The following is a 144,179-nucleotide window of genomic DNA, read 5'->3' on the forward strand; positions in this document are numbered from 1 at the left end:
AAACAGGTAAATATATTAATAAAGAAGGAAATATACATTTATTGATTGATGATTCGTTTGTTTATTTATTTGTTCACTTATTATTTCGCTCATTCTACAAAATCCGGTGCCAATAGCCTATTTTCCATTCTTTGGTCCACAAAAACTTTGTCGAGCATTTAGGGCATCAAATATGTTGTTTTTCTGGTAGAACTCAACGAGATCTACACGGACATATATAGTTTTCCATACTTTGAATGCTTTCTTCAGCCTGATTAACCCTCGCAAAGGCTCAAAAATCGCTAAAAATGCGTTTCCACTGCTCAAGTGTCACATCTAACCATGAATATTTTCTTTGAATAAATGCGATTTCTTTACATATCTGTTGTTTTTTAATTAGATAACCCACCATCATATTGTTTATCAACATTACTTTTTAGTGATTAAAACGTCATTGTGTAATTCTAAAATAAATTGCACTTTCCACCAAAACGCTGTGAGCTACGTTACCCCTTTTTAACACACGTTATTGGAAAGAAGTAAAACAGAGGTATCAATGTAATTTGCGGTTTTGAAAGGAAACACTCATAGGTTTTAAAATCACAGTAAAAATCGTGATGATGTAGCATTTTTGGCATAGAAATGTTGTAAACATTGAAATTTCGACCGACCATGTTAAGATTGGTGAGCTACGTTACCAGGATTCTATAGTATGCACTTGTATTACATGTACTTCCTAATAATATGTGAAAGCTACCAGTGGTCAAACACCATTTATATTAGAATTAACCGACATAACCTTCTAACGTTCGCAAATCACATTAAAAACATTAAAAACCAGTGAACTACGTTACTGTGAGCTACGTTACACACTCCTTTACGCATCTTCAAAACTTCTATGAAATGGTGTAATCTATTTTACATTTCACTCAAGTGATCTTTAGTTTGCTTTCTATGACCTTGGATTGAGTAAAACCAGCCCTTTTTGTAGTCGGTAACGTAGCTCACATTACATTGAGTTATAGTGTTAAAAAACATCATGACTTCCTGAAAGAAAAATATGCAAGAGGTGTTGGCAATTTTTTATATCTGAAAGTAGTGATACATTTACTCTTAAAAAACACAAAAAGCAGGTCTTTTTGAACAACTTTATTTTTTTCTATTTTTTTAGTGGATTGGCACCGGATTTTGTAGAATGAGCGATTTATGTGTTTATCGTTTTATGTATTTATGTATTTATTCATTTAAAGGAGTGTTTCGTGATCCTAGCATCCTCTTTTTATGACATTTCCTACATATCCACGAAAAAAGCATATTCCCAAAATTTCAGTTGATTCCGATATTGCGTTTGCGAGTTATGCATGATTATGTGTATTACACTGCTCCATAGACAATACGTTGTAATTTCGTTCTGGTGCACCAGAACGAAATTCAAATTTCACGATATCTTTGCTAAACGAATTAATCTGCAAGAAATATTTTGTACATAAACATTATGTAGCCAGAGGTTTCCAGTGATATAAAAATCTCAACTTTTTTGAGAAAAGTGGGGGATGAGGCTGTGGATCACGAAATGCCCTTTTAATTAACTAATTAATTAATTAATTAATTATTTTTTATTTACTTTCCTTTTTATTTATTTGTCTTTTTTATTTACTTATCCTTTTATTAATTAATCAATTAATTAATTAATTAATTAACTTATTTATTTATTTATTTATTTATTTATTTATTTATTTATTTATTTATTTGTTTGTTTGTTTGTTTGTTTGTTTGTTTATTTATTTATTTATTTATTTATTTATCCTTTTTATTTACGTTACTCTATTTTATTTTATTTTATTTCATTTTCTTTCCTTTTTGTTTACTTATCCTTTTTATTTATTTATACTTTTTATTTATTATTTTATATTCTTTTTATTGATATGATATTTGACAGCCTGTCAGTCACGCATCTTGCACCATGCAGCACCGGTGTTTACGCGTGACATCTGAGTTCTACGCGGTCGCGCATGAGCACGGCATTTACAGCAGGAAATGGCGGGAAATTTCAACCATTTTCGCGATACCGTACAAGACGCACCTGGTCACAGTTCCTTCCAAAGCTTCAATTTCTTGTGTCCAATTACTTGAACCCGATATTATTTTTGTTTAAAAACGTTATTCCTAGAAGTTAGAAATGGTTTTTCCTTGCTTAGGCTCATCAAAATATTAAATTCACTTCATTCAAAAGGGTTCAAAATATGCAACATTTTATCATGTCAACACTGATTATAAGATAAAAATCACCTTTTTTGATCACAATTTTACATTTCTTCTGAGGTTATCCCACTGATTGGAATATTTTATTATGAAACAACGGCCTTTGATAAATACACTGAACCTTTAGTTTCTTTCTCAATAGGTCGATTTCGTATTTTAAAGGAAAATTGAATTTACCGGTTATTTCTACCATGATTTTCTCTAACTTCTCGGAATTCAATATTAATAAGTCCATGTTGATATATTTCAACCTCATCCACTCCATTAAATTTGAAATGAAATCATTTCATTGAAATGTATGAACTTTAATACTATTATACAGTGGCGGATTTAGAGGGGGGCGCACGCGGCGCGCGCCCCCTCTATTTTTGCAGAACGGCGTCTGACTCTGTGTATTTTTGCAGAGTGGCGCCTGACTTTGTGTGGGCGCCGAGCCGCGGCGGCGGTGGCGGTGGCTCGGCGCCCCCTCTATTGAAAATTCCTGGATCCGCCCCTGTTATATTATAAATCCGTCACAGGCAGGCCGGCCTATCTGTATTAACTAGCCCCAGGGCCGTGACACTCGTATTCAATCCCTGTATAAAAATTGAAGTCACTTCACGGCAGTTTGAGTGACGGTTGCTAGGGAGTTTGGTACCATCGGAATGTTGATTGACCATTTTGGGTAGTTTGGTACCATGATTGACAGTTTTTGGGTAGTTTGGTACCCAAGATGGCGCCCATCGACTGCCAATTATTCGGACCCGTTCCAGCAAAAATACAGCTTATCTAGCCAGTCTCGTCATAGGGTCATCGAAGAGAATATTTTCCTAGCATATTGAGCTAACTCCTCAGCTATTTGGTTTTTCACGATATGATAGTAATGGAAAGATTCGACCAAATGTTCGCCGTTTTTCGCCATTTAATTTTTTTGGAAACGATGACGTAAACATTGCATCATCTCTTCCACAGGTTATACACTCATACACGTACAGGGGTACTATGCCATCACATGCATTATATCGCGCATAGGCTAAATGACTGACTTCATTTGCGCAAACGATTGGCTTATCCTATAGTATATTAGTACTCGAGAATCCTTGCTAGCCCCTTCTGAGGTGGTTTGTTTACAAACAAGTCAGCATGACATGACATGTGACACGTACTGGCTAGCTATTAATCGAGGAAGAGCAGTATGGAACCAGAGTCGTGTATGGAACAGAAATGTGTACATTTTCAGATGCCAAAATAGAGATTGAGTATTATTAAAAAAAAATATCTGCATGACATACTGAACTCTAAATATTACAGAGCTAGATCTAGTTTATTATGGCATTTAAATACACGCCCGCGACACGGCGGAACAGCATTAAAAATGCAGGCTGTTGTTTAATCACGAAGAAACTACGGCCGGCCACGTTGCACGCTTAGCCCGCGCCCGGGACGCTAGCTGTGAATCTCATGGCAGCCCGGCATGGCAGGGACATGGGGAATACGTAAAACCTTCATAATTAAATTTTAATAAATAAATAAATAATAAAGTATATTAAAAATGATTTATTGATTAAGGAAAACACTGACCCCTGATGAAAACTGAAGCATTTCTCGGCAGCATGACTAGGCCTATCCCGCATGTAGGCCTACATGCGAGATAGGCCTCATGTAGGCCTTCATCAACATAATTTCATGAAAATGATTTTCATGAATGATGCATGCTGTAGGCCTACATGCAGGATAGGCCTAGTAGGCCCAGTCATGCTGCCGAGAGCCACTGCGGGGATAAAATGAACGCCGGGCCAATTTCTGTGCTTTTAGGGACCGTTCACAAGCAATTGTAAGGGGGGCCTGATGCAAAAAAAAATCATCGCGAAACATTTTTGGGGCCCCACCTTTTAATACAGACCTCAAAAATTTCAGGCCCCCCCCCTTTTTGGCATTAAAATTATGGGTCAACCCCATAGAAAAGCATTTTAACTCAATTTTTATAGGAAAATTTGTCATTTTTTTCAGGGACCCCCTTAGGAGGGTCAAAAATTTTCAGGGCCCCCTTTTTTCATCAGGCCCCCCTAACAAATGGTTGTGAGCGGTCCCGTATGGCCCCATTACCCTTGCCCATTAAGGTATGTTTTCTTTATTTTTACAGGCACCCCATAACCCCTTGTCGGCAGCACTGAGTAGGCTTATTGATAAAGCTTAGGGGTGGTGCCATAATCATGTCTACCCCAGGGTGGTCAATTGTCAAAAAGGTCTGCCAAAATCACTTCCCACTTCACCTAGGGAGGGCGAGTTAGCGCAGCGGTAGTTCCCTCGCTTTGCACCACTGAGGTCTCGGGTTCAAGCCCCAGCGCCCAAGGACTCATGTGCACTTGGTTTATCCCGATTCCATGCTCACTCTCGCAGGTTTTCTCCGGGATCTCCGGTTTCCTCCTGTATCACAAAAATCGGTGATTAGTTGTTTGGTTATCAAAAACTTCCTTCACCCAATGGAATTTGGGGAGCTGCACAGATAATTGGTGAATGTTACAATCTAAATGCGGATAGGTGTGCGCCAGGGTTCGAATTGGCTGTATCGCATAGCAGTTTGCTCCATATTTTGAAGTAACTGCTACCCAATTTTGCATTTGTATAGTTCTTTTTATCATGACTATGATGAATTAACCAAAAAACTGCTATGCAAATTTTTTAAACAATTCGAACCCTGTGTGCGCTGCTCGTCAGCAACCTAGTTGATGCCATCTGATTGTGATTATTCACCACTGCAGCGAAATTACAGCGCTTTGAGTCCTCTAAGTTCTGGAGAAAGGCGCTTTATAAATCCAAAATTAATTATCAATTAATATGTCTGGAGCAGTTAAGTTAGCTCAATCGATAAGGTGTTCGACTATGGTACGAGAGGCTGCGGATTCGAACCCTGGCGGTGCCTAGTATGCTCTTGTGGAAAAACGTACTAAACTCTGGGGCTGATCCTGGTTGCGAACTTTATTTGTGGAATGTCTCATGAAGTAGCAAAGTCCCTGAATTGTGAAATGGTTTATGGAATGATGTTGGACCGTAGAAAAGTGGGGCGATGAGCACGAAATGCCCCTTTAAAGTAAACATGTCTCTGAAACTATACATCTCACACTAACAATACTAACACATTTTTTTGATGACTTTGACCACAAATTTTTATTTTTTCAAATATCTTAAAAATACAAGAATCTAAGCTAATTGAACAGACAGTAGTACTACCCAAGTTTTTTTAGTGGCCCATATATAGCAGAGTTACTGCAGGGCTGCAAGCTGGTAACTTCCATGCCCTAACTTCAGAATTACTCCACAGCTACTCCATCACAAGCTACTGTATTACCGGTACTCTAAGTTATTGCACAGCTTCTCCAGCTTGGAATAGTCCTGCAGTATTGAACTCGGCTATCCATGTCTACCCAATAACTGGCCATATGAATATGGTTGTGTATGTTTATGATTGATCAGAGTGTGACAAAGTAAGGATTCACCAGAAGTTTGTTACACTTTCATAACATATTTAATTTTCTTCATGCATAGTGTATTCTACATCAATTTGAACTGCATATTTGGATGGTGAAAGCTTTTGTCATAAGAAAAGAAACAGGTCGTTGAACTTTCCACATAGGGTCAATTTTAAAATTACACAAATCCTGTTCAAAACCTACACTATCGTAATCCTCCTCTGGCAATAAAGATTCAGAAAAAGTATACTTTGACATACCTATGATGTACGGTTAGGCCTAAAAAATTGTTTGATTGGCGTAATCCGACCGACCTAGAAATAAGCCCGACCCTAGACTTTTTTCTTACTTTTTTTGCAAAGAAATTTTAATTAATTAAAAAAATTCCACAACCTTTATCATACGCAATTTACAGCTTAAAATGTGTGCAAAATAAAAATTACTGACCGACCTACCCTAATATTTTTTACGTTATGCCAATCAAACAATTTGTTTAGACCTTCATACAGTTACGAGCAAAAGAGTAACATTGTGACGTCATAGGTCTAATGAAAATGAAATTGTTCTGATTTTTATGAAAATGATCTCAAATTAGGGGCTGTGCAATAATTATGAGCCCTGGGGAGGGTAAAATTGGGGGCAAGCGATTTTTTGGTGGGCGGGGGGCAAGCGATTTTTGGCGAGCCGTTCGGATATTTTACCTCCCCCGGGGGAGCTGATAATTATTGCTCAGCCCCTTATTGGTCTTCTTGCAAGAAATCAGACAAAGAGAATAGTTCTTTTAATTATCTAGGGTGCTTTCTTATTTTTGATATCAATTTCAAATTATAGAACTCAATAAGACTCGATGTGTATTGTCCTTTTTTGAATTTTTGATGTGTTACCAAGGTAACAAAACATCCTATACTGCACAGGTTCACCATCGGTACTTGACTTTTGCAGTACAGCATTGTAATGTGTAGGTACTCTGTGTGTACCAGTCAGGTACCTTGGGGATGATGAACCTGTCCTGGCGGCCACAATAGGGATACATGTACATAGTGCAAACTATTATTTTTCTGATTTATCATAGGACATATAATTGGAGACCATTTCAACTTCGAGCATCCTCTGAACCCTTTTGACCTCGGGAACACCAGCTGGAACATTATTGTTTGTGTTTAAGAATGTCCAAGCAATAAAGCAAATTTAACATGATTTGCACATCATTGTATAACATCCTTGTCCAGACGTGATGACGATGTCACAATGTACACCAGCACCAACCCTCTTCATGAATGGAACTACATATCTTCGCCCAGTTTCTCTTGAACATCCATGTTCTTTTCTGTGAAAATAGAGCAATAAAAGAAAATAAAAAAAATTAGTAAATAAGCTTAAACTGAAAGTTGTTATTGTGTATATCAATTACAAATATGAACTAGAGTCAATAGATTCTGAGTACAAGCCGCCGCAGTTGACCTTTGACCCCTAAACTTTGACCTTTGGGGTCATAAATATTTTTAACATGTTTAGAATGTCGTAAGAATAATTCCTGTTGAATTTGAGCTCGATTGGACCAATTTCGAAATTTGACCTTTGACCCCTATAACTTGACCCTTGGGTCACGGATGGGGTCAACTGCTCTTGCATTGTGCTTAGGATGTCGTAAGAAAGATTCCTGGTGAATTTCAGCTTAATCGAACTTATACATGGATTTTGATTTTTTAAATTTTTGATTGACCTTTTGACCCCCTTAATGACCTTTGACTAAAAAAAAAAAAAAAACCTTATGTACATCGACAAAATGCATTGTTCCAATTTTAATTAAAAAATTCTAACATGTTTAATTCTTGAGATAAAAATTCTTAAAGTTATTTAGCTAAAAACAGAAAGTGACCCCTTAATGACCTTTGACCCCCAAAATAAAAATACCATGCATACATCAGGTAACACTGATTCATGTATGATGGTTATATTACTCTGGTCTGTTTACATTTTGAGATAAATTTTTTTGAATATTTCGGTTTTTGACCGGAAGTAACCCCTTAATGACCTTTGACCCCAAAACTGTAGGCATCCTAAAGACCCTGGCTAGTAGCGATGCATGTGTGCTAAAGGCGAATCTCTGCTATATAATTTGTAAAGACAGTGATTTTTTGAATATTTTTAGCTTTCAGACCAGAAATGACCCCCTTAATGACCTTTGACCTAAATTCTTTTTAGCAAGTTTTAAGCACTGCCACATGTTGATTCATATGCATGAGTCACATGATCATTGCATGTAATTTGTGGAAGGAGTAGAATTTTTTGTGAAATCACATGTTTAACCATTATAGCTAGGTCAAAGGTCACAGCAAGGTCAAAGTCAAATGGATGGTTTGGCCTAGCCCAGTTGTCTTTTGGGTGAAGTTTGGTTGAAATCTGTCAATCTCTTGCGGAGCTAGATGCAGTTGATTGGTTGCCAGAAGAAAAAAAGAACTAGATCTGGTTACAGATCTGGACCTAGCCGGAGCCGGAAATGCCAGTCTTAAAGTTTATGGACATCTCACACCATTAATGGTGTATCACAGTAGCATGTAGGGGCTTTATCCGTCTTCCATAGGCTGAGATACAGCTACTTTTCCGTAATTTTAAACATTTTTTGCAAATTTGACGTTTTGACCTCTTTAATGACCTTTGACCCCAATATAAAAAAAACCTCATACACACCACAAAAATGCATTGTTACAGTTTAAATAAAAAAAATCTACTATGCTTAGTTATGGAGATAAAAATTCTTGAATTTATTTAGCTTAAAACCGGAAATGACGTCTAAATGACCTTTGACCAAAAAATAAAAATACCGTGCATGCATCGGATAACACTAATGCATATATGAAGTTTATGTCACTTTGGTCTGGTTACGTTTTGAGATTTAAAAAATGAACATATTTGATGATTTTTGGTTTTTGACAGGAAGCGACCCTTAATGACCTTTGACCCCAAAACTGTAGATACCCCAAAGACCCTGGTTGGTAGCAATGCATGTGTGCTAATGACAACACTCTGCTATGTAATTTGTAAAAACAGTGATTTTTGAATATTTTTAGCTTTCAGACCGGAAATGACCCCTTAATGACCTTTGACCCAAAATCGGAGAATAACTTTTGTGTACCTGTAATAGCCGATGCATATGTGTAAGTGACATCATCGTACTATGTAATTTGTGGCAGAAGAAGCATTTTGAAGATATTTGGTTCTATACCGGAAATGACCCCTTAATGACCTTTGACCCTAAATTTGTGAACATCTTATAGACACTGGATATAGCCGATGCATATGTGCAAGTGACGTCATTGTAGGATGTAACATGTAAGAGAAGAAGCATTTTGAAATTTGTTGCCAGAAGAAGAAAGAAGAAGAAAGATCCGATAGCATCACAAGACCTAGCCGGTGTCCCGGCTAGGTAACTAGATCTGGGAACAGATCTGAACCTAGCCGGGCGTTCCGGGCCGGAAATGCTAATCTTTGACCTTTGATCAGTCATCTCACACCATTAATGGTGCATCACTGTAGCATGTAAGGGCTTTATCCGTCTTCCATAGGCTGAGATACAGCTACTTTTCCGTAATTTTAAACAATTTTTTGCAAATTTGACGTTTTGACCTCCTTAATGACCTTTGACCCCAATATAAAAAAACCTCATACATACCGCGAAAATGCATTGTTACAGTTTAAATTAAAAAATCTACTATGCTTAGTTATGGAGATAAAAATTCTTGAAGTTATTCAGCTTAAAACCGGAAATGACGTCTAAATGACCTTTGACCAAAAAAATAAAAATACCGTGCACACATCGGGTAACACTAATGCATATATGAAGTTTATGCAACTCTGGTCTGGTTACGTTTTGAGATAAAAAAAATGAACATATTTAATGATTTTTGGTTTTTTTCGGAAGCGACCCCTTAATGACCTTTGACCCCAAAACTGTAGACACCCCAAAGACCCTGGTTAGTAGCAATGCATGTGTGCTAATGACAGCACTCTGCTATGTAATTTGTAAAAACAGTGATTTTTTGAATATTTTTAGCTCTCAGACCGGAAATGACCCCCTTAATGACCTTTGACCCAAATTCTGTGAATAAATTATAGACACCGACCAAAGTCAAGTCACATGACCTAAGCATGTCACCATCACATGTTATTTGTGGAAGAAGAAGCATTTTAGAGTAAAAATCACATTTTTGCACTTGTGAGCAGGTCAAAGGTCAAATGGAGTTCAATGTCATGTCACATGTGGGGACATGGTCAGTGGTGTTTGTGACCAAGTATAGTCAAAATCGGTCAAAGCATAACAGAGCTAGGGCGAAGCGTGGCAAGTCACGCACGTGTTGCCAGAAAGAAAGAAAGAAGAAAGATCCGATAGCATCACAAGACCTAGCCGGTGTCCCGGCTAGGTAAGAAGAAAGAAGAACTAGATCTGGTTACAGATCTGGACCTAGCCGGAGCCGGAAATGCCGGTCTTAAAGTTTATGGACATCTCACACCGTTAATGGTGCATCACTGTAGCATGTAGGGGCTTTATCCGTCTTCCAAAGGCTGAGATACAGCTACTTTTCCGTAATTTTAAACATTTTTTTGCAAATTTGACGTTTTAACCTCCTTAATGACCTTTGACCCCAATATAAAAAACCCTCATATACACCACGAAAATGCATTGTTACAGTTTAAACTAAAAAATCTACTATGCTTAGTTATGGAGATAAAAATTCTTGAAGTTATTTAGCTTAAAACAGGAAATGACGTCTAAATGACCTTTGACCAAAAAAATAAAAAATACCATGCATACATCGGGTAACACTAATGCATATATGAAGTTTATGTTACTCTGGTCTGGTTACGCTTTTGAGATTTTAAAAATGAACATATTTGATGATTTTTGGTTTTTGACCGGAAGCGACCTCTTAATGACCTTTGACCCCAAAACTGTAGACACCCCAAAGACCCTGGTTGTTAGCAATGCATGTGTGCTAATGACAACACTCTGATATGTAAGTTGTAAAAACAGTGATTTTTTGAATATGTTTAGCTTTCAGACCGGAAATGACCCCCTTAATGACCTTTGACCCAAAATCGGAGAATAACTTTTGTGTACCTGTAATAGCCGATGCATATGTGTAAGTGACATCATCGTACTATGTAATTTGTGGCAGAAGAAGCATTTTGAAGATATTTGGTTTTATACCGGAAATGACCCTTAATGACCTTTGACCCCAAATTTGTGAATATCCTATAGACACTGGATATAGCCGATGCATATGTGCAAGTGACGTCATTGTAGGATGTAACATGTAAGAGAAGAAGCATTTTGAAATTTGTTGCCAGAAGAAAGAAGAAGAAGAAGAAGAAAGATCCGATAGCATCACAAGACCTAGCCGGTGTCCCGGCTAGGTAAAGAATTGAGAAGAGACAGAACAAGCCGACATCCGTCGTCGGCTTGTAAAGAAAGAAGAAGAAAGAATTGGAAGAAGACAGAACAAGCCGACATTCTGTCGTCGGCTTGTAATCACTGATTAACTTGATAACTTAAGCTGAAATTACAGCTAGGTTTAGGTGACAAAAACCCTGTTCTACAGGCCTGTCTGACCTAGATTTTTGTGTATCAGGTGTGCTTTTTTTTAAAAAAAAAAACTATGAATGGAACAAGTGAAAAAAATTGAAATTTTTTTACAGATCTTAAAATTTACAGGTATAAGGTCATTTGCACAAGAAAAATGCTCAACTGACAAACCTACATGGGTTTATTTCTGTCGCATTTGAGTGTACAAATTGAAGAATCGTGGAGGAAAAGTGAACAAAATGACAGACCATACAGGCAAAAGCAGCCTGCCTATTCCCAATTTCAACAACACAATCTTGATGTCCATCATTTCTATTAAAAAGCAATGAGCACCAACTCGCCGTTTTTTTAGTGAGTTTTGAGTACTTTCATCACCACCTATCCCGCGGAATGTGGGAAAATGATGGCACTTGTAATTTTTGGTTATTTTGAACAGTCTATAATTTAGTTGAAGTGCAATTTTAGCAACAGTTTTGATGCGATGACCCCATCATTATTTCGAACTACCCTTGCTATTATGGTGTCGTTCTTCATCAATTTCTAGCCTCAAAAGCTATTGGTGAGCAAATTCCCGGCAAATTGAAGCTAGACTACCAGGGTGCATTCTACCATTGCCAATCCGTGGGTTGTATAGGGTTGGAAATATTCCAACATGCTACACGTTCCACCCCTAGAGTGCACCAACAGGTTAATTCCTGTTAATTAAAAATGTATGTAAACCCAGCTTACAGCCCCACATTTTCTAGGATGGGGGAATCTGGGATGATGGGGGTGAAGTAGGCCTACTTGAAATGAATTGCATGATAATATCATGATTAGGCAAAACAAGAAATGTCTTTAAAAAAGACAATGCCTCAAGAGATTCCAGCGGGCACCATTTGTTATTAGCTTATAAGAGATACTTGAAATGCTAGCTTTAAGCCATCTTGCAATGGTAATAATTCTGTTATATTTAATGTAGGAATACCTGCATGCCGGGTGGTAGTCCGAATAATCAGTCCCAAAACAAAATAGGCCTAGGCCCTATTCATTTACTGACATGATCGATGGACCCTGCATTTTTCAATACATTGATGCTGTAGCCTTCGTACTGAGGCTACACACAAGGAAACTAGGCTATAATCACGTATCATGAGCCCCGGATGCTTATATATAATAGAGGGCCTCCTTCAACTCCCAACTTGTGACCACAGAAATAGCTTAATAACTGTGTAGGAAATACAAAAAATTGAAATTTGGACACCAGAAACTTAAGGTTGAAAGTCAAAAAGTGTCAATTGGTACACCTTTATACAGCAGAAGTTATCATACAGTGATAGTAAGATTTTTCAAATAAAATCTCTTTTCTGTAAAATTGATTGCTGTGCTGAAAAATGTTGCATAATGGGTACTTGCTTTTTTGTACAGGTATTCATTGTAAGGTACCATCAATGATGGTCACAGAATTGGGAAAAATACATTTGCCCAAGTTAAATAATCACCTTTCTAAACAAAACAATTTCAATGTGAAATATCCTACTTGCAGGGTTGTCACCAGGACCAAAAAAGTACTAAAAAGGCTACTTTGAAATTTGATGATCATACCTAGCATGGAGGACAGGCCTAGGCAAAAAACCCTTTTTTTCTAATAATTTCTCCATAAGCGTCATTTATGTCGACAAATTGTTCACATATCCACAGCAGGGTTGCAAATATACCGTACCATATGTCACTCAGAGTGCGACAATTTGTACAGATAAATTTATCACAACAGGTAATTTGGCCATTCGTCTGCATATTACTAAAAATAACGTCATTTATGTCGACAAATTGTTCATAAATCCACGGTTAGTTTTAAGGATATAATATATGGCATAAAATATGACAAATCATCAAAATAAATTTATAATGAATGCTTTTGTGGATATTTGCTAATACAATATATACATCTGACATGTGTAGATGATTTATGTCTTCAGTAGGAATTGCTGAGGGAATTCCAATTGAATGAACTTTCAATAGCATGACAATTTTTGCGTACACTGCGCGATATCACGCCAGCGTGTGCGATTGTGTGTGAGTATCATGAAGTGAATCCAACCATGCTAACGCACTCATAGACATCACCTAGACCTATGATAGGGATGTTCATAAAATTTTGAAGTTCAATATTTTTAGCTGAAAGTTCTTTCATTTGAAAGAGAATTAAATTACCTAAACAATAAGGGGTCAATCATGTTTCTAGTGCATATACTTTTGAAGTTACAGACAAAAATAGTGACATCAAATTGCCCAAAATTTTGTGTGTGAAATTGTGACAGCAGGCACATGTACAATGCACACTAATGTATGTGACCCCAGATGACCTCCTATTCTTTACTGTAAGAAAGCTGTGTTGGATGGTCTTGATTTACACACAAATTGCTTTTGAGCTAAATCTAGCGTCGACTTGGTGGAACATGGATTGCACTATGTGATAGTTTATGAATCCAGTATCATGCCAGTACCAACGTAAGTCAACTCAACATCACTTAATTAATTAGGTTTTGGTTGTCAAAATAAATTTTAGTGATTTTCTCCATTGAGCCCCACAGTAAAGACATTTTTTGACCGTACATGCACATTCCACTTCCCTATGGACGAACAGCGCCACCTTTAGTGTGTGATGTGTGCTAGCCTACCTATGAGTGCCCATCCCTAACCAGGGCAGTAGGTGAAGCCACGTATCCAAGGTGATTTTGGTCGGTTGGTCGGACAGCGGAGAAAAAAAGCGTTCATATCTGGAGAGAAAGCGCGCTTTGCGTGATTGCTGCGCCATCATCACTCGTGTCAAATGCAACATGTTCTGTACACGCGACTGGAGAGAACGGCGCGCGGGTTTGTGTGATTCCCGCGCCATTATCGATCGCATCAAATAAAACATGTTCCGTGAGAGCGAACATATCTGCTTGCTTGCGCCCAGGTATGCGTCCGTGTCAAAGTCGTTGCTAAGCAGTGTCCGCTTCACTACGCGAGTCAAAGTCACTGGTCTAGGTGCTCGTTTGTCTGGGAATGCACTCGTGATTGGTTAGCATTGTATCCAAGGTTGTGCGTTAAGCGTTGTAGTTTGAAATACGCGATATACGATCGCGGTTGGATCGAGTGCAGCTGTTGAAACCTGCGTTCATTCAAAAGTCTCAGCCTCCGGTTGTAGTAAGTAGGTATGCCAGGTGAATTCAAATTTGCCATCAAACTGCATCATTTTATATATCAAATTAAAGCCCTTGAGTAAAAAAAAGCCAAAACTGGAAACCTTTTTTCATAGCACTTTCCATTGTAAAGTTACACTTGTTCTCATTGCTTAGGCCTACCGGGGTACCTGTATTTTCCCGGTATTTTCACATCATATTTTGTGGTCAAAATGATTACAAATGTGTAAATTTGCAATCATTTCGTCGTGTGTACCGCGATCTCGAAGAGAGGAATGTACTCACCGGTAGAAGAAGAAGAAGAACGTTGTGAGTGCTACTACCGTAGTGAAACAGTTGACGCGAATTTCTCCAACATGTCGAATGCCAATTTATGCACCCTTATCAGCAAAAATACAGCTGATTTAGCCAAAGTGAACATGAAGTCATCGGATATAATATTTTCCTAGCATATTGAGCTAACACCACAGCTACTTGGTTTTTACAATATACTAGTATTAAAATAAAGAAAATCAGTAAAGCTTAACCCATCGGCGATGCTTTAAAACCGGAGACAGCCCGAGACGAATATACCTAGTATAGGGGAGACCGGGGCAAAGGGGAACACATTTTTTTTGTGGCCCAATCAGGATTACGAAGGAAGGCAAGGCAAAATTTAAGGTTTACAAGATACATATTTGGTGCATACGCACCAATATGAACTCTCAGCGCTAATCGGGCCGTCTTCACGTACCAGAGGTAAAGTTTGACATATCGCACGACTCTGGGATATTTGGTTAAAAGGATAGAGGGTTAAGTGCACAAAGTACAAAAAAGTAACTATATCTCATTAACAATGATCCTATAGATATGCGACCACTGACTTTTTTTTTGTTCCTTATGACCAGAGGAAAAGTTTGACATATCGCACAACTCTGTGGTATATTTGGTTAACAAGATAGAGGGTTAAATGCACAAAGTAGAAAAAAGTGACTATATCTCATTAACCAATAATCCTACAGATATGCGACCACTGACTTTTTTGTTCCTTATGACCAGAGGAAAAGTATGACATATCGCACGACTCTGTGGTATATTTGGTTAAAAAGATAGAGGGCTAAATGCACAAAGTAGAAAAAGTGACTATATCTCATAAACCAATGATCCTACAGAAATGCGACCACTGACTTTTTTGTTCCTTATGACCAGAGGAAAAGTTTGACATATCGCACGACTCTGTGGTATATTTGGTTAAAAAGATAGAGGGTTAAATGCACAAAGTAGAAAAAAGTGACTATATCTCATCAACCAATGATCCTACAGATATGCGACCACTGACTTTTTTGTTCCTTATGACCAGCGGAAAAGTATGACATATCGCTACGACTCTGTGGTATATTTGGTTAAAAAGATGAGGGCTAAATGCACAAAGTAGAAAAAAGTGACTATATCTCATAAACCAATGATCCTACAGAAATCGACCACTGACTTTTTTGTTCCTTATGACCAGAGGAAAAGTTTGACATATCGCATACGACTCTGTGGTATATTTGGTTAAAAAGATAGAGGGTTAAATGCACAAAGTAGAAAAAGTGACTATATCTCGTTAACCAATGATCCTACAGATATGCGACCACTGACTTTTTTGTTCCTTATGACCAGAGGAAAAGTATGACATATCGCATACGACTCTGTGGTATATTTGGTTAAAAAGATAGAGGGCTAAATGCACAAAGTAGAAAAAAGTGACTATATCTCATAAACCAATGATCCTACAGAAATGCGACCACTGACTTTTTTGTTCCTTATGGCCAGAGGAAAAGTTTGACATATCGCACGACTCTGTGGTATATTTGGTTAAAAAGATAGAGGGTTAAATGCACAAAGTAGAAAAAGTGACTATATCTCGTTAACCAATGATCCTACAGATATGCGACCACTGACTTTTTTGTTCCTTATGACCAGAGGAAAAGTATGACATATCGCACGACTCTGTGGTATATTTGGTTAAAAAGATAGAGGGCTAAATGCACAAAGTAGAAAAAAGTGACTATATCTCATAAACCAATGATCCTACAGAAATGCGACCACTGACTTTTTGTTCCTTATGACCAGAGGAAAAGTTTGACATATCGCATGCGACTCTGTGGTATATTTGGTTAAAAAGATAGAGGGTTAAATGCACAAAGTAGAAAAAAGTGACTATATCTCGTTAACCAATGATCCTACAGATATGCGACCACTGACTTTTTTGTTCCTTATGACCAGAGGAAAAGTATGACATATCGCACGACTCTGTGGTGCATATTTGGTTAACAAGATAGAGGGTTAAATGCACAAAGTAGAATAAAGTGACTATATCTCATCAACCAATGATCCTACAGAGATGTGACCACTGACTTTTTTGTTCTTTATGACCAGAGGAAAAGTTTGACATATCGCACGACTCTGTGGGATATTTGATTAAAAAGATAGAGGGTTAAGTACACAAAGTACAAAAAAGGATGCAGCCAAAGATAGGAGCTTGTAGTCACCTGCTCCGCAGCCGACTGATGATTCCGCTTTGCCCGTGTTCCACTTTGCCCCGATCTCCCTAAATATTCGTCTCAGGCTGAACTATTTAGCTACCGTTCACAAAAAAATTCGACATTTTTGTAAGGCGGGGTGCAGGCCCTTTAAATATCCCTAAAATCCTTCACAGATACCTTATTTCAGATTAACTTCTTTAAAACAATAAAAACTTTACACATTCAAAGCTTTATATTCTTTTCAAAGTCCAGAATCAAGTCAAACATTTTATAATCACTCTTCAAGGCAAACATTTTACTACAACCCATTATAAAGAATTTATGACCGTCCCTGTCATTTTTTTTTTTCTAATGCATAATTCATTAGCCGAAATGCAGACTCATTGAGCATTTTGTACTGCAAGAACTTCGTGGCAACATGGAAAACGTAGCCCAAATGTACTTGACAGAATGATTTGTCATGGCAATCCGCCATTATTTAGCCCAATAGTCGTGTTTCATGTTCCAATTCGAATACATACTGCTTTCGGCAGAAAAAATATTATTGTGTTGCCCTCAAGTGGGAAATTTAGGTCGGACGGTCGGATTTCTTTTTTTTATTCTCAAATATTAAATAATGCTTCTTCAATTAGGGGACATTTGTCAATTTTGACTTCTGGATACCTGTTAGACATCAATTAAAGACTAGTCTTTCAATAAAATATTACTTTTAAGTGAAAAACATTGAGTTTTTGAACAAATCTGTAAAATTCATCATTCAAAAAAAAAAAATTGCGACCCTGATTTTTCAGGATTTAGTGTCGGACGGTTGAGGGCAAAACAATAATTTTTTTTGGCCTAACGCATGTCACACACATAACACATTTGATCGAGAAGTCTAGCTTTAATACAGGCCACTGATATAGAAACCAATGATTGATTATTATGGATTGAGCTTTGGAGCTACATGTATCTCCAAATCATGTCAGCATCAGTCAAGTATAACACCACATTAGCAATGAAAATTCGGAAGTAAACAACAACGCAGATCACGATGGGTACAGCACCCCGAAAAAGCTGCTCAAATGACACATCATCAGCGAATTGTGAGCATGGGGCCATGGTTAATCTCGTAAAAATAAAAATGAGCAAACTTTGGCTGCTCTGAAGATACAGATATGTCATCAAAATAAATTTCGGTACCCCGGTAACATTAAACTTAATAAAGAATTTTTTAATGTGTTTGAAAATTGGCGACGATTAAGTGACTGAAGTAGTTAAATAGTTCCATGCTCTATCACTGTCCGTGTTCACACTCACTGTGTCATCGTGGATAGTAGATACGAGTTCTAGATCAAATGACGCACAGACAGTAAGCTTACTTCAACCCAACAGAAGCCAGCTGCTCGGTCATAATATTTAATATTGCGCATCTCTGTGCAATATAATCCTTCTAGGTACATCCACGGCCTTGCTAACGTACATGTTTACATACACATAGCCATCATTGCCCATTTACATGGCATAGCACTCAGAAATACATGCATGCCATATACATGCATGATATTGAAATCGTTTATTATTTTTAAAAAAGTACATTTTTTAACCTTGGGCCATTCATTAATTCAGCCTATTGAGAGCGTTTTTATTCACTTGCATACAAGATCAGATATAAAAGAAGGTGTACCAAGTGCCCAAAATCATGGGTAAAGTACAAAAGATTTGAAAATCCTACCGCTGCTACTGCCTTGTTGCAGCCCGGTGCAGAGCTCCGGAAACAAGTACAGAATTTGGGTGCAAAGTAATGTACAATTTCAGGAATATTTATCACTGATGATGAAACCGGATTCATTTTAAGAATATCTTAGATCAAATAATTACCTTCGATTCGAAAATGTAGTTACTCTTGCAATATTAACACCTTTTGCAGCATTTTATTCCACCACGGCTATTGTTTACGTGCAGACCGCCAGCATCCATCTTTAATTGTGTCAAGGGCATAGTCTCGTTACCAGTCGTTTTAAGCTCTTCGGTACAACTAAGTTGCGGATTTTACGCAAAATAAACAGCGGTGCGCAGAAGGACAGGAACGATGACCTTTTTTAGATGATACTCGTTAACTTTCGCTTTCATACTCTTTCAAATTACCGAAGTTCAAAACGGCTGGGAACATTCACGTATTCACGTTCTTGCCACATGGCCCATTTGATCGACAAAACAACACAGATCGTGGAAAACTCTGCGAAATGATGCCTCGGGATTTTTGCTGATTTTGCAGTGATGAAAAGATTGCATGGGATACTCTTTGTGTTATAGGTATAATATAATGTCATGGTATATGCATGCACATGTTTGTTGTCTTAAAACAGATTGTAATTGATTGATATTTAGGTAAGCTTATCATGGACATGAAGTTGATGAACCTAGTTCACCACAGTTCCAATAATTGAAACTCCCGGCTCCGAAGTCCTCAAACGTTCGAAATTTGTAGTTACTACAACTGAGTTCACCACCATGACCACCATGCCACTAGTCCGAATAAGACCCAGAACAAAATATTAATTTCTGACATGATCCTGTTCTGGGTCAGAACCAGTGCCGTACTATTACGCTGACTTTCGTATTCGGCGAGGAGGACGATTTCGACCTCCTGGTTTGTTTACAGATTTCATATGGAAACAGTTCAGAACACAAGAGGTAGAAAAATACCGTTCTGGCTTGTCCAAACACTCAAGTATCAGAAGGAATCGATGGTCCACAATGAAAGCGTGATGGCGTAACATGAAAGGGATTAAAAAGCTGTCACGTAGAACCATAATCCCTATTGTCAATTTGCCATCAAGATTTCATATGGAAACAGTTCTTCCCAGTACACAATCATGTCAGAAATTAATAGTTTTTGTTCTGGGTCTGTTTATAAACAAAACAGGAGGTCTGAACTGTTTCCTCATGAAATCTTGAAAGTCAAGACAAGGCTGAATAGTACGGCACTAGTTCACCACGTAAACTTCACTGAACTTGTACCATTGTATGGCTCAAAATTCAGACCGCTCGTCATGTCAGATCTAGTCTAGACTATAGTATCACAATGTATCAGGGCCAGAGCCAAAAATGGTCATCACTCAACCTAAAATTTAGAAATTGTCACACTCACAGGAGCGAAATTCTCCTCTGGTTTAATAGACTACTTGCCAAAGATTATGAATCGGCCAAAAAAAGAGTAAAATTTGCCTGTCAATTTCGGACTGCAAGCAATTAAATACACATGTAGCGCCCTCTTGGTGTGGCGGGACGGAATTGCTAAATTTGATGTTAATACATATTTAAAAAGGATAGGATTTTTTTGTTTATGGTAGGGTTTTCTGTATAGACAATTTCTACACTAAAAAAAATGTCAGTGGGCTTTGCAAAAATAAAGAAATAAATTAAAATATGTGTAAATTTCCGTCCCGCCACATTTTGAGGTGATTTTTTTACGTTCCGGAAGGGACGAAAAAAAAATTTTAGTCAAAACTTTCCAAAATATCAACTATTATGGTAATAAACATTCCTGAGTACACAAAATTGAATTCATCAACTTTGCTAGACTCGGAGCCATTTTAACTTCTTCTTTTTCAGGCCTTTTTTGGTAGGATGCCAGCAATTATCAGGGTCTGTGGTGTAAAACATGGCCCTGCCACATTTTGAGATGATTTTTTTAAGTTCAGGAAGGGATGAAAATTTTCTTTCTCAGTTTATATTTTGCAATAATTTTTCATTGGAAGTGAAAGAAAAGACAATTTTGTCAGTTTTAAAGTGAATCAATTGCTTTTTTTCTTGATTTTTACATGGTGGACAAAATTCCGTCCTGCCACATTCCGTCTCGCCACAATGACATGATTTTAAAAATTAATGGCGTACTATAAAGAGGGGTGTGAATTTTATAATTCCTTCCATAACAAAAGAAGGATAGTTGAAGTTAATACCAATGTTAGAAACAAATGTTTTATCCCAGTACTTTTGATAAAAATTCAACAAATGTACTGTTTTCACAAATACCGGTACATGAAGTTTATCATTCCGTCCCGCCACATCGATGAATTTGTGTTACCGTGGCAACACGTTGATTCTTTGGACTATTTTTCTTTCGTGTGAATGTAGTCTGTAACTTACTTGTTTATATTTTAAGAACATGAAGAATCCATAAAATAAACAGTCACAGAGCTACAATTTAAAAGGTCTATCAAAATTCCTTCCCGCCACAAACGGGAATTTTGGCTCTGGCCCACCAGTCTTTGAATGAGGACACAAGGCAACGTACATTGTATAAGTTCCTTGTACTACCATGAACCGGTCAACAAAACAAGTAAATCATGTTAAATTGAAGATCAAATTAAAACATATGTTATGTACCGTACCGATATGATGTATTGTAAAAAGACGATTTAATTTAAATTAAGGTCATGAAGGTAGGCAAACCGTAGTTGACACTATAGTAAGAATTCCAATTGAATGAACGCAGCTTTCAATAACTGTACTCGATACAACCGCGATCGTATATCGCGTATTTCAAACTACAACGCGAACGCACGACCTTGGATACAATGCTAACCAATCACAAGTGCGTTGGCATGGTTGGATTCACTACCACGTTACAGACGCACAGTCGCACACGCTGGCGTACATCGCGCGGTGTACGCAAAAAATCGTCACGCTATTAAAAGTTGCGTTCATTCAATTGGAATTCTCTAGGGATGGGTTATTCCATTTATTTTCTACGTTTAACGCACTGTTGATTAGCATATTGACATGATTGAAAAATAGAAAATTACAGGTTGAAAATGACTCGCTTGCGTGTTACTAGTTCTAGTACGGTAACTGTAGCCTGTATCATGTATGGTCCGTAGATGTCATTATGTTTATGATAAAGACTGAAGTCTTGCTGGCAAGACTAGCGTGTTAAACGTTTACCACAATTGCTAAACGTTTAACGGATCATGCGTGTGTTTAACGGTAGGGGAGATTGGGGTTAGTTGAAACATTTTTCACAAAATCGTCTTTTTAACGCAAACCGATTACATTCAAGAAACACTAACCATATCAGTATAAACATATACATACATGCTACAAATACAGCCTTGAATTTTATTGGACCTGCTTATGATTATTCATATAATCCAATTTGAAAATTTGAAAAAAAGTGTTTCAACTAACCCCACCCCTGGGGTAAGTTGAAACATAGGGTGGGGTTAGTTGAAACATGGCTTGTAAAAATTTCAAAATAATTATTATTGTGTTGTTAGGGTTATACTTCCCTTGAAGGTACCCTTTAACATACAATCAGTGTGAAAAATGAATAAATAAATATGTGGGAGCGCTGGTCAATACTTTGGACACAAGGTGACGAGTGTCACCATGGACAAAAATATGAGAAGCCTAAAATATTATAAAATGTACTTTCTGTGTGCACTTTTTGCTTGTATTATTGCTTTTTAACCATATTAAAGCAATATTGAAGAAATGGTAAACATGTTAAAAAGTCAAATTTTTAACCATATTTTTCTATGCGATTTTCACGTTTCAACTAACCCCACCTCAAAAGTTTCAACTAACCCCGATGCCTATTTTTACATTTCAAAGTTCATTACACAAAATAAGAAATACAATAAAACTTTTATTTAACATTATTCTGGGACTTACTTCTAGTGCTTATGATACTCAAAAAATTATCCCCTGAATCTTCAAACAACATGGAGATAACGCATCTTTTCTGAGGGGTATAAAAATTAGTCAGCAAGTCAAAAAACAGATATTCCTTTCCCAAGCCAACACTGGTGGGGCATCAGTGCTGTTGCTAATTTGGTGGATGACCTTTACTAATACCTATTACTAGGTGCCAGTATTTTACCAAATTAATTTTTTGTGTCAGAAAAAAATACAATGTTTCAACTTACCCAGTGTTCCAACTAACCCCAATCTCCCCTACATGCATTTAACGTTCCCATGCCTAGTTAACACATTTGCTAGTCGGCCAAATGGTCCAAAAATCAATACAAATTTTACATAGAAAATTAAAAGATTGTTCAAGGAAACCTGCATAAAATTATATGTTGTCTACACTTCACTTGACCCAAATATGTTTATTTTTGTGATGAGATAATCACACATGGAATTTTAAAGGGATTTTGATCGCAGTTCCACATAGAAAAGCTGCTCTATCATGAGACTACAATGTACATTTGTATGCCGTTTTGTTTTGCAATTGATTCATCAAATGTTAGCTTAATATTTTGGAAGAAAGTCAATCTTTGACAAGATGTAATTTTGTTACGGAAAGTGCTATTTTTTATAAACGGTTTTCAGTTTTGGCTATCTTTGATCAAGGGCTTTAATATAATTTAAAATAATGTGGTTTGATAACCAATTAATTTTGATTTCGCCTTTCATCTCATCGACTCATGATCTGTTGCAAGGTTCCTTTTATTGCGTTAGCTATTGTGTATTTGTGGAAAATAATATGCTGACAGTACCGCCTACCTGTATGCTTAATTTGTAATTTATAAAATTCTGAAAAAGTAATATTAGCGTACCATGAACTGGTCTGGTATCATGCATTCATGGTCATTATCATCATCATTCATGTATTAGTGGTATTCATGTACCATACATGTACATGGCTCAAAATAAGCTAAGGTGTCATAAAAGTGTAACACACAATTATTTTTCCAGCTCTTTTCTTTTGGTCTCCAACCAGGTTTAAATTATAGTATGCACATATATCGTTCATAATACACTAAAAAAAAAAAGAAAGATAAGTTATAGACCATTTACTTCACAAATTTAATTTTCTAGCCCTTTAAATGACGTTATATTTGACAGACACAATTTTGATGATTTTCTGCAATCAAATAAAAATTTATAAAGTATTACATAAGGTATTTTGTGGTTATTTAGGTGTAGGACCTACAGCAACTGATTGTGGAAAAAAATGTGTCCAAATATTACAATAAGGAGGATAAAATGTTATAAATAAAATATGTGTGTCTGTCAAGCCATAACATACGCAAGATGTCTGTCAAATGTAACGTACAGAATAATAATTTGGCAAAAACAGTAGTTCAAGATGGGAAATTGAATAAAGATCACATGCAGTTTATAAATCACATGTTTTAAAACACTTTTATAAACTCTAAACTATCATCATAATGTGAACATCAAGTGATTTTTAATTTTTTTAACGTATTGCGTATGTTACTTTTGACAGACACATACAAATCTTGCGTATGTTACTTGCGTACAAATGTTTGACAGACAACACTTAACAATGGATTGTGTCATCAAAAAGCTTCTCCTCACAAAGTGATAGTGCCACAAAGCTAGGTGGAGCTAAATGCTATGTCATGTAGCATAATTAGCTGTATCACCCTAGTTTAGCAGGAATTACAGCACCGTCTTGCATATGTTACTATTTGACAGACATTTCAAGAAAAATTTTAAAATTGTTATATGTTCAAAAAAGATGGCAGCCACTTACAAATTGATTATAATATGGAGAAATGAAGTTATTTACAATAGATTTACCCTTTAGTTTATGCTTCAAGTCTTTGTTTATAAAAAACTGAGGGACTTCAAAATCAATCAAAAGTTTGACAGACAATAGTAACATACATAAGGCAAACTTTTAAATCCTTTTGATCTGTTAACTTATAATTCATAATGCCTCTTTCTGTTTTTTTGATTGGTTTACTGCACCATTTTGGGAAACAGGTCACATGAATTTCTATAAGGATCCATAAAAAAAATTAAAAGCTGTTGAAAAAAGGCGTCTCTTGGCATGTTACAAATAAAAGTGTAAAAATAGGCATTTTACAGCTATTTTTATTTTTTTATTATTTAGAGTGAAAGGATTTTACTTAAATTGTGTATGCTATGTCTTTACTACCTAAACTTGCCACTAAACTAGCAAATATTCCATTTCTATAATTATTATTTTAAAAAAAAGATGTCAAAATATATGGCTATAATATGACACCTATATTTTAGTATATTTTGAGCCACATGTAAAATATTGTGTAAGCTTACATGTAAGGCCCTTCGCACTTGATTATTAGTTTCCTGTTGAAGATTTTGGAAGAGGGACGATGTGACTTTTAATGATTAATTATTAATTATCTTTTATTTTCTTTATTTAGTTTGAACTATTCCAAGCAACTATGTATGTATTGACTCATTTTGACTAGAGCGGGCATTTAATTATTTCACAACAATATTTGATTTTATAAATAAGTGAAGGTGGAGTTGTACTCTTTGTTCATTCATCATTATTGTTGATATTTTTAAAGTAAGAAAATGGCAAGTAGAAGTAGTTGAAAGTTATTTTAAAGGAGAAAATTAGATATAAAAATAAAATAATTAATTATTTTGAGATTTTCAATTTTGGACGCGGGCGGTAAACAGGAAACTAATAATCAAGTCCCAAGGGCCTAAGCATGACAAGCATAATTGAAGACCAAATTAAAAAGACTCTAGTAGTATAGTCAGCATACTGTGACGTCCTGTCAACCAGACCAAAAATATATATAAGCTGCGAACTTCAGCAACCAATCATGCAGCGCCTTTACATTGACGTCAGGTGCAAACTAGTATTTTTAGTTCGGTCTTTAATAAATACCATGATATACTCATGACTATACATACGTACGATGTACGTATGTGGGTGTTTCCACAGTAATGAGACCCCTTTTGGTTATTTTGCCCTAATCTTTTTTTCCTATTTACTTTCAGATTTTAATTATGGCCATTGTTAATCTTCATGAGTGAGGAGATAGCGAGCAAAAATTCAATATCCTACCTCAATTTTGAAAAATTTGTCCATGTAAACCCTATGGGGAAAATTAGTAACGGTTGTAACATATTTGTTGTATTGACAGTTCTTGGCCGCACAAGAGGACGAAAAATGAATAAAAGACTGAGCGTTGAAAAATTGACTATGTATGGTCTTTGGTTTAATTTTCTTAGGTTAACACCATTGATTGCTTCATAATAAACCAGGTGCAGGCACTGTTTGATCCATACCATGGCTAGGAGATGGGTTACAATGTTGTAACGGTTGTAACGTGCGTCAATGTTACAACCGTTACAATTTAAGACAAAATGTCATGAAACTAAAAAAATTAACAATATTTCTTTTTTTTTTTCATATTATCCAAGGTGTCAAAATAAAGTTGGTTATGAAAATTATGAAATACTCACTTCTATGTAAATATATAGTTCAGGAGATCTCTTGGCCACAAAAGTGGCATATTTCTCAAAGCGTCAATGGTTGACTTACATGTCAAAATGACATATAACTTACAAAATGAACCAAATAATCCAGTAAGGGTTTTGTCTTATGATTGTCATAGTTCCTCTTATTATAACAAACCTGGATAAAACGATGAAATATCATTCATTGTTAATGTTTCATATCATTTAATGTTGTAACGGTTGTAACATTTTTACGGTTGTAACATTGACGCACATTGCAACCTTATGACTTTGTACCCACATCCTAACCCTGATATGGATCACAAAGTACCTACACTTGGTTTGTATTGAAGGAATCAATAATGTTAACCTAGGAAAACCATAGCCCATACAGGGTCAACTTTTCAAAATACAACCTTTTATCTGTTATGCGTCAAAAGTCACATGTTACAACCGTTATTGTGTTACAACCGTTATTTTTCCCCATAGGGTTTATGTGGACAAAATTATCAAAATGTAGGTAGGGCATTGAATTTTTGCTCGCTATCTCCTTACTTATAAAGATTAACAATGGCCTAAATTAAACTATGAAAATAAATAAGGAACAAAACTTAGGGCAATAAAACCTAGGGGGGTCTCATTACTGTGGAAACACCCATATAATCATACATACCGGATTACTGGGGTACATGAACTTTGTCACTGACTGTTGTGTAAGCACAAGCAGTATCTTTATGATCTTTTTACCAGAAATTGAACCCCACCCTTTTGTGACCAAAGCTTACAACACTGTAGTTGTCAAATTTGGAAGCTTTGTCGCTAAGTACTGCAATTACTTTGTAGTCACTTCCGCGTTCTCACCCACCATTGTCCATTGTCCATTTCAGAGTCCAAATTGAGGTAGAATCTATCCTCATCTACTTCTTCTTCATCTGAAACATTTGCAACATTATATTGGCACAATTACTCGCCCCAAAAGGTCCCTGAACGAACTGTGTGTCACTTTTTTTTTGGAAGCAAGTTTCATGATCAATTTCGTTTCGTTCGGACGACAATGACACATGTGAACTTCTGCACATGGCTGACATCCTAAATCGATTCCGATACATCAGTCTCTACATAGACAATAGAGACCTTGCGAAATAAAGTTACTTTAACTTTAACTTTAACGTCTAGAGGATTATAGAGGATTATGTATTCAAAACGAAGGTGGTTTTGAATACATAATCCTCTATAATCCTCTAGACGTTAAAGTTAAAGTTTTAAGTAACTTCATTTCGCAAGGTCTCTGCTGTGGTTCCGCTCACTCCACTTCTAGTGTGGAGCAAGTGGGCCAAAGCAGCTGTTTAGTGACTGACTATTTTAACATGGCCGTTCATAAATTTCATGGCTCGTCACTTCTACTACATAGGTGACGTTTACAAGTTGAAAACATTAGCAAATTAATTTCCACAATTTTCATTCAAAATTTGCAAATAAAATATGAATGTTTTTGAAAGATCATCAAATTACTTTATTATAATTTTTTCCCCCCCACATATATGTGGGGCTTATGTTATCATCCAGATGGTTGTTTGTTTGTTTGTTCCCTTGTTTGTTTCTTTGTTTCTTTCTTTGTTTGTTTCTTTGTCCGGGCGGAAGCAAATTCATTAATCCACTCTCCAGCTTAAACGCTATCACCGATCAACTTCAAACTTGGTACGGAGGTAGGGTATGGTGGCCTCATGTGCTGTATAGTTTTGTGTTGCATTATTTGCATATTTATGAATATTAATGAGCTCATTAGCATATTTTGCCTACATTGTCCTTAATCCACTCTGCAGCACAAACGCAATCACAGATCAATTTCAAACTTGGTACGGTGATAGTATATGGTTGCCTCATGTGCTGTCAATGAGGTGGAAAGGATAGAGTTCCCTGCTCGCCGAATCTGTGAAGCCGGTTTGGGTCCCGGTTTGGGTGCTGTATAGATACACAAAGTTGAACAAATCATGTATTAAAACGCATTAAATTTCCCAGTATACCATTGTTTTTATCAAAAAATTGCTGAATTATAAAGGCAAACACGCCTGAATCTGGTATTTCATCAGTGTTGCCACGCTAAACAACTCTACCACTTTACGAAATTTCGCCTTCAGTGGTAGAGTTGTTTAGCGTCCGCATGGCAACAGGCGAATGAACTAGTAGGAGCATTGCCTTTATTATTCAGCAATTTTTTGATAAAAAATGGTACACAGTACAGTTGAATATGCTAAAACAAGTAATTTATTAATCCATACATGCTAGAGTAAATTCAGTTCCCATTTTAGTTGTATTTGATGCTGATTTTGTTAGGTCCCTTCATTTCATAATGGCTTATTCAGTGTGTGATTGTCAATGAAACGGCAACGTACCAGCTCGAGCTCAGCGATCTATGTTTTTCTACGTCATTGTGTGCTGTATACTTTTGTGTCGCATTATTTGCATATTTATGAATATTAATGAGCTCATTAGCATATTTTGCCTACATTGTCGTTAATCCACTCTGCAGCTTAAATGCAACCACCGATTAACTTCAAACTTGGTACGGTGATAGTATATGGTGACCTCATGTGGTGTATAGTTTTGTGGGGGCCACCTTAATTACGAACCGCGTAATTCTAGTTTAAACAAACAATGTAGTACCGTACCGGTGTACCGTACAGGTTTACATAGCAGTTACAATCTGGCATTTTCTTACTGTTTACTGGGACATACTTTTTAGAGAATAAAGGTATTGTTTTTAGCTGCTGGAGTGCATCTATCGTCTCATATAACACGGGCGACATCATTATTTTTATACTAAAATAATGATGTCGCCTGTATGAGAAGATAGATGCACGACAGCGGCTAAAAACATTAAAAATTTATTCTCATTCTTAAACACTTCAATTCAAATAAAAATATAAGTATTACAAATTGTAATCAAATTCAATTTGTTTGCAAGGAATTAGGCCTACTTAGGCTTAAAATCAATCAGTCTTATTGTTGCTATGCACCTCTGATTGGTTCAAATAGCGAGTATGCATATCGCGTTGATGCACACACACTGACCTGTGTGATATCCTGTCGTATCACACATGTAAGAACCAGTAAGATTGGAGGAAGTGTTTAAGAATAGCTCGTACGGACATGTATGTACCGGTACTGTAGCTGGCGGAGAGAGCCAGAGGCATCAATTTTGCCAGGTAATTTTAAAAGTATTTTTTAAGACTTTCAAGGAAGTTTGATTTTGGACATTTTTTACACATGAGACTCATCCATGTGCTCAGTTTCCCATGGAGTGTTAGACATATGAACTATGTGACTGTGCTAGCTGAAGTGAAAGCTACAGTATATCTGCATTAAAATTTGATTTTACTGCAAATTTTCTCTAAATTCCAAGTTATATTGGATGAGTCAAGTTTTGTATAATATAAATTATAATAATAAAACCAATTTCATGTGCAATATTAAGATATTAGTACCATGGTTCATTGCAGATTACATTGTGCATGTAGGCCTAAGGTACTGCATAATTCTGAATCCGATTAAAGAGGGTCTAAATTTCATCTTCCAATATGCACCCATAAATAGTAATGAATTTTTATGAAATTTCACATGGAATTAGATAAATATATAGTATAGAATACAAAAAGTTCAGGTACACTGTACTACCATCGAGATATTTTTATCTCGATGGTACTACTGATGCACTGTGTGTGCACTCAAGTCAAATCCATTGGTCAGTGTAGGGAGATAGCTCCATTGAGATTGTGTGTGTGTGTTCAGTCTTGCATGGTAAACATAAAAGGTGTCCAAAGGAGTGGGTTCCTGTGCTGGTCATCCCTAATTGTAGTTTGTCCAAAATGGGGAACATTTTGATCTGCTACACCAGGTAAATCGGAACGCTTTATTTGTTAACTAAAATCTTAATTTTCTCTGTACAGAATTTCAGGGTAAAGTGAGTACCGGGTACTGCAGTCAACAAACATAATCTCAATCAAGATGGCCGCTGTCTGCAGACTATCCCACCTAGTGAGAACTCAAAATGCAAGTCACAAAAATATCCAGAATTTACATTCATTTGGCAAATTATACTGTCCGAACTCTAACACTAGAGCCATGATGAAACTGCAGTCACATCACCCTGCGATCATAAGGAATTTTGCGTCGTCCAGTCAGGTCTTCAGCAGCTACAGAGAAATCTCGTCGGATTCAAATTTGAAAACGTTAGCAGGCAGGTCGGATTTGAAGAATTGTCGGCGGGTGGTGGTGAAGTTGGGTAGTGCTGTTATCACACGTGGGGATGAATGCGGTTTGGCTTTGGGAAGGTTGGCATCTATTATTGAACAGGTAAGTCAATATGTGACACGATCTGGTCCATTTATGGGGGCCAAAGGAGGCATTTTTGAAAATTGAGTTACTGTAAATATTACATTATACATACAATAGGCTATAGGTTCCAAAGTTATGAAGTTAAATATAGACCTATTTCGCACACATTTTTCAATTCGGCTTTCAACATGAAAATTTTTGAGTATTTCCTAGTATGTCACGGGTGGTGTATTTACCAATAAATGCCATTATTATGTTTTGATGGTTCCAAGTTGTGATAATATTGGATCCAACACATAATAATGATAAAATTGGATGCTTTACGCCCAATATTTATTGGTCTCTCTATGAGTTTTAAAATATTGGACTCGACTACGTCTCGTCCAATATTTTAAAACTCATAGCTCGACCAATAAATATGGGCTCAACCGATTCAATTTTATATCAATATTTCACACCCGGTTAGTTGTGCCAAACATTCAAATTTACTAGCATTCGTAGTACTTGCAATTCAAAGTTATGAAGTTGATCTGCATCCATGGCGTTGTCTTTTTAAAGACATTTCTTGTTTGATATACTATTAAAATTCTTATGTATTTTATTGTTTATTTACACCATATTTTTACCTTTATCTCAGTTTCAAATTTTCCGCCTTTGGCCCCCATGGACCAGATCGTGTCATGTGTGTAAATCAAATACAAACTACCATTCATTCCAATAAGCGCCCAGGCGCTTAACAAAGTCATTTTGGGTGGGTGCCTATTTTTACATGGTTTACCTAATTTTTTCCTAACAGGCGTTTATTAGAGACAAATTTACATACATGTACGTTATAAAAGGGTCCTGAGACGTTTTAGTAGCTTTTCTGATTGAAAGTCAGTTACTCAGGACTTCTAAATCCCCAGCTATTTCACTGTATTGTAGTCTATCTGTCACTTCAACATTAATGGTACCCTTTGGAAAATTGAAAATACCCGAGTGGGCTCTTATTGGGGCATGGGTGCTTATTGGAACGAATACGGTACATGTACATCAAAATGATCGGAGCTGAGGACTTTATATGTTATGTATCACCAGTTTGTTTCCCTCATTTTCCCTCAAATTATTTCCCCTCAAATTGGCTAAATATTAAAATTTGACTCTTATTACAGGCTCAGAAATCCGCCGCGAATCCGCGAATCGATTCGTGCAAAGATTCTCGTAAAACATCAACCGGGCAAATCCATACGGATTCGCGTAGTGCATTGGCATTGTACAGAAAGAAAAAAATATGTACCCATTTTGAGTCCCGGTTTGACTATTTATACTTCATTAATTAAGCAACTAAACCCCCAAAATGACGAATTATGGTATAATGTATAATAATCGTTAAAAATGTGTACAATAATACTGATTTGAGAGGGCATTTTAACAGCGAAAACAGCCATCGGTTGCGTGCCGATGATTTGTTTCGCCAGAGCCGCCATCTTGGATGACTGAATTGAACTATCATAACCGTATGAGGGCAGTATATTTTTCAATCATTGTGCAGCGGGAGCGGATGTAGATTTGCTTGTGAATTGGGGATTCTCATAAAATTCTCTTGCGAGAATCCAAATGGATTCGCCCACACTGCCACGGATTTCTAGGCCTGCTTATTGCCAGTAAGAACTAATTAACAATTTTATTCAGTATTTTTGCAAGGGCTGGCTTGAAGACCTTTGAAGTAGGAATTTAAACAAGTTGTTCGTTCTCATGCACCTTTCTCTGTCAAGGTATCAGAATTACAGCAAGCTGGGAAACAAGTAATGCTGGTGACCAGTGGAGCAGTTGCCTTTGGAAAACAACTGATGCGTCATGAAGTAATGATGTCACAGAGTATGAGAGAGACGCTGGTACCATTTGGAAGTGTAGAACGGGTAAGGATATGCCGCATTAAAATGTAATAAATGGTGTTGCATTTTTCCTAAAGGGAGGTGGCATTTGTTAGTGAATTTTCTGTGAAAAAACTACGTAATTCCCGATGGTGCTCCTGTAGAAAAGAGGGATTAATGACTACTAATACTACTAATACTATACTGATGGCAGCACCCACGGAAATGATTGGAACATGATATTTTTTGCAATGAATACAACAAAATTACACCCACAAGTGCATTATCATGCAAAAATTTCGAATCTGATGAAATAGTGAAATTTTCTACCATAGGCAATGAACTGGGTGGAAGTTTTGAGTCTGGCCATGCAATTTAACGCTTCGTCACCGACATGATTGTAAAAGTTTTAAGCTTATCACAATATGACATGGAAATGTTTGCATTTTCTTCAATTTTTCATTGAAAAATGGGAGGGGGGCAAAATTTATTACATGTAGTGGAGCCTGAGGGGGGGGGCGTTTAATACAAACAATATGGTAAACAGGCCTAAATTTATGAAAATATATACAATAATCAGGGTTGTTGAGTTTTTTGATTTAAATTGGATTTTTTTTAATTTAAATCTATTTTTTTATTTATTTTTTATTCCAAGAACTGCTATACCACATGATAAAGTCAAAAGAGTACCAGTGGAATGCTAGTCCTATGCACAATCCTACCAGGTATTTACAAAAAATCAAAACATGTTTTTATATGTGAAAATTTCAAAGAAAAAAATTGGTAAAATTATGGGGAACAAACCTGTTGAATTCTGCACCTTGAAGATGAATTTTTAGCAATAGATAAAGTGACATCATAGAGGTAATTTAATTGTATCCAAAAGTTGTAGAAGCAACAAGAATGAAGTAAAACAGTCAATTTAAGCAAGAAATTAACTTACATAATTATCAAAAATGGTAAAAAATCGGAAAAAGTTGATTTAAATCAGTGATTTAAAAAAAAAAATCAAGTGATTTAATTAAATCGGTGTGATTTAAATCGAACAACCCTGCTTGAATAAATTTTAAAAAATATATAAAGTAGATACTGTAACCATATAATGTGAAAGACCGGAAGTAATTTGGAAAACAACAATAATGCAATGTAACGTTTTGGGAGAAAATTATTAGATTTCTTTTCTTTTCCAATCTGAATTAAAACTCTCAAAATATACATGGGAAAACAAGTATGCTGTTCATTTATATTGAGAAGCGGATTTAATGAGTGTACAGCCTTTACCTGATGCATATGGGATCAATAATATAAGATGGCTTGGTGTAATAATGCAGCCTTGATCAATGTGTGCCATATGCAGTAAATGTTGCCACTAATGCCAAAATACTCTCATTGACAGTGCCATAGTTCCATAGCCTGCATTCAACAATAGTTGACCTTTAGAAGTGGAGTATGAGTTTCTGTACCTAATGTATTAGCAGGTTATTCCATTAGTGCACAAGTCTGTTGTGTTTTTAAAAGATATGTCTATGCAGATTTTTTTGATGATTGTGTGTGTCCTCAGATTACAGCCACAGGGAACATATGGTGAGGGGGACTGAGGCCTCGATATAAACAGTTGCAAATTTTTTTCACTGTTTTATATTTTCACGTTTTAAATTCATTCAACCAAAATGCAAAGAGTACAGACATGTTAAGCCAAAATAAACAACATTTTCACAAGATAGGCCGAATGTAATGGCATTGGTCGCAGGAAATTGTGAGGCATATTCTGTTTTACATTTTCAATTTTTATGTCATCATTTCAAAGGGGAAACTAAGTTTAAATGCAAATCAAGAAATTTTGTTTAAAAATAACATAGACCATATGACTGAAATTTCAGTTTGGGTTATTGTATTTCAGATAAATGTGTTCACTGTTTCAAGGGTAAAACAATTTAAAGCTAATCAATTAAAATTCTAATACGCCCTAATTATAGGATGAATTAATGAAATAGTTGTTGGGTAATTTAGAGCGCATTCTAAATAAATGTTGTATGTTATTTTTACTAAAAAAAAAAAAAAAGACATCTTGAATTTTACAAGGTAAATTGTACATATATGTGGCACTGATGAAACCAAAGAAATGTATGACTCAATGTTGCAACATGAGCGTCTACAATGTATATTATTGTAAGAAAAACAATATGTGATATTTGATAACCAAATGCATAAATTATTCTCAACACAATGAAGAGTGATTAATTTTGAAATAATTTTAGTAACCTTGCCTACATACCCATTGTATAAATTTTCACTTGAAAAGATATTAAGGAAGTGCAAGATGCAGGACTGTGATTTCATAGACCCTTTTTATATAAATTTAATTCTCGGACACGATAATCTATAACAAATTACCGAGATGCAAAACTTTTCGTGATAAAAACTCGAACGGTGGTGATGCAACTGCAAATTTCACTTTTGCAAACCTAATCATTCACCAAGTTACGCTGCATATTCACCTCATTTTTTTCAATCTTAGTGATTAAGTCTAAAAATGAGCAAAAATACAGTTAAAAAATATCCAGGGACCTCAAAATAGTGAGCATCAGTTACTACATGTATATCCGCCTAACAACTACATCGCGTAAAACAAAAAAAAATTTGCGTCTTCGCGTATCAACACACCGCGTCAAACATAAAAAAAAAAGCGTATCGTTTAGTTCGCGTCATCTCTCGACATCGCGTATCAACAAGCTGCATGCCTCTAAAGCAAGTGGAAATAATAAACACGGGAAAATCAAAATGAGTGAGGAGAGTGCATAGGTGCCATGGGTTGGTCGTGATATTATTTAACAATACGCGATGCATTGGTGACCATCAAACTTTGCGAACATGGCAAAAATACAAATCAATAGCCGTTATAAAATTTTTGAGCATAGGACCTACTTTAACTGACTTAAAAATTGTACATATTTATGTTTCACATTCACAAATATTTTAGCAGTTGACTAGGAAGAAGTACTACTAAAACCATGATACTACCTGTAGGGACAGATAAGAGGCAGAGCGGATAATAGGGAGAAGAGGGATGTGAGCTACATTGTTGTAAAGGGGCAACAGTGGAAAGAACGGGAGGGATAGGGGACAACACGGAGGGGGGGTGGCAACGAAGAAGTTGATTAAAATGAATTAAATGAAATGACTGATCAATAGGTAATAAATTAGGGAGTTGGTAAAATTGTTCGTAATAAAAACTTGGAGGGTGGTGATGCATTTGTAAAATTGCATTTATTTATGAACCGCGAAAGGCGGGTGACCACTAGTATGTACAATTTGGAAGCAAATTAGTGTGTTCACACATATTCCACAGTTCACACACAGGGTGACATTTGGCAGGTATTCATACTAATATGTAATTTGCATAATTATTTGCATGATGTTATTGTTTGTTTACACAGGATCGTCCAGTGCTAGACCCAAGGGCATGTGCAGCAGCTGGACAAAGTGGACTCATGTCTTTGTATGAGGCTATGTTTAAACAGTATTCATTGAAAACAGCTCAGGTAAGGCAAAGTAAAAAATAAAACATGTTTCTCGTCCAGGTTTTGGAAAAATAGGAGGAAGAGGGGCTTTTTATTTTTTATTTTTTATTGAAAAAATGCCCTAAATTGCCCTATTTAGATACTTTTTATCCTTTTAATAGCGTAAAGATTAGAAGCTGAAAACATGAAGAGGCTCTTTTTATTTTGTTGTTTTGAGATGTCAACCCCTCTGCCAGCTCTGGTCATCACAAAACACTTCACAAATGCTTCTAATACTATTGTAAAGGCTTGTAAGAAGAAGTTGCAACTTCTCTAGTATCTTTACAAAAAGTTATGACTGAAAGATTGCAAAATAAAAAGGAAAATGCAAAATCTTCAAAAAAGGAAGCGGGAGGGGACGAGAAACATGTTTTTTTATTTACTTGGCCTAAGCAATAGTTGAAATGTGGCCATGGGTCATCTGAATGTAACATGTGGTGTTATCTACATCCCATCACCCATATGTAACCCGTTCTGATAAAACCAGTCCGACAAGTCGCATTTTTGACATTTCATGATTTGAATAAAAATGTGAGCATGGGATAATAAGCTTCAAAATGATACCAAAATTATATAGCATCAATACTTTTCAAGATATATGGATAATTTTGTAAATGATACCTCGATATTTTTGCCGAACTGCTATTCTGAGTAATCGGCTAATTAGAGTCCTGCTTTACACAGGATTGAATTGGGAAATAGTTCAATTGTCAAGTATTGATTAAATAAACCTCTTTTCAATAAGTACTATCAAGGATTTGAAAGTCCACTCAGTCCCAAGGTCAAATACCATGAAATTAAGAATGCCAAAATTTGATTTATTTTATGGGAATGTCATCTTTAAAGGCCTATAACTCAAAAACATGCCTGGCGACTTGTTTCAGGTTTTGTTGGAGCTGGTGACAAATGGGATGCAGCATATCAAAAGGGGAACTCTGTGGTAAAATGCTTGGATAAAAATAAGGAAAATAATAAGAATTTTTACTTATTTACTTGTAAAACACGAATGCATTGATCAATTCCAGCAAATGAAGTGTCATTTTAAAACTTGCAAAATGCTTTCAAAGCAGAAACTTGATTGACCAAATTGACTTTTTGACTGTGTTTGTTATTGAACTTTTTAGCGGGATTGTGTCAAAACGGAGCGCTTGACCAAGACACTATACATTTGTAGGTAAAGAAATTTGATAGTCGTCACTACAAGCATTTACACAAGTACATGTGCAGTTTAGAACTCAAAGGATTTAGTCTATATAATTTATAAAAAATAAAAGCAAAGACCTGAATCATAATTCTCTGAGCTACAAAAAGCAGCAGAGAGCAAAAAAGGCAGGTCTAGGCCAGACCTGCCTTTTTTGCTCTCTGCCTTTTGAGTACACTCACACTATTTGCGGTACTTTCAGCTCCTATGGTACGGAACTTAGTTTGAAAAAAAAATGAACATTCATAATCTGTAAAAGGTACTTGTCCCTAAGCCAGTTTTCTATCACAAATAGACCGGTACAATCTCCGAGGGACACTTTCACGAACGCAATCCTACACATGGGCTGAGGTCTATACCTTCCATGATACGGCACTTGGTTTAAAAAAAAAACCTTTTGAGTTACTCATGTATGCTAGAATAGATCATCACAGCAAATTTTCATGTATTTACTACTTCATTATTCTGTACGAGGTACTCGTCACCAAGCCAGATTTCTATCACGAATACACACGGTACAATCTCCGTGGGGCTTGAATGAACTCTTACGAATGAATATCATACCAATCATCAACGCCAACGACGCTGTAGCAGCGCCCCCAGAGGTGGACACAGATCTGAGCGGAGTAAGTTGATCAATTGTATTCTTGCAAGGCTCCCCTGTAAATATGGTTTACATCAATATGAATATTATGAAGAGTCCAGTAGCACAATGTGATATTATTCAAAGGCTGCTGGTTGTATTCTTGTATAGCAACAGGGTTGCTTGATTTAAATCACATTGATTTAAATTGCGATTTAAATCATGTGAGTTTTTTTTTTAATCGCTGATTTAAATACTTTTTAATTTTTGGTTTAATAATATAAGTTTCTATTTCTATTGACTATAATGTTTCAACAAACCTTTGGATACAATTAATGGATGGGCACATACGTATGTATTGTACATTGAGCAATATGCAGCAGAAGAATGGAAAATTGTTGCAGCAATGATACTGAAGTGGCCACTGCTAGACCTGTACTTGATCATTCATCAGATTAACATGTTAATTTGGGAAGCACGGAAGACTAATTTCAATTAGTGCACCATAAATGTAAAAAAGCATCTCTAACATGTCAAATCAACAACTTGAAAAATTTGACACAATTTTATAATTGTATGAATTCGTATTATTTGGATTGGGAACCGGCTTAGCACATGCATGCGCAAGTTTGTAGCACCCTGTCTCAGTTTGTCCATGTTCCAGATTGTCCTCTATCCCTACTCTGAAACCATTTATTTCTTTGTGGGGGACAAGGGGTTCCTGTGATTTCAGTTCTACACAGGTAATGCAGGACTAATGTGTGACTAATGGGTTGGGTGTGTGTTACTTATGGGCTCGGGGTGTTGGGGCACAGGATGTTAGGGCCTTGTAAAAAACTGAAGGAAACATGCCTTAATGGACCTGTAAAATCTAATAAAGTAAAATCAAATAAGAGAGACATTATAGGCCCGTAAAAAGTTTCAAGAATTTTTTGCTCCTCCCCCACATTTTAGATTCTCGAGCACCTTTGCGAAAACAAATTTGAATTGGCAAACAGTATTATTTCTGTTTGGCTATGTTAAAATTTTGCCCCTCTTATGAAGCTCTGCACATCATTACTGATCAGAGTGTCATGTGTGTTCATTATACCCCGGGCCTGTATAGCTCTTGTGTGGCTCTGGTGTTAGTGCCTTTGAGTCCATGTGTCAGCATGCATGCTTTGCAATGTTTCCATGCTTATATGATTTCCATTTGTTTTAGTTGTGGTTAAGTGATGCTAGACTATGTGTGATATTTGTGTCTAGGTGAGAAAAAAACCAGTGGGTCTTGTAGATGGTCGGCGAAGCAGCGAGGTGAGTTCCTAATCAAGAATGAGATGACAGATTCTATTGTATTATCCATCACTGCTAATAAGCCAGTGATTTAAATTGAATCTTGTCAACCAGACATGCCTATTAACCTTAATGGGGTAAAATCTTACAAACAAAACAACTGCGCATGCATGCATTGCACGTGTCGGGCATGGCGCAATTAGCCTTATACCCGGGGAATTGCTGGCAGGGCCAGCCAAACCCCCGTAGCTACAAGTCGGTGATCTTGTGTGTGGCACTCAAGGGGTCTAAGGTTGAATCCCTGGGGTGCCAAGTAAAAAAAAATTGTTCATCATCTCTCCTTTTTTCATTCCCCTTTCCTTTCCGATAGCCAAAAACCATGTTTAGCGTTAGGGTTAATTTTGACAGACAAGCCAACAGTGCAACTGAAATCTGAACAGTCTTCAGGAGGGTTAATGATACTTCATTTCTGGCCACCTAGACCGTGTAAAATTAATTGGTTGGTTACGGTTTCCTGGCCGACTGTACCTCAGACACCCGGACCCAAAAAATGTTGAAGCCTCCAAGAGAAAAATAGAAAGTTGGTCAAAATTCTATTTATTAGTGTAAATGTACATGTTGATATTCCAAGATCTACACATTTTCACATCCACATGCATAAAAATTCAATTTCACAGCGACATTGACCAGCACATTGTTCATGGATCATATGTTGGTCACAATTCCCCCCCCCCTGGAAATATAAGGTCATTTTGTCAAATGGTGCAATTATGGTGTCCCATACAGTGATGGACAGGTGACACATCTTTTATGACACAAAATCAATCAATCAAATAAAAACAACATGATTTTGTGACTGACTGACCATACTTTTCAATCAGTGGGGAACTCTAACCAAACAGTTGTCAGAGGATGTCAATATGCGAGGAATGTCCTTTACAATTCTGTCCTAGCCGTGTTGGAGTTCGTAATCTTGACAGACATTCTTCCCCAATTGACATCTTCAGAAAATGACCAGAAATCAAGGTCCGCCCCTATATGCTTAATGTTTCATTCGTAACGTGGATCAATGTGGATCAAATAGGTATGTCTGGTTGACCAGATTTAAACATCCCAGGTGAATGAGAGTCTACACGGTTTCATCACTGCTAAGCATTTGTAGGTCCTTAATATGACTCGGTGCTATTGTAGTGCATGTAGATCAGTGCTGTCAGTGAAATCAAGTGGTTGAGACTGATTTCATACACCCATCCATGGGGTGTCTAAATCCATGTGAGTGTACACCATCGCTTCACTTGTGATTTGAAGTTGTGCCCAACAAATTTCACACTGAAATCACTGACAGCACATACATATAGCTAAGGGTACTATAGACAAAATAAATTTTATGAGGTAAAAGATTGAATGTTCCATTCAACAAAGCTGATGAAAGCCAAGTTCAATGGGACATTTCATCTTTTACTAAATGAAAAACATTCATTTGTTCACAGGTTTAGAACCGTGTCATTAAGCTTATTAAAGCGTTGTGGTGTTGGAATCTAAATCTGTTGACAAAGAAGTTAATATTTCTTTGGGAGACATTAGAGAGACCCTAAAATCCAGACATTATAATTAAAGACCGAGATAAAAACAATTTATCGCGTATGATGTCACTGTCAATTACGATCCTTGATTGGTTTACACAGGTTAATCAGCGCGTAAAAGGAAGACTGATCTATCTGGTGCTGATCGGAGAAAAGGAATAGCAGCAAATGGTGAAAAATTACGTACTTTTACAAGGCAAAAAGCAGCTTTTCTAGGCATTGTGGACATGGTGCCTTCACCAAAAAAAGTTTCCTACTATAACGACCTAACTTTTGAGATGGTTTGCATGTCGAAAGGTGCAAAATTAACAATAAGACTCCCGCTTATAAATCCGCGTTCAGCAAGTCATCATCACGACACTTGTAAACAAACCGTGCTCAAGTTTGATTGACAGATGACGTCAGACGCGATAAATTGTCTTTATCTTTGTCTTTCATTATAGCATATGTACCTGCATGTCCCTTTAATAAACAAGTATTTGTGCATGCAACATAAATAACTTTTGTACACTAATCAAGAATTAAGGTCATGACTTAAGGGGGTACTACACCCCTGTGGTAAATTTGTGACTATTTTTGAAAAAAAAAAAAAAAATAATAACACACTGGTAACAAAAGTTATGTATATTATTGGGACAAGGGATCCAATTACTACACTGAAATTTCAGTAACTCAAGACAAGCGGTTCAGCATATATGATAGGAAATGAGGTACATCCTAGCGGTACCTCATTTTCTATCACAAGTATCGAACCACTTGTCTTGGGTCACTGAAATTTGGATTTTAGTAATTGGATTCCTTGCCCCTATAATATACATCACTTTTGTTACCAGGGTGTTATTAGTTTTTGAGAAAAATGCAAAAATAGTCACAAATTTATTGAGGAGTGTAGTACCCCTTTAAGTGCACAGCACCCAGCAGAAACCCCTGAGCAACCCCTAAATAAGTAACATGTGCTTCAGGTGTAGAAACAGGAACTAAGATCAGTCACTGATCATACACAGTGAACCTGAACAGTGTGATCTTGGAAGTTTAACTATAAACCCACTAAAAATCTAGTTTTGGGTAGGAGGTTTTAAGCCTATAAGTTACCCTTGGAGTGTCAAACCTCTAAAGTGCATCTGCACGGGCGAAACCCTTGACTGAAGTATCCGTGCTTCAAGGCTTTTCACTGAGTGTTTGACTCCCATACTCATCCCATTGATGGTTAAAACAGATTCTGTACAATGTAAGTTCATGTCACAGAAAGGAAGTCGTAACACTTAGCAGGGGAGTGAGAGAGTTCATTTTTTAAGCTGATTTTAGCTTTTTTTATTACCAAAATTTGTGTGTTTTCTTTTATTTTCAGCCCATATTTGGCATTTTTACCCTGATTTATGCTGTTTTTCAGCTTTTTAAGTTCTTTTTTGTATGAAGCTTCTCACACCCCTGACTTATCTAGATCATCCCAGTTTGTAATTGCCAGCAGGAACTGCACAACTGACTATATATTTTTTTGAATTTTCCACAATGGTTATTTTTTTGCACATTCGTACCTGTTTCAGTTCCTCTACATTTTAACAAGTTTCTTTTCTTTACCCATTTAATTTCATCCATACATTGTTTTATGGATTTAGAAACTGAACAATATTGGGGAATTGACAGTTTAAAAAAAACACCTAAACATGTGACGTTTTCTCCTTCACATTGGCTCAAAGATTTTGTGAAATTTGGGATTGGGTGGGGAATGTGTTTCATCCCTTCCTAAAAAATATTTGTGTGTTCCCTTAATTCCCCCATTCCATAGATTAATCGGTCCTTCCAAAACACAAGCTACAAGAAAAACAAGCTCCCTGATCCTTCACATAAGACTGTGTAGAAGGCTAAGAATTTGGTTGGAAATAATTTTTTTGCTCAAAAATATTGTTTTTCTTGGATTTCTTAAATTAAAATATGAATGTTTGTGGCCTAGGAGAAACAAACTTGTTTGAGTTTTAGCTGAAATTTGCTGCTATTCTATGACTAACTTGAATAACCATGCATTACTCATTTTCACCCCAAGTGTACTCTCCAGTATAACAAAATTTAATGTTTGTTTGCTAAATACTGCGTCTGTTCATTCACCAAGAAATATCAAATTTGTCAAATACAACAAAAATCTTGGGAGGAGGGAGGGAATCCTTTACTAATCGTCATCTCATTCTTGATGTTCTCACACTCACCGTTGTCTGGACCTTTCTTTGTGCATTGCATTGTTGACTCATATACCATTGTTGTTCTTTCAAGATGCCGAGTCTCGAGCATGAAGCTGATCTGAGGAACTTGTGAATCTGAAATGGATTGATTTCTTCCCATATGTGGATACTAACATCTATTTTATTCTTTTATATCAAGAACTTGATTGACAAATTCAATTATTTAGGTGTATACTAAATTTAGAAATTTGTCCATCTCAAATGGTGGCTTCCGGTCCTCAGATTGATTTTGGTATCCACTTTTCATGAATTTGACCTTCCCAGGTTGCTTGGTTATTTTAAGCAGTGGAAATTATCATTCTTATTTTGGCATACTGAGGAAATATATACATAACCCTCTTCATGTGGGTGTAGACTGCAAGCAAAAAGTTTACATGTTTCTTTAAAAAATGCAGAATTGTACATTTTCATTACCATATTTGGAATTACATCATGAAAAATTCATTAAAATTAGTACAAACAAGCCCAGAATTGGTTCAGTGCTTCTGAAGATTACTTTTGATATTTAGAGAAAACACCTCAAAACCTGGACTTTTTATGTTAAAGCCTATGGCACGTCCAATCCTTAAAGCAGCTTAAATTGAAAGTTCCAGTGCATCAAAGAATGTGTTTCAAAATTATATTACTTACTTGAAAAGCTATGAATTACAACTCACCATCATATCTCAAAGAACTTCTTTCAATATGTACTTTAAATAACAGTCTTGGATCTGCAAAAAAATTTCTTTTAACTACACCTACATGTACCGCAGCCCTCGAATTAACCCACGGCACCGACGGCATATTGCCGTGGGTGCCCACCCCATTGCCGCAATGCCCTCAAAATATGTCCTTTACCGACGGCAGTCACTTGCGCGCCCTAAATGAAGTTGCCGTGGGTGCCCTAGCCGCCAGCCCTGCCCCTTCATTATAAAATCATTAACAAGTACTGGTTAAATCCCATAAAATTGTGGAAAATTAGATCGAAAATATTGAACACGATCGCTATTTTGAGCATCGTAACCCAGCTATCAATCACAGTATACACAATAGTTTGTTGTGAATTAATATTCATTACCCCTACGTGAGCGTACATATTCAGCCAATCACATCGGCTTTTATACATTATCTGGTTGCTAGAAATGACTTCATTTTCTCGATTGGTCAGAGAAACACCTTCAGCGTACTATCGACCAATCAGAAACGCTGTTAGTAACTAAACAGCTAAGCTTCCTCGACCTCGTGTCATGAACAAAATCTGAGCGCTGGAATTTGATACCCCTGATTATGCCATTTAGGGTCGAATTTTGAGATGATGTGACAATCATGGGTACCACTTTAGTATACAAGTGAACCCCCGGGATATCCCATACATACATGCGCATTTATTTATACACTCTTAGATAGCAAAAACCAATCAAAGCAAAGTTTAGAGAAATGCGGACCATGTATTGATTGTGTATAATGCACAGGCCCGCACTATAGTACGCGCAGTGCTTTCGGATGCATTTATTTTTCTTGCGGGTTGATGCATGTATATTTGCTTGTATTTCCCAACAGAAATCATGGAATCTTTTCTCGTGTATGAAATAGGTTAATAAATGATCACTTGTTGCTTGTGCATTAATCGCATAAAAGTCATGAAAATACATACCTATATATCACCTCTACATACTGCCGAGTAAGTAGTAACATTAGAGTATATGTGTTAGGTACAGTGCTCAATTGTGACATGATCAAGGGGAATGAGTCGCATGTCGATCCTGGTCGAAAATGAGTTTTACCTATGTTTCTAAAGAATTAGAGCTTTCAGAAACTGAAAACCCCATGTTGATACCACTTTTATGAATCGCTGAAAACAATATAAAACAAAAGAATTTTAACACTGTCTTTGCCAATATCTCAAAAAATCGATATTAGCGATATCCGACTCATTTCCCTTGATCGTGCCACAATTATACACCCTTGTATTTTTGGAGCTATAGTTTGATCAACTTGTAATCGGCGGGCCATATAACATCGCGGATTAATATCAATTGTTTGAAGAATTGTTTTGTGATATCTCACCAGAAGCATCACAATTTATCAATTCGGATTCTCTACTTTGTCTACTATCTTTAACATGTGAACATTATAGACTATACTTTTTGGCATAGTGGTAAAAGCCTAACAATCCGCCGATTACGAGCTGATCACTCTATAGACATGCCAACCGAGTATTCCAAGAAGCACTAATCTGTACTCATAAGAATATGTCAGTTTTCAAATGTCATAACCCTGTTCTCTTTTTATTAACCCAGGTGATCAGCATTAAGGATAACGACAGTCTAGCAGCTCGTCTGGCAGTGGAGATGAATGTCGACCTGCTTCTGTTGTTGTCTGACGTTGAGGGCATCTACAATGCACCGCCTGATGAAGAAGGTTCACATCTTTTAGATACGATATATCCAGGAGACACAGCTTCCATTGTGTTTGGGACAAAGTCTAGAGTTGGCGTAGGGGGTATGGATGCTAAGGTAAGCGTAAAATCGGTACAAAATGTACCAATGAAAGAGCGACCGAAGTACCTTATCAAATGTTCAAGTTTTCGTCAAGCTTTTGTTAGGAGTAGCTCTGACTTCTTCAGGACAAAGTACCTAAGAATTAGACATGTAGGCTGCTCCTTGCCTACTGATGGTTCTGAAAAGAGCCGTTCACTGAAGACTGCCATTGTCAAGAGAGAACAAGCAGACCTTGCCTGTAAGCTAAAAGTTTTGGTGGGTCTGAAAAGGCTCGTTCACTGATATTCCACTTAAAAGTTCACTAATTTTGAGAAAAGTTGGTTGGTCAGATTGTTTCTATCTTACCTTCATACCCTTTTAGATAGTGAGAACCAATTGGAGGAAACATAAAAATGCTAGGAGTGTATTAATTGTGTAAAATGCACAGGTGCGTTTTACGCACAGTGCTTTCAGACATGTTCATTTTTTGCGGGTAGATGCATTTCTAATTTTAGTGACGATTTTGTTCACAGCAAAAATCACAGGATTTATTTCTTGTATAATGCTCTTGTACTAAGATGTTGATGCTGGACTTGTTCATAAAATTAGATGCATCAATATCTCATCAGTATACATACTGCGCATGCATATAATCTATATAATTGAAGCCTTCCATTAAAATAATCTGTCCCAAAATGAATTTTATTGCTCAAACGATTTTGATATGAGAATCAAAAGCATGTATAACAATGCCCGGTAGGATATAGGCCTATAGACCTTTTTCTCCGACGTCACCAATCAATCAATATTGGGTCCAGCATTCGAGTCATCAGCACCCAAATGCAAAAAACGCGATCAACTTTGTGCGACGCTAGGCGTCCGGCGCGAGATTGCCAAGTCACCGTACATGTTGAGTTTGTCACGGTGTAAAAAGTAAACATTGTGAAACAAAACAAAGATTGAGTTTCAAATAGCATCACGGTTTTTCAGTATCTTTTGTAGCATCAAAACAAGCTGAAACAAAGGTAACCAGTATACAGTTTCCATTTAAATAATTATTTTGTGGAAGCTTAAAGTGAAAGATGACAGTACAGAGGAGAAAATATGCAGTATTTGGTGTTTTCAAATCGTGGGCACGTGGGACACACACATGAGTTGGTTTACATCTGAGACCCCAATATCGATTAGGTGACGTCATCAGAAAAAGGTCTATAGTTCATATTTGCTGTGGTGGTTGCCAATTTCCACTGTTCACACCATCTAAACGAAACATATCTTGGGCGTTAAATTTTACTGTGCTAATCACATCCTCAATGACATCAATTTATGTTCTCAACTTCTAATGGATATATGAAAATGGAGAAAATGCCATTGCCCATTACGGGCTCGAAATTTAAATTTCACAGCTTCAGCAGTTCACGGTGAATGATTTTGAATAATGGACAGCAGAGCTAATAGAATTATTTTCCTCTTTCAGGTGAAAGCAGCCAACTGGGCCTTGGAGCGAGGCGTTGCCGTGGTAATTGCCAATGGCACCAGTAGCAGACCAATGATAACAGACCTTGTGAAGGGAAAGAAAGTAGGCACATTTTTCACAGAATCTAAGCCTGAAGGTGTCGCTGCTGACCTGCAAGCAACCAGGGCAAGAGATGGTGGCCGCCTACTGCAATCCATCTCACCAGCACAGGTAAAAATAAGATTCCTATATATACATGTATTCAGAATTTGGGTGTATTTTGTGTGTCAGAAACTCCAGTATAACACGAGCTTGTAGTTATTTTAACATTGCTGTATTTGAAAACTCCCCCTGTGAAAGATTTTTACTATTTGGATTTGTTTTTACATTTTTATCACCAATAAATAGCCCCTAGTTTCTACACTGGAATTGTGGTTGTACATGGAGATTTGCAGCTGCATCGCAGGGCTAATTCTATATCGATGGTACCATCATTAGATCTAGTATTTTGCAAAATCTATATCGATGGTACCATCATTAGATCTAGTATTTTGCAAAAATGAACTGAAAGAAACATGCAAACATTTTAGTGTTGGCTACTCATGGTGTACACTGCTAATAAAATGTTTTCTAACTGTACATAGCAAATTTTTTTTTTTTTCAGAGAGCAGAAATAATCTACAAACTGGCGGACCTTTTGGTAGAGCGATCCGAAACCATCCTAGCATCAAATAGAATGGACTTGGAAGTAGCTCGCATGAGTAAGTTGTGTACACCACTGATGAACAGTAACACTGTAGCAATTATTTTGTAAAACTGAGTTCTAATAGGGTTGTAGGTGGCAGATATTGAGTAGCAGGCGAGGCGCAGGGCTGTGATTTGCCCGACTTTTTATACTCTGTTCAGCTTATACACAAATATCTGTCATTAATACACTCCTTGATAGTGAGAACCAATCAGAGCCTCCGTTAGTAAATTACTAGCCGTGCATAAATATTGTATAATTGCACGGGCGCGCACTCCGAGTAGTACGCACTGTGCTTTCGGACGCGTTCATTTTTCTTGCGGGTGGCTGCTTTAATTTATATTTGTTTGCCTTTTCCAACATTTTTAGTGACAATTTTGTTATAAAAATAACAAAAATCACAAGATTTTTTTCTCGTGTATGAAATAGGTTAATAAATGCATATCACTTGTTGCTCAAGAAAATGTACAAAATAATGCACTTGTACTGAGATGTTGATGCGTCTAATGCACTCCCCCCTTCGGGGCTTGTGCATTAGATGCATCAACATCTCAGTACGCATGCATTATTTTGTACATTTTCACTCCCAACAAGTGATACGCATTTATTAACCTATAATCGAGCAACATGAATATTCAAGGCATGAGTTTTCCAAAAATTTTAGAGCTCTTAGCATGTTTAACTTTATATTCTAGACTTTTCTCACCATATATGTGATTGGCGCAATACATGATAATGTAGCCAATCGAAACAGTTCTTGGAAGCCAATAATTTGTCACGTAGCTGCACATGTGGGTGAATATTACCAGGGGAGAAAGAATTATACAAATTATTTGAACTGTATTTTTTTGTATTCCAGATAAAATGGCAGGACCTATGCTGGCTCGTTTGGCCCTTACCAAAGGCAAAATTAGCAACCTTGCAGATGGCTTGAGACAGATTGCAGATACATCATTTCAAAATGTCGGTAGGGTGCTAAAGAAGACCAAGATAGCGGACGGGATGGTCCTCAGGCAGGTCACAGTACCTATCGGGGTACTCATGGTTATCTTTGAGTCACGTCCAGACTGTTTACCCCAGGTATGTGTACATACTTTTCATGTTTCAAATTGAAAAAAAAATGGGGTTACCAGAATGGATGATACCATTTGAAATCTACTCCCCCCTTTATGGGAGATTAAGGGGGTACTATACACCCCTGCCCAATTTTGTGCCTATTTTTGCCTTTTTCTCAAAATGATAGCGCATTGATAACAAGTAAGATATGTATATTATACGGGCAAGGACTACAACTACTGCACTGGAAGTTTTATTTCAGCACAGACAATAGTTGTGGAGTTACAGTCAAAAATGAGGGAAAACCAATATTTGATCAATAAATCAATAACTACTTGCCTTGAGTTCCTGAATTTTCAGTGCAGTGGTTGTAGTCCTTGTCCCTATAATATACATAATCTTACTTGTCACCAATGCTCTATTATAATTTTTGAGAAAAATTCAAAAATAGGCACAAAATTGGCTAGGGGTGTAGTACCCCCTTAAGGTCATGGATTTCAACTGGAATAGCCCAAACTGATCCCAATTTGCACCTATTTGGGCCATTTATTAAGCTAAGTTGGCCCATACATGTTTTGGATATTTAAAAAAAATCTGACTGACCAAACCCTAACCATTGGCCTAAATTTCTTTTGAAATTCACACCCCTTGTGTGGAACAGAAGCTCTTTATTAACCGGCGGGGCACACACATGCAACAAAGCATCACTTGGTGTAGATGCGCAATTTGTTAACAGTAAACACGCAAATGGCGCAACCTATGGAAGCACTTATCTTACAAGAACCTTGTGTCGAATGGCCCCGTTGTAGCTAATAAAATGTGGGTTTTTTTTCCCAAGTTCTTTCATCTGATTTTAATATCAAGTCATTAATGGATTTTGATCAAACTTAACTGCTTGTACCTGTACCAAACTCATATGTAGCTGACCCTGGCTGCGATGGTTTATTGTGGAATGTCTAGGATGTGTGCTTGTACCTGTACCAAACTCATGTAGCTGACGCTGGCTGCGATGGTTTATTGTGGAATGGCTAGGATTTGCTACAAGTCCGTGATACGGGAGACTGTCAACAATCTGTAGCGTGTACAGAGGCTTTGTATGTTTGCCATAATGCAATATAAATCACCCAAGTTATTAGAAAGCAAAATCAAACTTCTACACTACTCAAATTTGGTACATTGCTGGGTCAACCGGCGTCTTCAACGGATGATTACATTTCCTGCTATGTATGAATATGTGCCCATCCACCACAAACTGGTCGTAAAGTCGGCATTTTCCATTTTGAGATACAATCAAAAACAGTAATTGGATTTCTATGTTGAATATACTAGGAATTTGACTTTTGATGAACTATAACTTCACTTCCAGATGTCCGATGAAGCTGGTTGTCATTTTGAAGCTGAAAGTGAATTCTTTCAAAATCTGCAATAAACAGAAAATGATCTAGAGCCGACTTTACTACCACTTCATGGTGGATGGTCACATATACATCATTAAACTGAGTTGTTGTTGTTTGTATGTACAGGTAGCAGCTCTTGCCATCAGCAGTGCCAATGGTCTATGTTTAAAAGGTGGTAAAGAAGCATCACACAGTAATGAATGTATTCATGCCATCGTGGAAGAAGCACTGTCATTATACCAGGCTAAAGATGCTGTGCAATTGGTAAGAAATGATGATTTGAAAATGGTAGAGTAGTAGTAGTGGTAAGGGCTCATATTGAAATACCCTACCTCATTTTCACACAGAAAGAAGGCAGGATTCCCCTTGCTAAGTGTGCGCCTCAGGAAAGCTTGGTCATAAAACGGATGGATTATATGCATCAGTCATACACCCTGCCCAGGATTTTAACAAAAGAAGGCTAGCACAGGAAAGCTGCAGGATAGCGCACACCTTCCTGTGTAAGGGAATTTCAATATGAGTCCAAAGGACAATTTGTAAGAATTGATTTAAGGGGTACTACACCCCTGGCCAATTTTGTGCCTATTTTTGAAAAAAAAAAAAAAATTATAGCGCATTGGTGACAGGTAAGATATGTATATTATAGGGGCAAAGACTACAACTACTGCACTGAAAATTCAACAACTCAAGGCCAGTAGTTACTGATTTATTGATCAAATATTGATTTTCCCTCATTTTGGACTCAGACAACGGTGGACTACATTATTCAATGTGGCAACAGCCAAAAGCGTAAACAAAACAGACAATATGACGGCAACATTGCCTGCACGATGAACGCAATTATATTCTCTCGGAGCCAAGATCCGTTTTTAGCTCTATTGGGCTGGGTGGCCCCATTACAGAAAAAAAATGCACAAAATATATTTCCCAGTGCAATATATACATTTTCACATGAAAATAAATAATTTTAAATTCAAAGAAAAAAAAAGAAGAAAAATTTTCAATCATCGCCGGAGATGGGAATCGATCTCGGGACCCTTTGCGTGAGAGGCGAGATCCGTAACCACTACACCACGTAAACTCATTGATATACATTGTACATAAGTATATATCGTAACATATAGTGCGTTATTCATACAAAAAAATAAAAAAAACAGTACTTACAATGAGGTTCACTGGCCAACCTCAACGGATTTAGACTGATAAAATAGTGCTTAATAACATACGTACAGTTTTGGAATAATTTGAGACATTTTTGTGTTTACGTGTAAAACCAATGACGACGTCAAAATTGAGCCAATCTTGGCCGGCCCCCCCTGTTTTGGACTGTAACTCCACAACTGTTGTCTGTGCTGAAATAAAATTTCCAGTGCAGTAGTTGTAGTCCTTGCCCCTATAATATACATATCTTACTTGTCACCAATGCGCTATAATTTTTGAGAAAAATGTAAAAATAGGCACAAAATTGGGCAGGAGTGTAGTACCCCTTAATAATGGTAGAGGTGTAATAGTGGTAAGGCCATCTTAATTTAATAGTTTGTCTCAAAGCCCTTCCTAAGTTGAAAACTTAATGCGGAATGCGGTTTATTTAGGGTGGGTTTTTTTTTTACTTTAATTTCTTTTTTATCTGTGGGATGAGCTTTTTGACCATCTTTTCATCTGTCAAGGAAGTTTCACTGTGGACAAGATGAAGAATTTCATTGAGATTTACAATTTAGGCTATTTTGACATCTGATGATGTCATGCAAACATGATATTTTGGTGTAGTGCATTTGGAAAAAAAAAACAGCAGGAAAAAATGGGCGATTTGACTAATGCACACGCAGGCTTTGAGTCAAACTATTAAAACCTTAGCAATATCATGGGAGGAGAGATACCAATATGCCTGAAAAGGAAAGTGTTCAACCAATCTATAATCCCAAGAATTACATATGAGGCTGAGACATGGACACTTACTGCAAAAATGGAAAAGAAGCTACAAGCGGCACAGCACAACATGGAACGAAACATGTTAGGGATCACCTACAAAGACAGGAAGACAAACATATGGGTTAGAGATCAAACAAAGACTCAAGACATCTTGGAAACAGGAAATGGAATTGGGCAGGGCATATCATGTAGAACAGACAACAGATGGACTACAGCAATTAGTGTACATGTAGACCAATGGTGGGAAACAGAAACCGGGGAAGACAGTGCAAGAGATGGAGAGATGAGATAGACCAATACTGGGGAACAGTAAATTGGTTCAGCAAGGCGAGAGATAGAGCTACCTGGCGGAGACATGCTGAGGCTTTCAGTAGTGGACTGACAATGGCTGATGATGATTAAATTAAGATGGCCTAAGAAATAGTTATACGGTAAAAATGTTCCACTCTTTTCAATTTGTTATTTGTCACAAACAATACAATAAATCATCCCAGTTAACTGCATAAATTATATCAGTATGGTTTTATAGGTAGGTGATCTTGATGGAATGCATGTTTCAGTGACCCAAGATTGCAGGATTTGGAAGAAACTTGTGTTATGAAGTTGCTGATGATGATAATACTTGTTGGCATTAATGAAAATGACACAAGAAATGTTATAATTATAGGTTAATAAATGCGTAATTGTTCTGAGAAAAATTTGAATCAATAATGCATATGCACTGAATGTACACCAGGCACAAAAAGAAACTCGTCAGTTATATTCATCCTTGTTGTTCATTAACTTGATAATTTTGGATTATTCTGGAATATACATTTTGTTAATTGGACTTTGCTTTCTCATTTGACACCCTGTTCGTGAAAAACGAACCAGAATTGACCAAGATATACGCCTCCAAAGCCTCAAACCCCAAAAAGAAAAGTTGCATTTTCAACGGTTTTCAATTGCAACGCATCGTTGTATTGCACACAAGCACCCCGGGTCAATCAATAAAGCACACAGTGTAACAGGCACAATTGAATCGTTAAAATTGCAACTTTTCATTTTGGGGTTTGAGAGTTTGGTGGCGCATATCTTGGTCAATTCTTGCTCAATGTTCACGAACAGGGTGTCAAAATGAGAAAGAAAAGCCCAATTAACAAAATGTATATTTTAGAATAATCCAAAATGATCAAGTTATTGAACAGCAAGGATGAATATAACTGACGAGTTTCTTTTTGTGCCTGGTGTAGATGCATCTAATGCATGAGACACACAGGGGAGTATTGGATGCATAAAAATTAAGTGCAAGTGCATTATTGTGACCAATCTCTTGAGCAAGAAGGGATCTGCATAAATCCTGTTTCATACACGACAAAGAGGTTAATATTTACAAAACAATCTGTGATATTTACGAATAAAATAACACAGATTATACTCATGTGGAATTGATACCTGCATCCGAACACCAATTGGACCATAGTGGCCATAGTCTTCCATATACTATATACTAGTACCACCCAGGGTGAGGCCAGACTGTGAACTGCTGCGGCCAGAATGGGGCCAATTGGTGAAAGGACGCAGGCATCAAATCCTCTGAGTAAATATTGTACAATTTGTTTGCAAATATCCACAATTTGGAAAATATCTACCAGATTTGACTGTGCCAGAGTGATGCGGCCCCAGTAGAGCGAGGTCGGTTTGTGCTCTCATACTTAACCACATGAGAACAAAATAATTTTTTCTTTTTCTGTTTTCAATATCTTTTTGATTGATCTAATTACAGATCAGTACTCGTGAGCAAGTTGGAGATTTACTCAAAATGGAGGGCTTAATAGATCTCATTATTCCTAGAGGCTCAAAGGTAAGGCTATGTTTATAATAATTATATGAGACCTGTTAGCACAAAATGAGCGGAAAGTCACCAGCAAAGAAAAGGAGATATTTATATTCATATTTTTTGTAATATGTTTGTAATTGAATGGATAAAAATAAACTGAAACTGATGCAAGAAAACAAAATGAAACAAAAGAAATAAGTCATTGCAAATGTGCACTTTCAACACCAAGTCAGGGGACAATCCAGGTATCATCTTAAAGCTGATGATCCAGAGATTATGAATCTGGACATGACTCAGAATTAAATTGTTTTGACTTTTCTCATATTTTGTGGGAATAGGACTCATTTGATTTGAGCAAATTACTTATTATGCCTTCACTGCGAACTGCAGCATACTGCTATATCTCTTGAATGGATAGGAGGATTGACATTCAGATATTCATTGATAGGTTGGCTATGGTTAGAAAATCCAGCTACTTCTTTGGGGATCTAATAATTTGTTATTATTATTATGATAATAATAACTAATTTGCATATTTTTTTCAAAATTTTTTGTTCAAATATTTTTGTCCAAAAATAGTAAAGGTTTTTTAACATCAAGGTTTGTGTTTGAGGCTTTGCGTTGACAACCGCACAAGCTGATAACCACAAAATTCAAGGTTAATTTATCAGAATCCTGTAAACATTCTGGATGCTTCTTGCTAATGCAGGTATAGTAATCCATGCAAGCGATATACCCTTGTTTGACTGCTTATCATGTCCTGTTGTACCAACCTCTATGACACAAAGGCACTTACACCTCGGTGGTAATGCTCTCCCTCCTCCTAATATAAGGCGTATCCTCGCACCTTAAAGTCTGGCTGTCCTTGATTGCAAGGCATACTCAGCTAGGCATTTTATTAACTCTTTCCAATGGATGGGTCCAACTGGTCTTAAGATACACCAGGGACCACCACTGCAGCCATTTATCTCAGTGACAATATGATGCGCCTCCAGCGGGTGGTGGGGAGAGGGTAAAATGCGCAGTGCATCATGGGAAAACTATGCTTCCACATTTTATACCAATCAGATGATAGGAATCTACATGTATATGAGGTATATAATTAGGTTTATAGGATATCATGATGGATGTTTTATGTAATTCCTAATACATCCCATATATCTTTTCCAATGTTTCCATTTCTTTGTAGGAAATGATTCAGAAGATTCAACGAGATACCGTTGGTATTCCAGTATTAGGACACAGTGAAGGTATATGCCATGTGTATGTAGACAAGGACGCAGACCCAGCCATGGCTGTCAAAATAGGTGAGTAAAATGGGCATTTTTCGTGGTACACTTCAGTGTGGTCATGTGTATAGCCACTTGCGTGGAGTGATTTGATTTGATTTGATTTGATTTGTTCGGGTTTTGACAACCCTGGATAACCCAAGAAAGCCTCTATTGAAGCTTATTTCCATTGGGGTGCATTTGAACACTGGGACAGGTTGGGAACAGTCAGGGGTTAACACCCTACTCTTTTCGAAACTGGCTGCGAGATACATGTACAGGTATGGCTCTCTGCACACGGGACCGACAGCTTAACGTCCCCTCCAAAGGACGGAGTACTTTCATGATTCATTTACCCAATTCTAAATGAACCATGGGGAGAGCGAAAGTCTGAATTTATTCTACAGATGTTGCCAATTAATTTCAGACTTTTTTTTTCCCAAGTCAATATCCCAGCAAATCACCACCGCCGGGAATCGAACCCGGGACCTCATGCACTAAAGCCAAGTACCCTAACCATTGCGCCACGCTCTCCGCTACTGGAGTTCCAGTAACAATGGGCATCCTAATTAAACTAACGTTGATTTCTAATGACAGTGTGTCTTGTACTTAGCTTGATTTAATACTACCCTGACTGTTGATGACAATTTCAAATAAAACATTATGAATGTCTGTGGAGTCATCAGGTTTTATTTCCAAATTACAAAAGTCATGCTTGAGTGATACATATTTCAACCGCATGTTCCAATATACACAATCTTCATCAGACAGTGCAGAGATTTGACTGATGTGTATGTTATGTGATGGAAGTTGCTGCATCACTCAGTTATGGCAAAAAAAAAAATGATTGTTCGCTTGTCCTCCACCCACCGACCCTAATCTGGAAAATGTGGAAAAAAGTTTTTTTTTTGTTTTACTGTACAAATGGACATCGACCCTAATTTTGGAAATTCCAGAAGTTTTTTTTGTTCTTCCAACATTTTTGACGTCCTGAAAAGTTTCTTTTACAGTTTCTACACACTTCTATATAAACTGTTTTAAAAACATTCACAAGTGGTATACAGTAGAGAAGTATCCCAATACACAACGAGTTGGCGCAGCGGTTATTCCCTCGCCTTGCACCACTGAGGTCCCGGGTTCAAGCCCCGGCGCGGCCTGAGGACTCATTTGCACTTGGTTTATCCCGATTCCATGCTCGCTCTCGCAGGTTTTCTCCGGGATCTCCGGTTTCCTCCTGCTTTCAAAAAATTGGTGATTAGTTGTTTGGCTATCAAAAACTTCCTTCACCCAATGGAATTTGGGGAGCTGCATAGATAATTGGTGGATGTTACAATCTAAAAGTGCGGATAGGTTTTGCCAAGTTCGGCTGCAACCAGCCTAGTTGATGCGATCTGATTGTGATGATCCACCATGGCAGCGAAATTACAGCGCTTTGATCCCCCTATGATCCGGAAAAGGCGCTATATAAAACACCGAAATTTATTTATTTTAAAAGCTAATGAAAGGCATATAGCCATGTTTTGGCTTTGACCTTTAAAAATCCAGACCGACCCAATTCTGTAAAAGTTGTGGAGGATAAGCAAACAATCTTTTTATTTTTTGCCTAATGATAGTTCAGAAATTCATATTCAAAAAATGAATGTATGTCAGCCATTTTTTTGGCATGAATATACAGTTGACTGTAATAGCACCCTCTTGTGACCAGTGTACATTTGATGTGTTTTGGCATTTAGTACAATATATTGTTTGATCTGTATGGAAGCTGCATTGCTTGCCATTAAGATATTGTGCTTTTATATAGTTACCTGAAGTATACTATGAGAACAAGGAGATAGACAGGAAATCATATTTTCAGATGTGTGTGTGTGCGAGATGACCGAGCGGTTAAGGCGTTGCGCTGCCGGCCGGGAGATACGTTCGACGAGGGTTCGAGCCTTGTGCTTGCCTTAGGTGAAAATTCTTTTCCCTCCCAAAAAGTTCCTATATGGTCGGAAATCCTTCAATTGAGTTCAGTTACATCACAGAATTTAATTGTAGAATTTCTTCTCACCCCCATACACTGCTTAGCACGTGCAGATATAGGTAGTGTATGTGCGACGTCCGTGATTCGGAAGTCATGTAAAGCCATTGTTCCCGTGTTCAGGAGGATTCATCCCTGTGCACGTTAAAGTGTCAGAGCTATTCAAAAAGAGAAGGGGGATCATCCCCGGTTCTGATATCTGCACTCAACCCTCTAGGTTCAAGAGGACAAGATGGGCGCGATACAACTGTACATAGGTTGTCTACCCATAAAATCCTGTAGAATGTGAGAGAGGTAGAGATAGAGGGAAATGAATTTGAGAGGGAGAAGGTCAATACATACCATATGGATTTATCTTTATATATGTTGATTGGGCTATTAAAAACTGTAGGATGGTAAGATTCTTTTTAGGCTTTCTTCTGTACTAAAAGTTGGTGGTTTAGCAGGGACTTCCTTTTGAGGAGAGCAAGAGCAATGGCTCTCTACTGCTCTCCTTAAATCTGATATTGGAGAGTGATTTTTAGCTCTCCTTAGTTGACTATTCCTTCCTTATATTCTATTGTAAATGTTCTAAACAGCTCTCCTTGGAGGCTCCAGAAGAGCTATTTAATGCTCTCCTGCAAATTCCAAAAGGCAGTCCCTGGTTTAGTATTCACTTTGGTGTAAATAAGGAACAGTTGATTCATTTCCACTAATGGGAAAATAGGTTAACTTAAGGCTCTATCAACGATTTGCTAAGTCAGAAAAAAATATTAATACCAAACACATGTCAAAGTTTGGTCAATGTTTGTAAGGACACTTTGAGTAGCTACATGCAATGGCATGGTGCTTCACAACTATCAACACCTCTGTTTTATTCCATTTCGCCAATTATTTAATATGAACAAAATACTTAAATGACTATTTTATTGACTTATTCTTCACTTTGAAGTTAATCCTAACACTTTTGCTGGGATCACCATAGAGCCTTTAATACATAATTGAAAAACACATTTCCCAACCGAGAAATCCGATTTTTACGTTGACATCTTATATCACTATGTAAAGGAGTTTTTATAAGCTTCGGAACTAGTTTGTTGTGACAGAAACATCCACCTGATGATGTACCCGATATTTGAGAAGGAAATGTGAAGGACAGACGGTGCTTGTGTACAAGATATGATTTCAACATCAACACTGTATTGATTGCAAGGGGGCTATTTATAGCAGTAATAACATCCATTTGTTGTTTATGAATGCATCTTAGCTTTCAGAACTTGAAACTACTGACAATTGTGATTTCTGAAAATGCATTCTAATATTTGTGAGTTTAAATCTTTAATGCAAATATGGATATATGCAGTTGGTTTTTGCAGTTTGAAATAAAACGAAGTTGCAATCAATTTAGGAAATCTGATACCAAATGCAGTATAATATTTATCATGATGGGACTTCAGGTCATGTGACGTAAATGGTGGGTAAAGATATGAGGATATATTGACTAAAGGGTAAACTTACCAATATCTGTGGTTAACTACAACTGCTAATGTTGAACAAAGTCAGTTAGTCTTTCTGTGCTGCAAGCAGCCTTTGCCGTTAAACTTTTTGGAACAAGAAGATTCGAAACAGTAACATAAATTTAAAAAAAAAAGAAGTAAATTTTATAGTACATTTTGCAGAGGATGAAACAAATTCCGGAAGATACAGTTTCATAAGTGCCAATAAAAAAAATTATATAAAATATTGATACAGTGACCTCTTGAGGCTTCGAAACAGTTCGCTCATCTTGTCCCGTGGCACAAAACTGCATCTTAGCAGTATAGTTACTCAACTGAGCTGAGATTAAAAACATTGAAATCACCGGATATGTTTCGAAAAAGGACAAACAGGTCCAGTCACATTTCAGTGGTTCCTGATGAAATTTCAGCCAATTATTTATTGAATTTGATTCATTTCGGTCATGGTTGAAGTCAAAACAGGTGGTTTTATATGAACGGATGATGAAGCTGTATTTAGTTATGCAAGTGATTTAATACCATTAAACTTTAAAGGCATGTGCATTCATAAAACATCTGTTTTCAGGTAGAGATGATAGACAGACTGGCATGTTTTACAAAAACATGTAGTTAAAGTACAAAGCTTAAATAGTATAGTGTGTCATCTTCATGCATCATTGATACTTTGTAGTAGGGTAATTGAAGAAGGTCATGTGTGTGGTGTATCCACGCTAAATTAAGTGGTGATTGACGTGGTACGGTAACCTAGAAAACTGGTTCAAATGTACCGACTGTGTTTGTGTGCTTCAGTGGATAATGAGGTGGCCTAATTATTGGGGGGGCCTACAAAATGTATGTAGTGAATATTTTTGTTGGTGGTTGTCAGAAAGTAGTTCCATATAAATCCATTAATATAGTGGAAGAGTTATACTTGCATTTATGAGGCCAAAAAAACAACAAGTTTGTTTCATGTAGCAGGTCCAAAAAGTCAAATGCGAAATGCGTTTTTTTTAATCCATGTCTTGAAATGGAAAAAATACCCTTTTCGCTGCTGCAAATTGGAATGGGAATTTACAGTGGGTTTCTCCGACACACACAAAAAAAGTCATTTCTTCATATATTCAAGAATATTTATGACCCCTTTTCAACCTGCAGTAGTTTTTCACTATGCTCGTTTGTTGTGTAATGTGTAAATGTTTACTCCAGTAGTGTTTTATATTATTTTTTGTGATTTTCTGTTTTTTCCGTTTTTTCTTTGTAAGTGTAAAAAATTCAAATCGCATGCATAATAAGCCATCAAAAAGCGAAATCGACGCTTACAGAAAACAAACTTTTTTTTTTTTTTGCCTGACTGAAACAAATGTAATGGATTTGCCTAGAAATGCAACAAAAAAAAGTTCATCCTCGATATGGATGATGTTCCTGTAGATTTACGATTAGTCGATTATACTACTACTAATAATGGTCACTTCCATCATGCCTTTGATTCTGAAACATTGCGTTGTCAAGATGGGACAAAGGTATATTTTGATGCAAAAATGTGATTTAGTCTGTTTTTTAAATAACAATAAGAACCTGAATATGAGACTTAATACGCATGATTTGCAGCCGACTTTATATGTGACCCATCACATCAAAACAGACCACCTTGCGGCAGAAATGAAAATGGAGATTTAAACACTAGGATAAAAACTGCTGCTTTTTAGCTTGAAAATGACACCTTACTTGTTGAAATCAGATACAGTAAAAATGTTTTATGAGGCAAAACAGCTCAGAATTCTTTTTATTTTCTTTATATTTTTCTATCTTCTTTCATTGTTATCTGCCAATGAAGCTAGCCGCGAAGTGGTCTGTTTCGATGTGATGGGTCACATATACTTTAGCTTGGATTTTTTTAAAGTACAATGGGCATTAAAAAAGTGCAACAGACATTATAAACTACAATTTTCTGTGCAAATAATGTGTTCACAATAGCGTGGTCTTTTATTCATGATTACACATTATGGGTAAAATATATTTTTGTGGGAGCCTTTCAAATTTGTGGTTCTGAAATTGACCCACTGTACATTAAGCAGCCAGTTCTGTTTTTTACACAGGAATTCATGAGATAGTTAAGAATTTTTGTTTCAATATTTTTACCTTAAATGTCACAATTGTATACTATATATATTACAATGAACAGTATTGCTTTGACTCGATATACTATCAATATGTATACTATGTATTATGAAGGTATCATGCTAAACTGTAAAGGATTCAATACATTGCTCTCGAATATGTTTATACGTATACATGCTCCTAGCATGGAGTTGCTCATTTAGGTAACCCCATTTGAAATTCATGCTACATGGAAGGTTATTAGTCATGTCTTCTACGGAGGTTGTATGGATTTCAACTGGAATAGTCCATTGCCCATGAATATGTTGGTTACAAAACAACTCATCTTCTAGAATTTGAAGTCAATTTGTGAGCTACTAAGGTTGTTGAACTATTAGAAATGAGGCCATTTTAGCTTTAAGTGCTATCCCAGTTTTGCCCTGACCTCAAAACTGTCAATCAGACTATAAATTATGCAACTTATGAAAATTTAATGACACTTGCATTTGATTCCAAGCTTAAGTGTGTGATTGTCTTATGATCTATGGAACCAGGGGGCCGGCCAAGATTGACTGAATTTTGACGTCGTCATTGGTTTTACAAAACACAAAAATGTCTCAAATAATTCCAAAAGTGTATGCATGTTATCAAGCACTATTTTATCAGTCTAAATCCGTCGAGGTTCGCCAGTGAACCTCATTGTAAGTACTGTTTATTTGAATTTTTTGTATGAATAACGCACGATATGTTACGATATATACTGAAAATTCCCCCACGTGTAAACAATGCGACTACGTGGTGTAATGGTTAAGAGTCTCGCCTCCCACGCAGAGGGTCCCGAGAACGATTCCACCTCCGCAATGGTTGAAAATTTTTCTTCTTCTTTTTTCTTTGAATTTAAAATTATTTATTTTCATGTGAAAATGTATACATTGCACTGGGAAATATATTTTGTGCATTTTTTTTTCTGTAATGGGGCCAATAGAGCTAAAAACGCATCTTGGCTCGGGAAAAAATAATTAAGCGTCCAACGTGCAGGCAGTGTTGCCGTCATATTGTCTGTTTTGTTTACGCTTTTGGCTGTTACCACATTGAATAAAATCGTCCACCGTCGTCTGTATGGAACAAATTGACCTGATTCTTATTGAAGGTAAACAATACATTGGGCTTTCTACTTGAAATCCACAAACCTCCTATATGGAAGACATGACCTTAACCCTAACCGAACCTGGGGTTTTTTGCTATCGGAAGGGAAAGAAAAAACAAAAAAGGTGAGAAGGTGAACAAAGAAGTCACTTGGTACCCCTGGGATTCGAACTTCGGACCCCTCGCATGCCATGCAGAAGATCACCGAACTGTAGCCACAGAGGTTATGCTGCCTGGCGCGATTCACTGGGTATATATGACATAGGCTGATTGCATCATCAATTAAGTCACATGGATTGCATGTACGCACAGTGGTTTTAATAGTGAGCTTTAGTGAGACTTGGTTCGGTTAGGGTTAATTTTCCACAAGGGAGTGTGAATTTCAAATGGGATTACCTGAATAAGTAACCCCATTTGAAATCTACTCTCCCTGTGTGGGAGATTAAGGTCATGACTTCCACAGGTGGTGTATGGATTTCAACTGGAATACCCCAAATGGTTGTAAGGACCTTCGCATATTGTACAGTGAGAAATGTTTTCTGTTTTCGTGCCCTTCATGGTTGAATTCTGTATGACAAACCTCTTCAGAATATTTCCTGATTTCAGGATTTTTTTTGTGGCCAAAATGTATGCAATTGTATTGATTCTCAGCCCATTTTATGCTGTTTTTCAGGATTTTTTACACTTCCTGGATATTTCACAAGCTTTGAATCACACCCATGTCATAGGGTTATTAACTCTTTAATTTGAAAACTGTCATGCAAACAAACCCCAAGCTGCTCTGAAGGGTGAAACTCATAACAAATTTATTCTACTGAAATATCTTTTGCTACGCAGTATAAGTGGTGATATAGCACATGAGTCTGGATGTAAAGCCCATTAAGGGACTTCCGGAAAAAGAAGTCATTATCGCTTGATGTCTTCTAAGGATGTTAAAAACAGCGAGATGACTCTAAAGGAAGTCGTAATCCCTTGATAAGGATGTTGAAAACAGATAATTCTGAAGGATGTTCTTGAAGCAAGATTTTGTGTGAATACTCAGTAGTGGTGTTACGAATCCACCAGGTACTCAAAGCCTACATGTTTTATACATAAAGACTTCACAAAAAGCTGTTACAAATGCGCTTATAGCTTGAGAACTAAAAGCTATAGTGTGTGATTTGCACAAAGAATTGATTCCTATTTAAATGTTAGTTTTCACTGATCACATTGTTCCCTTTTAAGTTCGAGCCAAACAAATGAGGTAAAACAAAGAAAATTGCTATTTCATTGCAGCCCCTACAATGTGCATATTAGCTCACCAATCGTTGGATTTTATGGTGTTCTGATTGACAGATAATTTCTGTGATTAAGCGGAAGTGTACTATTATATTCTAACTACGAGGGGGTATCCAAAAGTTTTTGACATCACCCATAAGTGAAAGAGCTACACCGATGAAATTTTGTCAGTGTAATCACTGGTCCTTATGTACATTATGGTCCAAAAATGGTGTCATAAGTATGTTTACTTTCTTCACAGGTGGCACTAGATGGGAAGTAGGCGCATAATCTTTTCATGATAAGATCATCCACTTTCTTGTGTTTCTTCACTGTGCCTGCATCATCCACTTCTTGGCTCATCTGTGAGGGACATGTGGCAAGTTTGGAAATTCCTTTTTCAAAAGCAACAGTGCCATATGATGGGCAATCATCACAGTAGATAGCTTTCATTTCATCATAGATTTTCTGAGCATTGTAGGCCTAACCCTTCAAATGCAGGAACTTAATCACGCCGCGTGCCTCAATTTTCACCATCTTGCAGGTTATGTGCCTACTGCCCATCTAGCGCCACCTGTAAAGAAAGTAAACATACTTATGAGACCATTTTTGGACCATAATGTACATAAGGACCAGTAATTACACTGACAAAATTTCATCGATATAGCTCCTTCACTTCTGGGTGATTTCAAAATTTTTTGGATACCCCCTATAGTATGTACAGGGGCTTTGATACCTGTAGAAATCTATGGTTGCACATCATTAGGTTTGAATAATTTCTGATTCCTGTATTTTGATGTATTGAGAGATAGAGCTGTTTATAATAGTGATGAATATACAGAGAGTGATAAAAACATCAATAATTTATGGTCTATTGAGATATATGAGTGGAAAGAACACTTATTTAATGCTCTCCGGAGCAATTAAAAGCTCCGGAGCAATTAAAAGGGTGCACTTATCACCCTATTTTATTTTGGAAGTGTTGCTGTTTTTCACACCAAATGGTACACAGGTTATTTAATGCTGTCAAAGATTTACAGATTTGCTTGCCTGTGTTTTGACATTGGGAGAATGGATTGTTGCAGTGGTCAATGCTATACAGTGGCCAGGGTCAGAATTTCGGCGTGAATCAGAGAATCGATTCTCGCAAAGATTCTCGTAAACAGATTTGCGTGAATCAAAGTTGATTCCCGCAAACGTTTGTAGTTTGCACAGAAGTTGATTTGCGAGAATCAAATGATTCCCCCAAATTTATTCTGCAAGAATCAAGATTGATTCTCGCACTTTGAAAGGAAATACTGACCCTGAGTGGCGTAGCCAGGACTTTTCAGGGGGGAGGGGGCAAAATTTGACAAAAATAGTCAAAGAGGGGCCAAAAAGTATAAAAAAGGGCTAAAAATCTTAAATAGTTGGACATGAATCACCGAAACGTGCTGGACACATGGAGGGGAAACATTCTTGGAATCAATTGGCTACAAAAATACATTTTGGAAATCCTGAATTTGATTTTACCTTGCTACTTTCAAAGTTTTTTCCAAACAACCAAATCAGTAAACCAATGCCAAAACACAAACAAACTGATAGGTTTATCAGGATAGGGATAGAGTTTTGTAAAGATTTAAAACGTTAGACCACATAGATATACTGCAAGGTGATTTGGGGGACTTATACCCAACCCTGGCAACCTGTTTTCATAACAGATGTAGAGTTTAATATGCATATAGGTCAATTACTTTGACTCGGTAAAAAACACAAAATGATTCTTGTTTAATTACAAATTCATTATTTATACAAGATTTCTTGTTTAAATGTGTGCAAGATCTCTTTCTGTGACCTATATATTTGATGATTAAGTAAATAATCTTATTGCAGGCAACACTAATTTGTTTCACTTCATGATCTCAATATACAATTAGTGTCTTATTACTCCTGATTCCAGACAAATACAGCACAATTTTTTTAGGATAAAAAAATATTACCCTGTTTTGCCAAATGAAACATCGCCCAATCCGAATCTTTAGTTCTAACTGGCAATAGTAGTTCAGATTTATTATATTTGCAAATTGAGGGAAAATGGACCAAAAATAAGCAATTTTACATGTTTACTTATAATTGCGGTCACAAAATTGAAAGCCGTGAAACAAGCATTCAAAATATGTTGGCCATTTAGTCAGGGGTAGCATTAAGGCACGAAAGTCGGGGGTTGTTTTCCCGTGTTTTTCACTCCCAAGCTTGCAGAAATCCAAATACATGGGGTGAAAATTAAATCTCGGGGGTAAAAAATATTTTGCAGTGTAGTCAGGGGTAGGAATAAGGTCCAAAAGTAGAGGGTCAGAGTTCACCCCCGAGCTTGCACATATTCCCAATATAGAGGGTGGAAAATTCATATTTGTTAAATTTAGGGGGTCATTCACCCCCGATCGGGGGTTAATGCTACCCCTGCATTTAGTTTGTTCCGCCCCCACCCCCAAGTATTTATAACGTGTATAAAATATAACTTACACAATGCATTTTAGGCTATATTTTGTTATTTGTTATTTTGTTACGTTAGTAGAGATGCTAAACCAATTTATTTGAAGTCATAGTATCCTTGGTGGTCAATCACCATGATCACCTTCAAAACACGCTTGCCCCAGTTACTGTCCACTAAATGGGACAAGAAGTTCCTTATTCTTGTCTAGGCATTGCCAGAGACTCTGCACTCTATCTGTGAATTGTGTTATGATTTTTCAATCAGGAGTTTCATAAAAACTTTTCTTTTAGAATAGACCACAATTTCTCTATTCATGTATTGGGTTTTAAAAGACCTTTCTTCCCCCATTCTCTAACAATTTATCTCTCCTTGAGCAAGCCACTGTCCGTTTTTTTTGGACGCCATCTAAAAATTCTCTGAGGTTTATGGCAGCCCTCGAATTAAGGATCTGAAGGGGCACAGCAACTTTTTTAGGGCAAGTTGAAAATTGCCTTGGATTTTCACTGAAAAGGCAAGGCAGCATGGCAGTTTGTAATATTTCAAGAGGGCATCATGGCAACTGTTGAAAATTTGAGAAGGGCACCAAGGCAATTTCTCAAAAGTGAAGAAAACACACACAAACATTGATAGATGATTTTATAATGAAGGGGCAGGGCTGGGGCACCGACGGCAACTTCATTAGAGGGCACAGCAAGCGACTGCCTTGGGTAAAGGACATATTTTGAGGGCATTACGGCAGTGGGGATGGGCACCCACGGCAATGCCATGGGTGCCGTGGGTTAATTCGAGGGCTGGTTTATGGTTCTTTGAATTCCTCAAGACACAAATCTGTCCACACTACAAGAAATGTGAAATGCCTGGAGAATTTTTACAGCGTGTATTTCATAGCAGGTAATCCTGAGGGCAAAAGCTGATGACGCTCCAACTATAGTGATCATATGCTTGGGGCAAACCGGATAAGGGCGGAACAAACTTTTTGCACACCATATAGATTATAAAATAGATTATAAAATATTTTTTCTAAAAATTAGAATGAATAGCCTAAAATTATATTAGTCTTATACAAGCCTTGGCCTTGACTGTCATAGCATACAAAAAAACACACTAAAATTCAAATCTTTGGCCCTTATTTAAAAAAATTGGCCACAAATGACATTCAACTTGCATTGGTAGTTGCCCCTAAATAGAGAGGATTAGGATAGCTATGTTTCATGTGGCAAAACAGGATAATATTTTAGTGTTGTATTTTTCTGGAATCAGGAGTAGTAAGCTCCAAGGTATGTGAACATTACATGCAGTAATGTCAAGCGGAACAAAAAATTAAAGCATTATTACAAACACTGTTTTGATTTAATTTGCTATTGACATGAACAAATTACTATTCAACAAGTGACAAGTTAGAAGAACTAATTACAAGAGGAAGACTTTTTTTCAAGGGTGCAGTCTTTCATTACTGTAGTCTTTCATAACATGTTACATTTTACTTATTCACACGAACAATGCATAATTCAGACCCTCACATTGCATAGCACATTGTAAATTCAGGCAATGCACCTTTAATAGACACAATTAATTAATTGACTTGAAAGTACTCTTGGGATACAACCTACTTTTCTGCTGTGAGAACATGGGAGAGAATTACTTCTATGATGCTTAGAACAGTGTGTGCCACAGTCTTAGAAATCTAACATGAAAACTTCAAATGTGTTGGCTGTGTGGGAGTATACATGTAGCATGGCAGAAGCTGGTTCCCTTACTTTCCTTTGGCAATCAGTCTGGAGCCTTCAGCATTAGCTGATTTCACCTCAGTCTCTTGATCTTGTGCCTTTGGTATGGCTGTCATGAAGGTCTTTGACTGATTGACTTAAAGGCCTACTTTTCAGGTTAAAGATGTTTAAATGTGCTGTACCTGATAAGGAAGTCCAAATTACAACATGCTTGGGCAAACTTAAGAAAACATTTCTGGGGGCCAGAGACTTTGTGAATCACATAATAGTCATAGTACAAGGTGGAACATGGCCTGCACCAAACTGCACAGATCATGCATAAATAGGGGAGAGGTCATGGTGCCAACTTATGGTAGCACATACTAGCTTTATTGATTTTTTGATTTGATTTGATTTGTTCGGGTTTTGACAACCCAGGTAACCCAAGAAAGCCTCTATTGAAGCTTCTTTCCATTGGGGTCCATTTGAACACCAGGACGGGTTGGGAACAGTCAGGGTTTAACACCCTACTCTTTTTGAAACTGACTGTGAGATACATGTACAGGTAGCTCTCTGCATGTACACGGGACCGACAGCTTAACGTCCCCTCCGAAGGACGGAGTACTTTCATGATTCATTTACCCAATTCTAAATGAATCATGGGGAGAGCGGATGTCTGAATTTAATCTGCAGGGTGCAGATGTTGCCAATTAATTTCATACATTTTTTCCAAGTCAATATCCCAGCAAATCTCCACTGCGGGAATTGAACCCGGGACCTCATGCACTAAAGGCAAGTTCCCTAACCATTAGACCACGCTCTCCTTTTGGTTTGTTATTAGAAACAATTTAGGAAAAGATGGACCATGACTAATTTGGACAGGGTGTATGATATAATAAAGGTTAATGGATGCAGTCATGTTCCACTTTATAATGGCAGCATCTTGTCTACTTTGGGCTCCATGGACAAGTTGATCCAATCTGTAATAGACAGCTGAAACGCTATAGACTTTTAGAGATAAATAATGCATCATGAACATGGGTTTAGAGTTGCCTCAAACGACATGGCAAACAAAACACTGGGGCACCAATCACGGGAGTGGAGATCTACATTGGTGCGTGCGCATCAATGTGTACTTTAGTGTATGAACAGTAAGGTTTGTGCAATATCGTGCCTTATGATGATATTGTGATGTAATTTTCAATATAATGATGCAATATTTTTTCATGCTTTCGACGATGAACCTACAATGCAGGGACTGTCTTTTGGAATTTGACGGAGAGCATTTCTGGAGCCTTTTCAAGGGGAGCTGTTTAGAGCATTTACTAGAGAATAGTCAACTAAGGAGAGCTAAAAATCACTTTTAGATGTAAGGAGAACAGTTGAGTGATTGCTCTCTCTCTCTCTCTCTCCTCAAAAGGCAGTCCTTTCGATGCTGTATAGCAATTTCCATATTCCTGAAATTTCCTGAAATGATCTGCCAGTAATGCACTGTGCGAGTCCCGGAAGTGACAAATTCAGCATGGCGACTTTATGTGTGATGTGTGATCGCAAGTTTCAAAGCAAATATTTAACTTAATTTTAATTATTTGACTGTATAAAACTATATCCAAGGACATTTGGTAGATGTTTCTGATGGTATAAAAATCCTAACTTTTTTGAGAAAAGTGAGGGATGAGGCTAATTATGATGGACTTATTAATTGCATAATGGCAGAGTTTTGAAAGGCACCCAATTGGGTGGATAAGACACACTAACTGGTAACTCTGAGCGGTGAACATGGAGTAACTCTATGGGCAATTTACTCTCATCCACAATGTGTGTTTATTGCGTGATTAAGGAACACACAGCAATTTCACACCTCATCTATGGTGTTAAATCATCACTGATTTACCACGCTCTGGGGACAAATTTGCAGTCATGATTTTAGGAAAGAATGGGTGGTATGTATTGCCGAATTGTTTTTTATGAAAAGGTATTAAATGAACAGTGAACTCAACTGGAAGTATGTTGAAGTGTATTTGGAGAGGTCGTTTGAGAATTATTTTTATTAATAAGTGCCAGCAGTTAGTCGGACAGTACAAGTGGTGTAAAACCAGGGCTGTCAAATGCAGGGTAGCATGGCTGCCAATGTGTGCCCTACTTTTAGAGAAATTTCTTGTTTTTCTTCACAACATATGAAAATAACAACCAATTTCAACTTTTTTTATAGGCCTCCCACCTTTTTGAACTTCTTTTAATTCTGTAAAAAAAAAACCAACAGAAGATAAAAGTCACTATCAGTGATTTGCTAAATCAGAAAACTTAAAATAATCTAATCTAATATTGGAAGTAGCATAGGTTGGGAGAACGGGTTAGTGTAGCGGTCTTCTAACCACTACGGTTCGGGTTCATTTCCATGCATTGCCACGTATGAGTTCGATTGGCGGTCCATGCTCGACTTTGGATGCTCTGCTTTTCCTCCTGCTTCTAAAATGGGACCTCTTCCGATATCCCTGTCCCATCATTTTCGGTTTGCATCCCTCTAATTTAGTTGCCTCCGAGCACTATTGGGCTCTGTCTGGCTTCTGCTGAATAAATAAATAGAGGATAAAGTTGACATGTTAAATGTTTGGGTGTGTTTGTGGATTGATACAGTGGCGTAACTAGGTTTGGTAGCGCCGGGCAAGAAACAAAATTGGTGCCCCCCCCCTGAGAATATCTTAGACATGGGCAACTCTAGTTTTGTGCAGCACCTATGTAAGCCTAAGTTTGGACTTTATTGACATGTGAAAAACCAAATAATTTTTGCCATTGACACAGGTTGATGCAAGTATAACAGATATTAAAACTGTATTGGCAATAATAATGGTATGAAACAATTGCCAGTTCTCAGTTTGGTCATATCTCAAAACATATTTCTGTGACATTCAACGCATTTGATTTCATCAATCAAATAATATTGCACAATGGTAATAACCAGAAACCACGCAATATTCAACAGTATAATTACTCTGAATGAAATTCTTGGTCATATCACGCTTTGCTAACACCAGCGCTGCCATTTTTAGACCAAAGGTGCTAAATCATCTTTTAACCAATGCAGCAGGTATTACCACAGATCCTGGAAACTGTGGTATTACTCAATGGGTTAAAGCACAGATCCTGTGGTTAAAGTAGCCCAAATGTTGAGGTGATGCATCTCATGGCAACCCTGGCTAACGCTTGGATTTCATCACAAATTGACCCTGAAATGGTCCATGTAATGGGTTATCTTATATCGCAACTACATGGTTCTATACGTGATGTGAAACCTGATCATGGAATTGAATCCGTGCCATTTCGGGCATTAAACACATTCATGTTTGAACTCAGTTGTGAATGGCTGGTGTTGTACATGTGTATCCTTGTAGTAATAGCATTGTCTAGAAAGGGTCCATTTCGCTGCTTTTTTTATAGTATTTGACCAGCAAATGATCCATTTAGTTTTTATCTGCCAAGTTTATGGATGGACATTAATGGAGAATATCCACTTGCAAGAGTCCATTAGTAGTGATGTATTTAAAGGAGTATTTCGTGATCCTAGCATCCTCTTTTTATGACATTTTTCAGTAAATATCCACGAAAAAAGCCTATTCCCAAAATTTCAGTTGATTCCGATTTTGCGTTTACAAGTTATGCATGATTATGTGTATTACACTGCTCCATAGACAATGCGTTGTAATTTCAAATTGAAATTCAAATTTCACGATATCTTTGCAAAATTAACTAATCTGCAAGAAATATTTTGTACATAAACATTATGTAGCCAGAGGTTTCCAGTGATATAAAAATCTCAACTTTTTTTGAGAAAAGTGGGGGATGAGGCTGTGGATCACGAAATGCCCTTTAATTTCAATGTTTGTCTCAAAGCTCAGACTCTGATGTTCAAAATCTAATGCGGAGTGCATTTTTTTATTGAAAATGTTTGTTTTGCGTGAGGGAGCTTTGAGACAAACTTGTACATTTGGTACAGACATATAGTTAATTGATTTATTGATCAAATATTGGTTTTCCCTCATTTTTGACTGTAACTCCACAACTGTTGTCTGTGCTGAAATAAAATTTCCAGTACAGTAATTGTAATATGGATCTTACTTGTCACCAATTCGCTATAATATTTGAGAAAAATGCAAAAATTGGCACAAAATTGGCCAAGGGTGTAGTACCACCTTAAAAGAACTTTTTTTAAATTTATTTTATATTTCATTGTCAACAATTCTTCTGAAATAATTTGTCCAGTTTTTAAAATTTTCAACATATTGTAGCCTTTCACTCACTAGCACAATAATAATGTAGGAATTTTGTCCTTTGTTGTATACTGAATCATCACATATCATGGTACTGTCTACTGAAGATAGCAACTAACACGAATTTTTTTCTCAATAAATAATATCACAGTGGTAACAAAAGTTATGTATAATTATTGGGGCAAGGAATCCAATTACTACACTGGAATTTCAGTGACCCAAGACAAGCGGTTTGTTATTTATGATCAGAAATAAGGTACCGCTAGGATGTACCTCGTTTCCTATCATATATACTGAACCACTTGTCTAGTCACTGAAATTTCAGTGTAGTAATTGGATTCCTTGCCCCAATAATATACAAAACTTTTGTTACCAGTGTGTAATTATTTATTGAGAAAAATGCAAAAATAGTCACAAATTTACCATGGGTGTAGTACCCCCTTAAAGTGATTTAAAAAAAAATACATTGTTTAATTATTATTTGTTTATTTGTTTTTTCTCTGTATTAGTGCGGGACTCCAAGTGTGACTACCCTGCCGCCTGTAACGCCATGGAAACGCTGCTTGTTCACAAGGATCTTAGACACACTTCGAAACTCCATGATATATTGGACATGCTAAAAACAGAAAATGTAAGTACTCTTCCTACTTGGGTAATGGCTCAGCCTAGTTTAGAATAGAATAAATTGTTTCAGCAGAGGTTGGCTTTAGACTCGGTGTATGGTTAGTTTATAGGTTTCTTTTGCCTTGAACTTGAACACACAAAGTGTATGAACACTATATAGGGTTGCTGTTAATTAACATATTTTGCACATAAGTAGCAGAAATGTATGCTTTTGATTTTATCCACTCCTGCATTCACCCTCTCTCTTTCTGTCATCCCCCTCATTCTCACACTCTCTCTTTCTCCCCTTTTTCTCAACTCTCTTTTTATCTCTGCCACTTTCACATTCTCCTGTTCATAACATGTTGTTGCTTTTTTGGATATAAAATGATCCCCATAATTGGGTCGTAATTGAAAATAAAGAACTTGATCTGCTTTTTATTCCCCCCAAACTGCTGCTCAAAGCCCAAATGTGCAGCAATCAATACTGTTTTTGCAATTTTGACTCTTACATGAAAAACAAATGTAATGATGCAAAAATCCCCATGCTCAAAAGAAAATATTTTGCCAGGGTAAATTTTCAGGTTAAATATCACAGACCAGTTTTCAGTTTCAAATAATATGCCTTTTCATTTGCATCTTAGGGACTTGGTACTAGTAATTTGAGAAGTAAAAGAATAACTTGAAAGTTGATCAAAATAAGGATGTTTGAATAAGTACCATAGGGAGGAAATATTCCCGTCTTAAATTTGTTATCTGGGCCAGTGTTTTATGACCTCCTTTCTAGGAATGTAATTCTCTCATCACAAATGTTTTATAAAAATAAACAGCTGCCAAGGGTTCAATTCTGTATTTTATTTATTTTTGTTTTGTTTTGTTTCCCATAGATATACTAAAACAAAAGATTCAAGATATGTTTCTTTCATTATTGTTTTAATTTTTTTTAGATATATTCTTGTGTTCAGATGAGTAACATTCTGTTTATGAAATTGTTTGGACAGGGAATTAAAATTCATTATTTTGGAAATTAATTATATCATATAGAATGATTTCTATATGTTTTCTACAACTTCTGTCCACACCAAACGGAGGGAACTAAAATGAACTCATGCAGATATATGGTTAAGTGTTAACCTTTATGTCAACCATTTGCAAAAAAAGGTTAACCCTCTGCTTCTCCCGCATTCTTTGATGGATTTCAATGGGACTTGGACACAAGGACCCTTGGGTATATATGTGACATCAACAGGTGCGAGGTCAAAGGTCATCTGGGGGTCACTTGAGGTCATTTTGCAAATATGCTACTTTTTCTTAACCACAGAAGTCATCCAGAGGTAGTTGAAGTCATTTTGCACATATTTTTCTTCAAGAACCAAAAAAGCCCAAGATTCGCCCCTCTGGCTTGGACACATTTTACACACTGCGTAATTTACTAACCAACTTGATTGTTGATTGTCAAGTCAAACACCAAATTACACTACAGCAACTCAAAGTTAACTACATAACGTGCCTTGCTAGAAATATAACCTTGATTTTTATTGATGCCATTATTTTGTTTCATTTTGTATTGCTTTATTTTGTTTTGGTCCTGTTTTATATCCTTTGCATTGTGTTTGTTACATACACACACAGCTGGCGTTCCACAGGTTTATTTTTATTTCATTTTGTTTTCTTTTGTTTACCTGTTATTTGTTGCAATCACCGGTAGTAATAACAAAATCATTGATTTTATGTCATTTTCTTTTCGCTTCCCTGAATGTAGCCCCAAATATGTTGGTTATAGCCCAGATATTTATGTAATGTGTACTTAGTGTTAAAATTACAAAAAATCTGGTATACACTATTATTTAAAAAAAAAAAAACATGCTTGAATTACTTTTAATATCAGGTCAGTTGTCTATATTTTGTCAAGAGGAATACAAAAATATATAGTGTACCCTATCAGCAATGGGCTATTCCATATAAAATTCACACTATCCTGTGGAAGATTTTGGAAATATCTTCCACAGGGGGAGTATGAATTTCAAATGGAAAGAACCCGTTAGGCAGCTCCATGAAACCCACCCTTCCTCTGTTGAAGATTCAGTTTGAATCTTTTGCAGAGGGTGTATGGAATCCAAATGGAGCTGCCCAATGTTTTCATTCCATTTGAAATTCAAATGGAATAGCCCAATGTATGTTGTTTTGCGCTATGGTGGAAAATAAAAAGGTCACATAACCTTTAGTACAAGGGATGACCTGTTAGGCCATCTTAATTAAATCCTGTGTCTCAATTAAAGCTGTCGCATGCGTTAGTAAAATAAATGCTGTAGTCCTCTTTGAAAATCAAGAAATTCATTTTTTTTTTCTTTCTTTTTTATTTCTTTTTAACAAAAATGCAAAAATAAAACTCAAAATTCATATTTGATTTTAAGTTTTCGATTTTTTCGCCAACTTTGGACACGGAAATTGTAAAAGAGAAGAATAATAGTTTGTAGCAGTAATTTTTTTGTCTGCTATTCCAACATTTGCAGCATTGGATATTTGTTGCCCAAATGCTTGTCCGAAATCCTGTACTGACACATAAAAAAATTAAAATAATAAAAAATACAGTAAAAAAACACCGCGTTCTGTGTTAGGTTTTCAATTTCTCACAAGTTTTGAGACACAGGATTTAATTAAGATGGGCATATAACCACAAAGTGAGGTTGCAAGTTGGTAGTTTCGAGACGGCCTGGCTAAAGCCTGGGTTTTCTTTGTTTCGCTTGCACCGGTTCAAACCAGTAGTATGTTTGTATGTTCTTTGTGAATGGGGGCACAATGGGCTATTCACGAAGGACATACTACTGGCCTGCACAGGTGCACAGCAGACAGAGAACATCAACTCAGTCAGCCAGGATGTCTTGCAACTTCATGCTCATTTTGTAAAAAGTAATCCAGCAACCAACTCTGACTTTGGAGCTCTAAGGGCAATACCAATTTCTATTTTTCCTAGGCCTTATTACCCATTGTTTTTGTGATTTTGGTACAAAGAGTCACCAACACTCAACTCCTTCAAAGTCAGGAGGAGTACAGAGATAAATGTCATTGAACAGATAATCAGAAGCATCAATATTTATTCATGGACGCAAGGGGTTTGAAGGTGATCACGATTGTTTGATGTACATAAAATTGGCTTCATTATTAACTAAATGCAAACTATAGATGACACTATTTATCTTAAATCATATTTCTTTATTTGCAAGGGGTAGGCCATTAAAATAGCTGGAATAGGTGAAACAAGCAACAAGGAAATTTTATAAACATATTTTATCAAACAATTAAAGGACCTATTTGTATTGAAAGCTTGAAAGCGTAATTTCCAGTAACTAAATAGCGCCACCAATTTTGTCATGAATAGATACATTTTATATTTGAAACAGCTTTAAAAATGCTGTCAAAGTGAATAATTTTGTAAAAGAGTGGAAATTAAAGTTGAGAATGACATGGTGTTTTGTTTGAAAAACTAATAAATGATCCCATCAAACAACTGTGTGATCTGACAGGAGTGTGATCACAATGCTGAAGTCCAAACACATGGATTGAATCTATTACAAAATGTATTTACAAAATGTAAATTACTGGTCTAAGATTGCTACATGGCAGCTTTTAACTACATCTACATGTGTGCCAATCATCTATAAGCTGTCCCTGGGAGTGTTCCGATATGAAAACATGACATTTTATGATTTTCAGTATTTATACAGGATTCGGGAAGTAGGTTATGAAAGGTGGGAGAGAAAAGTGGGACAATTTGAATTTATCCATGTATATTTCATATATTTGTTTTGCTGTATTTGACTAAGAGAAGGACGTTACCACTATGAATTATATATATTGAAATCTAGGTCTTGACAATGTATGTAATTGAAGGATTTGCACATATTTGGTTTAAATATTGAATGAAAATGGATGTTGAGTCCTTTTAAATTAAAATCAGGATTTCTTTTCTTTTTCTGGAGTCCTTTTAAGTGGACCCCTGATCCCATGCCACAAGAGACCAGTTGTGCCTTTTTTCAATAGCATGGTGTAAAGTATGTCGCTATAATTTGTTCAGCTTATAATTGTCCAAAAATATTTGGTTTTGTTACTGCACATCACATGCAGTATTAAACACATGCAGCACATGTCAACTAAGTCCCAACTTGTGCTCATGTGAGTCACGTACATAAGCATGCACTAGTCACATGCAACTAGCATATCTGCGCCCAACTGCATGCATGTCATTCTATATATCAATACATAATGTTATGAGTCTTCATTTTTTGGCCAATTTTAAGCCAAACAAAAGTACAGCATTCATGTATTTTACTTAAATATGTTTGTGCTAGTGCCAGCATGTGCATGTAATAATATACTGTCACTTCCCAAATGTGTTTGAAACTATTGTATTAGTAATTTTCCCAGAGGGTTTGTCTTTTTTCGCGGAATTCACAACTTTTGAGTTTGTTCCTTTCTTGGGGTTTAGATCACCATTTCTTTAATTCTCATTTCTCAACAAATGAGGTCTTGAATCAGAGCTAAAGGGTATAGGTATTCACTGCTGGTTTAAATTTTAACATATCTGTCTTTGTTTCAGATATACAGGGGTGAACATATAACTGGTACATTAATTCTTTTGCAGTCTGAATATTAAAGTGCAGCTTTTGATTTTGTTCCTTTCTTGAGGTTTAGATCACTGTTTCTTTGATTCTCAACAAATGAGGAAAAGGGAATAGGATTTGACTGCTGGTTTAACATATCTGTAGCCTTTGTTTAGAATATACAGGGGTGACCATATTAACTGGTACACTAATTCTTTTACGGTTTGTATATAATGATTTAAACTATGCTGGTGTACTGTTTCCAGGTCAAATTCCACCCAGGACCAAGACTGGCGAAATCACTCGCATTCGGCCCAAGCGAAGCAAAATCAATGAGAGTGGAGTATGGGGATCTGGAGTGTGCGGTGGAGATAGTAGATGACGTTGAGGGCGCTATTCACCACATACACCGCTTTGGTAGTTCACATACAGATGTTATAGTAACAGAAAATGGTAGGTATTTATATGACCTAAACTAGAACAGAATATACTTCTAATTGAAGTGGCAGCCATGTTGAAGGATAGTTGTATTGATGACAGGTCAGGGTTAGTGTTGGGGGCTGACAACATTCTGCAATTACTGGTATTTTGTTGTCATGGGAAATTTAATTTTTATATTTGATTGAGGATGACTCTGTCATAAGTGATTTCGTATTGCATACCCTCTATATACATAACATTACAGATTACTTCTTTGTGGGTATTCATAACTTACTAAAAAAGAGTGTTTCTCAAGATATGTAAACAGTGCTTGAAATAAATGAAAATGGTTAGGGCCAATTTAGAGTTTTTGTATGAACTCTAAGAGGTCGACATGTGACTCATTCCCTGATATATATACCGTAAAACACTCGGGTATAAGCCCACCTTCGGCTATAGGCCCACCCACCTACTTTTCGGACCATTCGGGGAACAAGGGTGCACGAGTTCGGGTATAAGCCCAGTAGTCATTTTGGCTAAGTTTTTTCAGTTAAAAATTAACATTCCATACTTAAAATTTTTTTTAAATTGACAAAGATGATAAAAATTACTGATACATTGGTCATACAAATGGGAAAGATTTTTCTTATTTTAAAATTCAACAACTAGCCTCTCCCCGGTTATAAGCCCACCTCCATTTTTGAAGTTAAATTGCCCATTTAGGGGGTTGGGCTTATTCCCGAGTGGTTACGGTGTTTTAAATATTCCACCTGAAATTGAGATAAGACGATGAAAAGTGAATTTAATTTTAATTTTGCTAAAATCATGTAAAATCTGCCATTTTTGGACTAAAATTGACTTGGGCTGAACATTTTTAGAATATTTTTTTCAGATTTTGGTGAAATTTTAGGGTAATTTTAACCTCCAGAAAAAAAAAAAGAAAAAAAATGCCTGACGGACCGACCCAACATGTACTTGAAAGGTCCGTCCACCTGTAGAACAGGGTGGTTCCCCCCCCTAGATGTAGATATCGTTTTCTTGCATCTGAAATCTTCATATCAGAAGAAAACTGCAGTGATCTGTGTAGTTTATTTTGGCAACCTTTCCTGTAAAACTTCAGCTAGGAGCAGCTAATCATTTTGAGTTTAGAAATGAGAAAAGTTGTAAAAAAGCAGACTGTGTTACTGTTATTTTAATCTCTTCCTTAGCCCCATTAGACTTAATATGCACCAGTGTTAATCATTGTTAAAAGTCATAATAATAAAGCTGATCCCAAGTTTCACAGCAATATGAAACTTTTAATCCCAAAAGTCTGAACAAATAACGTGGGTGTGCTATTTTTTTAAAATTGTGTCGTTGACGTACGAGAAACTGCTTAATTATTAATCAAAAGTAGATTAAATAGGAAAAGTAGGAAAATGAATAAATCTGTATTTTTTGCATAACTTTATTGGACTGAAAAGTTTAAGGATAATGCTAATGAATTAATATAGATGGTAAAAAAATCAGTGAATATATAATCTTCTTCAAATACTGTTCATACCGGACCACAATCTTCAGACTTTACACGATTACATGTAGGTCTGCTTCAAGTCATATGTTCACACGTTTCTACTACATTTCATTCATTCATTTCATTTGGCTGTGAAGTAGGCGACTACAAAGTTTCTCCATGTACTACGATTTGAAGCCAAAGTGGTAATGGCATCTGGCAGTAAAAACTTGTCAAAGTCCCCCCAACATAAGACAAGTAGGATGTTCTTTGCCTTCCAAGTCTTCTTTTACCATCTACTAGGGTGTAGAGAGCATATCTTCTGCATGTGGTTCATCTTCCTGCATAGGATATGTCCCAGGAATCAGAGTTGTCGTAATGTGACAGAGTTGATAAGAGGAACAGTGTTGGTGATGGACCTTTCATAACTAACATGCATGGTCAGATGCACTTGATGTTCAGCATTAACCTGTAACATGATGTACCAAGAGTGATGATCTTATTTTCCATGTCATTGTCAGTAGATATCACCCAGGACTCACAGCCATAGAGCAATACTGTTACACAAGTGGTGTGAAAAAACTTTTGTTGCAACAGCGATTGTTGGACTTCTCCACAGATGCTCCAGTTTCCAAAATGCATGCAGGCGCTTTCCATCGGGAAGGGTCACTGGTGCTATAGATTTTACACACTTTGATGTGTTGGAAACAGCAAAATATCCAACTAAATAGGGCAAGGTTGGCTATTCTTTGGTTTTGCTTTTCCGCCCTTGCAAACCGCTCTTGTATGGGTGCGTGTGCAATTAACTTTACTCCCACGATTTGACAATATGCACCTACGTCACTACCGGAATCTCAAGGGAACCGATGGATAGATAAAAGTTACCCGCCCTTGTTGAGTGACACCTGTCCTATTTTTATTTGTGTGAAATATTAATATGATTTCAGTTTGAAATTGTCTGTCAATGAGATTAAACTGGAAAAGTTCAGACAGATTAACCATACATGCTATAGTTAATCTGCTATGTTGATCTAATGTATGTCACACATGGAGACCATATAGTTTCATACACTCTTGGATAGCGAGAACCAATCAAGAGCAAATGTTAGAAAATGCTAACCATCCATTGATTGTGTATAACGCACGGTCACGCACTTGGCATATGCAGATTGCTTTCGGATGCATTTATTTTTCTTGCGGGTTGATGCATTTACATTTGCTTGTATTTTCCAATGTTTTTAGTGACAATTTTGTTATAAAAATTGCAATCTTTTCCTTGTGTATGAAATAGGTTTATAAATGCATATCACTTGTTGCTCGAGAAATTGTACAAAATAATGCACTTGTACTGAGATGTTGATGTGTCTAAAGGCCCGTTCATACTACCGCCGCATTTGCGATACGTTGCTTTGCTATGCCGATATATCGATTACTTTTTGCCGCAACTCGTCGCATTTCCAAGTTAAAATGTATTTAACTTTATTGCGATATCGCAATGCAGTAGTTTACAGTGCGGCAACGCACCGCATCGCAAAGCAACACATCGCAAATGCGGTGATAGTATGAACGGACCTTAATGCATGAGCCCTGCAGTACGTGTACATTATTTTGTACAATTTCACTCCCAACAAGTGGTACGCATTTATTAACTTATAACTAAGTACTGGCATTTATCTGCAAAATCCTGATATCAAAAAATATTTGTGGCCTTCCAAGTTCCACTACAATGTGTTGTGTAAGGTACCATATTTCATCAAATAAACGCCCCCGGGGGCGTTACATTTTCCCAAGGGGGGGGGGGGCGTTTATTCAAGGTCAATTTTAGGACGATAATTCCTGTTAAAATCATTAGGTAAACTTAAAACTCCGACTTCTGGTTCACTTCCGGGTTTCCAATCCAGATTTTCGCCAATTATTGACGCTATTATCGACCATGTGGGCAACTTGGTAAGCTTACTACACAAGATAGCATGGAAATAACGGCATTTTTTAAACATCTTGGTTGAAAAAAGTGGTGGGGACATTTATTTGAGGTGGGGGCGACTATTTGACGAAATACGGTATATGTTATGGCATAAATGGTTGGTGGATTGTTTGGGTGGAAGCATGCAGACAAATGTTGCTGGGCAACTGGCAAAATAATCTTGAGGTACATTATTTTGACCTTGCAAACATGGCAGATGTGGGGCTCGGAATACAAATATGATAATTTGATTGTAAAAAATTGTCAAAAGGTGATGGATCATACACACGTATACCGCAAAATAGTCTTTAACAAGGCAGATTGGGCCTCCGGGTTCCCTTTTAACATACATGTACCAAATTTTTTGAAATCTTAAGATTTGTACTATCATGTGGATATTATACTTTAAAACGTAAAATTATGGGTACTTTGAAACAAATAAATTATAACAGTTTCAAATGATGGGATTTTGATAAGGTTAAAAGCTCTCAAAAGCCTCTTGGCAGACATGTGTTGAATTAGGCAAGAGATTTATTTAAATGCTCCTTTATATAATATCACAAATCAAAAGGAGTGGGTGGACATAAATCCCTAGTATTCGGAGAAGACAGATATTTAAGTATTGAAATTAATTTTCTCAAATATTGAATTTAAACTAAAGGTCACACATATCATATAAGTAACAACAAACGACATTTCCTCATACAAGAAGGATTTTTAACATCATCTCATTCAATAATGCCAGAGTTAACGATTAATGAAATTGGGATATAGGCAAAAATGAGAAGCAAAAATAAAATACAAACTCAAAAAATGAGCATAAAGAGTTGATAACTTTGCAACCAAGTACAGGGATGTGGGATTTCAACATGAGTATTAAAGATAAGGTACAGAACAAGTTATAAATGAAGTGACTTTTTTTCAAAACTTCCTCCAACTTTGGTCTGATGAGTGAATATCATGTCACATGTCTAAATGCTTCATCACCATCATCATCTCATGTTTTTTGTAGCGTAAGTCTATTGTAGTTTAAGTCTATTGTAATGCACTTTGGTATTTTATGATAAGGTGCAATATAAATTCTTATGTATGTATGTATGTATCACATCATGAAAAGAAGCTGTTTTTAGAAGACTTGAATTAAGAGCATCAAAATTCCAATTGCATATTTCAAATGGAGTCGCCCATTCAGTTAGCCCCATATGAAATTCACACTCCCTGTGTGGAACATTGAAGTCATAGGGGGTGTATGGATACCAACCGGAATATCCCAATGGTAAAAGGAATCTGTTTTTCGACATGCCACTTTCAGATTTGAGGCTGCACAAATGGGCTAATGTTGAAATCCATATTACACCAAACCCGCCACCCCCCTCACATGGAAGACATGACCTTAATCTCCTACACACTGAAAATAACAAAATGGAGACATCCATTCAGGTAACCCCATTTTAAATTCACACTCCCTGTGTGGGAGTCTGGGAGATTAAGTATGGATTTCAACTGGAATAGCTCGATGCTTGTTTAAAGTCCCAATTTTTGGGACCCAAATTTATATACTTTTTTGGGCTTCTTTTTTCAGGCTTTTTTGAACAGCACTCAGTAGCATCTTTTGCCAATTAAAGGTGCTTTATTTCATATGTGGTACAAAATTCTTACTGATCATGTTTATTTTCATTTGATTATTATTTCCAGTGCATACAGCTCAACATTTCCTGAAGACAGTAGACAGCGCGTGTGTGTTCCACAATGCCAGCTCAAGATTTGCTGATGGATACCGATTTGGATTAGGTAAGATATAGCCCAAGGTGGTGTGTGTTGGATGGGGACAAGTTTGTGTGGGTGTGGTGCGTATGTGGGAGGTTGCAACAAACGTGGACCCACATGACATTTCACTCATAGAGTGTTGACCCACAGTAACCGTGGACGTCCATGGTCATAAGAGAGCAGCAAAGGGCATAGATGCCGTAAATATGCGTATATGGCCAGGTTTTTTTTTTTTTGCCAATTTTGAACTTGTTTTTAAATTGGTGATTCTAATTAAGCTACCTTACAATGACCTATACACAAAAGGAATATCATGATGTGTTGTTTTATGAGAGCTGCTTGGGAAGCGAAATGTGCAAAAATAAAAATGTAGTGCAAAAAGTTCCACCTATGTAACATTTTGAAGCACAAGTTTCTCATTACCTCGGAGTGAACAAGTGCTATATAATCCTTTTATGACGTATAGGACATTTGAAGTGGTCATTAGGGAAGTCATCTTCCAGACTTCTTATAAAATTTTCTTCCATCCCATTAGTGATTGAGAGAGGATTCCAACTACATGTCACAATGCACACTTTGTGACCTAGCTGTTGCCACAAACAATTTCAGCATATTTCCTTTTGAGTTGAGAAAAAGATCGTTTATAGCACTGTTTCCCCACTTTACCCCATTAAAATGCAGATTTCTGTGATCAAGTGAAAGCTCATATTTTTCATATAACCCCAGTGAAATTTTAGGCCTGACATATGCTTCTTGTGGATGGTATGCTGGTTTTGTAATTACCACCCCAGAAGTCATAGATTAGTTATGTACGATGTAGTTAATGGTATAATGGCACGTGCCCGGAGGATTTTAACCATAATGAGATCTGGGCGACCAATCACAAGCCAGATTCATTTAAAGATGCATTACATCATGGCCAATTTTTATCTAGGCCAGAAATTGGCCTAGCTTGACTGAAAAGATCAGATGTGAAAATCTATCAATTGCATACAAATTAATACAAATCAGAGTTTTATGCTTTTAAAATGTAATAGCCAGCAGAGTATGCAAAATGGGCAAGTGGACTACGGAGAAGTCTAGAGTGATATGAGTCTCAATGTGAGGTAGAAAACCCCATCCAACTTAGATTTTTGAAATTGAGTGTTTTGATAGTATGAAAAAGAAAATGAAATCTGTGTTTTTAGCCATTTGCAAGTGCAAGTGGGCTGAATGCTACAATGGAATGACACGTCGGCTGCTCAGTGCCAGAAGTGGGTAAGTGCAATAGCTGCCCTGTGAACATTTGGCAATTTACACAGTTATAATACTCATCTACACATGACAGTTACACATGGCAGCTATTGCACTTACCCACTTCTGGCACTGAGCAGTCAAAGTGTCTTCACTATTATGATCAATTGCAGCTATTAAGTCTTACGATGAATGAATATTCATTTAGAGACCTATATCTGTCCCACTCGGTGTTCCAAATTTAACATGGCTATTTTCCTGTCATAAAACACAGAAATGCACCCCATATATCCAAATTATAAGGCTATTTTGTAGTCAGAAAACATGTAGAAATGCACTTATCACCCTATTTTCAGAAGTTCTAAGATATTTGCAATACAATGTATTTGTAAGAACAGTTTGTTTTGTGAGTGCAAGAACATTGTATGTGCACAGACATATAGCTGCCATTTGCATTATTACAGTCAATCAATTTCCTATCCTGGCCACCAAGAATGCTATATTCGAGAAAATCAACATCGTAATATTGTTTGTTTTACCAGTCGGTTGGTTTGAACACACACTTGGGTCCTGATGGGATCAGGCTCATATGTATTGGATTTTCCCCGCCAAAATTTCCGAACCACTATAACCAGTTATGCTTACACTTGCTAAAAAAAAAAAAATACATCCAGTTTTCTGGAGTCAAAAATTTACTTACTAACTCTCTCAAATGTTTAAAATTTATGAATGCTTATATTTCAGTAAAGAGAGTTTAATTATAAAAATTAGGTTGGATTATATTCATTCATTTTTTATCTGTATTGTGGTAATCTCTTTCAATACACAAGAGGTCCAGACCAGACAGTATAAATTTATTATCAGACAATAATTACAAAATCAAATATACAATAATACCAGATGATGATGAAAATAACAAAGGCAATGAAGCACCAAACTTTCGATGTTTTTTTTTTTGAGACCAAACCCTTAACTCTCTCTACGCAGGTGTTGACAGCAGATGACAAGTTTCAATTTTTTTTTTTCAAATTCACAAATTTCAGAATTGTTTATTGTTATGACCATATTTGGAATCAGTATGTAAAATGCATTAAAATGAGTACAAACAGGCCTAGTATTGGTTCAGTGGTTCTTAAAATAGCTTTTGATAATTTGAGAAAATATCTCAAAACTTTTTATGTTGAAGCCTATGGCTAGCATGCAGAGAATTAAGTTTTATTTTTTGAAAGTGAAAGAGAAGAGAGAGTGAGAGACATGGGAAGAGAGAGAGAGAGAGATGGGGATGAAAGAGCTGAGGTGAATAGGGAAAATCACAGTGGAATGGTTGATTAAGATACTGTTTCTTTTTGCAAAGGTCCTAATCGTTTATTTGCATATTGACTTTATAGAAGGGATTCATCATGAAATTGGGTATGCAATATACAATGGGGAAATCAGTAAACTAGACAGTAAGGAGTTAATTTGAATTTGAAAGATTGATAGAGCTTAGAGACCAAACAATATACATTATAAATAGGAAGACAGAACTAACAAAAGTAATATTGGGGAATTGGAAAAAGTGGAGGGCAAGGTAGGACATGTGTAGAGTCCAAAGTTTTCTGTTTTACGGAAAACGGGAAAAAATCACGGAATCGGAGGTACAACACGGAAAATGATATTTTTGTATGATGTGACAAAAATTTTTTTAAAAGATAAGATAAATGTTAAAAACAATCATGAGTTGTGTGTGTCAATTTTTATGATAATACTGTTCAATAATACTGAAATAAAGGTATATTACCAAGGCATGAACCCCCTAATACCCCTACAAACATCGTAACAGTCAGATTATTATCATGATTCTCGTGAGAATATTCCAATCAGAGCAAATTTGATTGTGATATTGACTTTTGATTCATTGTGGCATTAATATCATTGTTTATACATTTTAAGCTTTATTCATGAAACACAGATTTACCAATTTTACGGATTATTTCACGGATTACAACACGGAAAATGGCTTTTAGAAAATGGTAAACTTCGGACTCTAGATATGTGAAATGGTATATCGGACAAGAAGAGAAAAGTATTGATTGATGGGAAAAGAAGATATATTAGAAATATCAACCGATGAATTGTAGGAAAGGAACAGGAATAATATGTGTGCTTAGGATATACTTATGTCTAGCATTCCACCATCAGGCCCATATAAATATGTTTGCTTGTCCTGGTCTATTGAGCTGGAGGTAGAGACTGTTGGAGAAAAAGACAGCGAGATTAACTGGTAGATAGGTATGGAATTTAAAGGAAGTAAATACTTGGGCCTACTGATAAGTGGATTTCGAAGTTAATTAATGAAAACATACTTTCAAAAAAAAAGAAATGAATATATTGTACATGAGAGTACTTTTGAGAGAATTAACTGTACATAAGGGATCCACCATTTGATCTTCATGGAAATATGGTAGTTTGGGTCGGGACGATTATCTTATTTTTTTTGCTGCCAAAATTTGAAGGCGGCAAAATTTGTTTATTTTCAATTTTAATATATACCTTTATACAAAGTTGGGTGGGAGACATTTTTTTACTCATCAGTTAGGCAATTTTTTTTTTTGTCTCACAAGCTATATAGTGGGCGATTTCCCCCCCAAAAACCAAAAAAAAAATCCCACTCCCCTGGAAATCAAATGGTGGGCCCCTAACATGGAAGAGTCTGGGAGAGAGACAGACATGGTGTAAAAGGAGATAAAACAGAAATCCATGGCTCATAGCAACTCTATTTTCTCTTCAAGTTCACATACTGTTTGACACAATATTAGACTGAAAATTAGTTTCATATCTCGTGAGACATTATATTTACGCTGAAAACAAGAGCAACTTATTTTTAATAGACCAGTTGCACAATATCTGGAAAATCTGCACTCCAGTAACTTTTCAGAAGCGTTATCAAGGTTGCCATAACCGTGTAGCCACCTATCCTGCACAATTGGACACATTTTGACAACCACTGGGCTATTCCAGTTGAAGTCCATACATGTTCCTATGGAAGTTATGACCTTAATCTCCTACAAATGGGGTGTGGATTTCAAATGGAGTTACCAACCATTCAGGTAACCTCATTTAAATCCACACTCCCTGTGTGGATTAAAGCAATAATGTGTGATTTGCTCACAATGATGCCCTCAATTTTTCTTGAATTTCTACTTTTTATTACCCTATGGTTTAGTTTAAATAACCTGTGAAACCAAACTGGGCAATATTATGCAAATTGCAATGTTTTCATGAAAAGATTAGGAGGCTGTTTCAATCTTTCACTCCTGTGTCAACATAATTTAACATTGCCTTCAGTTGTTGTTGGTCTTCATCCTATAATGGTTGATATGTAGCACCCAATGATGTTATTGTGTACTCTTTCACTGTAAATGAAAACAGGGCTATTTAGTATTTAAATGCTATGTGCCATCACACATCATTTGCTGTGCCTTTTGGTTGCAAAATCTGGCAAAACTACTCAACAAATATCATAGTGGTAGCTGTGCACACCTTTTGATTTGAATCCCAGTTTTGGAGAACTACCTGGAGGCTGGCATATATAAAAATGAAACGTGGTTATGCAATGGCAAAACATCAGTGTCAGAATTCATTTTATAGGAGTAGTTCCAGATATTTTATTTCTTTGTTGTTGTTAGGCAGCAGAACCAAATTTGTTTGATCTTTGGATCAACTGTTGATGCTGCTTCGATGCTTAATTATTAACTAACAACTAATTAATCAGAATTACAGGTAAATTTGTATTGGTCAATATAATTACATGCACAGAGATTCATATGTAATCACAATTAAACAAAAGTAAATGCATTGCTTTTATAAAAAAGGCCATCTTATTTGAATAGTTCGTCTCAAAGCCCCCACGTGCACTAGTAAAATTGTTCGCTTTTTGCGCATTATTCACACACACACACAAATAAAAAAAAAAACATTCCACATTAGGTTTTCAACTTGGGGAGGGCTTTGAGACAAACTATTAAATTAAGATGGCCTAGTAAGGATCGACCAGGCATCGAAGATCGATCGAAAGGTCGAACCAATTTGGTTCTGTTGCCTCATTGTGGTCTCATTCTTTATTCAAAATGTTTACCTGGCACTGGAAAAGTGAAGTAGAAGTTAATTAAAATGAAATTGGATTTTGAAATGAAAGGGGGAAAAAAACTGATAACCTTATTATCCCTTCGTTGAACACTAGTTCTGTACGGACTACAGCTATGGAAAGTTGTTAAAATTTCCTTCACATCCTGGATGTAAGAATATTTAGCTGGATGCAAAATTGTATATATTTACTATGCACTGTGCACCTGCTTTAACACTGCTGATGGCATACTCGTGAAAAGTACTATAACTTATTATGAATTTTCATTGAGAAATCCTATCATAGCAAAAGTAACCAATTCTTGTATCTTTTGTTTGTCTCTTTCTTCACTGACACAATAGGAGCTGAAGTTGCTCAAATTTCTTTCGCATTCTGGACGCAAGAATTTTTTGCCATACACAAAATTGTGCACATTTACTATATATGACCATCCACCACAACTGAGCCCAGATGTCGCCAGTGCCACTATTGAGATATGCTCCATTGAACTTAACAATAAACAATAGGAAACAAAGGATTTATTGACCGTTTTATTGATTTTTCACTACTTAAATGTCAAGTACTGTAGACATGATATACATCATTTTAAAGCTAATTTCAAGCAGAATATTTTGGTTGAATATCTCAAAAATGATGATTGGCGACTTCAGGGCTCAGTTGTGCTGGATGGTCACATATGCACTGTATGCCCCTTTAACGGGAAAACTGCCGACGGCGTACTCGTAAATTAGTTATTATGAATTCTCATCTAGAAAGCTTAACATAGCAAAAGTAACCAATTTTTGTATCTTTTGTCTGTTTCTTTTCACTGACACAATAGGAGCTGAAGTGGGCATCAGTACAACCAGGATCCACGCCAGCGGTCCAGTCGGGTCGAAGGACTACTCACAACCAAATGGATGATGGAAGGCTCTGGCGATACTGCTGCTGATTTTTCAGAATCTGGAGACAAGAAATATATTCACGAACCCATGGACATTGACAGCGGATCTGACACCGAGTCGGAAACACAGGAGACTGCGTTAACATAACACCACTGGAACTGGTAGGGGATTATTAAGGTATTCATAGTATTAGTATTTAACAAGGCTGGAATATTTGAAGAGTTGAGGTGCTAAGTGGGATATATCCAAAGGCTGCTTTGTCTGTTTTTGTATCAAAGCCATAATGTATGATTTTGTGTCATGATCAAGGGGAATGAGTCCCATGTCGACCCTGGACGAAGATGAGTTTTAAATAATGTCAAAGAAGACATTAAGGTCCGTATGCACAAAAAAGTTAGACCGGGTCTAAAGTTAGACCTGGTCTAAGTGGAATTTAGTTCCATCAGGAATGGTCTTTTACTCTTATTTCCTTCTTATAGTTGATAGCAAATTCTAAAGATTTAAATGCAAAGTTTAAAAATAATACAAAATAACTTAAGCAAATGTAAAGGAAAATGTCTTTTCTCCTGAGACTAAATTCTGCTTAGACCAGGTCTAACTTTAGACCCGGTCTAACTCTTTTGTTCATACGGACCTAATAGTCAATTTATTAATTGCTTATAACAATATAAAACAAAAGAATTTTTAACACTTTCTTTGCCAATATCTCAAAATCTATATTAGCGACATCTGACTCTTTTCACTTGATTGTGTCACAATTGTGTTACTCTTTGCCAAAGATTATTACATAATTTTGTCAAGGAGGTTTTATTTCTCTGGAAGGAGCTGCCAGGATTATACATTTTTCTTTCCAGGCATTACCTATAACTATCAATAATATTGTAATAATGCAGAATAAACAAGCAGCATTGTATATATATCGCATTTTGGGCCTGAACTCTTCTTTTGTTGTTAGAATCAGAGCATCTTTGTTTTAGAAGTCTGGATTCTGAATTCTTCCCAATTTCATTTTGTACTGATAAGATACCCTTCCCAGTGAGCATCATAGTTGGTACAATGTACAATGACTCTTACAAGCTTTGAGTCCTATAAAGGTTGTAAGGGTAAGGCTGTGAATAGTGAAAAAAATGGAAGTATGTTTTAAAGCTTGCTAAGAATTTTAAATCCAATGCGAAATGTTTCCTCCTCCACCCGACTCAAACTCAGTCAGAATAAACTTGAGATGTTCGGAACTTCAAAACTATATTCGTAAACACGTAACGATATATATTCACTAATTAAAATTATGGTATACGGTATTTAAAGCTCATTTTCCCTCAATAAAGTAACAGCTACATGTACACTAACTTGGGCTATTCCGACACACAGTTCTTCCAACAAGCATGCAAGTGCTTTCAATACATCATTTATTTTACAATGTACCTTTATATTTTTACCTATATTTTGTTACCTATATTTTACCAATTTCTCTGAAACCGCAAAACAAACACGTACAAATGGTTTAAGATATTTTGTTTGGCCTACTATAGTATCAACTTTTCTTATGAAGAGATAAGCAGATGCTTTTAATATGTGGACTCTTCACATCTTGAGAAATAATGATTGCGTCTTCCATCTTGTAGTCTCTGCACAGTGTAAAGGTGTTAAGAGCCTTAATAACATTGGTGTCATAGCTGCTTTAAAATGAAGTGGTAACCATTAAAATTTGACCCTTGGTAATCTGGTAGAAATAATGCATTACTGCAGTAATATAGTGTGCATATGTCGGGCTTGTAAAACTATTTTCCAGGTGCGATTATTATCAGTACAGAGTTACAGGTTGGTTGTCCGAAGGGTCACTAGTCCATAACCCGATAAAAGTTGTTATAAATAAACCCTAATACACATACTTACCTTAACCATAACGGGGAGATGATTGAGGGGGATTGGGATTGGAGCAAAGATAAACAATTTCTATGTGGGCATACTGTTTGACATGACAATTGGGCACAAATTGTATACTATTTTAGCCCAAAATTGAGGTGCTTATCAGGCTGAAAATTAGATTGAATGGCCCATTCTAGTCAATCACTTGTTCTTACAGTTAGAGAGTGCTACGGTTGCTAGTAAAATACAAACTAATTGTTTTCAGTTCAAGACATGTTTTTCTGTTTTACAAGATAAAACAGCAAAATCCTAAACCAAAGACTAAAATTAGTCTTTGTACAAACCTTAATTCTAGCACTTGTGAACGCATATATAGTTTTGACCCTTTTTTTTCCCCTAGAATTAGATCAAATACGGAATTGAGCTGTTGTTCCCAGTTAGCAATGGTTATGTTGAGCTAAATTATTCGGATTGAGCTGTGTATTATCTGGCCAGTTTAAAACAGTATTTTATTTTTTAATAAAAAAAAAAAAGTCGTTCTGTATTTTTCTGGAATGTGGGAGGAAATGCTGTATATAAAGATAGCTAGGATCGCTCCTTAAAATGTTTTATTTTAAGCTTCGAAAGATACTTGCAATGGAAGTATTTAAAATGCAATGTAGATAGAAAATATCTAGTTATGTTGCATATTTCTGAGAATTTATTCTTGCCGGTAGTGTGCACGGTAAACAAATTGAGGGTATTTGGCCAGATTTGCCTCACAGCGGCTGAAGGGATTATCCCATCATGCATTGCAGTGTGTCTACTTGCTCCATAGCAAATGTATGCAAAATATAAGTAAGAGCCAGTTAAAGATTGAGACTAAGGCTGGCATTTTCGGGCGGGCATGCGGGTACCCGCCCGAGATTACATTACCCGGGCAGGAAATACCCTGCCCGGGTACCCAAATTCAAGTTTTTATTTTTTTTCGGTTTTAGTAGTGTCCCGGACCTAGACCTAAATGCTAGGATCATTCATGGTTGACCTAAAAAAAAAATCAAATTCAATTCAATGCATTTTGAAATCATTAATAGAGTATGACATGAATAAAAATTATCAATTTTCATATTAAAAATACAAAACATCTTGAAATTTTTTAAATTTTTTTTAGGTCAACCATGAATGATCCTAGCATTTAGGTCTAGGTCCACCGACACTACAAAACAAAACCGAAAAAAAAACACTTAAAAAACCTTTTTTTTTTTTTTTTTTTGCAATTTGGTACCGGTTACCCGCCCGAAAAATCTTGGTACCGGGTACAAATTACCGAAAATGCCAGGCCTAATTGAGACCTATGGATAGTTTCACAATACTTATCTTTTTCAAACAAAAGTACCCACAATTTAAGTGAATAATAAAAGTTGAAATGAGGGATTTTGTGTACATTTTCAATGGTACGTGGAATTCTATTATGGTACCGCAAAAGCATAATGGGATACTCCTTCAGCTGCTGTGGGGTTGCCTTCAAAAAGGCAGGTCAGGGAAAGTCAGTTTGTAGGATGCTACATACATGTATGTGTCTCATGAGAAGACAATTCTATGCCCTACACATTACAACAAAACACTTAAATCCTAAATGATCGATGCATGGTCATGGATAGCTGCACACTTTTGCGCCTCAATATATTACAAATATATCAAAAATCAAAAATTGTTATCAGTACATGTGGGTAATTTTGTTATGCCAACCAAGTTTTGCATTTTACCTCGATGTATTGTATGATATTTAAACATTAAACATGTTAAAAATCACAGTGATCAATGTTCATGCTTTGAAACTGCATGTACATGTAAGTGTGACTCATGTTAAAAAGCACCTGCAAAATAATGTGTTTGGTCAATTTTAAGAGGTATGAAACTGCATGTAGCTTACTCAATTTGCAAATGTTCAGTGGCATCCAGTAGTTGAAATGCACATTTTTAAGGTGCTTGAGTTTTGTAACTTTTAATGTTGGCTATGGAGCCTATGGTAACATCAGACTTCATCCAGTATCTGACCTGCCGGTCATTTGATTGACAACAAGCAATTTAAATTTTTTTGTGTTTGCCAGATGTTATCTTTTTATTTCGCCACTTCAAATTTGATACTATGTTGTCATTTTGTCTGTTATGTAAATACTATAAATGAATTCTAGAATGGGGCTGTGAAAGAATTTTTTTACCATTTCCAGAATTGGATGATGACATTTTTTACACACGGAGATACCCCTTTGACCCCTGTTGTAGCATGTGTCCCCGTACGAGCCCCCATAAATGTTCAATGCCACAAGTACTTGGTCACTTGTCAATTTTCAAGAAATAGATCAGCTACCCATGCAGTTACATCCATTGTGGGTTCAGGCCATCAAGAAAATTTGCTTGTTGTCAATCATGAAACCTGCATATAGGTAGATGGGAAGAGAAAGTGTGATGGTATCAGATGCTAAAATGTGACCATCCACCACGAAGTGGTAGTAAAGTCGGCCCTAGGTAATTTTCTGTTTATTGCAGATTTTGAACAAGTGCACATGCAGCTTTAAAATGACACCTCAACCAGCTTCATCGGACATCTGGAAGTGAAGTTATATGGTTCATCAAAGGTCAAATTCCTAATATATTTTACAATCAAAAACAGTATGGATTTCTATGTATCTCAAAATGGAAAATGCCAACTTTACGACCAGTTTGTGGTGGATGGGCACAAATGTAAAGTCAAGTGAGCAACTGCATGATGACTTCTGTAGTTTTTATTTTATATGTCTCCATGTTATAAGTGTGCATGGAAAAATTGGCCAGAACTGAACTGCATGAAACCTTGGAGTTGGACCTTTTCTGTAGTTTTGTGATGTATAAATATATTGTGTAACCACTGAAATGCAAATGATCCTTACGGTAATTGTTTACCTATCATAAACGGAGCTCAAAAAGAAACTTATAATTTTTCACAAGGTCATATTCTAAAATCTTGTCCATCAAAATGAACCAAATATACTCACAGGTTTACTTCAATACTCTAAACACATGTCAGTAACCAAGCAGTTATCCAACTGACAAAACAGCAAAATGCACTGACATGTAATTGTTTCCTGGACCACATTCACAGCCCAATAATTGGCACCCATCACAAGAAATCTGTGAGAATGATGACAAGATCCTTGCACAGGTGATATTCCCAAAGAGTAAGTGGAATAGTAAGGATCAAGACCTGTTTCTTGAAGAAAGTGTGTGAAAAGCAGAACGCAGCACCGCTTTTATCATCTATGCAAGGATCTTGTATGCATTCTTACAGCTTTCTTGTGCTGGGTGCCAAATATTGGGCTGTGAAAGTGGTCCAGGAAGTTGTTCCGTGTCAGTGCATTTTGCTGTTGTGTCAGTTGGACAACTGCTTGCAATTGGTTACTGACATGTGTTTTGAGTGGAGTATTGAAGTAATCCTGTGTGTAATTTTGGTTCATTTTGATGGACAGGATTTTAAGATATGACCCTTTGATTCACAAGTTGTGAAAAATTATAAGTTTCTTTTTGAGCTCAGTTTCTTTCTGCATGTATGGGAGTCAGTAATGTATTCTCAACAAGTGTTCCAAAAACCTGAATAACAGTTACAAACATGAAGTCTAATATTGTATCATAGTCCAGTTTATGAAGCTGTGGCTCTTAAGGGATGGAGTATGAACGTTTGGACAGTATTTATTGTGGGACTTTAGAGCACATCAGACATATCGAATTGCATTCTGAATACGAAGAATGTCCTTCTGATATCAAATAATTTTGATTTTTGAAATTGCAATGTAATACACATTTTATGGCAAATGATTAAAATTGATATTTTTGATATTTAACAGTACTCAAAGTAAATTTTATAAATCTGATGATATGTACTTAAAGTGTATGTAGGTGGGATGAAAAGCCGACGATCAATTGAAAATTTTGACCTTTCGTATTGAAGAGATGGATTTTTTTTCCCAAAACACTCAAAATAAAATAAAGTCTTTTGGGGAAAAAAATCCATATCTTTAATATGAAAGGTCACAATTTTCAATTGATCGTCGGCTTTTCCTCCCACCTACATACACTTTAAGAATATATCATTAGATTTATAAAATTCACTTCGAGGACTGTTATATATCAAAAATGTGAAAAATATCAACTTTTAATAATTTGTCATAAAATTTGTATTATATCGTGAATTTCAAAAAATGAAAATTATTTGATATGAGAAAGACATTCTCCGTATTCAGAATGCAATTCGATATGTCTGATGTGCTCTCATGTCCCACAAAAAATACTGTTGAAACGCTCAAAACGCTCATTCCAGATCCCTTAAGGGTTGAATAACCTTAAAGATTGAATGGCATCCTGTAACAAAACTAGTTACTATTTTCAGGGGGTTAAAAATCTTGTGGCAAAAAAAGGATTGAGGTCTATCTTTCTTTTGGTCACCCATTATATCATTATCAGGAGGATGCTTTTGCAAAATCTTTTTATTTGTTGTGTTAAGAAGAGTGGTTCAGAACACAAAACCTGCTTTTAAATGATATTCGTCAGTTCTCTTTTGCCATTATGTTAACATCTGACATGGGGTTATCTGAATGGATGACTTCATTGGAACTCTAAACCCCCTTTGTTAGAGATTAAGATTATATCTTCCATAGGGGGTGTATGAATATCATCTGAATAGCCCATTGTTTTAAGATAAAGTGAAAAGTCAAGTGTATGGAAGATCAACAATTAAGTTATTAGGTAGTGTCACTTATATGTCAAAATAAGTTCAGTGACATAATTTCTGTACATTATGAGGTTTTTGGAACACTTTAGAATTGTATCTCATAAATTTGTGATGCGATCAAGCAAAATCAGTCGGAACTCGGAAATATTAAATTTTCAGTTTCTTATAGGATAGTAAAAGCATTTATAAAGCTGGATTTTGAAGAAAACCCCATTGAAAATGAACAATCAGTTCCAAAGATATGAGCAATTAAAGAGTTTCCAAAACAATAGGAAACAAAAGGAAATATTTGCTTTGTGGAGCTATATCTCAAAATCAATATTTCCGAGTTCTGACTGATTTTGCTTGATCGCATCACATATATAAATAATTTATTTTCTTGACACTAAAGAACCTAATGGACCTGTCAAGATGTCCATGTATTTGTATTAAATATTAAAATGTCACTTAATTTTTGAACAACTTTAATGTGTTTTTTGTTTTGTTTTTTGCTAAGAAGCAAATAAAAAGAAGAAATGAAATAAACATTTGAAATAATACAAGCACTTACTTAAAATTATGATTTTATTGGCAAACTATTACACATTGTCAACTAGTTAAGATCACTAACTGTATTGGTTTATTTGTAGAAGTGTTAAAATACAAAGAAACTAAAGACCAGCATGTCCAATTTGCTTCCAGGGTAGTATGTAGTCTGACATTTTCCGCTATTTACGGGCATTTTGTGGTTGCAAAAGAGATATTGCTGCATTTTTCTGCAATGTCTTCCACAGTAGATGTACAGTAGTTAATGCTGCAAAAAATGTTGAGAAGGAGAGCAACGCCCTAAAAGCTAATCGCTTTAGTGAAAAATCACAGCTGAGAAAAATGCAAAACTTGGATATCGCTCACAATGGAATAAGATTGGACTATATACTGGTTCTTAAGCAGTATACGCTGGCAAAGTTATGTAATAATGGGATTAACTACCATAGCAATAGGTGAAAACAATTTTTTGCAGTGCTGTGCTGCACTGGTACGTTCACGTGGTACCTCTGCATTGAACTATCTCATGCTGATCACTTGCACCAGTAAGATTAGTATCTTTGAAAAGACCGGTATAGAGGCCTTGCATGTGACGTATCATCCCGTAAATATGGCGGACTACTCCAATGCATTCAACAAAAGCATGATTGCAATCTACCGTGACAGTTTGTCTCACACACATAACCCTGCATTACGATCAAATAGGTTGATGACAACATTTGATTGAATGGACTGCACTCTGCCATAACTACGGTGATGGACACCGGCTCAAATCCTTTGTTTGGAGCCAATCGATAATTTCATACAGGGTCTCTATTGTATTCAATCTATGATTGCAGACATACAGAGGTGATGAGTGCAACCTAGTTAATCCGATTTATTAACGTCACTTGGACAGCGTATGTTGATCTCCATGCATTGACCAATTTGACAAATATTCAAAATTCAAAATATGCGGAACTTGTTATATCCTGTAAACAGGAACTACTTATCTTTGCAAACAAATTAAATTAAATTTATTTGAGTTGGTTATTTACATTAGCATATAATTTGCCTCATTGTTTTTTTGCGCTTATTGCATGTATTTGTATTTGTTCCCTCTGTATATGTGTTAAATTTTAAATATTCAATAATCTGATAAACAAGATTACTTATTATCATGTAAACAAACAGGAAATAGAAACACCACTCATATTTCCTTTGGTTTCATTTGAAGTGTTTTATATTAAACATTAAGTAAAATAATGCTAACCAAATAATTTACTCTTCAGCACCTACGTAATAAAATGATGTAAATACCTGATGTATTGCATGTGATCTCATTTTATTTTGATTTTTCATATAGTCATGGTTGTTAATTTATTCATTCTTTTCCATTCCGTTTTGTTTCTCTTCTCTTCTCTTCTCTTCTCTTCTCTTCTCTTCTCTTCTCTTCTCTTCTCTTCTCTTCTCTTTCTTCTTCTTCTTCTCTTCTCTTCTCTTCTCTTCTTCTTCTTTTCTTTTTTTCCTTTTCCTTTCCCTTTCCTTTTCTTTCTTTCTTTCTTTCTTGCTTTCTTTCTTTCTTTCTTTCTTTCTTTCTTTCTTTCTTTCTTTCTTTCTTTCTTTCTTTCTTTCTTTCTTTCTTTCTTTCTTTCTTTCTTTCTTTCTTTCTTTCTTTTCATCTTTCTTTCATCCCTCCCTGTCATTCATTTAAAAAAAATCTTTTTCATCTCCTGCCGCTTATTTTATAATACTTTCTTATGTTGTTTTTAGTCGTGTTCACACGGTGGGACATAAGTGACTTATTAAATGGTAATAAGTGACTTATGTTCTACTTCTTTCATCCTTCCTTCATCCTTTTGTCCCTTCTTTCATACCTCCTGTCATTCATTCCATTTTCTTAAATTTCTTCCATGCTTTCTTTTTCATATTTTCTCCCCTGCCTTTTTTATAATATTTATTTTATTTCATCAGTAAATGATCCTGTGTCATATAATGGGGTACCCAAAAAGGTGGTTTTGTTGCATTTTGATGTGCAGCTTGGACTTCAAAACAGTGTCGCTTGAGTATTCCTTCACTTCAATTAGGTCTTAAATTGAGGCTAATTTATTCTATATTACTCATGTTTTTATCCTGTTTTAAAATAATTTTTAATTATATTCTTATGACGTTTGGCATGAAATGTGCCATGGGTGGTTGAGGATTAGGAGGAGGGATTCGTATCGTAAATTTGATCTAAAACCCCCATTAAAAATTTGAATCTAGTAAAAAAATGTCTAAATGAACTCCCAGACATCTAAACCAAGTAAATAAATACAGAAGGTCATTTAAAAGACTAATACTGGCTCAGAATGATTGTAAATGTGGAAAAAAGAGGTGGGGTTAAAGCCCACCTTCTTTGTGATTGTTTTTGCCCGCACTCTCTCATTTTTTAACCAATTTCCATAAAAAAGGTGTCAAAATGCTCAGGAGGATGAACCACTTCAAATGAGATGTGTAGGTAAAATGTTTGAAACATTTCATTTTTTTACTATGTAACACAAAGGTACCCCAGGTTGTGACACAGGACCAAATATGTTTGGGAAGGTTCTTCATCCAGGTATAATTAAATATGAAATTGAACTATTTTTGAGAGGCTATTGTATCTTGCCCCCAGATCAACAGATGGCCTAAAGATGCACCAAGGACAAGGTGTGATACTGTAGCCTCTCAAGCAGGGGTAGCATTAAGGCCCGAAAGTCGGGGGTTGTTTTCCCGTGTTTTTCACTCCCGAGTTTGCAGAAAATCCAAATACATGGGGTGAAAATTAAATCTCGGGGGTGAAAAATATTTTGCAGTGTAGTCAGGGGGTAGGGGTAAGGTAGAGGGTCAGAGTTCATCCCCGAGCTTGCACATATTCCCAATATAGAGGGTGAAAATTAATATTTTTTTAATTTAGGGGGTCATTCTCCCCCGATCAGGGGTTAGCGCTACCCCTGCTCTCAAGAATGCAAGTCCTGTTGAATATTTTTATGAGTTGAATTTGATATCAATATAAAATAAGATTTATGTTGAGTTGTTGCCTGGTGTATAAGCATGTTAGATAACCAATATTACACTTTGATTTCCCATGGTGGCATGTGTGTACATTCAGCACAACAGTCCAGTCCAATTGCCTGGCCAGTAAACACCTGAGACGATATTCGTCTCGGGTAAAGGCTTCCCTGAGCATGTGTCCTGCGCAGGCAGTATAGACCATTGAAACGCTTCCAAATTCATGTAGACTGACCCTAAATTGTTCATGGTGACTTAACTTTGCACACTGGAGTTATATCTAATATGAAATATTTTACGCCAGGTGAAAATAAAATTCACACAGAGGAAAACAATTTCTAACAGTTTTTTGAAAATTTAAAGTAGGCAAATTTCTATTTTAATCAGATTAGTGAAAAAATACCACTGATTGTATATTGATAAAAGTAATGTATCTTACTTCTTCTTAACTACAAACCAAGAAAGAACATATATTTTATGTGAATAAGAGCATTGCATTGTGGGATACCATGTTGCCTGGGCAGGAACAAGCTGTCTGATCAGGACTGATATTAGGTAGCAATTTACAAATCTTGACCTTATAGCCAAAGTGAGGGTCGATTTTGACCAAATATATGTCGGTTACCTCATTTATGTATGAGGTATTTGGAACACTTTGGAATTGTATCTCATTTATTTATAATTTATAATTTATTTTCTTGACACTAAAGAACCTATCAGACATACCTGTCAAGTTGTCCATGTCCAAACAGTAAAATGTCACTTCTTTCTTTTCCCGCTGCCAAAAAGCAGATGGACTGTTAGTGTTAGGGATCAAAGAATGTGCTACTGGAAATTAGAACATCTTAGTTCATAGTGTTAACATAAATCCTTCAACCATTCAACAACTATGCACGGTCATTTGATTGTGCTCGAGTAAGGCAAGGTGAAGGATTGTGGGTAATAAAGGTGCCGCCATTAGAGGTCAGAAGGATTCAGGCTAGTGTTTAGCATTGATTTTCCAAGCGTCTGCAAGCAGTGCTCCTCAATTCAAAATAGCTGTCAGTTACGTAAAGTCTCTGGCAGGGAAGAATGGCACTTGTTCACATTTTGAGAGCTTAAACACAGAAGTAGGTTCTGATTGGCTGCGCTCTTGAACACCAAGCATAGCATATGTCGCTCATTAACAGAGGGTGCGTGTCAATCAGAACATAAGACTTACTCGATAAAGAGAAGTTTTATGGTGTAAGAAAGTTTTCATGACGTAACAGAAGGTAATCAAATATTGGTTTTATGTACTATGATATGAACATGATGAACTAGGTCCGGAGAAAGGTTACAGCCCTATAATGAAGCTACTAAACTGAAAGCAATTTTTTCATACTTTGGAAATGGAAACCAATCATGCTCCATCAGTGTGATTCCAATTACGTAGACCTATATCTTTAGGAATAGAATGGCAGCATTTATGTGACATATTTTGATGTATTTTGAGAATGTAACTGATGATGATATTGATCATTTGATGTATATCTGTCTATAGCTATGAGTGCAGAGATATATCAATGATTGCCAATTATGAAACAAGGCCAAGTCATGGTATAGCTCTAAAATTGGTGCCAACTTTCCATAGTGATAGAATGGTTGCAAGAGATAAAGCTATGTTCAGAGATTTTTTTTGTCAAAATTGTTTGCCTATAGGAGAACAAACCAAAATTTTAATGACGTCCTATAAACATGATAAACAAAAGTCCTTTCGTTAGCTCCTCTGTTAGGGGGTCAAAAGGATTGATTACTTTTATAAAAATTTAGTTAAAATGTTGGTCAAAGTTGATCTTTCAGGTTGGAATTTTTTACATTCCACAGTTACATTTCAGGGAGGTAGGAAGTGGGTGATACGGATCTGAGATCGGCATCCTAATGCAAGCACTTTCATTTATATTATAAACTGAGCTCAAAAAGAAACTTATAATTTTTCACAAGGTCATATCTTGAAATCCTGTCCATCAAATTGAACCAAAATTACACACAGGTTTACTTCAATATTCTACTCTTAACACATGTCAGTAACCAAGCAGTTATCCAACTGACACAACAGCAAAATGCACTGACATGGAACAGCTTGACCTGGACCACATTCACAGCCCAGCCCTGTTTCATGAAAAAAGTGTATGAAAAGCAGAAAGCAGCACCGTTTTATCATCTGTGCAAGGATCTTGTGTGCATTCTCACAGATTTTTTGTGCTGGGTGCCAAATGTTGGGCTGAGAAAGTGGAGGAAGTCCAGGAAGCTGTCCCATGACAGTGCATTTTGCTGTTGTGTCAGTTGGACAACTGCTTGTTACTGACATGTGTTTTGAGTAGAGTATTAAAGTAATCCTGTGTGTAATTTTGGTTCATTTTGATTGACAGTATTTTAAGATATGACCTTGTGATTCACAAGTTGTAAAAAATTATAAGTTTCTTTTTGAGCTCAGTTTAGAATGGGTAGGGGATCTAGTGGTTTGCAAACTGAGAATGGTTTCAAAATTTGACTTGCTTGCCGGAGAGTTCCTTGGCCTGTAGGATGTGGAACTATAATATTATTTTATACAGATCTAATGCTTGTTTCTCTTGACAAGAAAATGCACTTTCCAACTTATTTATTTCAGGGATTGGTTACTACATTATTAGCATAGCCTCCAGAAGATTTGATATATTGGAGAGTGCCCAAAATTATGGTGAGAGGGGAACTGTGGTACTTGGCCTACACACCAATAATTTTGAAGGTGCAACCCAAATGACCAAAAAGCCTTGAAAACTAATTGTGAAGATTTTCGCTTGAAAAGTTTTCACTATCAGATATGTTCTCTCTTCATTTTAAACCAAACTAATGAGGTACAATGAAGCCTATTTGAACCTAGTGTTCTGAGTGTGATTTCATGTATCATCAGTGAATCTCTGATTGGTTGATTAGATCCTAGAATGGCTGTCACAAACACTGCACCTTAACCTAACCCTAACAGCCTCAGGGCTTTTTGGCGACGGGAAGGGAAAGAAGGAAGGAATAAAGAGAGAATAGAAAGAAAGAAGTTGTTTGCTCTGGGTGGGATTCGAACCCGAGACCCCTCGCATGCCAAGCACACAGTCGGCGACACCTTGCCACGGGTCTTGGGCTTCGCTGGCCAGCGAAACCGTGCCTATATATCACTTAGGGCGATTGCGTCATCACACCACGTGGGATGCACGCACGAACAGCGCATATATCAAGTAGTATTTTGTAGTACACGGTACGGTTAGGGTTAAGGAAGCATATATTGAGTTTCGATAGTGGTAACCTAACCCTAACAGCCTCAGGGCTTTTTGGCGACGGGAAGGGAAAGAAAGAAGGAATAAAGAGAGAAAAGAAAGAAAGAAGTTGTTTGCTCTGGGTGGGATTCGAACCCGAGACCCCTCGCATGCCAAGCACACCTTGCCACAGGTCTTGGGCTTCAGCTGGCCAGCAAAACCGTGCCTATATATCACTTAGGGCGATTGCGTCATCACACCACGTGGGATGCACGCACGAACAGCGCATATATCAAGTAGTATTTTGTAGTACACGTTTTTTTGCAGGGATTTGAATTCCTCAAAATACATTTACAAGTGCATAAAAAATATGTAAGACAGTCTTTTAGTCACTAAGACCTTGTGCTTTAAATTTGGACTTGCAATGTGTGTAGCATATATAACGGTTACATGATGTGCTTAAAAGCTTGTTTGAAACTGGCAAAATGGTCCATTTTCATGTGACAGAAATTAAGAAATGTAGCAAGGATAAAAGCAAAGAATAAAACAAGATGAACAAGTTTCATGTCACACCCTTGATAATAAAATTATACCAATTTGATCACCAATAGGGTAAAAATAGGGAATATGGGCCTCTTACTCTCTAAATGTAAAAGAGTGAAAACCACTCTGAATTTCAGAGTGAATTTAAGCTCTAATTTAAGCTCTAATAGAGTGGGTTTTAGCTCTAAAAGAGTGAAAACAGTACACATATTTCACTCGCGATTTCGAGTGAGCCTCACTCGCTCACAAAAATGTTTTCACTCTTTTTTGAGAGCAAACTTCACTCTAAAAGATGGGTCTCCCTGACGGCTCTTTTTTGGAGTGAGATTTCACTCTTTTAGAGTGAAAAAGTAGGTAATGGTGAATCCAACGACGAGGACACAAAACACATCAAGGATCAATAAATGATACAAGAGGATACCTTTTAGAGTGGTTTTTCACTCTTTTACATTTCCTACTTGATCTCAGACAGTCAGAATTAATAGGTAAATTTTTACGGGAAAATTTTCTGGACATGTGACACCCATGGGCGCAGACATAGCATTATGGAATGTGACCCCGAGCACAGCGGGTGTTCTTCCAATGTATTTCAATAGGAAGAATTTCTCCTTGGATGCAAAATAAGTTACTTGTCTGAAGTTAATAATGTTATAACAAGTTTTCAGTAGATAAATATTTTTTCTGTAGGTAAATATTTTGAAATTACATTTTGATGATATTGTGAAAAAATTGAGATTACATAATTTTTAATAATTTTACAATGCACAAATTTCTATCGAAACTGCGGCCAAAAACACTTTTCCAATTCAAAATAACTAAGACTTGAATAGCGAGGTCACCGCCAGGGGTCAGGAATCAGGCTCGAGGTTACACTCACATTGATACGCATTGGTCACGTGTCCAGAAAATTTTCCCGTGAAAATTTACCTATTAATCTTGACTGAGGTATGTGGACACATAAAAAGTTTGCTCAGAAAAGTTAACTTATTTTCTGAACTTCTGTTGATCCATTTTTGCATACTAGATGTATTTTAAAATTCTCCTAAAAAGTATATAATGATACTAATCTTTTCAGGTGGGAAAAACATGTTAGCTTTAAAAAGCTAACATGTTAGTAACACTATATTTATGCTAGTGGAACAGGACCTGTAAAGATTTGCTACCACATTGGGGTTGACTGTTTTTGATGCACACATATGGCAACATGACAGTAATGTTGGGTAGCTGGCATATTATCGAGCCATTGCAAGATGAGAGGCTATTTGTAACCAGTGGGTCCGTAGATAGAATGATAAATTAGGCACATTTATTGATGGTATCAAGTTTCAGCTTCTATTATATCTAGGACGATGTCATCACATTGAGTGCTTGTGGGAATGCAGAAATGTGTTAAATTTCATGAGATAAGATGTGAATTTTACCCCTAGAGGACCTTGGTGTGCAAAATGTAAGATATTAAGATTAGAATCCATTCCCCCAAACATTTCTCACTTGGCTTTGCAAATCGCTCAAAAGTTCTAAATTTGACCTAAAAGGTGTGAATTTTGCCCATATCTATAGGCCATTCTTGGACAGTGATCAATATCAAGTTAAGATGAGTTTTGAACAGGGCTGTCAACTTTTTGGAATTGCTTGGCGTGAGACAGAGTCGCACGGGATTTGTCAACTACAATGTTCATTTTGACCCATGATTATTTAAGCCATGGCGTTCGAGAATCTGAAAAAGGGGGGGTTAGGAGCAACAAATTATTTTACTCATTTTCCAGCGTTTTGCATGAGATTTACTACCTAGGAGTGAGATTATACTACCTTGGCATGAGAAAGTGAGCCAATGCCTGAAACTCACAGCCAATGTGTGAGAGTTCACAGCCCTGGTTTTGAATGACATTATCTAAGATGAGGGATTGGGGGCTAAGGTTAAATTATTTGAAGTATTTATTTTGCCCTTTTTAATACTTTCTCACCAATTTTACAGATACTTTGCTGCAATAAATTTCTTATTGCATTGTGTGGATTAAGCAAAAATGCAGGGATTTTTGCCACTCTACCAATTCACAGTATCTGCACTTTGATGAAGATTCTGGTAGGATTGAAAGCTCAGGCCATTAACTAGACTATGCCATAGTCAATTTTTGATAAATATTTCTGCATACAGTTGAACTCAGAAAAATACCAGTCTTAACCCTAACCCTCCAGTATAGAGTGGGTTTTAGCTCTAAAAGAGTGAAAACAGTACACATATTTCACTCGCGATTTCGAGTGAGCCTCACTCGCTCACAAAAATGTTTTCACTCTTTTTTGAGAGCAAACTTCACTCTAAAAGATGGGTCTCCCTGACGGCTCTTTTTGAGTGAGATTTCACTCTTTAGAGTGAAAAAGTAGGTAATGGTGAATCCAACGCATGCGAGGACACAAAACACATCAAGGATCAATAAATGATACAAGAGGATACCTTTTAGAGTGGTTTTTCACTCTTTTACATTTCCTACTTGATCGCTCAAAAGTTCTAAATTTGACCTAAAAGGTGTGAATTTTGCCCATATCTATAGGCCATTCTTGGACAGTGATCAATATCAGGCCATTAACTAGACTATGCCATAGTCAATTTTTGATAAATATTTCTGCATACAGTTGAACTCAGAAAAATACCAGTCTTAACCCTAACCCTCCAGTATACTACAAAATACTACTTGATATATGCGCTGTTCATACGTGCGTCCCACGTGGTGTGATGACGCATTCGCCCTAAGTGATATATGGGCACAGTTTCGCTGGCCAGCGAAGCCCAAGACCCGTGGCAAAGTGTCGCCGACCGAGTACTTGGCATGCGGGAGGGGTCTCGGGTTTTCGAATCCCACCCAGAGCAAACAACTTCTTTCTTTCTTTTCTCTCTTTATTCTTTCCCTTTCCGTCGCCAAAAAGCCCTTAGGCGGTTAGGGTTAAAAGAGTTTCAGCCTAAATGGGCTGTAAATCCAATAATTATGATATATGGCAACATGAAGCATTACATGACATCATGTGCGTTAAATTACATGCAGTGGCTCCATATCTGTGCAGGGAATGATCAATTGCTTGGGTACATTAATATTGAGGATGTTTACATCAAAGAGCATCTGTACAAACATGGTCGGATGATATTGGAGATGACGATCTATTTCTAATGCAAAAGTTGAAAACATTCACCCTACTTCTATCTATGTTCAGGCTTTGGAGCACTATTATTGTAAACATGGTAAAAACTTGATAGTTAGCTTATGTGCTTACTATCGAGCACTTTGGAAAACATGAAATTGTACCAAAGTCCGCCACTTTAACAACTGAGCTAATGGGGTTGAGACACACATTTGCAAGTTTACTTGTTCGTATGTGAACTATGTGTATTGATGATTTGCTCAAAACCCTTTACACTTTTGCGGATGGGGCTCTTCACAGGGGCGGACTGGCCACTGTGGCGTTGTGGCGATCGCCACATGGGCCGCTTGGTTCTGGGCCGCTCAGGGCCGGTTGCTCAAAAAGAAGAGAAAAGGAAAAGAAAGGAGAAGGGGAGAAAAAAGAGAAAGAGAGAAAAGGAAAAAGAGGAGAAAGAAAGGGAAAATAGAAGAAAAGGGGAGAGAATGAGGAAGGAGTATCTTAAGACATAGGCCCTAGGGCCTGAGGCATAGGTCCGAGAGCCGAAGGCGTAAGGCCCAAGACATAGGCCCTAGGGCTTAAGGTATAGGCCCTAACACTAAGCTATTATAGGCCGGCCACTAGTACACCGTCGCGGCATCACCTACAAATAGCCTTTTGAATCAATTCTCTAGACCGTAAACACAGCAAAAGGCCAATACTCAGTTATACTCTAGATGCGATACAGTAAAATTTTAAATTTTATATTGGGCTGGCTGTCAATGGAATATTGGTATTTCATTGCGGCTGCGGAATGAGGCTAGGGCCGGTATGGGCATTTGGTATTAGGCAGACATAGGAGAAAGAAAGGAAAAGAGAAGAAAGGAGGGGGATCATTGAGGGGGGTGAGTAATATAAGGGCCTACACAGTGTGCCCGCTGTTTGTCTGCATAGTGATAGGGCCTAAGGCCTGTAGAAATAGGGGCTGATAGGCCTACAGGCACTCGACTTTCAAGTAACGGGATGTGCGGACATGGGACACCAGTTTGAAACTATACATGCTATCATAGTGGTCTTTTGGTGAGAGCTTGACGCCATATAACCAAGGGGGTCATTCAGTAAGGAGGCCTCAAAAGGGGGTTCTTTCAGTGAGACTGGGACAAAACTTGGGTCAAAATATAAAAGTTGACACATTTTTGATAATTGTTTTTCAAAAGTCATCAAAATGGGAAACAACGGTGAAAGACTACCAGAAATTTGTCAAATATTCTTTACAAAGGGAGGTCTTATTGTTACAGGAAAAGAAAAAACAGGGGTCATTGAGTGAGGAGTTCAGTAATTCAGTAAAATAAAAAATAAAAAAAGTGCTCATTGAGTGAGAGGGAGTTGAAAAATGGGGGTTAATGTGGGTTGTGGCCGCACTGCACGCACACATCGCTTCACTCATTTTTAGTGTGTGCCCCTTCTCCCGGCCTTTGGCCCTTTGGACCACCATCAGCTGTCAAAACTAGCACGGCTAGACATCATTCGAAAACCTCTGGGTTGGGGTGCTCCTTGTAATGCAGGGATTACATTACATAATACTTACAGCCACATTACTCAGTTCAATACTCAAACCAATTTCTTTCCTTTTGATGTTTCAACTCATAGGCGTAGATCCCGGGGATGGGGATAAATCCCCCATATTTTAAAAGGATGGTCCATACAAGCACCCCATGATGACACCTGTAGGCCTATGTGAGTTTCTGACCAAATCAATCTCATATTTGGCCATTTTAGCCTAAAAGTGTTAATTTTTTCAAGGCTTCAGCGAATTTATTCCACTGCATCATCACCAGTTTAGCTTCAATATGCCAAAAATGTCTGTGCGCTTGTACAATAAACTTATGTCGCCAAAAGGTGCTATTTCAAGAATATTTTTCCAACCCCAGTGTCAAAAACAAATCTACGCCACTGTGGAGTTTTATCACGCTCGCTATGAAATGATCAATGCAATTTTTGCCAAAGCTCACTACCATTCGCTAGATGCTGTGAACTACCAAATTGCAATAGTTTAAAAAAGTTGCTATTAACCTTTACCCAGTAGGCCTAAACAATTTTTAGCATTTGTCTTTTAATGATTGAATATATACTCACGATATGATAACACAGTTCTGCAAAGATGTAATTCTATATGTGTGCTTATAAATTGAATAACTGAGTGAGTGACAATGGATAAAGAATATTTCAAGTCTGTACTAATGGAATTTGGCTTCAGAAATCGTTGTCAAATCCGGGCTTCCTGACCCCCTAGAATAGCTAAAACCCTTAGTTGTCCGGGGCTTCGCCCTGGACCCCCACCAGGGCTTTGCCCTGGACCCTACCAGGGGCCCTTACGCGGGCCCCTGGACCCCATGCGCTAGTCGCTACGCTCGCTTCGCTCTATTTGAGTAATAAGGCCGGTCTTAATAAATTTGCCACGGCCGCATAAAACCACCAGTCCGCCCCTGGCTCTTCATGTTTGCATGTTTTAAAAGCGCTCGATAGTAAGCACATATGCTAACTATCAAGTTTTTACCATGTTTACAGTAATAGTGCTCCAAAGCCTGAACATAAAAGTAGGGTGAATATTTTCAACTTTTGAATTAGAAATAGATCGTCATCTCCAATATCATCCGACCATGTTTGTACAGATGCTCTTTGATGTAAACATCCTCAATAAATGTACCCAAGCAATTGATCATTCCCTGCACAGATATGGAGCCACCGCAGGTAATTTAACGTACATGATGTCATGTAATGCTTCATGTTGCATGTGTAGATAATCATTTTGTGATGAGTGTTAACTTTCGGAGGGGGGGTAACTTTGACACAAATTGTCTAAACCAGCAAAAAAGGCATAAAAATCTTAAATATCAGGGTGCATTAGAGAATGAATTTGAGAAAACCTTCTGATAATTACAAACACTCGCTGAGCAGCAAGACCTTCCCTCTAAGCTTTTAATCCGATAAGCTGATTATCTATTTGTTTTCATGAATTGGAAGACATTCTTTGATGTATTTCTGAGCTCAATCATCTGAAATAACTGGGCGTGAACCACCCAGGCTGGTGGCTCAGCATAGTATTTTATTAACAGAAGGTTTTCTCCAAATTCATTTCCTAATGGGCCAGCATCCCACTGCACCTATTCATTAATCAGTCTATAATACCGAATTTATTAATTAGTTTTAAACAATTCGTTGCTGTTAACACTGGGTCTACAGTACCCATTACTGCCAGTAGACAGGAATTCTAGAAAAGTTGACCTCAATGCTGTGGGAGGTCTTCCTGTGCTTTTGAATGGGACAGCAGTAACCTTTGCCAATTTTTAGACCAAAATTTTGGATTTTTCAGATTTTTTTCAAAGTTTGTGATAACATAGCAAGACTATCAGTTGATGGATTTTTATTTCCGTCGGTAAATATTTTTTAAATTAAGTTTTTCATAAAATAATTATTAAAAAGGCAGAGACCCCTGCTGTATAATAAATTAGCTAGGCAAGTTTTGAGTAACCTTGATGAAAATTAACAAACAAGTGCCTATTCTTTTACGTATGTATGGTCCATTACCAGTCACTGGGTAGTCTTGTAACATGGCGCTGCCCATGGCCACTCGATGAATTGTTTAATTCGAATTAATCAATTCAATATTTAATATAGACTGTTAATGATGCTGAAATAAACACCTCAAATAAAGAAAGTCCGCAGTCATGTAACCTGTCCTACACCAAAACTGGATTTTGTTATGACAATTTGATTGAAAAGGTTGTGTGCAGAATCTTGTTAGCTGCAATTTGATACCAAATTTGCTGCCGAAAACTCTAAATTTACAGAGATTGATACCAGTATATGAAATTTGGTGCACTTTCAAAAGTTGCAAATTAAAAACGGACCACGCGGACCTGTAGAGGTGAATGGCAGAACGCGACCATTGACATAGCCCGAAACAACCGCTAGGTCATATTGATCGCATCGTGCCCTAGTATTCATCAGTAAAGCACTGTAACAATCCATGCGTTTTGAATTAACAATTGAATAAAGCGCGCACTTGGGATAGTCGACAGGGGCCCATCGTGGGCAAGCAAGCTTGACCATATTGACACGCTAAGCAATTTCGACCGCGTGCTTCGTTTTGATTTGCAACTTTTGAAAAGGCAACAAATGCCATAAACTGGTATCAATCTTTGTCACTTTTGAGTGTTTGGTAGCAAATTTGGTATCAAATTGGAGCTTACAAGATTCTGCACACGACCGTATCAATCATATTGTCATAACAAGATCAGGTTTTGGTGTAGGACAGGTTATATGACTGCGGACTTTCTTTATTTGAGCAGTTTATGACATTTATACCCAGGGTATCAAAGGTCATTTGATGAGTGTATAAGCATATTGGTGTCAAAGAACTGAGCCTTTAAACAGATGTGTACATCCTAGTGATGAGATCCTACAAATAAGTTGTGCAGAAATACATTTAATGACTGCTTACATGGTCACAGATGTTTATGTGGTGATCAAAAGAGTAAAGATGTGATGACTTTTTGTTATCATGCTTTTTAGATTGTTGTAACAGGAAATAGTGTGCTGTAAAATATATCCATATTCAAGAGATAATGCTTAAATATGTGTTAGGGTCTACTTAGCAATTGGCTATTCCATTTTGAAAACCACACCCTGGAGGGCCACGGGGTGTACTCTAACCTTTTTGGCCACTATAGTGAGTCGGGTAGGTATCTCATAAAAGTTACTAGTCAGGCAGAAATTATACATGCCCGACATATACTTGGAGCCAGAGCCACACTCAGTAGTAACTTGAATTAAGATGGTATGCAGTGAAATCTTTCAGGGAGTGGGGATTTTAAATGGAATGGCCCAATAGGAATGGATATTCAAAAAGTAGGTTAATATCTCCATGTTTTACTCACGGCAAACTTGATAAGTTTGAGCATGGATAATCAAAGAAAGGGATAACCATCTCTGCCCTAATTTTTAAAGAAATACTAGTATCAAATGGAGCTGATGACATGGTAGGCTCACTCACACCTGTTGATCTGCTGCATTAGACTATTGCACATAATGCCACAGGTACTGCAACATAATGTATATTGTTAATCAACAAAAGAGGCCTTAAAATGAAACGTCAAAGTCAAAAGGTCTATATAACATACAACAAATACGTAAACCCAGTGTGATCGTACTCCTTGTTTTAACATCATACTTCCATGGAGGAGGATAGCATGTTTGCATACATGTGGTGAACAATCGCACATTTGTGAGTGGATGAGCCGCAAATTGTATTCTGAGATACAGTGCAAAATGTACGTGAAGGTCGTATTCATAGGTGTCTCAATTAGGCGCGACATGTTTCTTATTTGATAGCATTTAAACCAATCAATAATCCTATTGCTGAAGAGGATAATAATCTTCTACATATAGAATCATTAAATAGACCTAGTCTTTGTTTGCTTTTGGCTAAATCCTGTTCAAGTGGTGGGTTGCATTGTATTTTGTCTAGGTATGTATAACCAACAATGACAATGAGAGGACATTCCTGAACCTCGTTGACTTGGGGATGATTTAAAATGACCGCCAATTATGACTTTATTACAAGCAATCTGGAAAAAGAGACACGTGTAGAAACGAAAAAAGGTACCATTTTGTTGAAGGAGCAGAGTTCAACAAACTATAACCCCGCTTCTGGATATCGTTTGAAGTCAAATGATATACTATTTTAAAGCTTATGATATATATTTTCCAAACACGAAATAAAACAAAATTGACCGGGCCGACTTTACGGCTGATTCGTAGTGTCCAGTCACATTTTGAGGATGAGATTAGAGTTATAATACTGTGCTTCACCTACTGACTTCATGGCATCACTGGAGACTATTTCATCCTTTGCATAGAGACTAAACCAGTATAGCAACAAATATACCATTGCTAGTTATTCTGGAGTCGGTTATCCCTTTCTTCTAGGATCTGTGGTTTGAAGTTTAGTCTGTAAACAACTGAAATGACTAATATAAAAGATGCGACATTTCTGTTTGTTCGATTTGTTGCTGAAAAACAGGAAATGTTTGTGTGCATAAATGTTTTTGCAAATGACAAGAGATGGCAAAATGATGTCTTCATTGTGTTCTATTTACATCTTTGCTGCTTAGAGGTGGGTGTCCCAATTTGATCTACATTTGTACCTAACCTGGAGGCCGATCAGCCAAATATACTTATTCCAGGTCTTGAGTTCAATAATTTTTTATTTTAATTTTTATTCTAATGGCTTTGATATTAAAGGCAGTATTTGAATTTTTTAAAGAGATACCCCCTATATACCTCTAAAATGCATACAGCAAATTTCCAACAAGCAAAATGTGATATCCACTACTGTCTAAAATTAAGCTTAACAGTACCTCTTTTTGAGTGACTACACATTGTACTTGTGAAATTGAGTATTTAAAATTTCAAAAATGTACACCAAGTTAAATAGATATTTAAAAGGGCATTTATTGATCCACAGCATCATCTCCCACTTTTCTCAAAAAAAGTTGAGATTTTTATACCACTGGCTACATAATGTTTATGTACAAAAATTTCTTGCAGATTATTTCGTTTCGCAAAAATATCATATGTTCTGGTATACCAGAATGAAATTACGACACATTGCCTATGGACCAGTGTAATACACATAATCATGCATAACTTGCCAACGCAAAATCTGAATCAATTGAAATTTTGGGAATAAGTTTTTTTGTGGATATCTAGTAAAAAATGTCATAAAAAGTAAAAAAGAGGATGCTTGGATCATGAAATTCTCCTTTGGTATAGATATTTAAAAATACTTACCAATATGATAACCAACTGTAAAGACCAAGTTTAAGGTAATTCTGACTTCAAAATCACAGTGGCCATTTTAACCAGAGTAAACAAGACAGATTTTCAATTAGTGCGCCCTAAAAAACTCAATAATTATGTAAAAAATAACCACCCACCAAAAGTGACATTGTCAAGTGCCGTGGGTTAATGGAACAAATACAGTACATAAGTGAAAACTTGACTTTCTTGGAATATGTCAAGATATCAAATAGGTTGTTAAGGTTAAGTGTCGCTTTAAGCAAAAAAAAATTATCAGCACAAATTTCATACTGTAGAAATGAATGACAGGTTTATTCTTAATAGTGAAAGTATAATGTTGTGAACATGGGCTATTTCTTATGAAATACAATATGCATACACCCCCTGTAGAAGTCCTTAATCTACCACACATGGAGTGAGGCTGGTTTATAATATGTTTATAGCACTATGGACCACAATGGCCTCATCCCGATGGCATAGTTCAATAACCTCAGTTAAACAATCATAGTGCAAATTTGCAGAGTATGAGTTTTTGTACTCAAATTTGCAAAGGTCATTCAATGAATGTACAAATGTATTGAGGTTAAAGAACTGCACCTTGATAGATGAGCATGTTGTGGATCCTAGTGCAGGTACTGCCTTTTAACTTTGCAGGGTAGATCTGGGTCGAGTCATATCATGGCAGTTAACCAATATCATCTTTAGTTTTATCACATGTAGGCTCTTTATGAATGTGAAGGTAAATTTCTGAAATTAAGTTCAAAATGTAATGAAGATGATCGAAAATACCGAAGAAGCTTGAAAAAAAATCTTGGATAAATCTATGTAAAGCAAGGTGATTTAAAACTATGTTAATCTGCACTGATTTTTAAAGGCTTTTTGTAACATTATACAAGAAAAAGAGTCTGGTAAAAGCACATACAAATTGACTTCTATTTGGCGTATTTTGGGCTCATAGATGTGAATAGATCTTGGGATCTTAGAATAGATCTACTGACAGGAAGTATGGGATGATTGAGACACGTTGCAAGATAAGTTTACATCTCTCCTTTTGGGAATATACTTGTGATAGACTGCACCAAGTATGGCATCAAACCATGAGTAAACAAACACCAACTGGAAAACTATCAAATTCAGATTGTTTTTGTTTTGTTGTTACAATAATAGGTATGAAAATCTTCTGATTTTTGAATATGTGACCATCCAGCACAACAGCCCGGATGTCGCCAGTGCCGCTATTGAGATATGCTCCATTGAACTTAACAATAAACAATAGGAAACAAAGGATTTATTGACTGTTTTATTGATTTTTCACTACTTAAATGTCAAGTACTATAGACATGATATACATCATTTTAAAGCTAATTTCAAGCAGAATATTTTGGTTGAATATCTCAAAAATTATGATTGGCGACTTCAGGGCTCAGTTGTGCTGGATGGTCACATATGTGACTCCATTTGAAATCTGCACCCCCTGTAAGGAAGACTAAGGTCAAGTCTTCCACAGGGGGTGTAATAAAGCTGTCCTGCTCCCTATCCCATACCCTTGCTCAAAAACTAAGGCCGAGTAAATAAAAAAACATGTTTCTTATCCCCCCCCCCCGCTTCCTTTTTTGAAGATGATGCAGCTTTCTTTTTATTTTGCAATCTTTCTGTCATAACTTTTTTGTGACGATGCTAGAGAAGTTACAACTTTTTCTTTAGCTTTGGCAATTGTATTAGAAGCATTTGTGAAGTGTTTTATGATCACAAGAGGGGTTGATATCTCAAAACAACAAAATAAAAAGAGCATCTTTTTCAGCAACTGATCTGAATGCTATGAAATGGGATAAAGAGCCTCAACATGGTCAAAATAGGGCAATTATGTCAATTTTTCCAGTAAAAAATAAAAAATAAAAACGAAAAACATGTTTTATTTTTTACTTTGCCTAAAGTAGTTTGTACCTTATAAGTTCAAAAGCCTGTAACCCTGGCCTATATTTAGAGGGAACTTTGGGATGATTTAAACATGCCCTAGTAAGATAAGGAAAATCTTGTTGCAATCAGTGCACAAACAGTAATCAGTATCATCATTGAATATTGATGGGTACATGGTCTGGAGGCATTATTAGATGGGCTGGCTGATTCTTTACAGTGTTGCCAAACTAACCTGTCATGGTAAATGTGTTCCAATATCCATGCTTAATGTGGCCCTTTTTTTATCTTTATTAATTAAAAGAAGCCCAAGTAGGCTTTTAAACTGAGGTGTTGTTGGCAACACTGATTCATTATAGGTTGATCACAGCCTGCTGGAAAGATTGGACATTAATTAAAAGAAGCCCAATTTGGCTTTTAAACTGGGGTGTTGTTGGCAACACTGATTCATTAGAGGTCTATCTCAGCCTGCTGGAAAGATTGGGCATTGATTAAAAGAAGCCCAATTGGGCCTTTAAACTGGGGTGTTATTGGCAACACTGATTTATTAAAGGTTGATCTCAGCCTGCTGGAACAATTGGACATTAATTAAAAGAAGCCCAATTGGGCTTTTATACTGGGGTGTTGTTGGCAACACTGATTCTGTAAAGATCTATCTCAGCCTAAAGGAGATATTAGAATCCTATAAGAGCCTTATAATAAAGTCATAGATAGATGTGCTACCCGGATGTGCTATCTTATGTTATAGTCATTGTAATGAAAAGTTTATCATGGTAAGGTGATCTGTTGCCAAAGGGAGAGAGATCTTTAAGTAGTAGAAAAGTACGAGAGAGTCTATTATTCACATTCATGTCACACCTAACAGAAAACACTTAGATATAGATGCATTTCAAAATCACAAAATCTATCGTTTCCATGAAAGTAGATTTTCTCTGAATAATGCACTTTTTCAATAACATTTGTGACATGATCAAGGGGAATGAGTCACATGTCGACCCTGGTCGATATTGCGTTTTACACATGTTTCTAAAGAGGATATTTAGAGTTTTCAGAAACTGAAAACCCCATGTTGATCCAACTTTTCTTTTTGCAAAGTTACGTCAATTTATTGATCGCTGAAAACAATATAAAACAAAGAATTTTAACACTTTCTTTGTCAATATCTCAAAATCAATATTAGCGACATCTGACTCATTTCCCTTGATCGTGTCACACTTAATGTTTGTGGTAATGACTGACTATTCTTCTATTGGTTTGATAGGTAAAAGGGAAATAAATATATAAATATGTGCATTTTGGGTAGTATTGCAGATGGTTATGCTGAAAAGTTTTAAGCCTGGGATTGCCAGTGATTGCTGCTCTTAGAAATTGTAGAACTTTATTATTGTTTTTCGTATTTAATTTTTTTCGAATTTTTAAAAAGTACTTATATTCATGGCCATTTTAAATATTCAAGCCTTTAACAATATAGAGCTTGTGAGTTTTGTCATTATTACAGTAGTATGGACATTCAAAATGCAATGGACTCTGGAGCCACATTATGTTCTTTATAAGAAATTTATGATATGGTCTATATAAACATTCTTGCTAGATACGCTGAACAATTGAAATAACAGTATCCGTAGGAGAATAAGAGCTTTGTAGTTGTTGCACATTGAATTCATGACAATTTACATTATTTAAACAAACTTCATTAAACATGTATGGGCTTTCAAAACTTGCATGCTTGCTACCTTTGCAAGACATTGTGTCTCTAAAAGAACTGTTCCATCAGAAAGTTGAACTTTTTAAGTATTTTAATGTCACAAAAAAATATACCAGAATAGTGTATCATTACTGGAATTATAACAATTTGAAAATCACATCTCATCTTTAATCCAGTCCATGAGTCATATAAGGCCAAACAAAATAATGGTTTGTCTCAAAGCTCACGAGTGGTTTGAAAACAAATGCGCAATGCGTTTTGTTTTGTTTTTTATTCCTTACTTTTTTCATGGTATTTGGAGAAAAAAATGTTCACCGAATTTTAAAACCCATACTTCCCCTGTATTATGGCTTTACCTATGTCTTCCACAACTGGAGTGAGTATTTCAAATGGAAGTTACCCAATTGTCTATTCTATTTGAAACTTAGGGGTAGTGCAATAATTATGTGTACCCCTGGGGTGGTGAATAATAGGGGGGCAAAGATTTTTGGCAGGCCAAAAAGGGGGGACAAGCATTTTTGGCAGGTCGAAAGAAGGGGGGTTAAGCAATTTCTGGCAGGTCGAAGGGGGGGCTAGCGATTTTTGGCACAGATATTTTGGGCACCATTTCTATATTACGCCCTAAAACATTGTAGAAAAACGTTAGGAACATGTTCAAATATGCAAAATTCCCTGCTCGCTGCGCTTGCATTATATGGAGACAATTTAAGGTTTTAAATTCAGTTTCCCAAAAATCTTGCATGTGTAAAGAGGGGGGGGTAAAGACTTTTGGCACATCAAAAGGGGGGCATAGGTTTTTGGCACGTCAAAAGGGGGTAAAGATTTTTTGGCACGGCCAAAGTGGGGGGCAAGCGATTTTTTTTGACCAATTTGAGAATTCATCACCCCGCGGTACACATAATTATTGCACCACCCCTTACATGCCCTCTGTGGAAGACATTAGCTAAATCTTTCACAGGGGTAGTGTGGAATTTAAATGGAATAGCCCAAGAACTATGTATACCCACCGTGCTTGATACAGTCTACATTTGTATTAGCTTTAGAGACAAGAAAATATGAAGGCCTTCCTTCCCAGAGGATGATTTAAGGAAGCCCCATCATGCACTGTAAAAGCGTTACCACTAGAGTTTTAACTGCCACTTCACTTTTCAAATCCCATTGAATTCTGTGCAAAAGATGTTGTTTTAGAATTGTGTGTGTGTCATTATTACTTGGTCGATTTCAGATCTAAAGTGATGTATGCATGAAGGATAATTCACACCTTCTGTAGATAACATAAAATGTGAAATCGACCAACTTTTTGAAGGTGTTTTTATTGTAAATATATCTGTCCAAATTCAAATTTACCAATGCACGTGTGTATGCAGTGAGCGGGCAGTGGTGTCATGTTCACTCACACAGCTATGCTAACCGCAAGACTTGCTGGGTAGTGCTTAAATCAGCCTCTGCTTCCTTCCTTACAATTTCAACTGACACTGTTGGACATCTCTAATGCACCATGTAATTGTAGGGACATCATTTTAGTGCCAATCTTTGTGCATGTTTACTATGTTAAAAAAAAGGGACAGTTTAAAGAGTTCACTTTCAGTCATGTGAGAATACAAGCATCCATTAGTAAAACACATAGAAGAGTGTGAGAGAGGAAAAGGCCATAGATGTTTTTGCTGCCATGTGTGAAGTTAAAGCAATATTATAACATTTTCAAACAAAATAGATTAGCATTTCTTTGCAATAAAATGTTAGCTTTTACTGTCAGATATATCCCTTTTATTTTTGAGCGAACAACTACGGCAAAGCAAAGAAAATTGGAATTTACTACCAGCGCACATGTCATGTCAATACGTACCACTCCTTCGGTCATGTTATGGTACGACCCTTTGTTGTGTATATCACCATCCCGCACGCCGTGACGTACTGTGTGTTATGAACATCGTGTATGCGTTCGACTAATAATTCCATCGTAATAACAAAGCGCTGAATCAGCCATTTATTCAAAATCACGGATTTTGACAAAACTACAGCACTTAGAGTCTTGATTTTGGCAGGGTATATTGGTTTAATAAAGTATAATTTAATCGTGTAAAAAAAGGAATTTTAAAAATTCAGTGAGGGCGTCTTCCTCAGCAAATGTTATAATATGGCTTTAAGTATTCAGGCACATAACCCAGTTTGCTAAATAAGATTTCATATGCAACAAAATTGGACTCTTCCATTAAAATCCACACTACCCCTGTGGAAGATTTTGGAAATATCTTCCACGGGGAGTATGAATTTCAAACGGAATGAACCCCTTAAGCATCTCCATTTGAAATTCACCCTCCTTCAGTGGAAGATTCAAGTTGAATCTTTCTCAGAGAGTGTATGAAATTCAAATGGAGCTTCCTAATGTGTTCATTCCAGTTGAAATTCATACTCCCTCTGTGGAACATATTTCCAAAATCTTCCACAGGGGTAGTATGGATTTTAAATGGAATAGCCCATTACAGGTTATTTTCATACTATTATGTTTGTCAAATGCAGATATCGGAATTTTGTAGCATTTTATGATGTTCTAGTTCATCCCGGAAGTTCAGCATGTCAATGATTGTCCTTTTAAGGGGTCTCATAGTAATCTTTTTCAGGTTAACCCTTGTTGAAAAGTAAACATGACCTTCACCAACTCTCATGTTTGAGAAATGCCACGGTTCAGTAAATATTATTTGTTTACAAACTTTTATATCTGTTAAGATTTTTGAGCATTTTTGAAAATTTTTGAAAAATCAGTATTTTGCACATTTTTCATTAAAGAGAAATGTCAAAAACATTGGATATTTATTACACATACACAGACAATAATGTTCCATAAGATTTTGGTGCCAGCAAGTTTCACTATTTACTGTTCCACTTTGATTTGATCCCCATTTTACTGTTTTCTATCGATTTTAAAAATGTACTCACGATACAAATCATTTTTTACAATGGCATTGCCAAAATGTATTTCTCATGGTTGGCAATTTGTTACTAAGAATATGCAGATTAGAGCTGCATTTAATTCAAGTCACTCTGCCAGTGTATTTTGGTTGATTATTACCTTCAATAAATACAGTGTGTCCCTTACCAAACTCGAATGCTAGTATTGCATTCAGTAATGCATTCGGAATGCAACATATTGTAGTGATGTGGTATTTTGCAGTCTGTTGCAATTGAATGCATTCAAATGCATTTGAATGCAACAGACCACAATAATTTGGAGTCCTTGTACTCTTGTAGTGGTATTTTTAAATTCAAATCTGACAACTAAGGACAAGTTTTAACAAAAATCTTTGCATTCTTGTTGCATTCATCAGTAGCATTCAAGTCTGACCACTCATGATGATCACCACATTGTCAACTGTCAAATTATGCTACAAAAAAGCAGTGTGGATGTGATAGCAGCTGGTATTGTGATATTGGCACATAAATACACCATGGCTCTGGATGGACTGTATTCAGATGAGTTGCAGTATTAGCATAGTAAATGATATTCATATTATTTACATTGGACTATTTCAATTGAAATCCACACACCCTCTGTGGAAGACTTGACCTTAATCTTCGGATACTGGAGTGTTAATTGCAAATGGGGTTACCGGAATGGGTGATCCCATATGAAATCTAAAACCCCTGTGTGGGAGATTAAAAGGTCATGTCTTCCACAGGGGGTGTTGGTCCGGGTACAGGATTTCAATTGGAATCATCCATGGGAAAATTACACTTTTATTTCATATTTTTTATATGAAAAGAATGAAATAAATAGAGATTACATACGATCAACAAATATATAGCAGATCTTGAATGTCTTTAAAGTGTCAAACGAATATGACTGCATGGAATAAGGCAAGCTGTCTCTCAATCTTCCTACACAGGCCAGGGCCCTGCACTTCTTAGATCGCCTTGATAAGAGTTCGAAGCCCTGTCGTCAACAGAGGGCAGTAAACTCGAGATAAAGAATATCCCATATCGTGCTAATGAGCTGGGCAGTAACCGTAGAAAAAGCTCGTTTCTGGCGAAAATTGACAAGTAACTTGCACAAATTTCTAGATACATTTACTATAAGGTCGTGCAATGTATTCATACCATTTGTTAACCATTTATTTTTTAGGAGCAATAATTATTTATCATGAATATATATTATTGTCATGTTGATGACATCATAGTTACTCGCATTTTGTTCATTTTTAAATTTTGAAACATTTAACGCTCAAAAGTCACACAAAATCAATCACATATATTTTTCTTTATTTCACCAGAGTGTCCTTGCCAAGATTCTAGCATCAGACCATGCGCGTTCTCAAGATACAGCCTTCATAAGTGTTAGGTCACTTCTGTTCAATTCTTATAATTTGTTTCATGCATACAAATAGCGATGCACGTTTTTGTTGTGTTTTTGATAGGTTTTCATGTCCGATTTTAATGATAAAACATTATTTCCTATAGAAAAACAATATGGCAAAACATACAACAGTTTGTAACATTCTCCATGAACTTAACCATCTATGTTTGGATTGTGATGTAATTAACGTGTGCAATGAGATTTTCTCTTTCTGAATCTGACTTGTAAAATATTATTTTTCATCACAATTTCTCATCAAATTCATACATTTCTGGATCAAAAGTCAGGTAAAACACTTTGTGGTTTTGAAATTTGGTTTAGAAGCAATTATGGAGACTTATGGTTGTGGTCATAGAGGACGTGATTGTTAGCATTCATAGTTTGTATTCTACCACAAACCAAATCATCATTTTGTTGAGGGACAAACATCAGTTAATGGGATTTTTCCAGATCTTATAAACAAATAAGTCTTTAGAAGAGTCTTGAATGTAGCAATGGATATGGCTACATGTTCTGATTTCATTAACAAAAAGTGAGCTCCATTCTCTAGCAGCAACAATTGGGTATTCCAGTTGAGTCCATACACCCCCTATAGAAGACATACAGAGAGTGTGAATTTCAAATGTAGTTATATGAATGAGTGACTCAATTTGAAATATACACCCCTGTGTGGGAGATTAAGATGGTGCCCTCCATAGGGGTGTATGTATTTCAATTGGAATAGCCCAACTTGGAGTCATTTTCACAATCAAGCAAGGGTGGAATTGTGGGTGAAGGGATGACTAGTTGTGTTGCATCATTGGTGGATCTGAGGTACTACTTGTAATGATTCGCAGTATATTAGGGCTTCACAATTGACTGAGGATTCTATGCACATACAGCAACTTGAATTTGAATCTATCACAAAATGCCAATAAAGAGTTTCAAGTAATGGACTGGCCTTTCTCTCTTAAAGACATCAAAAACCTGGATGTTTTTACTGAAGGCAGCTTTGTTACTCACAACTATCTTACTCAAAACCTCAATCCAGGGCAATATATTTGTATTTTGTCACTTTGTCAATCATGCCATTATTTACTCTTTGTAAGTGTTATTTTTGTCAGCCCTTTGGGCATACATTTCTTCTCTATCTTTAAGTGTATGCATTCGGAGGAGATGGATGTACACGCGGATGTACAATTGATGGAGAATTTGTGTTACTACAGGGAAAAAGGCACCTTTAACTTGTTTAGTCTTCTGTTGTTCAATTTATTATATTTTCTGTTGTATAAAAAAATTCTGTCGTTGAATTGATTATTTTTCATGCAAAAGGCATGTGGTTTGTAAATTAGCTCTCCGAGATTTTTCACCATGGCCCTAGTACAATTTTGTTGTGTTTTAACCTTCTTACCCCTTCTTTACATTGTATTATTCCTTTTGCTGAAATAAATTGTATGATTCCTCACTCCTGTGATGTTGAGCAAACTTAGCAACTGTTTTCTGAGACCCCAGGCCACATAGCCATACAAAATAAGTCCATTTATGTTGAACTATCAATTAATTTGAAGGACACACACTTTCTTCTGATAAAATACAAAAACAATGACCAACAATTGAGTTTCTTCAATGATGTCAGACTTATCAACTGGAGAGGCAACTTAAGCATAGAAGGGGTCAGTAACCTTTTAAGTGATGGTGCAATTAATGGCTTTCCTCATATTGTTTTATTAACATATGAACCTGGCATTTAGAAACAATAATTAAAACTGCTGTATTTACCTGGGGTGGAGCAACACTTAGGTCAAACCTTAGATTATTAAACTCTAGATCGAAAGGTTCCATGCCTGATGCCTTCTAAAAATGCTTTAATTTGATGCCGGAAGAGTGTTCAGACTTGGCAACATCACTCATTTGAGCATTTGTACACGGAGCACTGAACTTGTTAGTGCTTACGCGGAATCTTCGTGTTACATATGCTCGCACTATTTGTGCTATTTTTGAGTATGCTCAAGCACCCTTCACTTATCGTTGACCACTTGCCAAATATTATGTTTGAAAAAAATTAACAAATTGTATTTTATACAAGATCTTACACTATGGCTTAATGTAATCTTCCAGCTTCTATGTGAGAATTCAAAGGTTTCACAGCCATGACACCTTTGAAACTTATTGAGAAGCAATTAAGATGTTAGGAAGATGATCCTGAGTTTAGTGAGGGATGCAGGTTGATTTCCAGATTCTGTCAAGTTTCCAGACATGTCAGAAGGTTCTCTGAGTCTAAAAGAGTAACCACATAAAGACTAACCAATGCTAACAAATAATTAGTATGCTTTACTTTTTGTCTGCTTTATTCATACAGAGATACTGCATGTTCACCAAAGATGCAGAGTGAATTCTTAATATGAGGGCACTGACTGGTGACCTTGAAGAGGACCTGCATTTCCAATCCAAATATGGTAAAGGAAAACAAAAATATGTAGAGGAACAAAACTAACATGTGTTACACTGATGAGTCAAGCAAGTAAATCACTGAATTTGTGAACTGATAACTATATGTAATGTAAATAGACCAATTAAAATATGACAAAACAAATTTGAAGAAACTTACTATTTACTTGTTGACAGTTTCATCAGTGTACCACTGACTTTGTCAAAGCTTGATGTTGTCGTAATGTTGTGATGACTGAAAGGAAGTTATGTTACTTCCAGTGAAGCTAGTCTTGCTTGCAGTCTCCAAGATCATAAACGTGACTACCATGTACCAGAGCTAATCATCATAATTATCATTTGGGGGAGTCAGCAATCTTAGAGAGAAAGACCGAAAAGCATCATGGATCAAAAAGTCAATTCAGGAGGAGGATGGCAAGGAGTTATGAACAGAAGAGATGAGGGATTTATAATCTGAGTCATGTTTATGATCCACTACTGGAAACTGCAAGCAAGCTCAACATCGCTACCAGAAGTGGCATAACTTCCTGCCAGTCATCACCTGCAGCAACAACAAAGTCAGTGGTTTACTGATGAAACTATCAGCCAGAAAAAAGGCAAGTTTCTTCAATCGGTTTTGTAAATTAAAAATTCTTAATTGCCAAACTTGATGAACCTGTTTCAAGAAGTACATATACCAATTAATAGTTTAAAAGAAATTTGTGGTTTTGAAATTATGGTATTACGAAAATTGTTGAAATTTAGCGGGTGACATAATCAAAATGTGTGTGGCCAGTGGCCACTTAATAATAGAAACATGCAGATACAGGTCATTCTGCATTCTCTTGATTCGCCTGAATACATAAAACAAAATCGATATCAACCTTCTCATATACTTGGTATTTATCTTTATCATAATAAATGAGATTACACTGATGTATGCAAGTGTAATGAAAAGTCATTTATTTTAAGCAAAAACTGGAACGGAAGTTCATTCATTAGTTAGCGTATCTGAAAATAAACCGGTTTTGCCTACTTGAGACGGGTGTTTCTTTGAATAATTATGTCTGCTCCCAGAATGCTGTATCCTCAAGTACAGATGCAGTGTTTCTATATTGGATTCAGTTTGCTTTTGAATTTGTTGTCTGCTCCCACAATAAGAATGTCATAATAATAAGAGTATAGCATTAGTGGTTTTTACCTGTGAGGCAAAGAAAATATTTGTTTATATTTTAATCAGTTTTATTCCAAAGCAAACCTGTTTGTAATTAACAAAACATATACTTCATTTTTATCTGGGAGTGCAGTATTGGGCTAATCGAGTTGAAATCCATATATCCCCCACAGAAGACATGATCTTAATCTTCCACACAAAGGGTGAAGATTTTAAATGGAGTCACCCATTCATGTATCCCATTTGAAATTCACACTCCCTGTGTGGAAGATCAAGGTCATGTCTTCCATAGGGGGGTGTATGGATTTCAACTGGAACAGCCATTAACCCTAACATGACCAAGTGCTACAAAATACTACTTGATATATGCGCTGTTCGTGTGTGCATCCCACATGGTGTGATGATGCAATCGCCCTAAGTGATATATATTGGCACGGTTTCGCTGGCCACCGAAGCCCAAGACCCTTGGCAAGGTGTCGCCGACCAGTGCTTGGCATGCGAGGGGTCTCGGGTTCGAATCCCACCCAGAGCAAACAACTTCTTTCTTTCTTTTCTCTCTTTATTCCTTCCTTCTTTCCCTTCCCGTCGCGAAAAAGATCTGAGGGGGTTAGGGTTAAGGTACAAATGTTGTATGTACACAATCTGTGCAGAATCGATATATCCATTTTTCTCAAATTAGAGATATAGCAAATATTAACTCACCAAAGATAAAGAAAATAATGTGCTATTTTTGATCATAGTTTCAAATACATTGGAATTTTGGGCAGATGTTGGTGGCCTTAACTCAACAAGTTTGAAAATGTCAGCTTTTGCATCTGAACTATCTCTTCACATGTAAATACTTCTTATTTCGAAGGCAGTTTCATTTTGCTCCAAAAGTAAAAGTACCTGCTTAATTATAGAAAAGAATAGAATACTACATTAAATTAATGCAGTATTCTATTTTTTTTCACAAAATTTTCCCTCCCATTAATTTAATGGGAGGGAATATTTTGTGTTCTACAAAATGTGTCAACAAAATGACCAAGTCCAGAAAATAGCATTCCTTAAGTGGTAGGAAGCTAGCGGTTCTGCTCTGTGAACCAGGAATCAATACAATACCCATCCGTTATCAGTGGCCTGAATACATAAAACAAAATAAATGTGGTCCATCTCATACTTAGTAATTTATAAATATCATTATGTGAGTGTCATTTATCTTGACCAAAAACTGGGACGGAAGTTCATTCATTGCATGTCATGTGGATCCGCAGTTATGTAGTTAAGTAGTTAGCAACACCAATACTATACATGCCTGAATACATAAAGGAAAATAAATTTGGTTCATCTCATACTTGTAATTTATCTTTATCATATATTATATGAGCAGTGTGATAAGACGATGTAATTTATCTTGACCAAAACTGTTATAGAAGTTCATTCATTGTAAGTCATATAGGTCTAATTTCTCGAAGCTTGGATAGTGGTCAGGCTGTCCAAATTTCCACACTTTCTTTTAATTTCAGTCCGTTTTTGCCCTTTTTAGCCCAATTTCACACATTTTTTCAGGCTTTTTTCAAACACTTCCGGTTTTTTCATGGATGATCATTCTCATGCCTGATTATGTAGTCATAGGTGTTTGATGGTAGTTGAATCATGAAGAACCACTTTAAATTAGATACTTGTGACTACTGGGCTACTGAATGTTTATGAATAAATATCATCATGCCTATTTTAATAGAATTACTTAATAGCAAATAAGTCACTGACATTGCTGAGGCTGATCATCATACAATACAGATGACTTTAAGTCTGCAAGAGCTGTTCTCTCAGTGCTGCACCTGATTACATTATTAGTAATAAAGAGCCCATCAGCCTAAAGCAGTTATCATTCAACTTCGATTCAGGCAATTATTAACATGCAGACATGGACCCATTATACATGTACCTGAAGCCTTTTGCTGGGCAGTGAACTAATACCGTGACTGCCTTGAGTATAGTCCCACCCCGCTTTTGGGTGAACATTTTTCAAAATTGGGGGTGGGACTATACTTGAATTTCAAAAAAAAAAAAAAAAATTCAAGATGTTTTGTATTTTTAATATGAAAATTGATAATTTGTATTCATGTCATACTCTATTAATGATTTTTTTAATTTCTGAACTTTTTCGAAAATTTGGGGGTGGGACTTTACTTGAAGGTGGGACTATACTCGCGTGATATTAGACACACGGTAGACAAGACAAGTTGTGACTTCAATGTACATTTGACTACCTCAGTTAAATGACAAATAGCATTTCAAAAATGTCAAATTTTCAGTGACATTTGTTCAAAGAGGTTTGATCAACATAGCACAAATCCTAAATAATATTAAGTCAACTTTTTGTCCATGCTGCATGAGCCTGTTTCAAAATTGGTAGGAAAGTGCCATAAAAAGTCTATACTTAAGGCTATACTTATTACTGTTTATACATGGATTGCAGCAAGGTTTTTCCTGTCTTGCTGTACATGTAAGAAGTTTTAAACCATCAAAAAACAAAAAGCTTTTGACATCTTTAATAAAATCTTGCCTTTTTATCATTTAAAGGCCGTATCTTGATGAAATTGCCTGACAAGTGAAATATGAAAAGGACAGAACACTCGATATTCTGTACATATTTGCTTGTAATATTTCAAATATTTGAAGTTCAAGGTGATGTAATGTTTCCGCTGATATGACAGTGTGTCAGGTTCAGAGAAGTGTAAATAAGACAAACAAATAAGATTCTGTAAATATTTGCTTGTCTTATAAAATAAAATACAAGATTTCAAATATTGTGTATTATTTTAAAGTTCAAGGATAAGTAATAAGGGGTGGTGCAATAATTATGCATAGCCATAGGGTGGTGAATTAATAAGGAGGCAAATATTTTTGTGAGGCCAAAAGTAGGGGCAAGCAATTTTTGGCAGGTCAAAAGGGAGAGGGCAAGCGATTGTTGGCACATTTTTGGGCACCGTTTTGATGTTACGTGCTCAATAGGTCGCTTAGGTGTAGAAAAAGTTCATCAATGATGCAAAATTTTGTGCTTGCTGTACTAGCTTGCATCACAATTAGGGTTCTCCAACATCTGCCAGGTGTAAGGGGGTGGGGCACATATTTGATGGCACATCAAAAGGGCGGAGGCAACATCTTCCTAGTATATAAGCAGATCATTTTGAGAATTAACCATTCGCGGAATAAACATACTATACTTTGATCAGCTCGTAATCGGCGGGCCTTATAGCATCGCGGATTAATATCAAAAATACTTATTTTAAGAATGTTCTTGTCACATTTCGCCAAAAGCATCACACATTACTAATTCTAGTCCTATATTTTGTCTACTTTCTTTAACACACAAAATATCTACCAGACATGTCAACTAATGGCACTCTTAACGTGGGTCTACTTTTTGGCGTATTGGTAAAAGCCTAACGTTTCCCGCCTATTACGAGCTGATCAAACTATAATTGCCCAGCACCTAACATTGTGTTTTATTTATGATATTGAGATACGACAAGTATATAAGAATAATGTGAACTAAGACTGAATATACAATTATTCTGCAAATATTTGCTTGACATGTCTCAAATAATGCAAAAGATAAACATTTCAAATATAATGTGTCTTTGAAGTTCAAGCTGAAGTAACAATGTTTGCTATGATCTTGAAAAATGACAGGCTTATAAGATTTATGAAATAGTACAACACAACAGATATTGAGTTTCATGTTTGTTTTAATAATGTAATAAGAATGATACTTCAAATGTTTTATATTTAAAGTTCAAGGTGAAGTAACTGGCCAGCAGTGGCGTAGCCAGTGGGGGGCAGGAGGGGCCGGTGCCCCCCTGCTCGTCATGGCCGGCGGTTCATGTAAGGCCGTCGGTAGACGGAAGGCGTTGGTGAAAAAAAAGGGTTAACAATAGACTATTTTTTACCCAAAGGGGGGAATTGTTAAAAAAACGATGAAAAATTGTGAATGAAATTGAATTTTATATAAAAATGTTGTGTTTTTATCATGGTTTTTTTGCTCTTCACTTTTTCAAACTGTGTAAAAAAAATTTGGGTCAACAAATCACAACTTCCGTTGGCAAAAAATATTTCCGTCGGTACATAATACAAGTTGTGCCCCCTCGGTTCCAAAATCCTGGCTACTCCACTGCTGGCAATTTTTGGTACAGGTGTGATGGCAGATGATAACAAATCAACCCATAATAGTAGACAATTGTACAAAATATGTGACCCATTCTTATAGAAACCTCCAAATATATTACCCATTGGTATAGAAGTAGCCTCCAAAAAATGCAAATTTTGACCTTTCAGTGCTAGTAACCAAATTTTGGACTGTTAGTGCTTGTCACCAAACAAGCCAGCAAGTCATTTGTATAGTCATGTTGGCAAGGGTTAATGTAAATAATTAAGAGATAGAAGACTTCATTAGCAATACATACGCCATGCAGTTATCATTACGTTTTGTTACCTGGATAGATTTGATCATATCTCACCTCCTTTTTCAACCAAATTGACGGTAATAACTCATGTCGTGAGGATCAACATTTAACCACAAATTGTCTCAGGCAAAACTCACTTCCTGTGAACTAAACACCACACAAGGTCATTTTTATGTAAATCATTGACCCATTTGTGTTATATACTGCCTATAATAACATCCTTGTGATCTGGTCAACTCATTGACAGATACGAACCACAGGAGGGAATTCAATTTTTGATCAATTCTTTCCAGGTAGTGAAACGTAATGTAAAATGAACATGATAATGTGAAATGTAAATAGAACATAATCATGTGTTCATGCTATGCATATATGCATTATGCCATAAAGCATATGCATAATATGAATATTTAATTGCAATGTATGATGACAATTCTGTTACTCATATAAAGTAGATAATTTAAGTATACAAAATTTGTCCTCTTCATGTATGAATAAATGCCAGATTTCTTTTTATAGACTATTTCTATAATAATGTTCCTATTGGCACCCTCTTGGATGAACATCAATATCACAGCATAGCCATTTTTTTTGTGTGAGGGGCAAAGTCAAATTTTTGTTCCCATTGTCAACTCTTTGTCCCATTTTTACTCATTTTAATGACACTTTACTCTGTGCTGTACCCATTTTCATCCCTGAAAATGTCTGTGGCCCCGGTTCTGTGGAGGCAGTTTGCTATGCCACTAGGTAGCCAAAGTGAGGTCTGGAAGGGTATCACATGATTAAATTGATATTTTATAATAATCTAATACTTGCTTCTTGATATCGATGTTACCTCATCAAAGGCAGGAAGGTGTCAATTATTAGGAAAGGGCTATTTGCTAAAAATGACAAATTTGAATTTTGGTTGATTATAGGGTGTTCTGGAAAAACAACCACAGGATGTCCCTTAAATTGGACAGAGCGGTAACAAAATACTCTGATTATAATCATACATGTAGACCCGGAAAAAAAAGAACCTTTTCAGGGTCTGTGTTGTAATAAACATTATATTGTTATATCTGTGCACTGTGCATAGATTGTGTGTGTCAGTTAAATCTGAATTTTGGTTGATTGGGCTACCCATGTGGAAGATATTTGAAATATCTTCTGCCAGGAGGGTATCAATTTCAAATGGAATACACACATTAGGTAGCTCCATTAAAATGTCATACACCCTTTGAGAAAGATTCAATCTGAATCTTCCACAGAGGGAGGGTGAGTTTCAAATAGAGTTGGTTAATAGCTGTTAATGTGCTAATTCCATTTGAAATTCATAATCCACCTGTGGAAGATATTCCCAAAATCCTCCACTGGGGGAGTGTGGATTTTAAACTGAGGGAATAGCACATGTACATGTTGTAGGGTGTTCTGGTAAAGCAAACACAGGATGTCCCTTGAATTGGACAGTGTTAAGAAAATACTCTAATTATGTTGTATTCTATTACCCCACGACCCATTATTCAAAATCGCAGCACTGTGATTTGTTGAAGCGAATCACGTGAAAGACCATTAATTAGCGATAAAGTGGCCAGGGCAACGAACTTTATGTTCTTCTATCATCACTGCACAGCAAAGCGCACAGCACACCTGCTTATGTAGGGGAGAATGGAATGCCAGGTGTGTGTTATTGTTTGTGTATACCTGCTTATAGGGAGAATGGAATGTTAGGTTGTGTTATTGGAATGTGCATACGCTTTGGCTACGTGTAGGCGCTCCACCTTGAGGTAAACAACTTGAAATATTTGGGCAAAAAATGTGATATTTTCTCTTTAAATCGTACTATTTTGTGGTAATAGAATAGAAATAAATGTGCAGCATTATCATTCACACAAATAATGTGTCCTCGGCAGTAAAAACGTTTAAATAATGGGTTCGGCTGCGCCACACCCATTATTTACGCTTTTACTGCCTCGGACACATTATTTTCGTAAAGGATCATGCATTATCCTTTATTTCTTAAGTATACATTAGATTGTTATATCTGTGCATAGGTTGTGTGTGTCAGTCAGCCAGTCTGTCTTCGTGTAAGGAGTTTTGTATAAGGAGTTTGTATTTGATTGAATTATGTATTTAGATCAAAGCATTAACATTGTAATTAACATTGTAAATAGGCATGCAAAACACTAAAAATAGAATCTCAAAACACTAGAAGAGAATGTCAAATTTACAAGATTTCTCCTTGAAAGCAAGATTGTCCAATAGTTGCTTATAAATTGTGTAAAATTATATAAAGTACTTCAATTGTATAATGATGTATATTCATACGTAGGTAAACGTAAATAGGAAGCAATTTTAAACTTCTACGCTACTCAAATTTCACTCACCGGAGCGCTTTCACCAGCGTCTTCAGCAGATGTTATTGCTCTGAAGATTTGTTGTTGCTAGTGATGTTGTTGGACGCCATCTACATCTATGACGCCATCGGAGCTGTTCCAACAACATCACTAGCAACAACAAATCTTCAGAGCAATAACATCCGCTGAAGACACCGTTGACCCGTTGAAAGCGCTCCGTGAGTGAAATTTGAATAGCGAGAAGTTTAAAATTGCTTCCTATTTACTTCAAAACAAAGTGTATTTGAACATAATTTAGAACATGTTCTAGACACATTAGTCTTAAAATGTCTTCATCATGTCAATTGTGTAAATGTCTTCATATTATTCTTGTGTAATACAATGGTTGGTGGTTCTACTATCTTGCAATTTTATTGTGTGCAGAAGGTTTGCCAATCATTAACCCAGAGATATGTCCAACACAGTCTCCCACAGAAGATCATTTCCCATACTCTGCAGGCATGTGATATTCCCTGCTAGCACATGTAGCTTTCAATACAGGATTTGCAGAGTTTCAAGTGAGAGGTTAGTAGCTATCTAGGCACCAACCCATCAGTGTTACCTAATTAAACAACAGCTGTTAATGCCTAGATTAGCCCTGATATAACCCCCTCCCTACCCCTTCCCCCCAAAAAAACCAACAAACAAAAAAACAACAACAATAGATTAATAATGAGTAAAGAATTCTTGCAAGTATGGTCACAAATTTTGCATTCCATATTATACAGGGTGCCCAAAAATGTTACATGTCGAAAAACAACAGTGTGCAAAGCAAGCAGAATGTAAAGCTCACTATAAGGGGTACATAGATTAATACGTAATAAATAATAATTTTCTATAAATTTTGTCACAGCTCTGTATGAGTGTGTAGTGCAGGGCTTGATTTTCCACCTAAAATTTAATCAACTTAAGTAAAGACAAGGGCTTCAAGGCAACTCTTGCCTTTCCATTTTAAATTTCCCTATGATAGTTATAAAATGCCCTGTAATGCATATACCAAACATATGAAAAGAATCAATTGTTTCACATATGTGAAAGACATTATACTTTACGTACTTCTCAACTTACTTGTGTCCCAATGAAGCTAAACTGAGCGACAACATTCATGTGGTGCTCTTTTGTATTTTGGTTTCAAAATAGCAGCACATAGTTTGCTTAATTTTCTTTAAAACATCATCCCATTAAGCATTGCTGATAACAATTTCTTCTTCACCCAATGATATTTTAGACTTAGGGTTAAATTTTAGAGCCAGATTAGGCATGCATAAATTTAGATTTATGATTACAGACATATTTGACCCCATGGGGTTAAGAATTGGTGTTAAGATTAGCATTGTATTATTAGGCTGTGAAATTAATGTGGTTGTACAATAATGTTTCATTTAGCTATTATAAATAGTTTATCCATGAATTCTGAAATATGTACTGTTATTCTATTATAAACTGCACACAAAAAGTATCCGTACACTTAAAACAGAAGTGGTTTTCAGAAGACGGTTTCCTACAGAATAAACATACATTACCACAGAAAGTAATCAATAAATGGAGAATTTTGTTCTGCATTTGGATACCCATTCGGCACGATGCAACTTGGATGAAAAAAGGAGCATTATAAAAAACCTTTTTTCATTCAAATTTGTATAACATCGTGCTCAATGAGGTATCAAAATATGCAGTTCGAATTTCCCCATCTATTGAATACTTTAGTTGGTAAGTTATTTTTAGTGTCTTAATGCTCTGCATGCTAGCCATAGGCTTCAACATAAAAAGTCCAAATTTTGAGATATTTTCTGAAAATATTTAAGAGCTGTCTTTAAGAACTACTGAACCAATACTAGGCTTGTTTGTACTCATTTAAATGCATTTTTCATGCTGATTCCAAATATGGGCATGAACATTTACAATTCTGAACTTTTTGAATTTTTGAACTAGTCGTCTGCAATTGACACCCGCGTGGAGAGAGTTAAAGATATTGCTTTTGTATTAAGTGTATAGATACTTGTGTACAGTAGTTGCCTTCAAATATGTGTATACCGAAACTGAAATAATCATAGTCTATATTTTCTGCTTCAATTAAATTTGTAATGAAACTTTAAAAAAAGTTTTAACACTTAAAAGTACTAACAGTAATGTTTGTTGTTATCGTGAAAATACAGGGTGTCTCGGAAAGAACTTTTTTTTTAGTATTTTAATTCCTGAACCAAACAAGAAAGAATAAATTTTGCAATTATATAAATAATCACACAGTTGTTATTTTAAAAATTGACATCTTTGTTTTTGAAATAAGATTTTAAGATAAAAAAATGGCAGTTAATGTTCAATCCACTATATGGAATCAATGCAGCAATACCTGAGCTGTACCTTAAGTATCAAGCAATGGGTATTTAGTGGTATTAGGAGTTGTAATTTTCAAACTGCTATAATTTGCAGATCGGAGGATCAAGTTCCAAAGTTCAAAAACTATATATGCCAGCTGCTCATTCAATAACATATACGTAATCCAAATGTTTTGCTGTGGTATTAAAATACTCACAAGTTAAATTTTCTGACTGTACAGTTCTTTCAGAGACACCCTGTATGTAATGGGCTATTCCATTTAAAATCCACACTCACCCTGTGGAAGATTTTGGAAATATCTTCCACAGGGGGAGTATGAATTTTAAATGGAATGAACATATAAGGTAGCTCCATTTGAAACACGCCCTCCCTCAGTGGACGATTCAGGTTGAATCTTTCTCAGAGGGTGTATGAAATTCAAATGGAGCTGCTAATGTGTTCATTCCATTTGAAATTAAATGGAATAGACCAATGTTATGCTATAGTTGCCTTCAGATTGCACACCTGTAAATGCGTACTAATTGACTCAAGCATCATTTTCTTGACTTGAGAGCCTCTCAGCATTAATATCAAATTTAAAACTACACATTCGGCAAGTTTAATAAAAAATAGAGGATATAAAGGTCGGGCAAGATGCCTTGAATCAAGACTAGCGACCATATAGCAAGTGCAGACTTGGAATTAAGCCCTATTACATTGTATTTTGGTCCTCAAAATATACTTATTACACCCCAAATTGTGATACAGCTTTTCAACCTATTCTATGCTATGCTATGTCAAACCTAGTAAACGTAAATGTAAAACTTATACTACGAATTGATTATATCTGACAGATTTAAATGTGACATGTCAATCTATTAGCATATTGTCTAGACTATATGTCCACTTGGCCTACTATCATTATGATTATATTACTTTTACATTACATTTAATAGCATCTCACGTGATAATAAGTAACCTCACTTTCAAAGCCTGCACTTAAATTTACAATTCAAGGAAAAAAGTCTGAATTCCATGACTGCTCAAACAAGCTCCAAAATAGCTTGGTGATGCTGAAATGAAACACTAATATGAAAGAGATTTGCCAAATCTTTATAATAAGTCAGATACTGCTCATTTTTGATAGACAATCTAATATCCACCTAGAAAACACAAAACGTTTTTATATTTTGGGTTTTGGTTTGGGTAATAACATTAAATGTCAGGTTATGTTAAGGTCATGGAAACGTTTTTAGAACGTTTTGTATGAAAACACATGTTACGAGTCGTACTTGACTCAAGGCCAAAATCGCATTTTACCCGAACTCACACGAATGCACAACACAAATACACTGTTTGATTAAGCTAACAAAATCTAAGTCTTTAATTAAAAGCAAAATATGATTGATACAATATAATGACAACAAATGAAAATACAAAAATATCAAGTATAATCACTCTTTTAACTACTTAGTACTTAGCCAGCATTCTTCTTCGAGATGGTAATATAGTTCTTGCAATGTTCTGGATGGCTGATGTATATATCCTTATTCACTTGCCCTGCGAAAATCAGCGAAGTCCATTGTACACTTGCACTTATAAATACCCTTTCGTATAAAATCCTCACACAGAAATGGTGCTGCTTACTCCAAAAAATGATCTCATTGCGCTGCTTTCTCCAAAAATGGTGCTTCTTTCACCAATCGCTCTTTCTCCAGGGAACAGGCTTTTTCTGCATTGCTCCACTGTATTTGACAGATGTGTTGTTTTAAAATACCAGATTCCAACAAGTCGACAGAAGGACTTTAATCATTCGATGAGGAAGAGCACATTTGCGTACTCATAAATCTCTCCTTCGTTGCTGTATTAAAATAGCTCAATTATTGGCTATGTAAACTGGTTAAACGTACTTTTTTTAAGCACGAAGACCAACACACATATGTGGAGTTTTACAATCTCCCATGACATTCTGTGAAACCAAACTCCAAATCTTCACCTTTTATACACACAATCTATTAATAGCAATTCTGTCACATTTACTTCATAGGGAATTTCCCAAATTATGTCCATTTCACAATCTTTTATCAGGGATTCCCCTGATGGTGCAACTATGCACTGAAATTGAGTAATAAGGAAAATCCCCTATGATATTAATAACTCTGATTCAGGTTGTTTGTAGCATTAAGGTTTCCCCCCTAAAACATATCGTTACACATAATCTCTTGCATGATTACTTCCAAGGTGTTTCCCCTTATCTCACACTTCTCATGACATGACTTTCAGCTTGTAAACAAAGTTAAATAATTAAATTAAATTAAATTACTGAGGGCATATCACACACACTACAACAACATTTTTAAAAGGTTGTCAGAATGTTATTGTAAAATTTGTTTTAAAAACATTTTTTGAAAAATATTTCGTCAACACGTAACCAACGTTATGTTTGAACATTTGCAAGTTATCAAAAATGTTTTTGAATATTATGAAAACGTTTTATACCCTTTTATATATATAAGCCGATATTTAAACGTTTTCTGGCAACCTTTTCTATTCTTCAATGAATAATGTTGAAACTATTTTTTGTTTGCTGAGTAAGCTTACGTCAGGACTAAATCAAGCGTGCTAGCCATGCGCTTCAATGGAAAAAGTTTTGAAATACTTTATCAAAATATCAAGAGCTATCTTAAGAACTATTGAATAAATACTAGGCTTGTTTGTACTCATTTTAATGCATTTTTCATGCTGATTCCAAATATGGTCATGAAAATGTATATTTCTGAATTTTTTTAATTTTTTTAAACTTGTCGTCTGCAGTCGACACCCGCGTGAAGAGAGTTAAGGATTATTTTGTCTTTTTTTTTGCCCGGTAAGTATCAGCAGATTGTTATTTACAGGTGTGCGGTCTACAACTACTATACCGAAACTGAATTATTTTTCTGCTTCCAGTTTGTAATGAACTTAATGTTTATTAATGAATTAATATTATTATAATGGTAATGTTGGTAGTTAAATTCTAGCCATATAAAATATTTGGTGTACTAAAGTGCTAAAAGTAATGTGTGTTGTTATAAAAGATGTTTCACTATAATCATAAATGTAGTACAACTCAGTTAGGTGCCTAGCTGACATATTGTTAACATATTAGTATTCATGGAACGTGACTTGTTTACTTATTTCATAAGTAAAGTAACAGAAAATACCATGACTCTGATAATGTTGATGCAGATAAATAAACATATAAATATGTAAACAAGTTGTGCTCCAGGAGCCCTCCATGTTGACAATATCTAAGTAAAGTGATCTTGTTGTCAATATATAACACACCAGGAACACAATTTCTATTGTGCCCTTTGCGGCTTGTAATGGTCTGTGCTTAGTGTCACTTTTTGTGTCTCTGAACTGCTTTAGCCTCTTCAGGGATATTCTCTCTTTAGCCTCTTCAGCGATATATGAACCCATGCAGTCCCACTAAAAGGATACAAAAAACGTAAAGATTTCTTTGTATCCATTTCAGCTCATTTTGATCACATTTTGTTGCACCTTCATAGTGTGCAGTGTGCGTTCAACAGCTCTCTAGGATGATTATATTTCGAATTTGTGCATAATGAACAAAACTATTGCAGATACATTTACAAACATGAATCTATAAAGAATACCTATTAAACATTCAAATGTCATTTGAATGACCTCAAGTCCTAAAATAAAATACATTCAATTAATTGTGGTGTTACAATCACCCATTTGTATGTGCTATATCGAGTAGTGACCAGCATACACCCTAATATTGCCACGTGTGTACAATCAGTGTACACAAGTAGAGTGTCTGTTTTATACATGTGCACAATACGAAATGAAATGTGGTAAATAAAGTAATACTACACATGTAGTTATTGCATAAAAGTGAAGTGTTATATTTCTTGTTTAACATTGATACTAGTAAAGCTTTATCGGAATCACCTACACCAAGTAACTGGTAGGCCTATATAGCAGTAGATAGCTACTTCATCATTACCACTATCTGCCGAGTTACATACTGCGTCAACCATGTTATCAGCAGTAGATAGCTACTTCATCATTACCACTATCTGCCGAGTTACATACTTCGTCAACCATGTTATCAGCAGTAGATAGCTACTTCATCATTACCACTATCTGCCGAGTTACATACTTCGTCAACCATGTTATCAGCTGTAGATAGCTACTACATTGTTACCGCTATCTACCAAGATACATACTATATCAATCAAGTTATCAGCAGTAGACAGCTACTTCATCATTACCACTATCTGCCGAGTTACATACTTCGGCAACCATGTTATCAGCAGTAGATAGCTACTTCATCATTACCACTATCTGCCGAGTTACATACTTCGTCAACCATGTTATCAGCAGTAGATAGCTACTACATTGTTACCGCTATCTACCAAGATACATACTATATCAATCAAGTTATCAGCAGTAGACAGCTACTTCATCATTACCACTATCTGCCGAGTTACATACTTCGGCAACCATGTTATCAGCAGTAGATAGCTACTTCATCATTACCACTATCTGCCAAGATACATACTTCGGCAACCATGTTATCAGCAGTAGACAGCTACTTCATCATTACCACTCTCTGCCGAGTTACATACTTCGTCAACCATGTTTTCAGCAGTAGATAGCTACTACATTGTTACAGCTATCTACCAAGATACATACTATATCAATCAAGTTATCAGCAGTAGACAGCTACTTCATCATTACCACTATCTGCCGAGTTACATACTGCGTCAACCATGTTATCAGCAGTAGATAGCTACTTCATCATTACCACTATCTGTTGAGTTACATACTTCATCAATCATGTTATCAGCAGTAGATAGCTACTTTATCATTACCACTCTCTGCCGAGTTACATACGCCATCAATCATGTTATCAGCAGTAGACAGCTACTTCATCATTATCGCTATCTGTCGAGTTACATACTTCGTCAACCATGTTATCAGCAGTAGAGAACTACTTCACCATTACCACTATCTCTCGAGTTACATACTTCATTTATCATGTTATCAGCAGTAGATAGCTACTTCATTATTACCGCTATCTACCAAGATACATACTATATCAATCAAATTATCAGCAATAGACAGCTACTTCATCATTACCGCTATCTCCCGAGTTGCATACTTCATCAATAATGTTTACAGCAGTAGACAGCTAGACAGCTACTTCATCAGTGCCGCTTTCTGCCGAGTTGCATACTTCATCAACCATGTTATCAGCAGTAGACAGCTACTTCATCATTACCACTATAGGCTGAGTTACATACTTCATCAACCATGTTATCAGCAGCAGATAGCTACTTCATCAGTACCACTATCTCACGAGTTACATACTTCATCAATCATATTATCAGCAGTAGACAGCTATTTCATCATTACCACTATCTGCCGAGTTGCATACTTCATCAATGATGTTATTAGTAGTAGATAGCTACTTCATCATTACCACTATCTGTCGAGTTACCTACTTCATAAATCATGTTATCAGCAGTAGACAGCTACTTCATCAGTACCACTATCTGCCGAGTTACATACTTCATCAATCATGCTATCAGCAGTAGACACCTGCTTCATCATTACCGTTATCCGTCGAGTTGCATACTTCATCAATGATGTTATTAGGATAAGGATAATGAACTGAGTGCAATGCATTCGTCAAGATAATCGCACGCGCCGTGGAGTTATTGCATTTAGCTCGAGAGCCGATAGGCTCAAGAGCTAAATGCAATAACTCCATGGCAAGTGCAATTATCTTGACGAATGCATTTGCACGAGTACATTATCCGTCATACACTTTGAGTGTAGGCCTATTAAAACAATAGGCAATATTAATTGCTGCATTCATTATATTAGTTTTAATATTAGGAAAATATCTTACATTTTAAAAACACCGTCAGGACATTGACCAGCTACGTAGCATTTAACTGGTAAAGAAAATCAATCCCTGTATATGTTAGCTATCAATTGTATCGATTGCGCCATACGTCATACTTTAGTAACTTATTCACGCATGGTTTGTAACCAATTGACTTTATGTTGTGATCATTTAGAGCAATGAACCCGTTCACCTGGAAACGATCGATTTAGATGTCCGACTAGTACTACGGTGAATATCAACTGGACTTTATAGCTCTATAATTTGAACATTAAAATCTACTTATATTAAAACACACGACATTGGGATTTAACAATTTGTTCAGTATTATCATAGGCCTTCAAACACATGTGTTTGGAGGCCTATGGTATTATAAAGCATGATCATGATATTATGCGCTAGTGTGTGTTTCCCGGGCCCGGCTATGTTACTTTAGATATAGGCCTACATGTATTTCATTTGTAAAATGCTGAATATTTTGCAATGGTGTCATCTTGTATAATTATGATCCACCTGTTTTTGGCCCTTTTTAATTAATAGAAGCTCGATTATTCTCATTTGATGTTTGATTTATTTTACATTAATCATAATTTATGACAATGATGTACCTGCACGAGCGATTGCCGAATAGGGTGCAACTCTACTAGTCTAAACTCCGTAAACGAGGACTGGACTCAAGTCTAGCGAGTTGCACCCTATTCGGTAATTGTACCCTATTCTAGAACACCGTTTGTAACTATACCATTTTAACACCACAGAATGTATATTCGTACTTTTTTGATGGTATATATATCGAACAGACAATTATATAGTTATGTGACCTCTGTGTCGAAAGCGTCACCTAACTCTACTATATATGGTTATGTGAAAGTAGTATTTCTAGTATTTGAGCGTGCACGTATTATCTAGAATCTATTGTTTAGCGTGCAGGTTTTAGATAATGCATTGTTTAGCGTGCAGGTTTATATAATTTGGGCTGTGAAGGGTAGTTCGCGAAAATAATGCACGGGAGAAGAATACATAACGATGAATAGAAACGGGCACTAGAAGTGTATTAGTAGATAACTACTTCGTCATTCCCACTATCAACCGGGTCATATAATTCATAAATAATATCAGCAAAAGGTAGCCACTTCCATTTTTTTTTAAATATTGTGGTGCTCTTGGGTCATATATGTCTCCCGACCTACATTAAGGACCATTACATTACCTACATATTATATACTGTGTTCTGTATCATGTCTTTATCAACAAATACATGTTTTCAAAATGAGAAATGTTTTCATCTTTCTGTATGGTCTATTGTAGTGTATTAACTACATTTGTTTCAATTTGAGTCTTTGCATTTCGTCTTTTACACCTTCTGATCATGTCTTCTTCGTGTTCACGCACCCACATGATAATTTATTCATTCTAATAATCTTGTTTGGTACTAAGGCTTAGTTCCTCATTCAGTCTCCTCTACACTGGTCGTGTTGCATTCAGGCTGAACGCACTTAGTTTCTATAAAATTACATTTTGGGTTCAAGTTTGGTTCTGGCAATTCGCATGCAATCCACCTGTGGCATCAGTAAGCAATGTTATCTGTTTCTCCGACCCGCTTTTGTTGTCCCCCTTACATCCACTGTGCAGTTGATAAACATCGTCTGTAGATGCAACGAAATGTAGGCTGTTCCCTCAGGAGCCAAACATTATTAACAGACAGTCTTAAGTGGGTGAACACTGGACATGTGTATGGCCATTCAGTGGAAGAAAGAGAAAAACAGCCAATGTTTTCGTCGTCTAAGATTCTATCTAGTCAAAGATTGCATCTTGGACGTCATTTAGACGTGTAAGGAACTCGCAACATTAAACCAATTATTTCACGTGTAACCATCGTCGAGGAATAAGCAATTGAATATATGAATACAAAACCCACCCAAGTCCATACGTTGGCCAAATTGAGTTAAGCATGGGAAATTGTTGCTATACATAGGCCTGTCATATGTATGAAACAACAACTCAAATTCATCATATGTGTTCTGTGAGAAGTAGCATGTATGAAAGAACCACCCAATTCCGTGATTTGAGTCTTGAAACACACTGATTGAAATCCAGTATGTATAAAAGTCTACTTGTAACACATTCATTGATGGAGAGTGACTTTTGGAAAAAAAATGGGTTTAATAAAGGAACGTGTGTGGTTTATATTACATGGCAGAATGCTTATCAACATTATACATACCTGTGTGCTTTATTTTGTATTATCTTACTAGTGGTAATCTCATTCCAACGTTATTGTCTTTGTATATGATTCAAAAAACCACCCAAGTCCAAAATTTAAAATGAACCCTACAAAGTCCCTGAAATGCTAACCGTCATACTTTATACAGTTTAATCCACTCATTTGCACGTAAAACTTATCATATTGACAAGGTAAATCTAACTTAAGGAATTAAAATGATACACAGGTTTTTCTCTCAAAATCACTTCCCATGGACTTGGGTGGGTTTTGTATTCATGTATTCAATTGTTGATTACCCACTCCTATGCCTACACTTATTTGCCATTACTACGGCGGTACAAGACTTTTGTTTCTTAGGAAGATTATGCAACAGGCAGCTATGTAATTATCATGATTAAATTTTATAATGGATACTTTGAATTTTCTAGATCAATACAATAGAATGTGCATTTTCAAGAAACTTGCTTTACTAGAATGGAGGGTTTAACGCCCTCAACGGCCACACTATGATGACTACATATAAATACCAGTTAAAAACGACCGTGAAATAAAAAAAACAACGCACGGGCCCAGACCACAGTCTACTTCGTCAATACCGATATCAACAGTAGATAGCTACTTTGTCAGTACTAGTATCAGCGGTAGAACACATCAATAATAAATAGAAAATTGTTTTTCCCTTATAATAATATATCAGTAGTTATTTCCTTCTATTGGTTCGTTTATTGGTTTTTGAAATATCTTATTTTATGGCAACTTCATCAAGCAGCTTTATTTTCAAACAGTTTCTCCGATCCCATGAGATTCACTTGAACAGTTGATAAATATCGTGTGTAGCCACTTACACGCGCTATTACGATTCCAAGACTGTCGCCTTTAGGTATAGCAAACCCACACATTTGTCAATACTACCATCGATTTTGTGTATATAATATGTTTTTATTTTGCCCCGTCGTAAGAAGTGTGATTGATATGTCTGACGTGACAAGAGGAAACCAATGTAGGTTGCTCATATACTTCTTCAAAGGTGAAAATATTGGTAACAGGTATTGCATTTTTTAAATGCAATACCTGTTCTAATATTTTTAATACAATACAATACAATACAAAGAGCATTTGCGCCATTTCCATAAGGCTCAGAGCGCTTACAAAATACCTTAATACTACAACTTAAAACTACATTTTGAAGGTGCATCTTAAAAATAATACAAATTACAATATCAATAAGAATATGTTATGGGAACAAATAAGTTTTAAGCGCTTTTTGAATGCATTTGTTGATGAAGATTGTCTAATATAGACAGGTAGCTTATTCCACTCTTTTGATGCAAAAACTGTAAAAGTTCTATCACCAGCTAAGACTCTAGTCATGGGATAGTCAAGGCGAAGATAATCATCGCAAGATCGGAGTTGTCTCCTTGGAACATACAATGATAGGCAATTTGACAAATATGTTGGTCCTTGGTTGTGAAGACATTTATATACAAGCAAAAGTAATTTGAAAATGATCCTTTGGCGTATTGGAAGCCAATGAAGTGATTTCAAAAGTGGACACGCTGAGTGTTTTCGGTCGACAATGGTTAAACAATGCAATTACCTATGTTTTCACTACTATTACTTAAAAGTAGGTGAACACTGGATATGGTTACATGAATAGACTCAGAAAACTGTGTTTAGCAATTAAAAATATTCTTGCTATCAAATTGTGAATACTTGTGAAATGTCCTGAACATCAATGTTTATTTGCTAAATATTAAAATAAAAATGATACATACATATTATGGATATTTATAAAGCGCTGAACAAGGAGAGAAAGAATGAAAAAAAAGAAACCCAGAAGTAGCAAGAAAGAAGCTAACTGGAAAGATGAGTTTTCAGTTTCTTTCTGAAAACTGGAATTGAGGGAGACTCCCTAATGTGATGGCTTTAAGGAGTTTATTCCATTCCCTCGGAGACACACTGGCTATCCAGGCTTGTGCTTTTTTTAGTAAGCTTGGAACGGTCCACGCATTTCCCATGGATTAGCATGTGTCCCTCACGGACCTGGGCAAACAAACAAACAGAGAGGGTATTTAAACCAGTTGCTATACATGCTATACGTGCCCTAGGCTGACTAAGCAAGGTCTTATCAGAAGAAGATCTCAATCCTTCTCTTCCGGGAGCATAGGCTGATAGAAGCTCACATAGATAACTAGGGGCACGGCCCTGAGAGCACTTAAAACATAAAGCAGAAGTTTAAAAATAATTTGGTCCTGGATAGGAAGCCAATGCAATTGGGTGAAAAGGTTGGAGGTACCAGTTGAGCGAGGAACAGATAATATCAAACGCACAGCACGATTTCAAGCTTCTGCAGGCTATTACATTACCTTGAGTGATGCCATAGAGGATGGCATTGCCATAATCAAGTCGGGACAGTATGAGGGAACGAACAGCGTGGTGATAGGTATCCTGGTCAATGAATTTACGGATGCGGTAAAGATTACGAAGATGGAAATTGATAGACTTTGCAAGGGTGGTATGATGGTCACGCATAGACTGGTATATATGATCAAATATGATTCCCAGATTCCGGATAGACTTGGGAGAGCTCGATGATGACTGAGCTGTCCAAATGAAGCGTAACATTGAAGATGGAGTTAATGGCACGAGGGGATGCAGCAGCAAAGAATACAGTTTTTTGATCATTCAACTTTAGTTTATTGGTTGTCATCCACTTATTGATATCTGAGATACATGCAGACAATGTGGATAAAGCTAGATCAGAACTTCCAGGAACGGAAGGATCAAACGCAGAATATACAGGGTGTCCCAAAAAAAGAGGCCCCTCATTCTGCCCTCTTTTTCTCCTATTTTAGAAAATTTTGATCAAGTATATGTTGGTATGTAAAGAAGCCTTTACCCGTTAGCTTTAATAAACCGAAACAATGATTTTAATCGGCTCAAAACTTTTGAAGATATGCTCTTTTAATGAAATGTATCCGTCGTTTTTCACTCTGTCCACGG

General features: G+C 36.4%; 1 protein-coding gene and 1 long non-coding RNA gene across 2 annotated transcripts; one reads left to right on the forward strand and one right to left on the reverse strand.

The window, feature by feature from the left end:
• Nucleotides 1-6,466: 6,466 nt before the first annotated feature.
• On the reverse strand, nucleotides 6,467-19,000 carry LOC140162998 (uncharacterized). Its single transcript, XR_011860391.1, has 2 exons — nucleotides 18,809-19,000; nucleotides 6,467-7,017 (listed from the first exon to the last, which is right to left on the reverse strand). It is a non-coding gene; the product is annotated as an uncharacterized lncRNA (long non-coding RNA).
• Nucleotides 19,001-19,113: 113 nt separating this feature from the next.
• Nucleotides 19,114-91,241, forward strand: LOC140163000 (delta-1-pyrroline-5-carboxylate synthase-like). Its single transcript, XM_072186334.1, is given in 19 exon segments — nucleotides 19,114-19,243; nucleotides 30,100-30,505; nucleotides 32,242-32,385; nucleotides 35,778-35,882; nucleotides 37,576-37,624; nucleotides 37,627-37,727; nucleotides 38,930-38,977; nucleotides 45,053-45,268; nucleotides 46,710-46,919; nucleotides 47,353-47,449; nucleotides 48,293-48,513; nucleotides 50,013-50,150; nucleotides 53,581-53,658; nucleotides 54,824-54,941; nucleotides 71,854-71,975; nucleotides 76,815-77,001; nucleotides 82,119-82,214; nucleotides 88,370-88,420; nucleotides 88,423-91,241. Coding segments are annotated over 18 exon segments (2,487 nt in total). The 5' UTR covers nucleotides 19,114-19,243; nucleotides 30,100-30,157; the 3' UTR covers nucleotides 88,581-91,241.
• Nucleotides 91,242-144,179: the final 52,938 nt, after the last annotated feature.

This window comes from Amphiura filiformis, chromosome 10 (genome assembly GCF_039555335.1).
Source record: "Amphiura filiformis chromosome 10, Afil_fr2py, whole genome shotgun sequence".
NCBI lineage: Eukaryota > Metazoa > Echinodermata > Ophiuroidea > Amphilepidida > Amphiuridae > Amphiura > Amphiura filiformis.